We start from the raw sequence: 119,861 nt of genomic DNA, 5'->3' as shown, positions 1-119,861 counted from the left end.
TGTACAATAAATTAAAACAAAAAGAGGAATATAAAAAAAAAAAAAAAAAAAAAAATTATCAAGAAATATATGTGTTAATCAAAACTATTCGGAGTTTCCAAAAAAGCTTCTACATCACGTATGGCAAGGTAGTGTAATAACAAATCTAAGTTAAAAAGTCATATAAATACTATTGAAAAAAAGCAACAAGTAAGCACACATACAAGTATGTATATACATACATACGTACATGCTATGTGTAAATGGCCAATTCAAAAAAGCATGCATCATATTTACGCAGACAAAGTATAGTACTTTTTATCTCTTATTTTATAAATAAATATATATACATATATACATATATATATATAAATAAATGTATGACAAAAAAAAAAAAAAAATAATATATACATATATGAACGCACAATCGTAATGAACCTTTTAATTACATAAAATTTGTTTTTCCTTTTTTCACGTGTTTTCTGTAAAAAAAAGGTCAAATATTTATCTTTTATTCAATTAAAAAATATTTGTGTAAAATTCTTACAAAGATATATGTTTGTAAGTATATCATCAAAATAAGTTTTATTAATCTTTATTCTTCGGAAAGGAAAAAACATATCTGCTGTTATATTCCTGAACATGAAAATGAATGTGGCATTTTATAACCTTTCTTAAACTTGGCATAAAATAAAAATAAAAATGTATAAGTGGGTATGTATATATGGATGTACGTTCTAGAGGATGTACACTCATATGGATGCATTCGTAAAAAAATTTTTTTCATGTTACCAGTAGTACGATTATCTAATTTTTGTTAAATATGCTTTCTACATTATTCCCTTTTTTTTTTTATATATAAACCCTATTAATAACAAACAAAATGCAGCATAATACAGTATGAACGCAAGGATATACATATACAAATACTTATACCATTATATTTTTATTTTATTTTTATAGAATTTTTCACACGCCGTATTTTAAAGGGCCATAAAAATAAATTCAAAAAACAAAGAACGAACGAACAAACGAACAAACGAACAGGCAAACAGGCAAAACAGGCAAAACAGGCAAAACAGGAAAAACCGGAAAAACCGGCAAAACTTTAAAATATGTTTTTAATAGGCACCTTTTTGTTTTTAAAATTATACTTGAAATTTAATTAAAATTGTATACGAATATGCATATGTATATGTATATGTATATGTATGTATGTATATATTTGCAGAATGAAATGTAAAACGCAAATGGTACACCAGTTGGTAGAACTATAATAAACGCAAAAAAAAAAAAAAAGGAGTAAATATTAAGTAACTTATATGAACAAGGGAAACACTAGCAACAAAACTGAACCAAGCTGTCCTTTCTTTACACTGAAAATGTTCAGTGTTTAATGTTCAATGTAAATCTCGAACTGTTGAATATTCATTGATGTATGGTGAATTTGAATGATACGTGTGTTTCATCAAACTGGCATAAAGCATAATTGTGCAGGCAAAGTTGGCCTATAAAACACGCGCAAGAAACATACATATAGACATATACCTGTATGCACATGCGTATCAATATGTATATGCATATATATATTTATATATACAAGATCACGTGCAGGTACTTACACCCTCATATCGACGAATGCTTGATCATTTGATGCAAAATCAACCTGGTGGTCCATTTTAAAAAAAAAAAAATAATAAAATAATAAATCCATCTGAAAAAGTATATAAATATTTCTCTATTTGACAAAGTGTAGAAAGACATCTGTATGCTTATAATTTAGTATTAAATTTGTGAAGAGGAGGAAAAAATATGAAGAAGTCCATACGATATTTTAAAAATAAAAGAGAGGGTGAGATTAGAAAAAAGCGGTAAAGTGTTATCAAAAAGGGAAAAACAAAATTGGCTGAGTTTGGAAAGCTTATAAGGATATAACATATATATGACCTTATTGGAAAACTTAATGAGATACCCATTAATTAAACAAAGGAGTAAAGGAAGGAGCAGAAGGATCAGCAAGCGTAGCGAAATGCAAATGTGCCCAGTTGCAATATTTACGATTTAAATATTTGTAATATTTTCCTTTTCTGTAATTTTATTTTCTTCCTTTTTTTTCCTTTTCCGACAAGTGAGAATGATAAGCAGCATTTACCGTCCGGGGGAAAAAATAGAAAACGAATTTGTGAAGGAAAAAATTCGATCAAAAATCAACGAAATGTTGAAATGGAAAAGAAATGGCTTTCCAGGTAGTAATCCAGTATCTCTAACAAAGCATAATATAAAAAATTTATTTAATAAGGAATATTTAATATGTGAAAAGACAGATGGTGTTCGTTATTTTTTATTCATAGCTTCAAATACAACATTTTTAATTGATAGAAATTATGAAATTTTTAAAAATGATATGCACATACCAACCATCGAAGATTTAAAAATAAAGCAACAACTCACTTTATTAGATGGGGAACTTGTTGAAGATACAATATTTAATATAAAAAAAGGAATTGAACAAAAGAAAGTAGTGTATTTAATTTATGATGCACTATTTATACAAAGGAAAGATATAACAAATCTTTCCTATTTAGAAAGATTAACGAATGCATATAATTATGTTATAACTCCTTTGAAATTATATAAAAAAAAAGTTCAGTCAAATATTGTTACATCGGAGGATCCAGTTGAATCGTTAAACGACTCTCTAAACGTTAACAAAAGAAAATGTATTTCATATACTATCAAAATGAATGATAAAGGAGAAAGTACTTTAGACATAAATAATTCTATACACATTTCTACACGGCACACTAAAAGTAGTACTCAAATTCATAGGGAAAGTGTTCATGATGATGATGATGATAGTGATAACGGTAGTGGAGGTGAACACAGTAATATACTTTGCATTAGTGATGATCAAATACATACACGTTGCGATGGTGGTACTAGCGGCAGTGGTGCAAATGGTATGGGTTCATTGGAGGAGTCTTCTGAACAAGACACGGAGTCTACATTGGACGAGTGGGACTGCCCTTTTGAAATTTACTTAAAAGATTTTTATTCAATTACTCAAATTTGCGATTTAATACAAATTGCAAAAAAATTACCGCATACATCAGATGGTATTATATTTACCCCTTTACACTCGCCCTACATAACTGGAAATTTTTATCAACTACTCAAGTGGAAACCACTAAATTTGAATACTGTTGATTTTGGAATAGAAACAGTATATGATGAAAATAAATTACCTAATAAATTTGAATTGTTTATAGCTATTAATGGTGTTAGAACATCTTACAAATGTTATCTAGCAGCATATGGGGATGTATATAAAGAACTATTAGAATTAGCTATGAATAATAAAATTTCCCATTATATTATTGAATGCTATTATGTTTCAAAAAATATTTACTCCATATGTAAAAATGATAACTCTAGTGAAGAAAGAATTGAAGGAGGATGGATAGCTCAAAAAATTCGATTCGATAAGAGTATTCCGAACGATATAAAAACATTAAATAAGGTCATCCAGAGTATTCTTGACAACATAACTATAGATTCGCTAATTAAGGAAATAGTGAGGAATAGGAGAGCTAAATGACCCCGCAATAGGGAGAAGGATAAAAAAAGGAAGCAAAACAGGAACAGAAAGAAGCAAATCAAGAATAATTTAGCAGTAATAATTTGCACATTTTGCGGTAATTGCTCCCTTTTAAATAAATGCGAACGTCCTAATATTGATGGACCTATTTATAAATTGAAAGAAGTAAATAAATTTATGTTATGCTTCCATATGAAGTTATCTTCTTATCGCATTCTGTATATATAGCATTTTTTTTTTTCAAAAAAAATTAAAAGTTCAGCTTTTGTACACCTATCACTTGTCATGGTAACCAAAATCTCCAACCCTATTCTAATTATTAATACGAGAAAAATGATTCAAACTTTTGGGGGTGCGGGTAAGTCGCCATTTTAGAAGAGTACAAGGTGTATCCATATATATATACATGCGCATACTGCTAATACTGCAAACACTGCTAATACTGCAAACACTGCTAATACTGCAAACACTGCTAATACTGCAAACACTGCTAATACTGCAAACACTGCTAATACTGCAAACACTACTAATACTGCAAACACTACTAATACTGCAAACACTACTAATACTGCAAACACTACTAATACTGCAAACGCTGCTAATACTGCAAACGCTGCTAATACTGCAAACACTACTAATACTGCAAACGCTGCTAATACTGCAAACTCTGCTAATACTGCTGTAAAGGAATGTTAAGCCAAGTAACCATAGGACCCCTTGATACTGCAGGACGAATTCGATTTAATAAAGGTACAAAAAATTTATTTATGAAAATAAATATTCAAATTCTGAATAATAAAAACTGTTAATGGAGGGGAAAATCGAATTTTTGCAGTTTGGCAGAAAATAATTTTAATTAAAACAAATATGAATTGGCAGCATGGGAAAGAAAAAAAAAAAAAAAAAAAAAAATAGGAATAAAAATAGGAATAAAAATGGGAATAAAAATAGGAATAAAAGTAAAAATTCTGTATGATCAAACTCTGGTGTAACTAAAATGGCTATTTAATTTAAAAACTTAAGCATAAATTAATCATCAAAATGGCGGGGCAAAATACCCCTCTTAATATAACAGAAGTGCCAGTTTTTTTTTTTTTTTTTTTTTTTTTTTTTTTTGTTACTGAACAAAAGAGATGGACTGTGTCTTCAACAAGCAGCCATCAACAAACATGCTACAACCATACACGATTCATTAACCATTCTTCATCTCATAAGTCCTTTTAATATCTCTAACTCCTTACAAAGTATATATGTTTTATACACAGTTACTATGTATGCACGCCGTTTATATACCAGCTATATATATAGCAAGAAGGATATTTAAAACAAATTATTACGAAACAGAAACATGATAAAAACGAATTATAATGTATTTTAAAAGGTAGTTCCAAACACAAATAATACTCAAGTGTATTAACTAAAATCGAGAATATTATCAAGGGAATGTTTCTTTTTTATAAATTAAAATATTCTCAAAAAATAAACCACGCATTTTTCGTACATCCTTTATATGTACGCCCCGTCCCCAAGTAAATTCCACATTTTCATTATCTCGTCTGATCTACTCTTATTTTGATCTCATCCCATTTCTTCTTTTCTTTTATTTTTGCGTGGTGTGTATGTAAATTATCGGGTGGATCCAACATGTAGGCATAAGCATTCAACGTAGCCTTTCAATGTGGTTGTTTTTCTGCTTTAAATATTTTCATGTTATATGTGCCAAGGTATTACGAAATAATTTAACCTAGCCAATCTTTCATTTCATCTTCACTCAATGCATCTGTCCGTGTGTTCATCTCTGCATATCTTCATAATCCTTAATATGAAGATATGGGACGACCCCGTAATAGAATGCAAAACAAAATTAGTAGTGGAGAGACTTGCTTATGAACATCTTCTTGGGCATTGTTATTCGCTCCTTAAATTCAACGCGCTTTTCGAATACAGGTAAATTTATATTAAATTTTTTTTTTTCCGAAACATCAATGTATTTATTATAAAAGTCAATGAAACCAGGATTGATGCAAGTATATATAAACACATAGGCATTCTTTACACAATTTAGTATGTCATGCTTGTTAATATAAGAAATATTATTATCATCACATTGCAAATAAATATTATTGTTCGATTTTGTGAGGGCAACGTAATGACCATATTCCGTTCCAGATCCGAGATGCTTAATTAGGCCTGTTAGCTCGTAAGAGAAATAGCCATTCTCTTCATTAATGGAATTGTTCAAATTGTTTCTTCTTCTCTGTTCGTCCAGTTTTCCATAGTCGCTTTGTCTTTCCGCATCACGCGCATTACTTGCACCACTGGATCCTTCACATGCCATATATAACTGCTTTCTACCCCTGCTCCTGTATTGCTGATAACCCCCCCTCTTGTGGTAATAGTCAACCTTGTACTTCAACAAAACAGTTTTTTGGCTAACATTTTTATTTTCACAATTCGTCTTAACATAATAGTTCATTGTGTTAAAGTCTTTGCATATAGTTAGAAGAACATCTTTGTAAAATTTAGTGTATCTTATTTTTCTTAACTCGTTCATAATACTTTTTCTTTTTTCAATTATAAGGTCTTTCAAGTTGGATGTGGAATCCTTTCTGTTCATTTGCTTCCGATATATTTCCCTTTTTAAATTGGTGAGCATGCTTTCTATTTCTTTTAAAACACGCATGCTGCTGCACGTGTCCATGTATCCACCACAAGCCCTTTTGTTATCATTCTTCTCATTATTATTATTATTCTTATTATCATTCTTCTCATTATTATTATTATTCTTATTATTATTGTTGTTGCTATTATTATTATTATTATCATTATTATCATTATTATTACAATTATTATAATTCTTCTCATTATCATTATTATTACAATTATTATCATTCTTCTCATTATCATTATTATTACAATTATTATCATTCTTCTCATTATCATTATTATTACAATTATTATCATTATCATTATGGCAGCTGTAGTTGTTGTAGTTGGAACCTGCACGAACATGGGGTTTATCAGCCCATACACTGCAGTACCTCGTTCGAACTGCGTCTTCATACGGAGTATTGTTGTCATTTCTAAAGAAAGATTCTCGTTTCTCTTCATTTGACATATTCCTCATATGTAAATGTCTTCTACTAATATTTAAACCGTTAAAACGTAACTCACCAATAGCGTTGTTGTAATTTTTATAATTAAGAACAGTAGTAGTGTGTTCTTTAATAAGATGACTATTTTGGCTATTTCCATTTTTGTTCATTTTTTCATATAACGATATGACATTATTATTAAAATTATTTTCAAATAAATCATAGTTATTTACATAATATTTCATATCTAAGTATAATGGGTAGGAAAGATATTTATGATTTTTGACAACATGATGTTTAGAATTCATAAAAAATCTTTTTACCTGAATTGTTAATACTCTTGGTAATTTATTAATAACACATTGTTTAGTAGCTTTTTTTTTCTTACCACATTTTTCACAAAAATATCCATTATCTCCCATAAGCATTTCTTTGGATAAAAATTTTTTTAATGCTTCCTCTAAATTATTAGAAGAACTTATATCTAAAGCTAATTCATAATATTGTTCATATTTTAAAGAAACATTATTACATTTCATACATATAGTTACATTCTTTGTTACTCCTGTGAACATTTTTTGAATATATATAGAAGAATAAAAAGAAGATTTTTCTAAAGAACATAAAAAATATCTCAAATACTCATGTACATCTTCTTGATACCCTATATGATAACTATTACATATATATTTTTTAATATATGGAATTAATATATTTTTTATTACACATCTTTTTGATATAATAGTACAAGCGAACTGTTCGAATAAACAATAGAAACAAAATACTCGACTTTTCTTTTTTTCGCAATTTAGAGAATGTAATTTATTAAGTAAATCTTTACAAACGTATGGGATCCTTATAAACGTTTGGATAATACTATTAAAAAAACATATATTCTGACCATAGTTATATAATCCTGCCCCTTTTGATACAAAAAATGTTGAATCCAAATTTAGATGAATCATTTCATTATCTTCCTTGGTTTTTATCTCCTTTAATATTAGGTACTCTTTTAAATTCAAACCATTACTACTACTACTGTCTAGCAGCGCTTTCCCAAATCCCTTTTCTGCGCAGTCCATCTGCACTGAGCGCTTGTTAAGCGCCGGATTTTCTGCATCCTTCCTGTTAACACTAGTAGAGTCGTTTTCACTGTTCCTGTTAACAATGGTGGTGTTATTTTCTTTGTTCCTATTATCAGTAGGGATGTTGCCCTCGTTCCTGATATTCACCCCTATAGCTTCCTTTTTCCCATCTTCTTCACCCTTTGTACTTTTTGTCCCCTCCACACGAATTACATTTGTTCGTCCATCACTGGAATTACTAAGGTTACTATCGCCCTTTTTTAAACATTCGTTATTTCCAGCTTCTCTGCTGCTATATTGTGTGATATAACAAGTGGTCTCCCTGCCTTCCTTCATATACTGCATATTTTGATTTTGTATCTGTTGTACCTGTTGTACCTGTTGTACCTGTTGTATCTGTTGTACCTGTTGTACCTGTTGTACCTGTTGTACCTGTTGTACCTGTTGTACCTGTTGTACCTGTTGTACCTGTTGTACCTGTTGTACCTGTTGTACCTGTTGTACCTGTTGTACCTGTTGTACCTGTTGTACCTGTTGTACCTGTTGTACCTGTTGTACCTGTTGTACCTGTTGTACCTGTTGTACCTGTTGTACCTGTTGTATCTGTTGTACCTGTTGTACCTGTTGTACCTGTTTTTCTTCTTGTCTCTCCTCTTTTTCGATTCGCACCCCCCTCTCGACTAATTCATTGATCGAAGTAACATTAACGATATTATACTTGTTATCTTTCCTTTTGCATTCATTTATGATACTGTTATCTTTATATATATCTTCCTTTCCTTTTTGCGGTTTTTTCTTCTTTCTCTTCTTTCTTTGTGCACTTTCTATAATATTTCGGTCTTTCCTCTCATCATGGTTGATACTAAAACTGTCATGTATATCACTCGTTGATCCTTCGAAATGACTACTACTACTACTACTATCATTTTCATAACTAATGTGTTCAGTTTCAGAATTATTTTTCCCCCCCCCTTTGCTATGCGGGTTTGAAGTAAAAATATCCATTTTATCTTGCGTATTGTTAGTGCCTTGCGTAATACTCGTACATCCTTTCGGTATATTTTCCTCGACCTGACAATAAACGCTCTGGTTTATACTAGACCTAAACCTGTTCATCATTTCGCTCTTTTTTCTCTTCACTCTTTGTTTGTCCTTTTTCATTTTATTATTAACGCCATATTTTTCTATATTTTTTGAAAATTTTGTACAATCATCTCTACTTACTGTGTTTGAAGTTTTTATTCTGTATTTTACCGAAATTTTCTTATTTTTCAAATTTTCCGTTTTACTTGTGTTTCTTTTATACCGCTCCTCCAAACTGCTACACATAATAAACTGCATGTTTTCATCTGTTTGAGGAGGGGACTGATATTTTCTTTTTTTACAATAATCTTTTCCCGTGGATGAAGTTTTATCTTTTTTTTTTTTTTCCTTCTTCTGCTTCATCTTCTTTTCACTTATTTCACCTAGGTCAGTTGCTTTTAACCCATTTCTTACTCTTCCTTTAACACATAACTGCTTCTCCTGTTCTTTATTTACATTTTCGTCATCCCTTAATGTAGGTGATGGTGAGTCATTCTTCGAAGTAATTAGTTTTGTTCTGCTTAATTTTCCCCCAATTATACTATTTTCAAAATTCTTTTCCATGCTCTTGTTTTTTTTTTTAATTTTTAAAAATTTTTTATAAGAATTAGCTAGATGATAATAATGACTCAATCCTCTATTAAGAAATATATTCTTTCCATTATTCAACAGAGGATGTAAATTTTTTTTTATTTTACTCCTTGTGAACTTTTTATTACTTTTTTTATTACTCCTATAATTTTTTATTTTGTTAATCCTCTTTAATTTACTTGACAACACATTGCCATGATTTTTCGATAAAATACATGTTTTTTCCTCCTCCATTTTGTCGATTAATGTCTTTTCATTTTCGCTCCCTTCAACTGAAGAAGCACTAAATTTTTCCTTGTTCTGTTTTCCTTGGAAAGGTATGTATTCCTTTTCGTCTTCATTTTTCCTTTTCTTCCTACTTATGACTTTCTTTATTTTCCTACATTTTATATTATATTTAATTAATTCTTTCTCACATTCTTTTTTCCGCTTTTTTCTAAGAAAATCTTTCCTCTTTCTCCCTATATTTTTTTCGTCCTCTTCAACATATCTACTCGATGCATGTTGTCTTTTCTTTTTTTTAAATTCATTGTTATTCGCTACCGAAATGTTCTGAACACGTTCATAATTTTTTTCTGCGTAAAAATCAACAAACTTATTCAAAATAGAAACATGAATTTTCCCTTTCAGAAAACTCATAATTTTGCCTCATGTATTTTTGTGTATTTCTGGCACTAATGTTTTTGCGTTTTGACTTTTTGCGTTTTGACTTTTTGTGTTTTTCCGTTTTGCTTATTCCGTTTTGCTTATTCCGTTTTGCTTATTCCGTTTTGCTTATTCCGTTTAGCTTATTCCGTTTTGCTTATTCCGTTTTGCTTTTTCCGTTTTGCTTTTTCCGTTTTGCTTTTTCCGTTTTGTTTTTTCCGTTTTTTTTTTCCGTTTTTTTTTTTTCTTTTTTTTTTTCCGTTTTTTTTTATTAATTTTTTTTTTTTTTTAAATTTCTACTATTTCAGGAGGACTTTTTCAATTTCATTTGTATCATAGTCAGTTGTAAGCAAATATTGTACATTTACCAGTTAAAATAAAACATAGTTAAAAGTACATGTGCATGTATATACACATGTAAATTTACTCGTGTATACGTACAGACATATAAGCATATATATATATATATACATATACATATACATATACATACACATATACATATGTATACATGCAGTACGACGAACAGGCGCTTGCCTTATCCCTTAGTAAAAATAAATGTGGCATGTAAAAAACCGCTAGGGAAGAATATACCGGCGAATGTGTTTATATATATATGTATATATATATTTATTTATATAAATGGAATGGCGTAGCTCAATTATTTACGTTACAGCCTTCAATGTTCGAGGTACAAATCAAAATTATAATAAAATAAATAATTTAAAATCTTCATACAAAGATGTATTTATTTTTAGCTTTATTTGTTTCTTCTATATGTTTGTGTTGTGTTCCCGTTAAATTAGTGATGTTACATACTACAGTTAAATATCCACGTATGCATGTATACATGTATGTATATATATATATATATATATATATATATATATATATATATATATAAATATGTAAGTACATAAACCCAATTTTGTTGTATAAATTTTTTTTATACTTTCAAAACAATTAGCACTAAAGGTCATCTCTATTACTAATATGATTTAATTAGATTTTCTTGTAATTAGGATTAAGTTGAATTAATTTAATATTATATATTTTTTTTTTTTTTTTCATTTCTTCTTTTTTTTTCTCTATTTTAGGTTTTGATATATTTTTTCCCCCATCCTCTTTTCCCTATTTTATTGCGTGCGTAATGTAATTGCATATATTATGTAATTAAGATAAAAAAAAAAAAAAAAAAAAAATTTAATGAGCAACAGTTGTAGTAGTGATAATCAAAATTTTAAGTCTTTTAATATGCTGTAATGAAATATAACCCCAAGTTTTCTTTTTTAAATTTAGCATTTTCTTGTTATTATTACCTTTTACACTTTTTTTTTTTTTTTTTTTGCGAAATTTCTTCTTGCTTAATTCTTTTTATTATATTTTTCAAAAATATGAACAAATACATTTTAAGCCGAAAAGAAGAAAAATGCTAATAAAGTTCTGCATCATGTATATATAGATATATATGTATATATATAGAATGTTCCTCATCCATGCATCGTAAAATTATTTTTAAAGTAGTAATGTAAAAGTAATTCAAACCCTGTTTGCACTGTATTTAAAATTGGTTAAAATTATTTTCTGCATTTATTTTTATTTGGACAATATTTAAATAAAATTATGTATCTCACATGACTGTTCTTCCATCGGTAAAGAGCATCAGGTAAATACCATACGTGATAGCCGTCCACATGTAATGCTGTTCCATATGAAATGAAACAAAAAAGGAAAGAACAGAACAAAGCAAATATCAAAGTAAAGCTAAATAAAGTATGATAAAGCTAAACACGGTATAATAAAACAGCTCTTTATTTTTTTTACATTCCTTTATGTAACTATGCCATAATAGAAAAAGCTATGCTGCTAAAATTTTTACATACGATACAATTATTTATTTTAGTTTTAATGAAAGACACAATTCCCACTTTTTTTTTTTTTTAAATACATAAAACTGGGATTGTGCATATATAGGTGGTATAACGTATATGCTAAATGGCACAATATTGCAATATATATATATATTATGCACGTATATACGTATATATATATCTATATATGTAAGTACAAATGTGAGCAATTTTGAAGCATCTAATTAACACAGGAAAACTTGACAATGTAGAGTAGAAACACACGTCCGTACAATTTCTTCGAAACAGGGAAATGGGAAATTCCTCAGATGGTGAATAGTTACACCAGAACAAAATTATGAACATGGTAATAACAAAATTATAATCCCTAATGCATGCTTGAAAAATTTTATAAAAGGAAGTTCTCCAAGTTTTAAAGAAAGATTTGAAAATAGAAAGAGATAAATATTAATATCAACTGTCTCTAGTTATAATTAGTAAAGTAAAAGTGGAAATATAAAAAAAAATAAAATAAAATAAAATGAACATTTTTAATAATTTTTTACAAATATATAATAATAAAAAAAAAACGTAAACACGTAAAAATGATAACCTCACACACCTACACAATTTATCATGATCAAATGAAAACAAACATTTATTATGCATATGTGTATGTTCATGTACATATATGTGTATATGCATATGTGTATGTTCATGTATATATATGTGTATATGCATATGTGTATGTTCATGTATATATATGTGTATATGCATATGTGTATGTTCATGTATATATATGTGTATATGCATATGTGTAAGTTCATGTATATATATGTGTATATGCATATGTGTATGTTCATGTATATATATGTGTATATGCATATGTGTATGTTCATGTACATATATGTGTATATGCATATGTGCACATATAAGCAAATGTAATTAAAATGATTCTTTACACATAATGTGTTATTTGCAAATTCTAAAAAAGAATTTTATGTTGAAGTAACTTCGTTATGATGTTCACACATTGTCCATAAGGTATATCGCTGTTTCGCCATTATTCAACTGAACCTGTTTTTTTCTTTTTTTCCCCCCTCCCCCCTCGTTTATGATTGTGCATACATATATGTACACGTACTTACATACTTTCTCATGTGCATACATATATGTACATGTGCTTCTATATACTTTCTCATATGCACACATGTATATATATGTCCATATACATATCCCAGCACTCATCGTTTCATCGGAACCTCAAAAAAAGGACAAATGGTTGGTATAGCACACCAGACAAGTCATTTAAAAAAAAAAAAAAAAAAAAAATATTATGTTGGAGGTTTCATATTAGGGGGGAAGGGAAGCTGCGTAGGAATTTGTGGTAAAATTCTTTGCTGTGTATTATTTGTGTTTCCAAGTGGTTGATTCATTTGCATATTCATAGGCACCATTTGTCTTTGATTATTTAAAGGCATATTTGGCGATCTAAAATTCGGGTTAACAGCTGGAGTTAAATTTTTTGTTGTACCTGCATTTAATACCATACCTGTTGGCATATTACTTATTGGATTTGTTAAATTTGCGTTAAAATTGCCCTGCATTGGTACATAATTATTTAATGGTACACCTCTTCCAGTTGCTATGCCTTTATTCACAACGTTAGTCATGGACTTCTTATTGACTGGAGCTCGTTCAGCCGTAAAAGAAACAACGTTCTCTCCTCGTATTAAAATCAAACCTACTACTCTCTTTATTTCCTAAAAATGGGAAAAAATGTCAAAAAAAAAAAAATTTCAAAAAAATTATGCGAAAAATGAAAAAATTATGAAAAATTTTTGAAATTGCTGTCCTCATAAAAATAACGTAAAAAATTGGAATACGCCGTGTTTCACACATTTTGCTGGTGAAGACCCTCGTACCACCATAAAACTAAATGCTATATGTGCACCAAATATATACATGTAAGCAGCATAGAGCGATCTACGCAAAATGTAGAGTAGCAAATTGTGGACGAGGTTATTAAATATATGGCTTATAATCTCCTTATTTATCTACTTTTTTTATCTATTCATTCATTTTATATTTTTATTTTTGTTTTTATTTTTGTTTTTATTTTTGTTTTTATTTTTGTTTTTATTTTTGTTTTTATTTTTGTTTTTATTTTTGTTTTATTTTTGTTTTTATTTTTTTTTTTTGTTTTTATTTTTGTTTTTATTTTTGTTTTTATTTTTGTTTTTATTTTTGTTTTTATTTTTGTTTTTATTTTTGTTTTTATTTTTGTTTTTATTTTTGTTTTTATTTTTGTTTTATTTTTGTTTTTATTTTTGTTTTTATTTTTGCTTTTATTTTTGTTTTTATTTTTGTTTTTATTTTTGTTTTTATTTTTTATTTTTTATTTTTTTGCAGTACGCACAATAAACGCTATAGCAAAATTTACCTTAAAAGAATTCTCCTGACTCTTTACTTTTCGAAACTCCTCCGTGTCTACTAAAACTAAATTCATATGTCTGTCATAGGAAAGAAAGGTACCAACAAAGTACCTTGTGTCGCTTATAGTAACCCTTACTCGGTACTGTAACCACGTTTCTAAGCGTGAATTCTTCCCCATTTGCTTATTCTTTTTATCGTTATTATCTCGTTTGTTTCTTGTATGTGTTGTATTCCTTGTACCCTTTTTTCTTCTTACTCCTTGCTTGGTGTCTCTCTCTTTACACGTCAAATGAATTCTATAAAGACGGACTGAAAAGAATTGATTCTATAAAGACGGATGTGTGGGATACAATTCTTTTCCTGCGCTCTAAGTAGTTCTATATCCTTCTTCTTTTAAAAATTAATTTATTCTTTCTCAAAGAAAAAAAATTAAAAAAAAAAAAAAAATGAGTTTCCTTCACCTTTCCACCTTTTAGAAATTCAATTTGTAATATTTTTGTAAAACTCCCCTTTAAATTTTCAGTCAATTTTTAAAATACTTAAATTTACTTTTGGGTGTTAAGATTCTCTCTATTTTTATATATGATACGTGAAATCTTATAGAAATTGATTTCTTGAACAAAATGGAATAAAAAAAGGGAATAAAAAAAGGGAATAAAAAAAAAGGAATAGATAAAAAGAGTAAAAAAAAAAGGAATAGATAAAAAGAGTAAAAAAAAAAGGAATAGATAAAAGGAGTAAAAAAAAAAAAAAGGAATAGATAAAAGGAGTAAAAAAAAAAAAAAGGAATAGATAAAAGGAGTAAAACTGTTTTTTTCAAAATTATAATTGTGTCACCATAGTAAATGGCCAGACTGTTATATATATATTCGTTAATAATAAATACAACAAAAAGGACTAATAAAAAAAAAAAAAAAAAAAAAAAAATACGAATTATTACATTTTATGTATAGCATATTATTTACAATTTTATATAAAAGTAATGCGTATGGTGTAATATAAATAAAGGGTGAGTAAATATTCAGGTAGTATTTTTCTTTTTTTTTTTTTTTTTTTTTTTTTGTTATAATATATAAAAAAAATATGCTTCTACATTTTTTTTATAATGCAAAAATGATGAAGTGACATATTTCGACATAACATGCATAAAATTAAACAACTTTTTATCATAAAATTGTAAATAAAAAAATATGTATTATAGTACTCCTTACATAGGACAATCTATATTATTAAACTCACCTTACTATAATTACGTATGATGAAAAAAAAAAAAAAAAAAAAAAAAAAAAAAAGAAAACGACTAAGATTGAATAGGAAATTTTAAGAGCACTGATTATGGTGCCAAATTAGTAGGAGGAGAAATATCAAATATAAGATAAGGATTTAAAATTTAGAAAAGGACAACCCCATATTTTCGTTTACATTAGCTATTTTTGAAAATAATTTTTAACATGTTGCCTTTGAAAGGAAAAGATGAAAACAAGTTTTCTTTGAATTGTTATAGATGTATTTAAAAATGGGGAAGTAATCGGGAAAAAAAGAAAAAATGTTCTAAAACTCGCGAAATAATGGCTCAAGAATCGCTAAGATATATAGCAATAAAATGAAAATAAAAAAATTCAACATTGAAGATTTCAAAAAAGGGAAATAGGATAATGCTACAACGGCGTCATACAGCAATGTATATATATATAGGACGTGAAACTCGAAAATCTAAAGCTTGATAATATTACACATAAGTATGTATGTTATAGATGTTATATATGGTATGTAGGTTATATATATATATATATATATATGTATATGTGTATATACACATGTGCAGATTCAACGGACCAACTTATGGGGATACACCCAGGGGTCACACCTCTCATACTTGTTAAAAAGAAGGTTAAAAATTTGATGGTAGTGATAAACATATAATATACGTATATTTTCTTTTATGTATTGTGGTAATAGTTCACATTCTTGGGCATTATCTGTCGGTATTATTAATGTACGTATACCAAAATTTTTAGCTAGTATAATTTTTTCCATTAACCCTCCTATTTTTAAAATACTACCATTTAAGTTGATTTCACCAGTCATACATATAGAATTATCCACTACAATTTTTAGATAATAGGATAATATGGAGGTTACGAAATTTATACCTGCACTTGGTCCATCTTTCTTTATATCACATTCACTTAAATTTATATGTAAATATTCTTTTTCAAAATGTGGAAGTATTTTATTTAATAAATTAGAACTATACGTATTTGCTATTATTATACTTTCTTGCATTATCTTACCCACATTTCCAGTTATAATGATATTACAATTTGAATTGTTCCTTCTCTGGTTCCCTCCGTTTTTCATGTATGAATTTCGCTTTTTATGCTGCTCCCTGCAGATCTGTCTGTCACCCGCCCTGTAGTCGGTCTCATCAACCATCCTATAGTCGATCAAATCAACCGTCTTGTTTCCCACCCTATTATCCAAATAGCTCCCACTTATATGCGTACTATGCTCATTGTTCTCTTCCCTTACTATGTTGAAATTTTCATCATCATCGTTGTTGTGACTGTAGCTTCCGTAAATGCTACGTCCACCTCCTTCTCCGTAGTGGTTCGCATTGCTTATGCATTCTACAGAATTGTATTTATCCGAAAACATATTGACCTTATTAATGTAGGGGGAATTTCCGATTCTACTATGCATATTATTGACCATACCCCCATCAGTATTTAGATTATCCCTTTTGTAGTACAGCGAACTGGTTTCATTTCTAAATGTACCATGTCTTATTAACCCTAGTTGGTTAGTAGAATACACACTATCTGATGCATTATTTGATAAAGTTTTATTGGTTAAACTTGTTACTTCTATGGTTACTATTTGCCCCCCAGAGTCTGTAAATGCCAGCGACTTTACTGTTCCTTCAAAGCATGGAAACTTATGTATGTTCTTTTTTGTCCTGATATTTTCTAAACTTATAAAATAATTCAAAATGTTCAGATTTTTCATATGTAATTGTATCTTTTTAGTAACTCCCTTTAATAGCATATATGCTCTTCTTTTATATATATTATATAGGATACTATATAATTGTCTGATACCATTTTCATTAGTATAATTTTGAATAATATACAATAAAAGATCATCAGACAGGTCAAGATGTACACTAGTAATGCTTGTTTGTACTTGTATTGTTTTTTTTAAATAATATTTAAAAATATGGACTTTCTCTATATTAGTATAAGGATATATATAAATTATTTCCATTCTATCTAACAATACATCCGGAATATTATCAACTGAATTGGCTGTACAGATAAAGAAAACGTTCGAAATGTCTAAAGGAATGTTTATATATTGATCTCTGAAAAATTTATTTTGATTCATGTCAAAAATGTTCAGAAAGGTATTATAAATACTTGCATTCGTAAAAGATATTTTATCGAATTCGTCTAAAATTATTAACGGATTCATAACTTTTGTAGATATGAGAGCGTGGACAATTTTTCCTTCATAGCTGTTAACATATGTTTTTCTATGTCCAATTAAATCATTCATGTTATGTATATTGTTCATGTTTATTAAATATTGTGGTATATTTAAACAAGTACTAATTGAACTACATATAGAAGTTTTGCCTATACCTGGGTATCCAACTAATAAAAGTATTTTGGGCTTCACATTTTTATTTAATATATATAAACCTAAATATTCCAGTATATACCGTTTAACATCTGTTAATCCATAGTGACTTTTGTGTAATATCATCTCACATTTATTTATATCAACATTTAATGGAGCATATTTACCATAGGGGATGTTTAAAACTGTGTGCAAATATTGATGAGTTGATGAATAATCATTACATTTTTCGTTATATAATAAAAATTTATTAATTTCATGTGATATACATGTTGCCACTTCATCACTTAGAATATGTTTAACCGAATTATACTTATTTAAAAATGATTCACATATAATTTCATGTTCTGATTTTTGTCCTAACATTTTGGTCAAATTGGCTATATGTTCTTTTAATATTATCTCTTTTTTTTCTCTTTCAAATTTGTCATTTAACATTGTCGTTAATTCCTTTTTCATTTTTAACATATACATATCTTCGTTTAATAATTGTATACATTTTTCTAATTGATCTTCTAAATTATTTTTCTCAAACATACTTTGGATGGCACTCCTTTTGTTTATAGTTACATTTCCTACATAATTTACTAAATTATGTACATTTTTTATATTATAATATTTTAACAATACGTTATATTCAGCACTATTTACGCTATTTAGTTTTATTATTTCTTTTATTTTATCTACTATTTCCATTTGATATACTTTTATCTTTTTGTTGTTCCTATCCTCTAGTCTTCTTTCATTTTTTACTATATCAATTTCTGCCACATTGTCACCCTTCCATTTTTTTATTCTGACCTTTTCTAGCACCTCTACCACAATTCTGCACACACAACCCAGTTTATTCACGGGAGATAAGTTCATCCCGTTAATGATTTTGTGCTTATTCCAGCTGGCATCTGTACGAACATGATTCGCGGTGCTTTCAGTGCTATCACTATCACTGTAGCGGCACGGCCTTGTCTCACAACCGCTGTTTTTCCCAATTCTAGCTGCGCATCCCCTCTTATTCGCAGTACGTGCTGCGACTACCCCCTCCTCCGATTCTGCTATTTCTGCCACTTCTACCACTTCTTTTGATAATGCCTCTTCATTTGGCATAGTTTCATCCTCCAGGACGTGTCTAATGCACCCAATACAGCCATACTCATATATATCACTTAAATTGTCTATGTAGTCTATATCTTTTCTTATAATTGCATTATCCTCTACTTTACTTTCTTTTCCTTTTAAAGGAAAATTGCCACTAAATTGATCATCATTTAGCAAATTATACGTATATTCATTTTCTATTTTTCTACTAAAAAAAAGTCCTACATATATTTTATTCTTATTTATTTTTGTATTTATATTTTTGCTTATTTTTTTCTCATAATTTTCAAATATTTTGACAATACTTTTGTCACAATTAAGTACATAAGAAAGACCTGGGAAAAGTGGTTTATTCAAAAGAGAAAAGCTTTTAACTTCTTTTATTAATTCTATGTCATTTGGGTCTGTATAATGCTTTGATGATCGATAGAAAAATCGATTGTTTTTAAAAAGATCTTTTCCCCTACATTTTAAAATTCCAAAATAAAGCGACATACGCATATGGCGTAACAAATCGAGGGAAAGAAGTAAGGGAAGTTATGACAACGAATTGTGTAAGGAAGTACGATTTAGTGTGGCACTACAGTGTGCTAACATGCTATGTTAATATCACATACTAACATGATATACCAAAACTGTATGGTTATAAAACGCGATAATATATAGGACTAAACAATCATGTAACATGAAAGGCCAAAAATGCACAAACAGGAAAAAAAAAAAAAAAAAATACAAACACGCAGAAATAAAATAAAATACAAACATGTAAAAATAAAATAAAATACAAGCCCGTAAAAATAAAATAAATACAATCATGTAGAAATAAAATAAAGAGTAAAAAAAAAAAAAAAAAAAAAAAAGAGCAAAAAGGACTACAAAAACGTCAGTAGTATTTAACTGTGATCTATAGGTATAATACCCCATGTGAGTTTCAAAGACGAATGCTCAAATATTTACGCATATTTGTAAATATAAAAATGAACTCGACTTCATTTTCGCATTTATATTTTAAAACATGTACTGTTCATATTTTTTTGTTAAATCATTTCGAAAATGTTCACACTTCAGCGTATTATCAGTTTTATGTTGATTTGTTTAAGTAAGAGCATACAAAAACATATTAAAAAAGATAAGCTACTAAATTAAGGAAGGGTAACAATGTGTCAGAAATTTTATAAAACATTAAAATTAATGTTACATTAGTGTACACTAGGGCCTTTTAAACATATCATACAAATTGTGACAGTAATAAATAATAAAAAAAAAAAAAAAAAAAAAATATGAACGTTCAGGTAAATATATCGAAGCAAAACTAAATGAACGAAATATACAGAAATGGATGACGCATTTTTGAATGAATAAGTCTTCAAACTAGCTGTTATATTTATAAGAATCAAAGGAATTGCTCTTTTGCTAATTTGGTTGTTTTGTTTTTCTTCGTTTTATTTAATCGTTTTTTCGTCTTACCTTCAGTTTTTCTTCTTCAGCCTTCTCATTGGGGCAGTTCCCATTTTATTGGGTCCAAGTTATTTTGAATAAGAATATTGTTACATTTGTTGAAATGATCACAATTCTCAAAATGTTTTATACTCAAAGGCGATGGATGTCCAGCTTTTAAAATAAAATGTTTCTTTGTATCAATTTTTGAACATTTTTTTATTGCAAAATTACCCCATAACATAAAAATAATTTTTTGTTTCTTTTGATTTATAATATTAATAACCTGATCAGTAAAGGTTTCCCATCCATAATTTTTGTGTGAAGCTGGTTTATTTTCTTCAACAGTTAAAGAAGTATTTAATAAGAATACCCCTTGTTCTGACCAGCTAATTAAATTTCCATGATTACTTTTTTGTTTTATTTCTTTTAAAATATTTTTTAAGCTTGGAGGTATTTTAATACCAGCCGGTACAGAAAAACATAATCCCATGGCCTGACCTTTTTGATGATATGGGTCTTGACCAACTATGACTACTTTTATATTTGATAAAGGCGTTTTTAAAAAAGCACTAAAAACTAAATGTTCAGGTGGATATATAACTTTAGTTTTTCTTTCTTCTTTTATTTTCAAATACATATTTTTAAAATAGTTCTTTTTAAATTCGTTCTTTAACTGTTCATACCATTCTATGTGCATTAATTTCTTAATCTCGTCTATATAACTATAATCAGACGGTCCTTCATTTTTAGTTTTTATTTCACAGATATCGTTAAAAACATCCTTAGTATTTAAATCTATTTTATCATCTTTTTCTAATCCTTCCATATCGCTTACTTTCCTTTTTTTCCAATCATTTTCCTTATCTAACTTTTCAAAACAAGTACTTACAACGGAGTCTGAAGAATTATCTGCACCCTTTTCACTACTTACGGTCACACTTTTTTTCCTTTTGATAGGAAAAAAGTGATCAATTTTTTTTTGAACTTTTATTTTATTCATTTGTAAAAAAGCTAGTTAAAATGGAATGGAAAATACCAAAAAAAAGAGAAATTTTGAGATGAAATAAATTAAATAAAACTATTTGCTTGTGCAACAAATTTGGAAATTTAAAGTGTAAATACGTGAAAACAGGCTGTTAGACACATAAAAAAAAAATTAATTAAATGACATTTTTTTGCATAATATATAATACATACATAAACATATATATATATATATATATATATATATATATATATATATATATATATATATATATATATATATATATATATATATAATCAAATTAAAAAAGAAAGAAAAAGATGAGAGTTATGACTGCTAAATTTGTTTTTTCCCATAAAATTTTTTTTATGCTTCTCTTCAAATATAAATACATATGTTTAAAGCTACGATAGAGAGAAATGTAAATAACTTCGAAATTATGACATTTTTTATGTTTAATAATAAAAAAAAAAAAAAAAAAAAAAAAAAAAAACCATGTAACTATGCAGTGTAATATATATTACCTTTATATTAATTATTTCTCTATGCGTAAAATTAAAAGCTATTCTATAGTGTGTATTACTTAGGATCCTATAATAATTCGATCACATTCAACATAAATATTTCTCAATTATTGTTTGGTTTATGTACCTGTGAATTATGAAATAAAACGAAGGAAAAAATGGAGTAACATTAGGAAAAGGGACTAAACTATGTTGATATGTGATTATTTCATTTTTTTCATAATTAAAGATAAAAAAGAAGAAAATTTTTTTAAAATGTTTAAGTAGCTCGTTTTACGCAATAGAAATGAACATACACACACATACACATAAGTACATACGTACATATATATATATATATTATATGCGTATATGCGTGAGCAGCGACAGTCATTCTTCCATTTTTACATTTTCAGCATGGCAGAAAATTTTAACGTATAATGCTTATTTTCGTATAGTTTTTATTAAAATTTGTGGTATGAAATTTCATTTTCTTATCTTTTTTTTTTTTTTAATTAATTTTCAAGGGTTCATAAAAAGATTCTTTAAGGCTGATAGCCTTTTGTACTATTTCTCTGAATACAAATCTTTGTAGTGGTGAAAAGAACATATATTTTCTTAAAGAAAAATATTGTTCGTTCTTTATGTACTTCACAGTATTGCCATTTAAAGTATTTTTTTTATAAGTGAACGTGATAATATTTCTTAAAAAAGAATATGAATGTATATGTTCTTTTTAAATAATAAAATTTTATTAAAAATACATGAAGACTGATGTTTCAAAAATTTGTGATAATTTATTTCATTTCTGAAGTCTTTATCAATTTAATAAAAAATTTGCAAAATGAATAAGGTGAAAATGCGGAAAGTTAAATATATAAGACACTTGGTGGGTTCATTACGTATATGCATTTGTGGGGCTATATATATATATATATATATATATAGAATATGACGAGCACATATCAACATATTTAAAACATAACCAGAGAATTAAAAAATCTAAAATACACTTAGAGAGAAAACAGAACTTATACTCTCTATTGTGTTATTAAGTAAAATTAAATGAATCAGTATTTACTGCATTAGTTAAGTTTGTTATGTTCGCTTTGTTCGCCATGTTTGTTATATAATTTGTACTCTTTATTTTTGCCATGTTTGTTATATAATTTGTACTCTTTATTTTTGCCATGTTTGTTATATAATTTGTACTCTTTATTTTTGCTATGTTTGTTATATAATTTGTACTCTTTATTTTTGCTATGTTTGTTATATAATTTGTTCTTATCTTTACTATGTTTGTTATATAATTTGTTCTTATCTTTACTATGTCTGGTTTACATTTTTTTTTTTTTTTTTCCTCTTTTATTAAATATTGAATTTGAACTTCGCACACATTAAAATTACCTGACTTATTAATACACTTTTTATAATTGTAAAATTAAAAATCTATTTTAATTTGTCGAAGTTAAATATTTCAGAACTTAAAAATTTAGCATCATATTTTTAACTTATTTGATATTATTTGCCTCTTAATTTTTCTATAAAAATAATGGCTTTGTTTTTAATTTTACGCCGACATCATTCTTTTATTTTAATTATCCTTTAAATATGATCATTTTATTTTAACATTCTCTATACAAAAAAAAATAAAAAAAATAAATAAAATAAAATAAATAAATGAATAAAAAAATGTGACGAAAAAATCATGCTACTTACAATGGCAATATAATTTAAAATTGTCTACTTTCCGAAATAGAAAAATTTGTCTGAACTTTTAAGTATACTTGTCTTTTTGTTTCAACCGTTCAACATTGTATATGTGTACACAGAATTAACCCATGTAACCATTTCTTTTTGCTTAACCTGTAACATTTCTGAATTATATCAGTTCATCTGTTTACTCTTTTATTCATTTGTTTTATTCATTTGTTTTATTCATTTGTTTTATTCATTTGTTTTATTCATTCGTTTTATTCATTTGTTTTATTCATTTGTTTTATTCATTTGTTTTATTCATTTGTTTTATTTATTTGTTTAATTCATTTGTTTTATTCATATGTTTTATTTATTTGTTTTATTTATTTGTTTAATTTGTTTTTTTTTTATTTTTCTTCATTTGATTTGTTCTGTCCTTTTTTTCAATTGGTGCACCCCTTTTTTTTCGAATTATACGTGTTCAATTAATTTTTTTCTATGCCTTTATTATACTTTGACTCATTTATAAAATATGAAAACATGATGAACGAAAGTACAGGTAATACTTAATGGGTAATACAATATATTCAGAAAGTGTTACTTCATCCTATTCAAGGAAATGTTATGGGGAGAGGAGGAACAAAAATGGAAATAAAGATGAGGAAAGTAGTAATACCGAAAAGAAGGGTGGAGAAAGCAGTAACAACGAAAATAAAAATGGAAAAAGTAGTAACAACCAAAAGAAGGATGAATCAAATTGTGATAGTAAAAAACCGAGAAAGAAAAATGAACCAAAACTTCGAACCAGTGGAAAGTTATCTAAAAGCAGTATAAATGAAAACGTTGAATTATTCAAAACGAAGAATAGGGTAAAGAGGTACAAGCCAAGCAAATGTTTACTAAGAAATAGTATATTTTGTGTAAATTATAAAATAGATGATACTTTTTTCCCCTTATTAATGGAATTGAAAAATGAACCACAATGCAAAATAGTGCTTGTAGATGATCATGGTAATATTATAAAAGAAATATTAATTAAAGATATTGAGACGATAGAGAGCTCGATAAATACTATTGATATATTTTTAAGAATAAATAAAGAGTACACGGAACAGCAAAAATTTAATTTATGTAGTTTTATATTAAAAGATAATGATGATAAAATTTCTTTTATTCATAATATAAAAATGCTATACGGTTTAAATGTGTTAGAATATGGGACAGTAAAATATAATAAGATAAATACTGAAGAAATTGAAGAAAAATATGTATATGATAATAATATTTTAAATAAAGAAAATAAAAATAATTTTCAAAATTTATTAGATGATATAAATAATAAGTTATATAAAAACACACAACAATTTGAAAAAAATATTGAAAGAAAAAAAATGGATGAGATTATAAATACAGCATTAAAATTAGGACATGTTTATAATCCTATTATCATTTTAGGTGATATGCAAGATGGGGATATTATAAAAGTGAAAGAATTAAATTCAATGCAAACAGATAATTCAAAAAAAAAAGAAAATATATCTCATGATGATTTTACACTTATAGAATGGTTTTTATCAAAAAAAATCGGTTCCAATAATAATTTCAGAGAAGAATCGATTCATTGTGGTAATAATTTTTTATTGAAATCTTTTATGGTAGGCTATTTTATAAAAGTGAAGGTGTCCAAAAATATTTATATTAATAATAGAAAAACATTTGTTACTTCAATAAGCACAAAGGGACCAGTAACAATAAATGATACCACTGCAAAACAAATCTTAAAATATATATCCAATGTGAATGAATGTATTCAAATATATTTGTCATCCTCCGATATATATAATATTTTTTTTTCCTATACAGAACCTAAAATAAACATTATAGGCTTATTTATTTTTTACCCTGCTAATATATTTATTATGCGAAAGGGACTACGATTCGCCATCACACTGAATGAACAAAGTTATTCCGTAGATTATCTATGGAACTCTTTTTACTTAACAAAAAAGGATATCCTGTTTGACAAACCCTCGGACTTCATACCGACTTATATGGATATGGCTGACATTCATTTATATTTCATTACTTCCACGTAGGGCCGAAAGGGGAAGGGGAACAATGCGCTTATACCCCCACGCGCATGTGTACATATACAAATACAAATATATATATATATATATATACTTCAATATTACGTGGCCCCTTTTCAATTTAGCATATTATTATTCTTGGCCCTCCCATTAATCTAATTCCGCTTTGTTTTATTTTGCGTTATATATGTTTTATTTTTCACTATTTATATATATATTTTTTTTTATCCTTTTAGCTTGAACGGAGATAAAGTAAAATCGATCCTAAGAACAAACTCAAGCAACGAAAGAAACATCATATATGCAACTGTTTTTTTTTATAAATATCAAAAAAGGATAGAGGTTAAAAAGAAGAGGGATGATAAGATATATCAAAGAATTATCATCAGTGTGTTATATATATACTAATATAACGAGTTATTTACAAGATTCTTTTTTTTTTTTTTTTTTTTTTGCCTTTTTTTATTTGTGTTTGTAAGAGATGGTTTTATTATATTCTTTTTTATTTTACTTTCTACATTTTCTCTTTTTATTTAGTTTCCCTAAATTTTCTCATTTTTTTTTTCCCTTTTTATAACTATAATAACTTTACAGTCTATCGACGAGTTCATGCGGGATTCCCTGGCAGGGTCTTATAATAATCTTAAAAAAAAATTTCAAAACATTTTTTTAGATTTAAAAGGAGACGACATAAAACAGATAGATCTTGCCAATGCATAGAACTTCTAAACTTGGAGCAGTACTCAGACGTGTACGCTCGGGCAGGTCATCATTTATATTACGCACGTATATGCATATGTATATGCATACGTATATGCATACGTATATGCGTACGTATATGCATACGTATATGCGTACGCATATGCATACTTGCATATAGTCATTTTATATATAAAACAGCTGTTTTTTTTTTTAAATTATTACAATGAAACAACATTGTAACATGTACCTTAAATGTGATATCTGAAATTTTTTTTATAAAGTGAACAATTTTTAGTACAAAAAATAAGATAAAATAAGAACATATATACATATATATATTTTTTCCTTTTTTTTTTCCTTTTTTCCTGTTATTTTTTTTGTTTGTGCTTTAAATATATAGAAATGGGATATTGTTTCTGTTTTTTCCCATTTTTTTAATTTGAGTCATAATTGATGAAACTCGTTGCATTTACGTTATTACTTGGCTGATGTTGCAAATTTGAATAAATAAAATAAATACAATAAAATAAATACAATAAAATAAATACAATAAAATAAATACAATAAAATATATGCAATAAAATAAATGCAATAAAATAAATGCAATAAAATAAATGCAATAAAATAAATGTAATAAAATAAAATGAACTTAAAATAAAATGAAGTAGAAATAAAATGAAGTAAAAATAGAAGGCTAGTGAAACAGTTGTTTTTACAATTTATAAAAATAAAATATATTAAATTAAATACTGCAAACGAATTCTTGATAAATGAACTTTCATTAAGTTTTGATCGGCGGACCATTTTATTTTAGTTTATAGTAATAACCCTTAAAATACAAAAATGGAAGAAAGTACGTATTTTGAAGATTTGAGGACTTTGACACAAGCTACTTTCTGTTTTGAAAACGAAGATCATACATTAGGTAAGTCCATATGTCAACAAAAGAATAAAAACACAGTGATTATAAAAGCCGAAAAAGCGGTTAAAAAAAGCCAGCTATGTATCAAAATATGTATAATACGTATATATATATGTATGTATGTATATATTTGTGTATATACGCTTATGCACGTTATGCGTTAGCCGGTACATGTTCGAGTAACAGTTATTTTTATGTGCACTGAAAAAAAAACTTGTGTTCCAAAAGTTAGTATTTGGAAGGATTATTGAAATTTACATAATATGATAATAATTTATCTGATTTTTTTTTTAACATAAAAAAATTGTTTTCGCTCTCCACATTTAAAATATACTTTTAAATATATTTTTTTAGTAAAATTAATCTTTATACTTATTTGGCTGTTATGATATTTAAAAATTTTTAGGAAACTGTTTACGTTGTATTTTGCTTCAAAAAGAAGGCATCGAATTTGCAGGGTACACAGTACCTCATCCAACTCAGGCGGAGATTAACCTTCGGATTCAAACAACAGGTTGGAAAGAAAAACGCATCAAAATTTTTTGTTCCCACTGTACTTCGATAAGTATATACCTATGTAAGGGTGTATATACGAATGCACGTATGTGTGTTTGTTGGGCATTTATATATATATGCACATATGTGCACCCTTTTTTATTCGTTTATCATTATGGACAATGTATCTTGAAATGATCTTTTTTTCAGGTGAACCAGCAATTAACATTTTAAAGGAATCATTGGATGATTTAGCTCATATGTGTGATATTATGTTGGACAAGTTTAACAATACGTTAAAGAACTCTCATTAAGTTATCGAGCATATTTTATAGTATCATGTTCAATTTTAGTTTACTTATATTTCCCCATTTAGCCTTTTTATTTATTTCGTTGGCCTCTTTTTTTTTTTTTTTTTTTTAAAAGAGACACTTGTGCTTATTAAAACAAAAGAAACACACAAAAAAAGCAGAATTTGTAAAAAAAAAAAAAAATATATATATATATATATGTCTTAACATACATTGTTAGCATTAAAAACAACAAATCTGCATATTTTTATAAACATTTTTATCTTTTTTTTGTAAATTTAATTAAATTAAATAATTTTAAAACAACTTTAATGACGATCATAACAGTAAAAAAATAACCAGACTGTGTATATTCATGAAAAAAGGCTAACATAAAAATAAATAAAAAAGACCTTATATTGAATACATAAATTGCTCCTCTTGATAATAATCATGTTAAAAAATATACTACAGAACTTAAAAAAGAAATATAACTTCTCACGTTTCGTATTCTTTGCAGAGTTAGGTTACGCATTTGATTTACGAAATGAGGCAAATACATATCACTTCAAAAATAAAATAAAAACAAAAACAATTTTTTAATTCCAAAATTTATCGACAAGGTCATTCCGCGATATTTTAAAATGCTTAATTTTTAGTAATATAATGGGGAAACTTTTAAGTGGTACCATTTTTTTTTATTTCCATCGCACAGAACGTTTATTAAGAAAAACTGAGAAGAATTTATGAACACACAGGATATACAAAAGTAGTAATTTACTTAAGTATGTTTTCAAATTGAGGTGCAAAAACATTTATGTGCTTATATATATGTACAAATAAAATATTTAGACTCCATAATATAAAATAAAAGTATCTAAAAAGGCGCTCACAGTATTTATCTAATACACCCAAAGCTCGCACAAATATGTAGGAGAATAAATGTTACAGTATTCATGTTTTTAATGCGTATGAACTTATGTGCATATGATTCATATTCACGCGTGTTTATTCATGTACGTATGCACTTAATTACCTATTTGCTAAAAAGGATGAAAGTTAAGTGAAACCTTCAATAATGAATACATGTTTAAAAAAAAAAAAAAAAAAAAAAAAACTCTTCTTTCGATTAATAAATATTTATCAAAAAATGACAAGCCGATTTTTCTACCATTTTGCATCATAGACAATTAAAAGGAAAGAAATAATTAAAATTTGGCAAAATATTAAATATATAGTAGCAAGAAAAAACCATTATTTACGCTATTTGTTTAAAAATTCGTATTTTCTATTAGCATCATTAATTAAAAAGGTAAAGGTTGTGCATTATAAATGTATCGCGCTAAGTATATTTATTGAAAGAAATGTAAAATGTTTAATTAATAGATCTTTAATAGTTTATTACAGCGTTTATTACTGCGTTTATTACTGTGTTTATTACTGCGTTTATTACTGCGTTTATTACTGCGTTTATTACTGCGTTTATTACTGCGTTTATTACTGCGTTTATTACTGCGTTTATTACTGCGTTTATTACTGCGTTTATTACTGCGTTTATTACTGCGTTTATTACTGCGCTTGTGTTTGCGTTTAATTTGCAATCATCTCTGTGCACAATTTTGTGCTCATTTTTATGTTCATTTTTACGTTCACTTTTACGTTCATTTTTACGTTCCTTCTTATGTTCATTCTTATATTCATTCTTATGTTCCTTCTTCTGTAATTTTCCATATTCCTTTTCATATTTCCTTTCATATTCATTTTCATGTGCATTTTTACATTCATTTTCACATTGAAGTTTTTTTTTTTTTTTTATAAATTGTTATAAAAAAACGACGTGAGGAAAAATGTATTAAACAACATAAAAAAAAAAAAAAAATGTGAACAAATAATAATACACAAATAAAAAAAAAAAAAAAAAAAAGTTTCATTTATACACTTTTTACATACATTTATACTATTTTCTTTTTTTTTTTTTTTTATATAAAATAATTTTATATAATAAAGAAGGTTGAAACTGATCTGCATTTTTATTGCCTTTACATGTATACACTTCTATACATTTTACTGACTGTACTTGTATACACTTCTATACATTTTACTGACTGTACTTGTATACACTTCTATACATTTTACTGATTGTATAATATTATTGTATATTACATTTCTCTCCAAATTTTTATTTACATTACTTTTTTTGATTTAATGAAAAAATAAAATCAAGTTCTCACATATATAACTACATAGTGTATATATAAGCGGATGGGGGGATGATTTTATTTTAAGTTATTTACGCTATTCGTACAATTATTTACGTTTCTACAATACGAAAAATATACCAACGTAAAGCATACTAATATATATACACAATTGCGCATACAAATATTTGTATATAGTACTTAAAAGCGTACATGCGGCACGTACATTTTTTATACACATTTATGTAGTATAGGACGATAATATGAACACACATTAACCTATATAAAAGCAAATAAAAACATATATGTATCATTTATGATAGTAATTCTCTTTCCCTTTTTTCTTTTCCCTTTTCCCTTTTTTTTAGTTATATTATTTTAAGGTCATTATTTACCTTGTAAAAGGAATTTTTTATTTATACATTACTAATTTATTTCGAATCATTCTAACAAGGAAGATTATGAAGGAGCAGTATTACATTTTTGCTCCTTCAATTTTTCATTCTTCATTCGTCAATCTTTGTTGTTCACTTATTTCCTTTTGCTGCCATATGTTTTAAGAATTTATTCAAACAGCGCTCTATTTTTTATTATTTATGTAATACGAATTAAAGTATTCTTTTATTTCAAATATTCTTACGATTTTATTCATTTTTTCCCTTCATTTTAGAACTCATTATATAAGTGTAAAATTTTCATGCATTATTTACAAAACTGTACGTGTACTTGTAAGTGGTATATGTACGACTATAAGTTTAGTTTGTACAAAAGTACGACTACATATGTACGTGCATATATATATTTTACGTGTATATATTATATGTGTACATGTATGCATATTTATATGTACGCATATGTACGTATTCATACATATGTAAACATGTAAATACACTTTCATGCCCCTTCAACTGTGCAGCATAAGGATCAAACTTTTTTTTTTTTTTTTTTCATTTTATTTTTGCTTATTTTATTTTATTTTTCTATTGTGAATTCTTAGCAAATAAAATAACACTCTGTTTTCTTTGCATATTCCTTTTCCTTTTCCTTTTTCTTCTTTATTCTTTATTCTTTATTCTTCTTTCTTTTTTTTTTTTTTTTTTTCTCTTTCTTTCATTTAATTCTTTTACTGCATGCTGGATTTTTTTTTTTTTTTTTTTTTTTCATTTTTGCCCTCGCACTTGCTTTCCTATAAATTGTCCCTTAACCAGGAGTTTCTACATTATCAGTACACAAGTTTAAATAAAATTTTTTTTTCTTTTTATTAATTTTCTTAACAATTTTGATAAGTCATCGTTGGTTATCAGAAAAGAAGTATTCTCCTTTTTTTTTTTTTTTTTTTTTTTTTTTATGAGCTAAATATATTTATTTGAGCGCACTGTTTAACAATATAAAAATATATGTACATATTGGTATACTTAAGTATATATGTACGTTTATATATATATGCATATACATATATATGTTTATATATTTGTGTTTATATATATACAAACATAGGTATACGTAAGTACATATATATTTTCATATATATGTTTATAAATATATATCTACACATATTACAAAAAGTTAACAGTAGTCCCTAAAATAAGAATAAAAATGGAGGAGAATAACCAAGGGGAGAAGATAAACAATTTAAACACACAGCTGTGTTTTGTAAAAATGCTAGTAAATAATTTAGTTGCAGGTTCAGTAATAGGTAAAAATGGATCGATAATTACAAGTATAGAAAATAAAACGGGATGTAGTTTAAAATTATCTCCAACTAATTCTTACTTTCCAAACACGCAAGAAAGGGTTCTAGTACTTTGTGGAAAACAGGAACAAATAAATAATGCACTATTAATAATATTAGATAAAATTAGACAAATAACAACTCAGAATTATCAAGAGAAACAAAATATGAATAATAACACTGCACCAAAATATACATGTAGGATTGTAGTACCAAAATCAGCAGTCAGTGCAATAATTGGAAAAGGAGGGCAGCAAATCAAACAATTACAAGATTCTACTGGGTCGAAAATTCAAATATCAAGTCGTGAGGATGGATTAAATGAAAGAATTATTTCAATTATTGGACCATTTGAATCAGTTAGTGATACAGCTATAAAAGTAGCAAATTCTATACAAAATGATCCTAATTTAAAAGATTTATTAAATGTTATATATAATAAAGATGCTAATTATAATTCTAGAAACTTAACACATAATTTTGTTAACCAAGTTCCTTTAAATGGTTATGTCATGCCACAGCAATATGGAGTTTTTCAACATGAACAATATATGGATGTTAATATGATGAATTCTCTTATGAGACATAGTCGTGATTTGTTTAATTTACCTTGTGAAATTTCTATACAAATTCCAGATGAATTTATTGGATCTGTTATAGGGAAAAATGGTTCAAGATTAACTAATATTATGAACAGTACAGGTGCACAAATAAGAATAAGTAGAAAAGGGGAATTATTACCAGGAACTGCTGATAGAAAAGTTCGAATTATGGGAACTGTTGCAGCTGTGCATGCAGCACATGTTTTGTTGTTACAAAGATTAGAATCTGTTTATATGCAGTTAAGAACTATGCAAGTTAAATGTGATGCATGAGGTTTCCTTTTTTTTTTTTTTTTTTCTTGTGTATACATACTAATGCAAAACAGCGTGAATAGAGAAGCTTCCTATATATATGTGATGCTACGCAGAGAGCAGCTTCATATATGTACGTGCTTCTGTGTATAGAGAATCTTCATATATATATATATATGTGCTACTGTGTATAGAGAAGCTACTTATATATATATGTATGTATGTATGTGTTAATGTTCCTATAGCAGCGTGAACTTGAATAATAGACCAATGTTGTTTTAAGCTTTATTTGATACAAATAATGTAATTTTCATTTCTTCCTTTATATAAGTCGTTAATATTTTTTTTATATATTATCATAATATATAACCTTCTCATAATTATGAACAATATGTGTTTTTACATTTTTAATATAACATTTCATATTATAAAAGCTTTATTTAATATGAATCTAATTTCTAACTTAACAACTTAGTCCCTTCTTTTATTTAATAATAACGTCATAATATGTAGGTCTATCCCCATACAAACTCATATCCTTACCATTACTGTTAGTATACTGATATATATATATATATATAGTATATATACATACATATTAACCCAACAACAAACCAATTAATGAATGTATTAAAAATAATCGTAATAGTTAAAAATTGCGCTATCACATATATGCCCTTTTCATTATCTACTTGAAAAGATATATTTATTTCATTAAAAACATGTTTCTATATTTTATAGCTTCACTTTTCTCCTGTTTACAACAGTGAGAAGTGAAGATACAAGGCATGTACTTTGTATGCGCATTAAAAGGATCATTAAGAAGGAAACACTTAAGTGCGTAGGTGTTTGTATTTGCTTATATGTTTCGTACCGTCATCAATATACATTCTTAATGATGCCTATACGTGCATATATATACATATATATATATATATGTACATATTAACATGCACGCGTGTACAACATCTTGCTTCTAAAATATTAGTTAAAAACGGAACAAGAATGAGCAATATTACCTCACTACAACATATGTAGATAAGTGTTCATAATACAAACTTACGGTTTATGTGGAAAAAATATAAGTGATAATCATAATGATATTAAGAGGATGATATTCCCAACTTGCAACATACTATATTCCAATTAACTGTAAATTCTTTCCCCCTTTTTTTTTGCAAGTATTTGTAAATACTGATACTTTATGCATGTGATTATTGTTTTTAACACTTAATTTTACATGAACTGTAGGTAATGGCGTGCTCCTTTCTCATACATGCATACGCATAGAGATATGAAGATACATATACACATGGGCGTGTCTATAATCAGAAAAATAGCAAAATTTCAATAAGGTAACTGCAATATACATAATTTATTTAGCTCGCACAATAAAATACATGAAAAAAAAAAAAAAAATTAACACATACATTAAGAACTCCCCTTTAAAACACCATAATATAATAATTTGGGAAAATGACTTATTTCATTTGTGTTTTAATTTAGTTAACATATATAACTGTTTAAAAATATGTGGGTAAAATAAAGCAAAATTTCCAGTTAACCATGATAACAGCCGTTTAAATTTGTATTCTTCTTGGGTTGCATAAAAAGATGAAAAAAGAGAAAAAAAAGGAATAGGGGGTATTGTACGATATATGCGGGGAAAAACAGAAATATAGCGAAAAGGAAAACTTAAGGTTTTCCAATAATTCTGCTTTATTGATATAATTATGGACTTATTACACGGCGATTTAATACTTTTTTTCTCCTATATTATTTATTTTTCTTTACTTCATTCTGTTTCATTTTGTTGCATTGTTTTACTTTTTTACTTATTCATTCATTTATTTACTCTTTTTTTTATTTATTCTTTTTTTTATTTATTCTTTTTTTTATTTATTCTTTTTTTTATTTATTCATTTATTTATTTACTTATTCATTTATTTATTTACTTATTTATTTATGTATTTACTTAATCATTTATTTATTTATTCATTTATTAATGTTTACTTATTTATTTATTCAATCTCATTTATTTATATATTCAATTTTATTTGTTTATTTATTCATTTTTATTCTTTTATTTTTTTATGTGTTTGTTTTTTCCATTTCTTCAATGCAAAAAACATTACACGTACCAATTTTACATAAATATTATTTTAATAGCTCTTTTCCTCTAATTATGAGGGATAATTACCTACTTAAATTTAATACATACATGGTGAAATTTATGGATTAGCATTTTTCTTTATGATATTATTTACCATTGCTCTTTTTCTTTTATTTAGCTTTTATAATTTTTGCATTTTTTAAATTCATATTTTTGGCATTTCTTAATTTATTTTTATTTTTGTTGGGCATTTTATACTCCTTTAATTTGAAAATGTTCAACTATTTGTTTTTAATTTTTCTTAACTCTTGTGCCATCACATTTCAGTTATTCCTATTATTAACTATTACCCAGCATAATTTATATTTATATTAATATTTATATTTATAATTTATACATATACAAATAAATGTAAATATAATACATATTTGATTGTAAAAATAGGTGTTACAGGTTTTTAAACTTTTAATCAAATTTGATATTTTTTTTTTAGCTATCATATCTCATTGTTCGTATTTTACTCTTGCTCCTTTTAAAGCATGTACGTAAGATATTTGTAAAATGTGTGCATGGTATGTTTGTATGTATGTATATATGTATATATGTATGTATATATGTATAAATGTATGTATATATGTATGTATATATGTATGTATATATGTATGTATATATGTATGTATATAAGTAGGATGCTTGCATAAAGTGTATGTAATATGCTATTATTTAGTGTACGTATTATTTTTGCATAAAATGTACGTTTTATGCTGAAACTTTTGCCATATTTGGCATAGCTGTGTGTATTAATTTATTCTTAAATATTATTAAGATTTTACACTCCTTAATATATTAGAGATAGGTTTTTTTCTTAACTTTCTTTTCTCACATTGATGATATCAATTTACATTCTTTCCTTTTTTGCACCTTTAACTTAAAACATTTTTATTAGAAGAATGATAAATACAAGATAGCAAACATGATTAAAAAAAAAAAAAAAAAATAGTTCTATTTGCTTAACAGAGATCATATTATTTTTATAAAAAGAATCTTGGGCTTTTTATATTTTTACATACATATAAACAGATACATAATATATACATATATATATAATTACATATTAGTAAAAAGCCATACTTAAATATTTCATATAAATTGCAAATTTTATATCAATTTTTTTTTTTTTTCCCAAATTGTACTATAACGAATTTTTTAATTTAATGTTAAAATGAAATTCTTTTTATTTATTTTTTTTTTTTAAAGTGTATTTTAATTTATATTTACACAATGTATATATATATATATATTATATATGTATGTATATATGCATACCATTTTTTTACTTTTTAATTTATCCCTGTTTTTTAATACAAATTTAAAAGATAGTTTATTTTATTTATTTTAATTCTTGTTATTTTTTGTTTTTATATTTTTTATTTTCATGTATATGTACAAATATATATATATATATATATACATGTACATATATATATACATATTATTTTTATATATATGTACATATTGTATGACGATTGTGTTTTAAAAAATCATTTGGGCTTATATATTATTATTTTTTTATATTTGCCTTTTTGTAATTTTGATATAAGTAAATGTATATATATATTATATTCTGTTATGCTTATTCTTCCTTTTAATTTTTCCTCTCCATATATCTTAGAATGTAACCTTGTGTTGAATAAGAAAAAATGTAAATTATGAACCCTTTTTATTTTACCTTTTAATTTTACCTTATTTTACTATTTATGTATACAGATATTATATATAAATATATACGTACATACTGTATTATTAATACGCATGTACCTCAGTACATATACATAAATACATATCCATGTATATATTTCTCTTACATAATTATGTATATTATACGTATATTCGTAAAAGTATATGGTTTAAAAGGGTTTATGCTCTTTTATTAATGTTTTTGATTTTTGATTTTCCAATTTATTGTGTATAAATAAAATATTTATTATGTTTTATCTTTTTTTCTTTAAACATATTCAAAGTAATAAGAAGAGAAAAAGAAAGCATCATTTTATGTATCTTAAAATTGCATAACATATTGTTAAAAGCATACATATGTAAAACACACAAACAAACAAACAAACAAACACACAAACAAACAAACAAACAAACAAACAAACAAACAAATAAACAAACAAACAAATAAACAAATAAACAAAAAAAAAATCATAAAAAGGAATAAATTAATATAAGTAAATCAGGAAGAACAGGGAGAAGGAGCGGAAGGAAAGAACAGAGGAGAAAAAATCAGAAAAAGAGGAAAAGGGAAAATACATATGTATGTGCGTATACATTTATACGTATGTTTGTATATATATGTATGCTTGTATAGTTATATGTAATACATGTATACAGTAAAATATAGAAATATTTTCCTTTATTGTCCATACATTTTCCTTTAAGAAAGAAGAGATAAAGTAAGGTAAAAAAAATAAGATAAGGTAAGATAAAAAAAAGTAAGATAATTAAAGGTAAGTGAAGATAAGACAAGATGGACATAAAGAACATGAGAAGTGAGTTTATTTTAGAAGAAGAAAGGAACGTTTTTGAGGACTACATGTCCTATGTAAGTGACAGTAACAATAGGAGTGTAGAAAGTAAACATTCTAGGTGCTCAAGTAGAAGTTTGATAGAAGAAGAGGAGGATGAAGAGGATGTTAGCATTTCAAAGAAAGCGAACAAAAATAGATCGATGAATGCGATTAATGAGGAGAAGCACCAAAGAGAAGAAGGGAAAGAAGTTAACGAAGGTAATAAAGACAAAGAAAATGAAAAAGAAGTAACAGAAGTATGTGCGGAAACAACAACTAGAAATAATAAAAATATACTAGATAGCGAAGCGCTGGAACATAATAAGAAAAAGATGTCATCAGAAGGAAAGAAAAAAAATGATTTCGAAATTTTGGAAAATAGAAATTTTTCAACAAAAGAAAAAATGAGAGAAGATCCTTGTTTTGTTCCAAAGGAAGCAAGATATTTCCTTCATGATAATAGATTTGAAAATAGTGATAAGAGTAATATAAAAAAAAAAACAAGTGATAAAAAAACACAAGGAAATAGTAAAATTAGTTATATAGATAAGAAAAGATGGAAACACGATTTATTTTATGATTATAAATATGATGATTATTTTGTAAAAGACAGAAATAGTAATAAAAATTACCATACAGTTTATAATAATAGATATTACTCAACTAGAAATAATAAACATGATAGGAATAATTATAATGTTATATCTTATAAGAACAATAATAAAGATAATTATTATTATAAAAATAATCGTATTCAAAATTCGAAGGTATTAAGTTATCATAAATATTATAATGAAAACTATAAAATTAAGCTCTCAACCAAAAATAAAAAAGACGAAAAAACAAACAACATGGTATACAAGCAAAAATTAAATGCTTCGTTAGATAAAGAAAAAATAGACACATTCGTAGACGATAACGAAGATAGTGGTGTCAATGGAGTTAATAGTATCAGTGATACTGTACACACTCATGTGGATAAAAGGAACAAGAAAGAAACCACACTAAGAAAATATAAAGATAAAAATATTGATGCAGGTTCCAATGAAAACGTGGAAAAGGTAAATGGTAGAGAAGGAATAAATGAGCAGGATAGAAATTCAGGAAAAAGCACAAAAGAAAAGGGAAAAGAAGTAAGCAAAGAAGTAGGCAGAGGAGTCGACGAAGGAGATGAAAGTGATATAGACAGAAAAGTCGAAAAAGTAATCGGTAATAAAATCGATAGAGTTGTGGATGAATATGCGGATAGATACAAAAATAAAAGTTTGGATAAAATGGACGAACCTAGCAGAAGCAAATACGGAAATAGGAAAAAATACGATGTAAGGGAAAAAAGAGAAAATTTCAAAAACAACTATAGTAATAACGAAATGAAGAAAAATATATCATTTTATAAATCAAAAAGTAGCTATAATAGCAACCAATTAACAAATCAGAGGAATACACCCAATAAGTATCAAGGGGCACGATTTGTTTATTTAAAAGATGATAATTATTCTAATCAGCAAACAGCAAAAACAAAACATAATAGTAAAAGAAATTATATATATGAAGAAAATTTTAATAATAGTATTAGCTTAAATGTGCATAAAAATTTGAATAATTCTGCGTATTCAAAAAAAGGTGATTCTCGAAAAAATAATAACAACAACAGTAATTATAGTTATAATAATGAAAGTACTAAGAAAGTGGATATTAAATTGCATAGTAATGATCATTCAAATTTAAAAAATTATACTAATGGGAATTTTAGTCGATCTATTAATGTCAATGTCGATCGAAAGAAAAGCGAGTCGAAATATAGGCCTTCAAGGAAATATAACAGTAGTAATCCTATGAAAGATGTAGGAAATTTAAGAAAAAAGAGTGAAAAGGAAACACATAGTAATAAAAATAGTAGTAACAATAACAGTAGAAGTAACAACAATAGTAACAATAACCGTAGTAGTAATGACCATGGTAACACTAGTAACAACAGTAAGAACATAAACAACAGTAACTATAACAGTAATAGTAATAATCCCAGCGAGGAAAAAGGAAAAAATAAGGATAATTTTCCAAAAAAGGAGAATAATGCAGAAAAAGTTGTAGACTTGAGAGAGACAGAGGATAAGGATTGTAACATTGAACATGCCAGCAGTAATGATAATAACGTGGATAGTATAAGGAACGATGAAAAAAGTAGACAAAACTATATCAAGAGAAATAAAATGTTTACCACAAGACATGTTCAGTGTATTGATAAAAATAAAGGGAAGATAAAGAGCGAAAATGGTGTCGATTTATTTTATAAGGAAAATGAAGAATGTGGTATGAAATACCATGATAATAATAATAATAATAATATGAAAATTTCAAGGGAGAAATATGCAGTAAATAACAAATACTCAAAGTATTATGCGCGTAGAGAGTCATCCCCCAAAAGGAGTTATAGAAATGTGGGCGATGGGAATAGTAGTGGTATTAATGGCAATAGTGGTAATAGTAAGAGCATTAGTAACAGTAATAGTAATAATAACTATACTGAGATTGAAAAGAGGAAATTCAATAGCTGTAGATTAAGTACCTATAATGACGTTAATACAAAAGGTGAAAATAATGAGAGTGCTAGAAAAGGCACCAAAAATGATGATAACACCATAGAAAATAATTCCGATGCATATTATGATGATATTTATAGTAGTTGTAATTATAACTGTAACAATTGCAGTGGTGATAAATGCAATTGTGAGTGTTATAATATAAAAGAGGAAAAGAATGAGTCAGACATAGACGGAGAAGCAAATCAAATAAAGTATAACGATAAGATTAAAAAAATGAATAGTAATACATTTAAGTCAAATGTTAATACTTTAAAAAAAAAAAAATATAGAACTCATCAGAATAATGAAGACAATGTTGAGTACAACAATAATGTAATGAAACAAAACGACGCTAATAATAATTCCGCAAAGCAGTATAGTAATAAGGGAGCATATACAAATATCAAGAGGAAAAAAAAAGAAGAATTCGTAAATAATTTGAATACCAGTATGTGTGATATGCAGAATAATAAAGATGGTAATTATAATAAAAAAATTGATGAGCATATCCGTAGTAATAATATTGGAAATATGCAGTTGTATCAAGATAATAGAAGGAGCAGCCATATTTCGACTGACAGCAATAGTTATCATAAGAATAGCACTATCAATATTAATAATAATGATCATAGCACTGACAACAGGAATGTCAATTGCAATGGTTATAGTAATAGTAATGGCAGCGGTAATATTGGTGGTAACAACAATGGTAATAATAATGAAAAGCACTATGCTAATTATGTAAATAATAATGGTTATAACACGTACTGTTATGATAACAGTTACATTGATAGTAATAATAATAGTAGTAATTACTATTACAATGATAATATGTATGGAACAAATAATACGAATTACATAAATGATAGTCCAGCCTTTTACAATGATCACCGTTACCTTAATCATCATATTAATGATCATTACATGAATAATGCGTATATGAATAATAATTATATGAACAACCCAAATTATATGAACGGCAGAAATTACATGAATGATGCTAATTACATGAATGATGCTAACTATATTAATGATGCTAACTATATTAATGATGGTACATATATAGCTGATACCAACTACATAAATGATGGCAATTACCCAAGTGAGTGTAATTATATAAGTAATCATTATATGGGTGATAACACGGGATATATGAATGACAATAGAGGAGGAGGAGGAGGATATATGAATGAAAATTACGTGTATGAGTCATATATGAACAATAATTATATGAATGGAACAAATAACTATTACTACGATGCTGTGTACGCGAATTATGCAAACAAAAATGAGAAATACTATTAAAACGGAAAAATGGATATATAAAACGGGGAAGACTTTTGATACAGCTGTATCGAAAAGAAGAAAGAAAAAGAAAAGAAAGAACTGTGTAATTTTTGTAAAAATTGTTAACTTGTTTGTTTAATGAAGCCATTAGCATTTGACACATTCCCCTTTTAAAATAGATAAATGGAAGATGGAACGTACTTTTGTAAATATACTACATATATATAGCCTCCCGCAGGCATATATGTATGTATGTATATATATATATATTTATATAAATGCAAGAGTTACTAGAATATACATATATATATATATAATAAAAAAAAGTATCAGCTTTTGTAATTTTTTTTTTTTTTTTTTTTTTTGTTCCATTAATTTTTTTCTTTAAACCCCAATGTATATATTTGTATACATATATATTTATTTATATTTATGTTTAGTTATATTTATTTATATATGTCTATGCCATTAACCTTTTATTTATTTATATATATGGTTATTACTTTCTTCTACCTTATTCTTTATTCGCGCTTTTTCCTTTTTTTTTTTATTACTTTGTGATGAATGTAATTAAAAAAAAAACTCGAGCATGTGCATATATATATATGCATGAGTATGTATTATGCTCGTATGAATAATTTGAACACATATTCTTTATATATTTAAGAATTATGATTTCTTATATTTTTGCATTTTATGAATAAAGAAAAATATAATTTAACTTAAATGTTGGGCATTTAATTTTTTTTCTCATTGTAAAATGTTCACTAGAGAAATTATTTTTATTAAACGAAAATTTCCTTTATTTTGTAACATAGGCGTAACAAATAGCCAAATTTTGTTGTATTTTGAAGTACATTTATATAGCAGCCCTATGCGGATGTACATATATATGCATATACATATATGCATACATGCAGATATGGCATACGAATTGTGTCTATATATATATATATATATCTATTCATGTATACTATAAATCCTATGTATTACAAAAAAAAAAAATTTACTAAAACGCATAAAATAATTGGATATGTACGCTCGTTGGTATATATAGATGTGTATGTACGTATGTGCGTATATATATATTCATGTGCATATGTGCATCTTTACACCGGTTCTCGAACTTGTCGGTAGTTAAAATTTTTTTGATCTTTGTAATGGAAATGTTGTCTTGTAAGCTGAATGAGGTATACTTAAAAAATCAAATTTCCTAAATTTCTTTCGTTTTGTGTAAAATATCTGTAAAGGGAAAAAAACAAGTGTTATTTGTTATAATAGCTATCTAAATTTTTAAACATAATATAAAGTTTTTATGTGCACTTTTGCGTATACATACTATTCACTCTGTATAGTGATATATACAATTATATATAAGCACGAAGTATTAATATGCAATTTCCTTCCGTTTTTATACTTACCAGTAGTATTGTGAGCAAACTTAAAAGGATGAAAAGCTTGAGAATAAATACGGCAAATTTTATGGACACTCGGGGGAAACAAAGCTAGAAAGGCACATAAAAAAAAAAAAAAATTATAACATACTATAATAGAACACAATGCATAACAATACAACACAGTATAGCATAATGTAATATAACGCGTAGACAGCCCACGTAATACAACAAAGCAGTATAATGCACGGAGGATAACTTAAGAGGGTGCAGGTACCTTTAACGAGCCGAGCATTAAAAAAAGAAAGGCAGAAAAATAAGATAACGGAATAATCAAATAGTCATGAGATAAATGAGAATATAAACAAAAAATAATCTTCTTTTGAATTTCCTTTTTTTGAACTATCTCTTGAATATCCTTTTCATTAGGTAATGTAATAATAGAAGAAGAGGATGAAGAAAAAAGCATGATCACAAATGAGGATACAAAACTTTTTATACTTGTTTCGTACAAGTGTACAATATTAGTTAAGAGGTAGTTAAAGATGTGTGCAATTAAATGTGCACCTATTTTTGCTTGATAATTAATATTTTGAATAAAATTACTTGATGGGCTCATTAAATATATATGAAAAAGAAAATATACTATAGTTAATGCAAATATATAAAAATTGAAATTTTCATCCGTTATTATTATATAGGATGAAAAAAGTATATTTAGGAATAAACTTGAACTGCCAAGTATATTGATAAATAGTAGCAACAATACCAAAAGAAATGTTAGTAGATAAGTACAACTCAAATGAGTCCACCAAGTGAGGAGAAATACTATGGATGAAACTATAAAAGAACTATAAAGTTTATTTACTGTGTTAACAACAAAGAAGTAATTAAAAATTATGGTGATAATAAACGGGGCATAGGTAACAACACGGTAGTGGTTTATCAAAGTATTACTACTACTAAAAATAGTAGTTACTGTGTGAACTAAATTTTTGGATTGCCTATACTGCATAAACACCTTTTCTGTACTATCAAAATGGCTAGTAAAAAAGTTGAAGCAGTTTCTTAAATTTCTGTACCAATAAAATTGCTCGTCACAAAGGATGTACATTAAAAAATAACTTTCCATTACAAATATTAACAAATAAATAAAAATATATTTCGAAGCCTCAAACCTATTTTTGAATATGCCTTTAAATTGACTTCCCCTTTTTATTATGCATCTACTTTTAATATATACATAGATACACAAAAAGGGGAAGACGTAAGTAATATTTGCAATGTTCATATATATGCTTACTACATAAATAATAACAGACAAAAACATCTTTTTTAGAAGGATAAAATTTATACTCCAAAATAATAGACCAATAGATAATACCACCACATAATTTGTATTTCCACAAAATAATATAGGGTTATATAATATTAATACAGATGAACATATATTTATAACAAAATTATTATGCTCAAATTTTTTTCTTAACAATTTTAAGTTGTATATAACTCCTAATGAGAAAAACAAAAATTCAGTAACAGATAACATGGTTATTATAAGTAGTAAATTTATTGCGCCCCCTTCCCCATCAGACAATCTAGTATTCACCCTTGCGCTTCCCCTGTCCACACTAGACAAATGAATCTGTTCGTTCCTTAATTTTTCTTCACCATTCATTAGATTCTGTTCACTTTTTCCTTTTTCTTCACCCCTCACTGCCTGCTGATCATTTGTCCCTTTTTCTTCATCAATTATTGTCCCATTTTCATTTTTTTTCTTCTTATTACTATGGTTGAACGTAGCTTTCCTTTGTTCGTTTTCTTCTGCGTTTTCACCCCCATTTGATAGGCTAGAGCTGTTATGAGTATTTTCCCCTTTTGTATTTTCATTATTGGTTATCTTTTTCAGCAGCTTTATATAGGCATAGAACAAAGGGTGATTATTAACAGAGGTATTCTGTTTGTCTTCCTGAAAAGTCAGAGACGCACTGTTCGAAAGATTCAAATAGTTGATGATTTCACTTGTGCGATATATATATAAACTTTTAATTAATTGTGGCAGTAAAAAAACAAATATGAGAAAAAAAAAATATATATAATACTCATACCTTTTTTTCCTCTCAGCCCGTGTAAAGGAACTGGATGGAGTACCTTTCACTTGGTAATTCTTACTTTTTAATTTTTTGTATGTATAAAAAAATTTATACAATATAAAGTCTTGATTAATACATTCGCAGTTATTAATTCGATATAACAGATTTGAGTAATTTTTTTTTTTTTTTTTGTGTATGTGTGTAGCTAGCTGTCGGTCTACATTATGTACATATGAGTACACCAATGAATGTGTTTCAAAATTAATTTCACAATTATTTTCAAAAAAACGAAAAAAAATGTTATGCTTACTCATATAGTAATACAAAAGGTATATTTTATACTGATAATAAAAAAAAAGCGTATGAACAAATTTCTGTGATTCTTCAAATAAATTCTCTATTGTAATTTTTGGGACCCACTTTTTCTCGCTCAATAAAAGGTTAAGAATATTTCTTTTATTATATTTATCACCAGTTAATTTTTCTTGACTTTTTTTTTTTAGTAAACAAAAGGGTAAATGATCTAAATTAACACATGGTTTACTAAACGGGTAGTCATCAAAAATGAAGAAGGAATAAACTATGCTCTCTTTTATGCTATAATACTTATGAAAAAATACAGAAAAAGTGTTATAAAAATATTCCTTTTCAAATTCGTTGGAGTATAATATTTTATTTATTATCTCGCTCTGAACATTTCTTAGATGATTTGTAAAATCCTTATATAATATTTCAAAAAATATGTTTGTGAAGAAATTAAATTCGTCTTGTTCTTCCTCCTTCTTCTCTTTCGCTTCCCTCTCACTATAGCTCTTTACTGCCTTATTTGTGCTTGAAACGTTAAAACTATTTTGTTCCTTCATAAACTCATTTTTGAACACTTCAAAAATTTCCAAAAAATAACTGATTTCCTTTAAGAAGGACGAAAAATCAGCAAAAATTCCCCGAAAGCGTAATAGCTCATATATATTAAAAAATGGACATAAACTATTCTTATATGTATTATACTTACTTAATTCTGCAAAAATCGAAGGCCAATTTTCATTTTGATTAGTGTAAAATGATGTTGTTTGGTTGCTCTTCAATATTTTCACATGATTTATAAAATTTTTAAAAAAAAAATTTTTATTTAAAAAATATTTTTCATTAAATGTTTCCAATAAATATAAATACTTATTCTTTTTAATATTATCACAATTATGTGTGTCGTTATCTTCATCTACATTATTGTTTTCGTTAAGTGTTATATACACATTTTCATTATCTATTAGTTTTGATTCTTTTAAATTTTTTATTTCCTTGTCTATTCTTCTGTTATATATGTTGTTTCTTTCCTTAGTCTTATCTACATTAAACGAATTCGAATGTTCCTTACCTACATTTCGTAACATGATCCTATTTTTTTTTTTTTTTTTTATTTATATTTTATTATTATTATGGTATTACTATTACTTTATTATTATTACTGTATTATTATTACTGTATTATTATTACCTTATTATTATTACTGTATTATTATTACCTTATTATTTTTTTATTATATATATTTTTTAATTATTTTCCTTTAAAAAATATTAAATGCCCCTTTGTACTGGTGTATTTTTTTTTAAAAAAATATATTTTGATTTTTTTGACTGTAGGCACAAATTATATCAAACTTTGGTTAAACTTTTTTTTGAAAAACATAATCAAATGATAACTTTTTCGAGCTCATTTAAAAAATAATATTTTAAAAAAAATACCTACTGCATTTTACTAAAACGTTATTTCTCTTTTTAAGATTTTTACTAGTACATTTTTGGGTAAACGAACAAAAGTGGCAATAGTAATTGACTATATTGTTTTTTTTTTACTATGCCTTACACGCTATATTTGTTCGTTAACACGTTTATTCGTTTATCTGCTCTTTTACTTATAATCTCGTTTTTCATTTTTCCTTTTTTTCGTTTCAAGCTTCATTTCAACAACAAATGAGAAAAAATATATATTTTAATTTTTGAGCTGAAAAAACTTAATTTTTTTCACTGAAAAGTCAAATTATTTAAACAAAAAAAAAGAAAAAAAAAAGAAAAAAATATATTAAATAAATACAACGTAGTACCGTAGTAATAAAATAACACAATAACATAAAATATTAAAATGGTTTAGATTCAAAATAACGGAGTGTCGAAATTAAGCTATCTCTAAATAACGCAATCTCAGAATGATATATTCTTAAAATAACATAATATTGTATTAATGTGAACACAAAGTGTGTAAAAGCCATGTAAATAAATTATTTTTCAACGAAAAAATCCAAACATTAAAAAGATAAACCATTATACATAAAGTTATAATGGGGAAGTATAATTAATAAAGTAACAGAGCCGTATATTTTTATATATAGGATCACTTCAATAAAAAAGTTTATATATAAATATATACGTCTATGTAAAACTGTGTATATATATATAAATAAACAAATACTCATTAACATATACATATACATACGCATAAACGTACGCATAAATATATGCATATAATTCAAAACAAATGGGAAATTCTGCTAATAAATGGAGCTGCTTAAAAAATCAACAAAAAAAGGGTTATTCAGGTTACAATATAGAAAAAGTGGGTGTACATATGATGGGGAGGGAGAATAAAAGCACGTATGCACACATGCGTACGTACATATAATATATATACATATATATAGTGCACTGGAGCATATTTACATAAAAAACTGCTTATACACCCCTGCCCATACGCATACAGGTATTATAAAATTTGTGGAAAAATTAAAATTTCAAAAAATAAAAAAAACAGGAATTCTGAATCTTCCTTATTACTTTTCTATTTTTCCCTTCCATTTGTACATTCCATTATTTCTTACCTTTTCTTTTTAAATATCCTTGTCAAAGAATTCCGCATTCATACTTCTACAAAATAAGATGACGATTGATATAGCAAACAAAAAAAGTGGCACTACAATTGCGACTGAAACAATTATTGTGTTAAAAGATTTTTTTTTGAAATTGTGATAAAAGATGGCAAAAATTAATAGGGAAAGTTGTACCAGATAGTTAAGTAGATAATATAAAAATTTTAAAAAATAAATGAAAATTAAAACAAAAATATCGCTATAGTAAAGGGAATTTAAATCGCTTAAATTTTTTTGTTTTATTTTGATCGTGCAGTCATCTGTATCATTATTATTACTAATATTGCTATAACTGTTGTTACTAATATTGCTATAACTGTTGTTACTATTATTATTATTATTATTATTATTATTATTATTATTATTATTATTATTATTATTATTATTATTATTATTATTATTATTATTATTATTGTTATTGTTATTATTATTGTTATCTTTATTATAATTGTCTTCTTCATCCACATTTAAGTCATCAATATACATAGGTCTCGTGTAAGAGCGATTTTTTAAATAATTAAAGGAATTCGAATTTGCTATATCCGCACTGTAATAATTATTGTAGTTTTTGATGTTATTATTGCACAAACTATAAGCTGTATTCATTTCAGTTTCATGGAACAAGTTTGAGTTACTGTTTTTATTTATTTCTCGGTCTGCATTATAATTAACATTTTGATGAGTTTTTTTTTTCTTTCTTAAATTAAAAATGCTATTTAATATTTCATCACTTTCTTTTAAGTGATACTGCTTTCCTATGCTCTTAATAAAATGTTCTTCCTTTCTTTCAATCGCATTACCACTCTTGTAATTATTACCACTCTTGTAATTATTACCACTATTGTAATTATTACGATTACTGTTCTCGTCTGCGTAAGTTATCGGACTCGTCATTAGCTGTTCCCTATGTAATGCTTCTCTAGTTGGGGGGGGGTTAATTCGACTTTTCTTTTTGAAGCATTTGTTAAAATTGTCATTAAGAACATCATTAGGGTACATCTTACGATCATCGGCAATTCCTTCGTACGGGTAGTTATCAGGATCTCTATAAACATTCATGTTACAGTCATTGTTACAAGTATTTAGGTGCTCATCGTTCTTGCTACAAAGAAAAGAGTATTTTAAATTATCAACATTTAAAGTAGTACTATTATTACTATTCGACGGGAATTTTGGCTCGCAGCCTTCAACTATTCTATTGCTCTTTTGTGTTAGTCTGCCCAGAAGGGGTGAATCACTATGCATAACTTTATTATTTCCTCTATGAGAACAGCTGTAATAATTCTTAACATTATTCTCCCAGTTATTGCCACTATTAGTATGTACTCCACGCTCATTAATATTCTTAGATACGTATGAATTGGATGGGATTGAATTACTGTACTCTATGTATGTTTCTCCTAAGACACTTGACTGCAAATGAGAAAAATTGCTCACATCGCTTTTGTTATTCTTTGAGTACATCATACTTTGTTGAGATAAATTTCTTTCCATATGTTTGTTCACTTCATCCTTAGTTACATAAGGAAGATACTTTGATGAATTACGCGAATGTGTATAATTCTTAAAATAATCTTTTGTTATTCCATTTTTTGAATAATTCACATAATCATATAAAGTAGAGTAGTCATTAGAACCATTCGATACTGCACTCATATGAAACTGAGTACTTTTCAAATTATTCGAAGTTAAACTTGTGTTATCTATATTATTAGTGTTTTTTTGTTTTTTTTTTTTATCATATCCTAATTTATTTTCTATAAAATCCGATTTACTAAGGTCCTTAACATCCAAATGATCATGTAAATTATCATTTTCGTTTTGTGTTTTCCTTAAAGAGTTTTTCTTCTCCTCGTAATTATAGGAGTCTTCTGAACTATTTTTTAAAATATCATCAAAGGAGTCGATTTCTTTGTATAATCTTTCTTTGTCCATACTAACGTTACCATCATACTCACCACCATATCCACTGCCACTGCCATAACCACCATCATCATAATGCTTCTCTATAATCGCATTTCTTACTTGTTCATATTTTTTTACATATTTTTCCAAATCAGCTTCTTGTCCATATTTTTTTTGCGTATCGTTGTCATGCACACTCCTCATTGAGCTTTCTCTGTTTCTTGTTTTATAAGAACTACTACTTCGAATCTTTTGATTTGTTATATTCTCACTTCTTATCGTCTTATCTCTTAACTTGTTAGTGCAATTTTTTCTTTTACTTCTCTCCTCTTCTAATAAATCCTCCTTTTTACATTTATTGCCTTTTCTACTATTCATTTTTTCTAACTTATCTGTTAAATTAAAAAATGTTTCATATAAAAGGTTTTTTCTTTGAGTACGTATTTTTTTCCCCTCTTCTTCATCATCACTAAATTCTCTTTCCTTCTCCGCTGCATCCCTCGTCGTTCCCGCTTTCATTTCCACTTCCTCTCCTACTTCCGCTCCCACTTCTGTTCCTCTTTTCAACATGTGGATCCTCTCCATTTTCTCATAATCATCGACGTTCAAATATTCACTCATATGTTTTTTATAATTATTAGAACCCTTTTTTAAATTATTATACATGCAATCTCCGTTCAATGATGCATGTACGCGTGCATTAGGATTCTCATTGTCATATTTGTATAGCGGCGGGAAGATATTATACAAACTAATATCAGGAATACAATTTCCTTGGAAATATTTTGTATGATCATCCAGTCTGTTATTAATATTATTACTATTACGATTATCCAGTTCCCCTTTTTCATAATTCAATATTTTTAAACCATTTTCACTTGATTCATTGTGATGATCTGTAATCTTGTTTAAAAAAGGTATATAACTATGGATGTCTTCTACTTTCTGCGTATCATGTACAGACGTGGTAATAATAGTTGTTTTTGCAGCTCCATCTAAATATAAATCTTTATGATCCTTTTCTGAATCATACAATTTGTTATTAGGGTAACTTAATAAATTATATTTACTCTTTGCATTTTGGTAAGTGTGTCTTCTATCAGTATTTCCATAGATGATGCTATTACCGCCATGAATATTGCTATTATTACCGTAGCTGCTATTACGCTTATGATTGTCTTTTAAAGATGTTTCACAATAGCCATTCTTTCTATATTTAGATATCAACTCGTTCATTTCTTTTTCAGACAATCTTTTTTTGGGGGAATTTAAATCATGCCCTCTTATACATGTTAACAATCTTCCTTCCTTCTGCTTTTCCGCATCTTTCTTCTCTCTGTTTTTCATCTTGGCCATAATATTGGCATCATTATAGGGATGGTTCACACAGTCGTCTTCTTTTCTCATCTTTTTTTCCCCTTCATAATAATATTTATTAAATAACTCATAATTTGTTATATTTCGATTTTTACCTTTTTCCTCAGTATTATATCTCGTCTTACTATTCGGAATACTAGGCTCATCATTGTATGTACTACCCATGTAGAACTCTTTTTTTTTTTTTTTTTTTTTTAACTGCATCAATATACTTTTTATTAACCATCATATAACATTATGCATGATATATTTTTCGTTTATTTCGTCAAATTTGTACGAAGTTGGAGTTGTTTACCTCCTTTCGTTTTTCTCTGTATTTGAGGACACAGTATATATTGTATTGTACTGTACTGCACTGTATTTTTTTTTTTTTTTTTTTTTTTTCCCCTATCCTGTTAATTTATCTTAAATGCAATATCTTTTATACCAGTTTTTAGCCAAAGAGGTATTTCTGTTTTCACTGTTATTTTCATTCTCAGCGTCAGTTATGTGTACCCATGCAAAAGTATCCATTTATATGTATACCCACGTACACATACATGCACATAAGTATATACATACATTAATAAATACATACTTATATATATGTATATGTATATATACATATATATATATATATAGATATAGATAGATATAGATATATATTTGCGTACACGTACACTCACATCCTTGAACGTGTAATGTTTTGTAATTTTTTAATAAAACACCTGACCAAAAAATGCTTATATTTTGCTGAATTTTACACAAACTTATGTTTTATAATAGTAGTTGAAAAATGAAGAATAAAATAAAAATTAAATGTACGCTTTCGCACTTATGCAATGCATATGTGTATTTTTGCGATAGCCACTTTGCTACGCTATATTATAGTTCACATTTTACATTTCATTTTTATTTTTTATTTTATTATATTTTTAACTTTTGAACTTTATTTATTTATTTATTCATTTTTTTTTTTTTTTTTTTTTTTTTATTGCCTATAACAAGCAAAATCTTAGCTCGCACAAATGTCAAGACCAAAAAATAATACTAATATTTGCTATGTATTACCAATGTGTTAATGGCAGCAAGAGTTAAGTAAAGTTTTAATTTTTACTGTTTTTTCAAACATGTGTTCATGAATACATGTAACTTCGTTATTTCCCATATGCTCAATCTAAGTAGCCTCCACAATTTGTTAAACGTTATGTTTCAGATGTATATAATATGGACCCGTATGTATGCATATGCTGGCATTGAACATCTCGTATGTAAATTAATCTTTAATATTAAAAACTGCACGCTGGTTTTTATTATGCCAGAATTTGCTTCCTATTATGCTATATCATACGAATAAAAATAAAAATAAAAATAATTTTTATCTTGAGAAATTTTTTCAAAGCTCATTTTCTTTTAAGCTTTTCTTATGATAGATATAATGTTTTACTTCAATCCTTTTGTAATTTTCCACTTCTAAAAAGTGTATTTTGAGAATGATAATAGAATATGCAGTATGCTATATAACATGTAAAGGTGTAATTTGGGCAAATGTATATTTGTATATGCACATGTACATGTAACACTTATATACACACCTTATTGTATTTGCTTGCCAATTTTGTTATATGCTTACATTTTACACGTTATAAGTTAAAATTGGCTTGTCCTTTCAAAAATGTTCTTTTTGTAAAAATAAAAAATAAAACAGAATATATCGGAGGCTATGACAATAATATTTAATGGGGGGTAAAAATTTCGAGGAATACTTTCCCTTAAATGCGAAAAAGAAGTACATAATTCTTTTTGTAAATTATATGTACACGTGTATTTATGTATATATGTATATATGTGTATATATATATAACAAAAAAGAGACAGAGCACTGCTTCCTTTTTAGTTCCAATTTCTTAATTTCATTTAATATACTTGTGAACTATTTTAATTTTTTTTATTTTGTTCATTCGTTCTTTTACATCATGTATTTAAGCATCAAGTACTCACAATTGTGCATATATATATATATATATATATATATATATATATATATATATATATATATTATCAATTATACAGGTACAAATTCTTTATTGTAATCCAATCACAGAGATGTATAAACACGTTAGTTATGTACAATGGTAAGTCGTATATCTAAATGTAACAAGTTATTAGTCATATGAGTTAATAAAAAAAAAAAAGAATATATTAATATGCTACATTTAGAAGAGAAATATATCTTTGAGGAAACGTATGTCTCCTTTTTTCTGCTTCATTGTACATTTCATTGTATTCCTTAATTTATATATTAACACGTTATACTACTGTCCTTATGCAGACATTTTATGTACTTATTTATATACGGGTTCACCTCATGAGTTACCTTGTTTTACGTTCAGGCGAAAATTTTGAATGACACATTTCGTTTTTCCTGTATATCTGTTTTTTTTTTTTTGTTGTTGTGCATTTGCTTTAATTAATGGGGGTATTAAATTAGCGTATTCATCTTTTTTTTGCTGTTATAAATGGTTAAATAAAAAAAAAAAAAAAAAAAAAAAGATACAAAACGTAGTTTATATTTATGAAATCTAATGGGTTACTATAAATTTTATAGGAAATAAGTTTCAAAAAAAATAAAATATAAGTGCAAACAGGTAACAAATACTAATGATAATTTTAACGTGTGATAATGACAAAAAAAAAAAAAAAAATTAAAATAAGATAAAATAAAACTGAATATGATGGAATAACATATTGCAAGCCAACAAAAGGCATATTAACATATGGCAAAGTAATATACGAAAAATGAAAAACATTAAAATGGCGAAAAAAAGCCCTCATTGTGTAAACTGCGTAAAACTATGGTTTTCTAGCCCTACTTTTCATTGTTCAGCTTTATATATATATATTTATATAATCATACCAGTCCCTATATTAGTAATTCTCCTTCAAAAGTTGATGGTTGAACGCTGACTGTTGCACATACCAGGTCACGAATAAAGTCATTCATATATTCTACTGAGTAGGCAGACGTTGCAGTAACTCTAAATCGGGGCAATTTATATGGGCAGGCAGGAAAAGATACGGCTGAAATTAACCAGCTCTTTTTAAACATGAGATTACATATTTTAAATAACCTGTCTGTGTCATTTGGAAAAATAACTGGTATTACACTAGTATTATCATCACCTCCAATAATATATTTATTACTTTCAGGATAATCTTTTGGCCAATACCCCATACCAGATATTAACCCGCTTCTTAAATATTTTGTGTTAAATTTAAGTTTTTCTATTCTCCATGACTGTGAGTCTATTAGTTCAAATGCTTTTAAAGCACCACCTGCACAATAGGCAGGTAAAGGGGCAGAAAAAACATTACCTATACAATGAATATCTAAAAATTCAACTACTTCATCAGAAGCAACTATATATCCTCCTACTGAACCTATTGATTTACTAAACGTTCCAACTATCATATCCACTGAACCAGGCATATTAAAATGCTCTTCTAATCCTCTACCTGTTTTGCCTAATACACCTAAACCATGTGCCTCATCTACAAATAACTTAGCATTGTATTTAATGCATAATTTTTTAAAGGATGGTAAATGAGGTATATCACCATCCATTGAATATACCGATTCTAAGCAAATCCAACAGTTCCTATATTTACTTCTGTATTTTAATAACAACAATTCTAAATGATTATAATCATTATGTTTAAATACATATGCTTTTGCACCACATATTTGTATACCTACCTTTACACATTCATGTGTGCGACTATCATATAAAATTAAATCATACGGAGTTGCTACTGCTGCTATACCTGACATACATGCTAGAAAACCACATACAGCTAAAATAGAATCGTTTCTACCAAAAAATTTTCCTACCTTTTTTTCTAAATCTCTTAATATTTGGCTATTCCCACCCAACATCCTCGGACCATGATTTCCAGTTGACCATTCCATAGCCGCTTTTATTGCGTGTTCTTGTACTAATGGCTCTCTTATAAAATCTAGGTAAGAATAAGAAGACATAGTTCGCACTTTACTATTTTCACATGTAATATACTCATTTTTTACATCTGATACTCTCCACATTAATGTCCATCTATTTAATCGAATCATTTCTCTTTTCGTCTCCAAATAACTACTCATTTCGGTTTCATTTTTTCTAATAGGTAAATTATATTTTTGCTTTAATAATAGGTAAAAAAAATGTCTTTTTGATTCAGCCTTAAGGTTTATCAAAACATAATTCTTATATAATACTATATTTTTTAAAAACTTATTCTTCCCCTCATTCAACAAATTAATAAAACTGCCTTCAACTATAGACTCTTTTATTTTCACACACAATTTATATAAAAATATAATAAACGTATATACTTTACTATTTTTTTTTTTAAATAATTTATTCTCGATATTAGAATTTAAACAAAAAATTGATTGTTGTATTGGTAAAAATTCTCCTAATACCCAAGACAATCTTGGGGACCCTGCTGATGCGTCTTCATTAAATACAGCTAGCACTAAAGCGAACAGTACAATCACTGCTATGAGGTAATTTGCTACATCAAAACTTTTTAAAATTTCTAAACCTAAGAAGTAGTTAAAATCTGTTATCTTATTCAGGTACATTTTCTACTACTTTATTTTTGTACTATTTTTTATTGTATTCTTTCTACGGTATGGGTACCTAATTATTAAACTTTATATTTTGCTTTATATCGACTTACTTTTTCTGTTTTGCTCTATTTTGCTGTTTTTCTTATTTCACTTTATTTTTGTTTATTTTACTATATTTTGCTATATTTTGCTATATTTTGATATATTTTACTATATTTTATTTTATATTATTCTAATCTGTACTGTTACTCTGTCCTATATGTTTTTCCGTTTTGTTTTATTTAATTCTGTTTTATTTAACTTTGTTTTATTCTATTTTATTTTATTTTATTCTATCCTTTTTTTATTTATTTTTACTTATTTTTATTTATTTTTATTTTTTATTTAAATTTACTCTACTTTGTTTTACTTTATCTTTTCACATGAATAAAATAAAGTAAAAATAAAATGATTACTTTACTACTAATACAAAATGGTATAAAAACGTAGTTCTATATAGTAATGCGCTATAACATCATAATAATATGTACATGCAGAAAAAAAATGATTTTTTCTTTTAATTACTTTTTTTTTTTTTTTTTTTTTTTTTTTTTATTTTAGTAGATTATGAATCCATTTACACATTTTGCATAAAAGTAATAATATAACCATATAAGTGTGAAAATAAATTAATAAACAGAACAAATTAAATTTGTAAAAACAAAACAAAAAATAAAAATCTCTGAAAAAAAAATAGTAACTACTGAATTATGGGCATATATAAATATGTGCTCATATTATCAAGATGTTACATAAATTAACAGTTATGTTTTAATGTTTTCCTTTTTTAACAGTATTAAATCAGAATTTTACTGAAACGTACGTGTATGCAATGATTATTTATTTATCATTTAACATAACGCTTGCTGTACAAACAAAGTGGGAAATAATATAGTTAATTAAAACATATAGTCAAAGTGTTATATATATATATATGTGTGTGTTTATATATGTACATATATATTTACCTACATACACGTATTTGTGTTCCTGTGTTTGTATATATTTCCTTTAATTATAAGTGCTTCCTTCATTCAAGCTTATTTACACATATTAATTTATATATATATATTAACTATATCTATATATATTAATTTGTATTAACTTATGTTAATTTGTATTTACATATATTAATTCGCATTTTGTATTTAGATATATTAATTTGTATTAATTTGTGTTTATATGTATTCATGTGTATTTACATGTTTTTATATGTAATTATACGTATTTATATATATTTATGTGTGAAAATAAAGAAATTTGCGTACGCACATATATATATAGATATATAGATATAACATGTTTAAATGCACAAATTGCATAATTTTAAGGCTCCCTATTTTGTCTGTCTTAAGCTTATAATATATATTTAATTGATCTAAAAATTGAAATATTATTGGAACACAACAAATGCAAATGTAAAATTGTTATACGTATATATATATATATATATATATATATATATAACTTATTTTATGGATTATATAAGGGAAAACCCCTTACCTTTATCATATATATTCTCCCATAACTGGAAAAAAGGAATTTATTTTGAATAAAAAAAAGAATTCATAACATAAAAAAAAAAAAAATTGATAGCATAAAAAAAAAAGAATTGATAGCATAAAAAAAAAAAGAATTGATAGCATAAAAAAAAAAAGAATTGATAGAATAAAAAAAAAAAAGAATTGATAGCATAAAAAAAAAAAAAGAATTGATAGCATAAAAATGTGCATGGAGACACGAAAAAATGTATGGCAACAGAAAAAGAGCATGAGAAAACACAAAAAAACGAAAGACAGCATAAAAAAACAAATGACAACATAAAAAAACAAATGACAACATAAAAAAACGAATAACAACATAAAAAATTGAACGCTGACATAAAAAACGCGTAATAAAAAATGGAAAAACATGAAGACATAAAAAAAAATTGAATTAAAATGTTATACATATGTAAATAAAAATATATATGCATATATATATATATATATAAACGAAAGGTGAATGTTTTGCATATATTTTTTAATATTATAATTAAACAATAATTTTGAAAATTCAATTAAACCTTTAATCTTTTTCAAACAACGAAAAAGAAGTTACGAAAATAATGTTCTAGGTTCTCGTATATTTTACACGTGCTTATGAAGTCATAAACAATTTTTTCAAACTCGTAAAATTATTTAATTTTTATGGAAATTTCAAATCTTAAAACGAAAATTTTAAAAAAATATAGGACTTAAAATTTAAGTCTCAAAATATATAATGTGAAGTATTAGTAGTAGAAAAAATAAAACAAATGAAACAAACATGTCGAAAAGTGCATGGATTTGTTTTTATGGTGTATTAAAAAGCCAAGCTCTAAAAATGAGGCTAAAAAAAAGCAGCATAAAATGGAACAAATTAAATTCAAAGCTTTCGTAATAAAATACCAATATATATGTATACATAAATATGTATTTATAAATATGTATTATAAATATGTATATATAAATATGTACATATAAATATGTATTATAAATATGTGTATAAGAATATGTATATATTTATACATTTATATATATATTTAAGTCAAAATTTTTATCGTAATTAAGTAATTCAAAATTTTTAAAAAAGATTAAAGTTCATCAAAAAGTTTGAAGTTCTTATATGTTTACATAAATTAATGTTAAATACTTTTTCATGGAATAACAACCTTAATGGTAAAAACAAATAATAAATAAATGTCATTATAATGACTTAATTATGCGAAATGAAAACAAAAAAAAAATATATATATATATATATATATATATATATATATATTTGTACGTATCAAAAGGGAAAAATGTTGTGTTATAAAAATTATAACGTTATAATATGTTTTCAAAGTACAATTTGAATTCAACTTGCTCTAAACAGGTATCCAAAATTTATATGACCGTATATGTACATGTATATATATGTACACATATACATACGTAGCACTACATAAGTTCCTAATACTGCCTCAAAAAAAAAAATAAAATTTTAAGATTATACTTAAGGCACATCAACTATATTACCCTATTTGGAAAACATTAACTGTTCCTCTTACAACAAAGTTATTACAACGTTATTATAACAGACATACATTATAATGAGAAAAAGTGTATAAAAAAAACTCAACCCAGGGGTTTAAATATAACAAAGCAAGGTGATGTATATGTCTATATGTTATTTATACTTTCCGTTTTTACATAATTTTTTTTTTTTCTTTGGTAAAATTTATTGCGTTTAAAGTTCTATATCAGAGAAAAATATATTTAATCATACTAGTATGAAAATTTTAAAGGATGACAATCTAAGTGGATTGTAAGTTACAGCTTCTCTGTATGAAAAATATGATATCATATTCTCTACTACGCGTTTTTCTTATGTTTTGAAAAAACTTAAATCAACTGAAAATGTTTTCCTTTTTTTTTTTTTCTTTTCCATTCTTTTATTTTTGCTTTTTTCTTTTATTCATGATTTCTTTTTTGTTACCTATATTCTGAAAAAGAAAAATAATTAGAAACAAAAAAATTAAAATATATTTAAGTACATAGAGAAAAGTATTTTATATAGCAAGATGGCATTTAATGATATATTAGTAAGTACACCCCACAAAACGTTCAATACATAAATTTAGGCGCTGTACAATTTTTATACACTCTCCAGATATATATAACCTTTTACGTACATATAATTTTACATAACTGATACTAAACGCATGTATGTTCACAGTGTTATATATTTTATAAATAATAATGAATGTTTTTTTTTCATTAGCTTTAAAAAAGTTGTGTACGATAAATTAGGTATATGACAAAATTGTTAGTATTTATTCAAAGGCGCCGGTATAATGCAACTCTATTATTTTAAAATATTTAACGAATTTAATATATTTATTTAACATGTTCAATGGACTTAACATCTTTAACGAATTTAGCATATTTAACGAATTTAGCATATTTAACGAATTTGGCATATTTAACGAATTTAGCATATTTAACGAATTTAGCATATTTAACGAATTTGGCATATTTAACGAATTTGGCATATTTAACGAATTTAGCATATTTATCGAATTTAGCATATTTATCGAATTTAGCATATTTATCGAATTTAGCATATTTATCGAATTTTTTTATTTGTGCCAGACCTTTTCTCATTACAGTAAAAATAATATTTTCTTCTGAAAATTACGTTTAAATTAAAACGAATATATTTTTTCGAAGAAAAAAAGTATTAACACTGAAAAGTTATTTTTTAACTGCTCCACGGAAGATTTATACATGTATAAACATATATATGTACAAATAAATGGATAAGCCTATTTGAACAGGCGAATTAATTAATACATACATATGTACATATGTACGTAAGTATGTATGTATATATATATATATATATATATGTATAGGAATAAACAGATAAGCTTATATATATACATACGTATGTATACACTTCAAACCTGCTTGAAGAGGCAAGAAGTTTCCTTACAAGGTACAACGTTAGATAATTATTTACAAGCCCTAATATAGAATAAATGATATGTCTTGTAGTAACAACTTTTTCCGTAATTTTTCAAAAATTGTTACAAATTACATCTTAACAATGAGGCAGCATAGAGTGTATCATAACGAAATTAACAAATCCTCAAAAATAGGGAAGCATATAAATAATGGGATTAATAAACAGAGTAATAATAATATTATTAACAGGAGAAATATCAGCACCTCAAAAATAAAAAGCGGTAATAAAATGAATATGATATTATATAAAAAACATGGTCAACATCTTTTAAAAAACCCAGGTATTTTAGATAAAATTATATTTGCAGCAAATATAAAAAGCTCAGATGTAGTACTAGAAATTGGTTGTGGTACGGGTAACTTAACAATTAAATTGTTACCAATAGCTAAAAAAGTAATTACTATAGATATTGATTCCAGAATGATAAATGAAGTTAAAAAAAGATGCCTTTATGAAGGCTATAACAATTTAGAGATATATGAAGGGGATGCTATTAAAACAGTTTTCCCTAAATTTGATATATGTACTGCTAATATTCCATATAAGATATCAAGTCCACTTATTTTTAAATTAATAGCACATAGACCGTTATTTAAATGCGCTGTATTGATGTTTCAAAAGGAATTTGCTGAAAGAATGCTTGCTAACGTAGGCGATAGCAAATATAGTAGACTAACAGTTAATGTAAAACTTTTTTGTAAAGTCATTAAAATATTTAATGTAGATAGAAGTAGCTTTAACCCACCACCAAAAGTGGATAGTATTATTTTGAAACTTATTCCAAAGGAAAATAATTTCCTTGTAAATTTTGATGAGTGGGATAATTTATTAAGAATTTGTTTTAGTAGAAAAAGAAAAACACTGCATGCTATTTTTAAAAGAAATGCAATATTAAATATGTTAGAACATAATTATAAAAATAGCTGTACTTTTAATAAAATTGTTCCAATTAATTACCCTTTTAAAAAATACTGCCTTGATATTTTAAAAGATATAAATATGTGTGAAAAGAGAAGTGTCAATTTAGAAGAAAATGATTTTCTAAAATTGTTACTAGAATTTAATAAAAAAGGGATACACTTTTTCAACATTTCCAGTATTAAGACTAGTGAAATGAGCAATGTTTTTTTCAATGATGAAGAGGGAGAAATGAGCGAAGAAGAAGTAAATGACGACCATATTGACCAAGGGTGAATATGGGAAAATATTCTGCAAACAAAAAAATATATTGATATGATGAACCTTGTTCGCCTAATAAACAGTATCCGTTCGATATATTTTTTATTTGTGTTATATGCATTGGAGAGGCATTTTTTTATATTTAAATGAAATGTGGCTTTCTTATCCTCCGTTGCTTATTCTTGGGTTATCCTGTGATCATCCTCTTTTGACCACTTTTTCATTAAACATTTTTTTTTTTTTTTTTTCTTGTTTTCTTTTAAATAATTTTTTAAGTTAATTTTTAAGCCATTTAAAATGGAATGATAACAAAAAAAAAAAAAAAAAAAAAAGAAAGAAAAAGATATAAAGAACATTATAAAGAATAAAATAAAATAAATGAACACAGTTGATTATGTAATAACGATTCAACGTGCCAAATGATAAAAAAAAAAAAAAAAGTGCAACTAAAGCAAAAAATCTATACAATTAAGGTCTAATTTCAGAAAATTAAAATAAACACAAGCACAGAATAGGAAAACAAAAACAATAACGGAAATAATATTTTTGAGTAATTTTTTTTTTTTCTTTTTAAATTTGATTTGGTAAAAATTTTACAGACAATACGGGTTAAATTCGTTATTTCAAAAAGCACGCTATTTTTCGTATGTTGGGAAAATTCGTTTTTTTCCCTTTTAACTAATCCATTATTTCCTATCTTTCCTTTTTCTCTTTGGACAGATCCCATTATTTCCTGTCTTTCCCTTTTTTCTCGTTTCTTTTATTGATTATCCTTCCCTGTCTCACCACATATCTAACATTTTATATTTACAACATGAAGACTCATCATGAATTTTCTTGCAATTTAACGAACAGTAATATCTAATGTATGAAATTGGTTTATGCTCATAGCATTTTAAGCATTTATATTTTCCTTCAAAACCACAAACAATACAAAATTTCCTTCGAGTTAAGGAGCTACTTCCACCGCTAACCTTCGTCCAACAGTAACTTTTTATTCTACGCAAATGAGAGGAAAATAAATGAGTGCAAAAAAAAAAAAAAAAATGAACGATTAATAACAAAAAAGAAAATAATTTTAATTAAAATAAATGAACACTCTGAGCGAAGATATAGCATAACTGAATCTTCCTTTTTTTCAATAAATACAATTTGTATAGAAATAAAACATGTATGTAGAATGTATGTATAAATCTGTAGTTTAAATGTACACATGAGGATCAGCATATTTTCTTTTATCGTTTATACAACAATGAAAATTTTTTTTCTAGTTGAATGTAGACCTCTTTTTTTTTTTTTTTTTTATTCTTTTCTTTCTTTTCTTACTTAGAAGCGTCGGCCTCATCTTGAGCTAGAATCAAGTTTATATCAAGCTTCTCTCTTTGTTTAAATTTACCCAAAGAAGACGCGTTTCTATTTAAATTAACATTGATGTTAGTTATTTCAATATCATCATCATCTTCGCTATCTGATCCCTTTTTTCTTTTCCTCTTTTTTACATTTTTTGCATTTTTATCAAGTCTCTTTCTCCCCATTAAAAATAATAAAAGAAAAATGAACTATGCAATTTTGCTATCTACACTTAAATATAAAACTCGTACATATATATAAATATATCAACATGTATATATAATATATGTATACATATATATTATAGTAAAACAGCTTTAGGTTATATTATTATTCTTGAATTAAAAATTAAATATTAAAACCAAATAAAAAAAAAAAAAAAAAATGAGAAGACGAAAACGAAAATGAAGAAGGAAAAAATTAACTAATGAATATGAGAACCAAACAACAAAAAAAAAAAAAAAAAAAAAAAATTACTGAAATTATATGGGGGATTAAAGAAAATATGTATACTATAATTCCAGTGAATCGGAAGCGGAATAATAAAGGAAAAAAAAAGAAAAAATACAATAAAATGTAATAATATGAAATAATTAATATTAGTTAAGCATAAAGTAATAATTACACTATGTATTGAGAACAAAAATATAATAAAAAAAAAAAAAAAAAAAAATTATAGTTCAGCTTTAGTTTTTTTCATTTGGAGGGAAAAAATAAAACGTAAATTCTATTTTTAATTTTTGCTATTTTTTAGCACCGCTTATGCAAAAAAGGAAAAATAAAATTGATTTAGCGGGCTGTAGAAATAACACATTACACCTTAAATTAAATGCTAAGGAAATTAAAAAAAAAAAATAAAAATGCATAAAAACATATATGTATACATATATAAATATATACATACATATGCACATGTATGTATAAAGATATGACTCTTATATATATATATATATATGTATATATATCAAATGGGTACCCAGTAAAACAAATATTTTTATAATTTGAAATTTTTTCATTTTCTTTAGTCATTCTGATTAATACTTTAAGTCTTCTCTATTTAATATTGCCAAATATGATTGTCATAGACCTTCTTTTTCGCTTTTTAGTTAATCTGCGTAATTTTTTTTTTTTTTTTGTCATTTTTGCCTTTACATTTTAAAATCTTCAATATCTTCTATTTTATAATTTAAAGTTATTTTTATGAATGTTCTTGAATTTTTAGAGTATTATTTTCAGTTATTACACAAAAGGAGAACTTGTGTGTATATGGACATTATGTTAATGAATAACTGTAAGGCTTAGTATGTAAGAAAATTAGAATAAATTAAAGCAATGTAAAATAAGGCAAAGCGAAGGGATAATAGAGTTACGTGGAGCTCTTTAATTGTTCAGGATGCAATATTAACTTGAATATAGAAATACATTTAAAACGAAATAATAAAATAAGTAAACTAATAAATAACTTAATAAATGAACTAATAAATGAACAAATAAAAAAAAAAAAAAATTAAATATAGTTATAAATAAATACATACACAATTAATAGTTTTGTGGTACAGTTAAAAATGGTCCATCTTAAGTTTAGTTTTATGGAAAAATTGCTCCTTTTCTTTTTCTTTTTTTTTTTTTTAGTGACTCATTAATAAACCTTGAAAAATAAAAATGAAATTGATAAAATTTGACTGATATTATTGTGAAATTTTTTTTTTTTTTTTTTTTTATGTCTTTTGCCATGTTCATTTCCCTTTTTCTTCCTTTTCCTTCTTAATTTTTTATGCTCGCTTTTCGATATTTAATGTTACTCCCCATCTCACTGTCCTTTTAAACATTTTTTATGAGAGGAATAATAAAATTACTATTACAAATAATGAGTAATAAGAACTTATCTTCTATATGAATAACTGCAAAATAGGAGCAATAGAAAGCAAAAAAAAAAAAAAAAAAAAAAAAAAAAACAAAAAAACAAAAAAAAAAAAAAAAAAAAAAACTAAAAAAAACTAAAACTAAAGGAAAAGGAAAAGTTCCCACTGAAAGTGTAAAATGGACTTTCAAAGGATAGCAACATATTGTTTCATCTTTTCCTATTTAATTTTCTGTCATATAACATGGAATGGATGTTATAACATTTATTCTAGTTCTGAAGATGAAGTGTATAATTTGTTATATTATAGAAAGAGAGAACATAAACCTGTTAAATTAGAAATAAGAAATAAAATAAAATTAGACGACGTAAAAAAAGTTTATGTGAAGAAAACCCCATGCCCTGTCTTACCAAGACCAATTAGTATCATTTTAAAAACACAAAACGAAATGATATATATATATATATATATATTTAAAAGTTACGCATTCATAATATATGATAAAATAAAAAAAAAAAAAAAAAAAATTGTTACTAAAAATAAATTACACCTTTGAAGACTTCTTTCTTTCTTTTTTTTCTTAAAGGACAACTACAATATAGAATTTTTTTTAATCTCTTTTTTTTTTTTCTTATTATCCTTCCAAGTATTCTTTTGCTTTTTTTTTTTTTTTTTAAATCTTGTAGGATCAATATTCCATCTAAACTGGTTCAGAAAGTCATCTGACCTAGTGCCTATAAGTATACAGTTATATTCTATGTTTGATGAAAAAAATAATTTCTTAGGATTTGTTCTTTTATCCTCTGCAATTTTTACTATAATAGAGTGGATATATATAGCGTAAGTACGATTGAGAAAAAAAGAAAAAATAAATAAAATAAAAAAATAAATATAAATGAATAAAAAATAATATAAAATAATATAAAAAAACGGAATAAATTACACCGCGGTAGTTACATAATACTTTGAACTGTCTACGTTTCGACCTATTTAATATCTTGTTTTTTTTTTTTTTTTTTAACATAGCTATTTAGCATTTGTATTATTATGGGATGGAATTATTAAACCAATATTTAAAATTCTATATTTAGTTATTTCATTATACTTAATAATGAAGTTTACAGTAGTATTTCTGCCGTATACGAAGTCCTATATATCTGAAGAAAATTACAAATATGTATCGTCCTTTATCTTTTATTTTTATAATTTAATTACCAAGGTAAAATACGAGAAGTCTAATTTTTTTAGTATATGAAAACGCGCTTTTTTTTTTTTTTTTTAATTACTGCTATTATTGTGCGTAGACTGCTTAACCACATACATATGTGCCTACACGTATGTATATATATATATATATATATATATATTTATATTGAGAAAGAGGGTAGCATCAGTGGAAATATATCCCATTTGTTAAATTAAAGAAAACAAAATTTTCTTTCTCCGATTTTAGATATCGAAGGAATTGGGACAATTAATGAACAGAGTTATTCAAGAAAATGCAACTTTAAATAAGGAACTATAAATCAAAATAAAAGAAAAAGAAAATGAAAACTTCTTTGACCATTCATCATTTGAAAATAAAATTGTTTTCATTATGTTATCTCAAAAAATTAGACAATTTTATTATGCATTTTAAGATTTTATAAAAATATTTGACACTTTTATTTAGTAATATTTTACTCCATTTTAATTTTTAAAAAAGACATTTAAATTTTAGAAAATTTTTTTTTTTTTTTTTTTTTTTTTTTTTTTTTGTAACTTGAAATTTTTTGTTTTATATTTATAACTTTTTAAGTGATATTCAATTCATTTTTAATTATTCTTTTTAATTTTTTCACTCTCCTTTTTTTCCTCATATAAAATACTCTTATGGACAGCATTTTAATATATACCTATATATATATATGCCCGGCACTAAAGCACGAATATATCTCTATGTATGTACACACATCTGCTAGTTGAAAAATATTCTCTCTAATTATCATTGCGCATAGCTCACTTTCATTGAAAATTAGTAATTTTTAAATGAAAACAACATTTATATTTTTATTTTAAAATGAAAAAAAGGTAAGACAATACATATCCACAGTTTATGGGTTAATACGTAAGGTTGTTCTATAGATGGCAAAAGGATAAATTATAGTGCCCCTTAATTCGGTATAAAATCATTAAATGCAACAAGATAGAATATATAGTAGAACAGGGTACTATGGAATGGTTTTGTACTTCTGCTATAATGTACATACATAAACATATATATATATATATATATATAAATATACATATACATATACATTATACATATACATATACATATATATATACATATACATATACATATACATATACATATACATTATACATATACATATATATATACATATACATTATACATATACATATACATTATACATATACATTATACATATACATATAAATATATATATGTATATGTATATGGCAGTAGCAGAGTTCACATTGAAAAAGAAGGATTCAAATTTTAATAAAACTATGAAATTTATGTTATCGTATATATTATTTCAGCATTCAAGAATATCGAAGAAGGAAAAATTCAAAAAATGATATTTTACTATGAAAAAAATACGGGAAATAATCGTAGAAAAACGGTAAAAAAGGAATAATATAATATGGTTTAAGATAATGCAAGATATATGATATAATGCAACAATCTAACAAAAAAAAAAAAAAAAAAAAATATATATATATATATATATATATATATATATATATAAGCATATATACACATGCAAACACGCATATACGAATATATTCGCACTATGAATATAAATAGCGTTAATCAAAATCAGTCAGACATGTCCGCCTTGGTAGCTTTGTCGCCAATCGTTTGTATATGCTTATAAAAATTGTACGAATTTTTTGCAAAATAAAAAAAGACTTTGTTAACAGTGGAAAGGGCGCTGACATTACCATTATAAACAAGAGAACAAAAAACTACTATAAATGTGAGAAGGAAAGGGAGAATGATATTTAATTTAAAAAATACACGAATAAATAATAACAGTTCATTCCATCCTAGTACTAACAGAATAGCCCAAAAAAGAAGGGGGACATTCTTTAAGCTCATTTTAGCTCCTGTTTCTTGTATATATTGTGCATCTCTACATATTTCTTGTATTTTTCTTTTTGCTTTATTTTCACCCTTTTGAATAATTTCATCTTTTATAAAATTATTTGGTAAATAATCATCAATTAATTCTACTTTAGTATTCTTTTGAAGAATATCAATAATTAAAAAAGCAAAATTTTTGGACTCTCTAAAAATTTTCTTTAATTCAGCAGCAGAAATATCTCTCCACTGTCTTGGTTGTTCAGCATCATCATAATTAAAAACTGATTCAAATCTTTGTATAATAATTGTTGATAAATTTTCTGATATTTCTTCTAATTTGCTTTTTAATATATCCATAATTTCATCTAAATAATACTTGTTCAATTCAGAAACAAAATTTTTGTTTTCCATTTGTTTGTTAATTTCGTCATTAATTGAGCTAATGTATTTTTCCTTATTTTTAATTATGCCTATTTTTTTAGCGTTAAATTGATTCTTGTCCCCATAACAGGCGTTACTCCTATTACTGTTGTTATGATTATTGTTGCTACGATTACTGTTACTATCATCTGTATAATTTTTTTTCTGTTTATTTTGAGCGTAATTAAACTTGTCTCCTTCATCCACTTCGCCATATACCACCCCGATTCCCTCATCGTCCATATCCCCCTGATAGAAATAACTTTTTAAAAGGGCATTGTTGTTACTAACCCTAAGATTTATAAAGCACTTGGTTAAATTTGTATTAATACTTTCCTGTAAATTTTTAACAGTTTTCAAAGTATGTTCCCAATAATCTTCAGCATTTTTAGTTGTCTGCAATAAGGTATCCATATTCTTTAACCTACCTTTAATTGTAGCCCTTGTTCTATCTAATAAAACAGAACATTGGACGTTTCTAATTCTATGTACATCCTTACATATGGCAGTTGATAATATGCTTAGAGATGGCTTATAATTAAATTCATACACTTTGCTACTACCACTTCTGATATTATTACTACTATCGTTATTACTATTGTTATCACCATAGTTACTACTAATATTAATGTTAACATTATCAATAGTATTATCACCACCGCTAGTACCGCCATCAACCTCGATATTGCACTTTTCGTACTCTTCAAAAAATTGGCATAAAATATTATACTCCATTTTATCTGCGTTGTGCAAAAAGTTGGACCACAAAATAATGCACTTATCTTGACTACCTTTTTCACCCCCCTCCATCGTTTGTAAATTATGGATTTTATCCTTTCCTATATTCAAATTCGATTCCTTACTGAGTGAAAAAATGGCCTTATCCACTGAACAAGCATTATATAGATGATTCAAATCGTTGGAAAATTTAGTTGACAATTCCCTTTGAGTAAAATTTAAATTATTATCTACAATTTTCTGTAATTGTATAAATAAATAATCTAACAATTCTTTGGATGTTTTTATACATATACTTTCTTTATACCTAGAAGCTTCAGTCAAGTATTCGCTTAAACTTTTTTGTATAATATCTTTTTCAGCCCACTGTTTGAAATTATCTATAGGCATATTATGTGAGGTTTCCAACTTTTGTTTTAAGGTTTTGTTTATATTATTAATAACATTATTTTTAATTTCCTGACACCTAAATGTAGCTAACATTTCCTTTTGAGAAGGAATGTCTAGTTGAGACTGTTTAACTATAGTATTCCATATATTATTACAGTATTGAGCAAAACCATCTGATGGTATATTTCTTGAATATTGTGGAGGTCTTAATTCATACATCCATTTTAATCTTAAATTTTGAACATCTTTTAAAAATTCTTCTTTCTTTATTATACCATGTGATAAACCTACTACTTCAATAATAAAATAATTGTTAATATTAATATGCTCCGAATCTGGAGGTTTTTTCATTTCATTCCATATTTTATTTAAATATTCTTCTACAATTTTATTTTTTACAATATCTATAGATGCAAACTCTTCAAACCAATCCCTCACAGTAAATAATAATATCGTTTTGGGACTATTTTTATCTTGTTGAAATAACTCTAAATTTACTTCCATAACAGTTTTTAACAATCCATAATTAGATGCAGTAAAATTACCTAAAGAATGATACCATAAATTTACAATAACACAGTCTGCTAAAGCAAGAGAAAACAAAGCAGACCTATGTTCAAATGTTAATCTATTATCTCCTCTCTCTTTTGAATCATTTCCTTCGACATCTAGTATTAAGGTTGGACTTATACTGTTCCCTTTTCCTTTTATTTTCACACCATTGCTTATTGTAACATTCTGATTATTTTCATTTTCTACTTTCCCATTTGGACCATTCAAGTTATCTTCAAATGTATCGTAACTTAACCATAATCCTTGTGTCGTTTGGCTATGTCCAAGTTTCGTATTCATTACATCAAAAGAAGTTTTAAATAAATTGTTTAGTAAAGTACTCTTACCACTACTCTGACTGCCTAATATTGCTATTACGTTGTAATTAAAACCTAAATTTGATAAATTGTTTCTAATCATCCATTCTTTTAGGTCTTCTATTATATTCCCATCATAATCAATTATTTGTGTTTTACAGTCACTCTGCATTTTTACTTATCCTCTAAAATTTGATTCGATTTTGTGAGGGGGAATAACAATAAATTTCTAAGAGTTCGTGTAATTCCGCATAGGCCCGGGTAAATATGCGTTTTGCGGTATGCACGTAGGTAAACGTATATGGGAGTATTAATATGTACGTATATATATATATATATATTTATGTACTCACGTATGTGTAAATATGTGCACTCATTCAATAAGGGGATGCTACTTATAACTTTAGGTTCTAAATTGCCTGATTCCCCTTGCTCTATCTTTTAATAAATAAAACTGATCCCGTTTTTATGCAACAAATGACTCCTCATTCAACAATACATAAACGGATATATTAAAAATAAAACTAGTAAAGTAGTATTATTTACAATGAGAAATAAAATGAGTCAAAAAAAAAGGCACAGCGAGTAGTTCACTGAAATTATTACTTCGTAGCATTTATTGTTTCGCACAATTTAAATTATCTACATATATATGTTTACGTACATTTATATATTTACATATATGTACGGATGTACAAGCAAATGTACCTATGCGCATATAACAAATAAAAACCCTGTGGCATTCTAATGAAGAAAATTTCTTCAGTAAACTCTCCTTTTATTATTTCATTTCTCGATTATTAACGCACGGTTTATTATTTCCCTTTAGGAGCATTTTTTTTTTTTTTCGCCCCTATGTTCTATTACGAAATACAGAGTTAACACAATATTATAAAAAAACATAAGAGGACAAGGAAGAAGATGAAGAAGAAGTATTATTATGGAAACTATTTTATTAATAATTTATGCTAAATTTTCATTCACATCTTTTTAAAAAAACATATATTATTAATGTGTTTATTAAAAAGTACGAAAAAAAAAAAAAAAAAAAAAAATTATGTAAATTAGTGGGATATAAAGTATATAAAGTATAATGTAAAAAAAGAAGAATTTCAAAATTATACATATATTTATGCTACTGAAAACTTCAGAAATTTTTTTAATCTTAATTTTTATGCTCATTAATTCTTAATTCTAATTTTTTTTTTTTTTTTTTTTTTAATAGGAGCAAAATATATTAATTTTTTATTTGAACATGTATTTCATTTGTTAAACAAACTGGCGAATATAACATTGCTGCACAACTAAGTATATTAAAGAAAAGTATGTGCAACTTAAATGGGAATAACAGAATTACTTGGTAGTTTCATAATTACTATTTCACTTCAAATTTTTTTCGTTTTTACGTTTTTGTTCTTTCATAGGGGTATATATACATGTACATACTTACGTAGTGTATATATATATATATATATATACACACATTTATGCATTCATATATACGTACATGAATAAACATGTATGGTATAATTTAATGAATCTTCATTTGCACACATAATTTCCTAACTCCTTTTTTTTTTTTTTTTATTTGGTTAAGTCCTCAACAAAGTAATTTATTGCCAATTTTATTTTTACATTTATTAGGGGTTTTCTAATAGGGGAATAAATAAATATATATGGAATAAATTAGTAAAAAAGGGGTAAATATGGAGATACCATTTTAAAATATGAAGAAGTGTAAAAGATATAAATGCGATAATGATAATAATAATAATAATAATAATATAGTGGTTACATAGTAACTTTAGTAATGAATATAAGTTTTAACCGACTACAGTGGAGTGATTACGTTCCATTCGTCAACGAGTATTTATGTTTATATAAAAATGATCCACAACGCTAAGATATTAATTGTTCAGGAAAAAATAAATAATAAAAATATGTAAAAGTTATGTATTTTTAATTAGAAGAGTTGTTTTTTGTCTACAATAACCATTAATTTTAATACCATCGCCGTGCCGCTAAAAATAGCGTTACCAAAAGAAGCAGATGTATGTATACGTATGTTTAATACGTACATATTGCAACAGTTGTAAGTTAAAACGTTAGTAATAAAACGAAACATTTAAAAGGTTTCCTTAAATGATTTTTGCATGCAATTAGGATATGTATTTAGAGCTTATCTATATTTTTCCATATCCGCCCATAAGTGCATATAAAAAAAAAAAAAAAAAAATGAGGTGTTCATATAAGTATATTACAATAGTTTTCAGGACTTTGCCCATCCTCTGATTTACCTATTTTTACATTAAAATTAAAATGAATACGTTTTGAAAGAAAAAAACCTATAAAATTGTAAAGAAGTAGACATATAAACAAAAGTAATGTAACATAACAAAAGTAAACTTTTGCTTTTTCAGTTTCGTATCCCCAGAACTTGTTACCTCTCCTTATTCTAAATAAACACAGGAATAATTTTTATCACGAATTTTACTAACATGTTCAAAACAACTGTATTTATTTAAAACTATTAAAAAAGATTAATTAAACAAATTGGAAAAGTAAGAAAAAAAACGGAAAAAAGGCAAATCGAAAAAAAAAAAAATAAAATAATAACAAAATTAACACAAAAATTGTCATCACATTATATAGCGAACTTCATTTTTGAAAAGCAAGTTCATGAAGGTAACAAGGGGGCATTATACATATATGTGCATATATATATATATTATATATATGTGTATATGCATGTTCGTATGTATGTGCATATGCATGTTCTTACGTATATGTATATGCGCGAGTAAGAATACATATTTATTTTTCCTTTTGAAAAGAAAAGACCAGCGTATGAAGTATCAAAAAGATAATACCACGTAAGAGCAGCAGGAATGTTACAAAAAATTAAAAAAAAAAAAAAAAAAAAAAACTCGTAAATTAAAAAAATATATGATACTTAAAAAGTCTAAAATGTATGTATATAATGGTACGAATGTGCATACACAAATGTTCATGCTCCTTTTTTTTTTTTTTTTTTTTTTAACATCTTAAGGAATACGAATTTTTAATTTTATTGCTTTCTGCTGTAAAATATTTGGACGAAGCTGTATTAATTAATGTAGATGTCACAGATAAGGATTTTCTATTTTTAAGTGTATTTTTATTAATTTCTTCCCAAGCCTTATTAACATTTAAAAAAGGGGATAAATCTGAATGCATAAAATCACATTTATAATTTTGAAAATGTATATTCTTAGAATAATGAACAAAATAATTATTGGTACTCGCATTTGCACCTGGGTGTATAGTAAATTCTGGTTTTTGATCTAATTTTTTTAGTTTATTATTTTTTACATTTTGAATTTTTTTTTGTATGACATTTATTAAATTTTTTAAAGTCATTGGTAAAAATTTTGCGTTTCTCTGTTCAAAAATATTATTTTTTAATTCTATTTCTTTAAATTCGATAATAGCTTCAATTAAACAGTAAGTAAATACCCCGTGACTAACAAGCACATAATTATCTTTTCCTTTACAATTATTAAAAATCTCTTCATTGCTAGTTGTATTAACAGAGTAATCACTGTCGTCACTTTCATTAGAAACTGCATGCTTAACATTGTTGTCGTTATCATAATGTAAACTGGAATGCTTGATTTTTTTTTCTTCCGCATTTTCTTCTTCATCCTTACGCATCTTATCATAATCTTTATTGTAGTTAGTGCTATTGTTATTAATGCCGCTAGTACTATTGTTAAAAAATAATTTCATCACATTTAGGGAGAAACTAAAATTTTTCTCATAAATGCTTTTTTTTTCAGTTCCTAACTTGTGCACATTTGATAGTATCTTTTTGTGCTTATTTTTCCCGACTTCACATTTGTTTCCAAGCTTTTTTTCGTTGATTTTTTTATTCTTTCCTACTTGTTCGAGGTCTATCATTGGCTTTATTTGTGTCACTCTAGCAAATTCTACAGTTGGAAATAACCCTTCTATAGATGTCTGTTCCCATGTAGCCGCACATAAGCAATATGCCTTTGGTGCAACTGGTAAAGATGAGATAGACTGCAACAAAGGATCAATCATAGCAGATGTAGATTCCACTTCAATTAATTTAGAATATCTTGATTTACAAAAATATTTTTTCATACTAATATGATTCAAAATTGTTATATCATAAACAGCCTTATGTACTTTATTCGTAGGATTAGCAATTGGCCATATACCCTTTTGCTTACATCCTTTTATATATGACAAAGAATTTTCAGTTCCTGCTGGATCCAAAATTGTTTGTCCACCTGAACAATCCAAAATAATAGTCATCTGTGCACTTATATTTATACTTAATAATAAATCTTTTAACTGAACAGTTGTTATTACATTATGTGCATAATTTCTACTAAAAGGGTCAGAACAAAGAAATGCTTCATCATATCCTTCACCCTCCCATCCACTCATGTTATCGACCTGAACACTTTTCCCTGCAAAATAAAAAACATATGAACCAAAAGGAGCTGAATCTCGAACTAGCCAGTTTACTGCTTTTAATATATTTATTCTGGTTGGCCATAAATTAAAACTAATATTTTCTGATGAAAAATCTACATTTTTAATATCTACATTTCTGCATGAATTGCTATCTATCATTTTTGTATTTATTTTTTCTTTATCATATGTACTACTTTTATTAAATAAATTAAAAAAATTATTTTTTTCGACTTTTTTCTCATCATTTGCATAAATATATTCTTCTTTTATATACTTTTTTCTATCTATATCAAAATCCTCGTAAATATATGCGTTTGACGGTAAGCTGTCAGTTAGTAGCAAAATATTATCAGGCATGAAATCAAAATATTTAACTAAAGCTCTACAAAAAATATAAGCATCATTTACTGATCCGTAAAGTCTGTTACCTCCCACATCATTCAAATAGTTACATCCGATAACCACCGCCTTTTTTACAATCTTCTTTGTATCTACTTCATTTTCAGTTGTAGTTATGGCTGTAGTTGCACTTTCTAATGGACCCCCATTTTTTAATTTAATTTCTGGAATAGCCCTGTCTGACACGTTCATTTTTGAGCTTTGTTTTCTATACGACACAGTGCGATGAAAATTTGTTAGCGTTTTAGTATGCGTATTCCTTAAATAGTTATATATATCACTATTGCAAATCGATTTGCACGTACCTAGCCCTTTTTTTTTGTCGTCCTTACTTTTTGCACTATTTAAATGGAGTACTACTGTTTTGGGGAAAATGTTGTTATTTGTTCCTATGCTTATATTTTCTCTTCCTTTGTTTTGTACCTTTGTACAAGTATCGTTCTTACTGGTACAAGATATATTTTTATTCGTGTAATTATTTAGATGATGAGCAATGCTAACATTCATTCTTTTACCAGTTAATGAAGTGTCCGTAGTTGGTAAATCGTCGTTCACCATCACATTGCTTTCGTTATTTACGCTATTCATGCTATTTACTCCATTTACGCTGTTTACATTTTTGCATGGCGCCTTATTACTCTGTCCAACATTTACTAGGGTACTGCTTTTCATTTTCAGATTAGAACTAGACGTGATTATTACATTACTATTTACTAAGTCCTTCTTCTTATCATTTAAAGAAGTATTACTGATACTACCGTTTACTTCGCAAGGGTGTAATATATTACTATTAATAGGCACTAGGCTGCTTTGAATTTTATCACTACTACTATTATTAATACTATTTTTCAGCATAATATTTTTATTTAGTGTATCATTAATGATCTCATTATTTTTTTGCAGTGGAAAGGTAATGGTGTTCATATTTACGATGTTATTACTTTCTTCCCTCTCATTTTTCATAAGAAAATTATTGATAGTATAATTCTGATGGTCTACCATGTCCATTCTTCTGTTATGAAAATACATATTTACATTATCATCTTGATTATTAGAATTATTATTTATGTCATTAGTAAATTTATAGGCATTATTTATTACATAATTCCTTATATACATGGGGTTATTTAACATGTTCACATTTGTGATGAACTTATTTTTCCTTAACTGTTCATATTTTTCCTCTTCATTAGGTACTACTTTATCAGTAATAGTGTGATAATTTCTAAGGGGGTTGCTTTCTATCTTTCCTTTTTCTAGGACACATTCATGACTTAAATAAGTAGCTTCATTAAACGCATATTTTTTCAATTCTGTACTGCTTTGACATTCATCCGTAGAGGAATTATTAGATATGGTATATTTTTTTTGATAATCGTTTGTTTGATTTCTCTTTTCATTTATAATATTGTCGTTTTTTTCATGTATATAATTTTTATCATACTTGATAAATCTTTCATCATCTATTTTACTTATTTTATGTTCCATATTTAGAGGTACATAGGAAGATAAGATATTCCGCTCCGAATTATCCTTTCTGTCTGCATTATATTCATTCCTATTTTGTATATTGCTCAGATTATGATCTATGTATATTTTTTTAAAAATATGAACGCTACTTTTATTTAATTTATTGTTATCATTGTTATTGCTATTATTATTATTATTATCATCGTTGCTTTTGTTATTATTATTATTATCAATTTCGCGTTCATTTTGGGGGAACTTCACCCCGACTAAGTTACCATCCTCAGCATATTGTTGCAATACAATTTTTGAAGAGTTGGTCACATTGGGGGAAATATGTACATGTTCGTATTTATTACATTTATTTGAACGTAAAGGAGAAGTTCTGAAACAATTCATGTTTATATGAGAGTAGTAATTATTATCCTTTACAAAGGTAGATAAATTGTTCAGATCCTCATAACAATTTTTTAAAAGTGTATTTTCCCTATCGCTCCTTACTAATGGATGAAACTCATTTATACTTTCATTTTTGGTGTAATTTGTGTTGTCACTTTTATTGTTCATAATAGTCATCATATCATCCCCATTACAAATTTTCGATGCGATAATTCCATTTTTTATACCTCTGTCTAGCACATTATTGTAGCTTTTGTAAAACTCATTTGTGTTTACATCTCTAGCGTCTGGGTATATATTCTTTCTAAAAACTTGCTGACTCAAATCATTATAAGTATAATAATTCTTATAACTGTTAGGACACTTCAAACTATTCCAGTTAATCCTATAATTGGAATTATCATAAAAATTCAAACTGTCTTCTTCTTTTATGGGGTCACTTATGTCTTTATCACATGATACATAATTTACACTTTCTAAATAATTGCCATTTTTTAAATGGCTTTTCCCATTTATGACTTTTCTCCTACTAAAATCTCTGCTACAATTTGAATATGTGTTTCCATTCAAATTATCCTTATTTTTATTTTTTAACATTTTGGAATAAAAATTATCTGTGTAATATCTATTAGCAATAATCTCATTATCACTACAATTGGGTAACGAAGAATATTTCTTAAAATTGTCATAGTTTGTATTAATGAAAAAATTCTTAGCAGTGTAATTTTTTTTTGAATCTACATCTGTATGGTCATACTTTTTATATGTTCTTAATTCTTTATTTAACATCTCTATTGGGGATGTACTGTTATATAATAAATGTTTAAAAGGTTTAACTTGTTCAGAATGGTCAAAATGTTTATTATATTTATATGACCCTTTTTGCATATTAAAATCATCTGTAGTAGCTTTAACACAATTAAACTTTACTTCCCCTTCTTCATAAATAGAATCAGGAGGTTTCGAATACAATAAATTTCTATGCATATTTTCATTTCCCTTTTCGATAATGGAGTGTATTCCTTTTTTCCTCACTAAGTCAGATTTACCATTATGATGACTTATATACTTTAGCATATTATGAAAATTTCCCTTAATATAATTATCATTTACCATTTTTCTATTTTTCTCTAAAAATATTATGCAATCCTTATTCAAATATGACATATACTTATTTGTTAAAACGTCACTATGCCTATTTGGCATATCCTCTTTCACATTGCTACTACATGAAACATCCCTATATGCCGTTATTGAATTTCTTTTACTTGAAACATTTCTACGTTCGGCTATTCCATTAACGTGATTTTCATAAATTCTGTATCCCTCTGAATGGTTACCTCTTGGCATATCCCTACTAGAAATGTGAGATAGGGTTGCTACTCTAGATGGATTAGATAATTCAAACTTTGGTAATATAGTCATTTTCGCGCTATTACTTCTCTCCTTTACGCGTTTGACAGAATTATGATTTACACTGTTATTTATGTTACGTTCATAGCAATTTATTTTGTTAATCTGCTCTAATTTATTTTGTTTTATTTGTATGTCTTCATTCTTAATACTGTTCTTCGTTGTTATACTAGTTTTGGTTTCTAACAAATTCAATGCATGTTCATCATGTAAACATTTATTCTTATTTTCTTGCTTCCTTATTCCATTATATGTATTATATGTAGATAATAAATCAATGCTTCCTTTATTTATGATCATCTTACCAATAATTTGTTCGTTACTGTTGCTATTTTCATTTTTTACCCTATCATGATCGCTATTCTTTTTCTTTACATTCTCTTCAACATAATGATGTATATCTTTTTTTAATATGCTTTTTCTTCTGTTATCTGGTCTACTACAAATACTATTTAGGGTCGAGGGTAATTCCTTTCTCCTTAAATTTATAATTTTTCTTATATTACTACTGTTGCTGTTACTATTACTGTTACTATTACTTCCATTTGCGTTGTTATTACTATTACGTGCGATTTTTCTTGATACTGTTTGAGCTCTTTTTGAACTATTACCTTTGTGAGTGATTTTACTCATTCTGTTATAACATTCTACATTTCTAGACACTGTCTTAAATTTGTCCATACAATAACCCTTAGTACTTACTTTTTTCATACTTTTCAATAGCTTTTTCTTTTCATTAGATATTTTGCATGATGCATATTTTTCATTTAATTTACACTTATCTTCATCGCTATGTTTGTCCAATTTATAACTTTTCGTTTTCTTTTCATGACATGTTAAAGAACTCTTTAACGAGGTACTTTTCTTAACACTCGACGTAAACCTTCTATCATCTTTCTTACTACCATTGATATTTATATTATCATAATTGCCCATCCTTTTGCTCAGTTATAGCATGCAAAGCTTTTTTTACTTAAAAATATAGACTACTTCCAAATTTTAATAAGAAAAAAAAAAAAAATAAAATAAAAATAAAAATAAAAATGAATACTAAAACAAAAATTAACCCTAAAACTGAAACTGAAACAAAAAGTGTATAGCGGAGAACACATTAAAAAAAAAAAAAAAAAAAAAAAGATTGTGAAATAAATGGGAAAAGGCAGCAATTGAAAGAACAAAAAAAAAAAAAAAAATGCTACTTGCGTTTTCTATACGAGTACGTACGCGTTGAGCTATGCACCTGTAGACGTACACACATGCGCATATGTAAATATATATATATACTTATATGCACACATTCAAGGTATGTATATATACATATTAGCAAATGTTTGGTGAACACGTAGGAGAGTACACTAACTTAAAACAAAGAAAAATATGTTTAACCCCTTTAATTAAATTTTCGATCTTTCCAAAACATTCTTATTATACGCATTCTCTCTCATGAATTGTGAAGGATGACTACCATTAAAACAAAAAAAAAAAAAAGTAAAATTATAAGAGCCAATTTATGCCTATAAATTTACCAGTGACACTAATAGTACCCATGTATTTATATGTACAATATATTTAAACATATATGTACAAATAAACTTTAACAGTTGTTCATCTTTTTTTTTTTTTTTTTTTTTATTCTATATAAAATGCAACATTAATGCATTCTAGTGCGCACATCAATCAGTGCCATTCTATATTCTTTCTCTTATGTTATATTTTCTTTACCCTTTTAATCTTACATAACTGTTTGTATTCGTAAGTAAAAAATAAAAAAATATAAAGTTATTACCACCGGAAACGAGCCCTTCATATATGGAGAAATAAAAAAAAAGAAAAAAAAAAAAGAAATAATATAAACTTCTATAATGATCAGATGCAGTACTTCTAAGTGTTAATTCGTAAAATTCTTGAAGTCCAGGGTTCGTTATATATACATATACATATATATATATATATATATACATATTAAATATCCATACAGGTATATATATATGTACACATTTACGTATATATGTATATTTATGACCTTTTACAATCATGCTTATGATATTTTGCTTTAAGTGTGATATAACAAGTTATGTATGATGCTAAGATATATGTGTGACATCACAAATTATTTTTTATATTATAAATTATTTGTAATATCACAATTTATCTGTGATATTGTTCTTTATCAAATTAAAAATCTCGTATTGGCTTTAATTAATATGTTAGAAATGTTCCAATTTTTACGGTGTTCGTTATCATATGTGTATTTTTTTTTTTCATTTTACGTGTGTATTACATTATTTATATCATTTTTATATCATTTTTATTTCATTTTTATTTCGCTTTTAATTCGCTTTTATTTCGCTTTTATTTCTCTTTTAATTCGCTTTTATTTCGATTTTATTTGTTCGTAATTTGCTTTATTTTATTTTATTCTATTTCTTCCGATTACCTTATTTGAGACTCGAATTGTAAATAAAAAAAAAAAAAAAATTGTACGTTTCACATTTTCACGTATCCTAGAAATTCAGCATTTCTTTATTTTTTTAAAATTTATTATTAATTTTACATTTTCTTAACACTAGGAAGTTTTATGTATTTTGTGTGATGGTATAACTTTTTTTTTTTTCTGAGATATTTATTTTACAGATAAAAAAAAAAAGAAAAGATATAGTTCTTTTTATTTGAGCCCATTACATATGATCGTATTAACATCTTCTAACATCTTCAGTTCATCTTTTTTTTCAGAACAGCATATGAATGACAATGCGAGCGGATATTTTCCGTAAACGTTTTACGTATATATATGTATATGTTATGTAAATGTATATGTATATATATATATATATGTATATGTATATATATATATATATGTATATGTATATATATATATATGTATATGTGACACTATAATGAAGAGGATATACGAATAACTTCTATTTATAAGATTATTTTACCAAAAAAAAGCTAATCCTACAATATTGCACAAGAAAAAAGAAAAACAAAATTAATCATTATTTAACGGCTGAATGGACGAAGTATAAAAAAAATAAAATAAGTTTCATATTAAAACATGAGTTTTTAATAAAATAGTTCAAATATGAATAAGGCGCACTTTATGCCAACTGATGATATATTTTATGCTTTAAAATTCTTATACGTATAATTTTAAAGAAATAGTTAATATGGTTGTAATACTTGGATAGACATAGAAATAAAAAAAAAAAAAAAAAAAAAAAATATAAAAAGATGTACATAATACCAACTGGCATAGCCATACACGCTAGTGAACATACAAATTTTGAAGAATTGAAAAATTGTAAGTGCTTAAAGTTTTTCATCTTTAAAAATGTAAACACATATAAAATGCGTTGAATGTATTTGCAATGTACAGAGCGAAAGGGAAATATAAAAAAGATAAGAAAAAAAAAATAACGTAAAAAACGTAGAACATTCAAATGAAAAAACTAATAAACGCCTTTTTACCTTATTACACGCACAACAACATCTTGACTGCTAACCTGAGTTTTAAAAAAAAAGTGGCTTTTCTTTATTTTTATTTAGATCGATATATTTATTCTCCTTTATTTCAAACTCTTCTCAAAGGTAAAAATGTGGAAGAAAAAAATAAAATAAAAAAATATATTACAAAAAGGTTAGCTAATCATTTTGGATTTGCATTTCATATGGATGTAGATAGAACCAATATGTGCAATGGTAGTAGTATAAATAAAAGTACTGTGAAAGAAATTCCTTCAAACAACAATGGTGGATATGTAGATAAAAAACCGTTAACTGATAATGAAGAGATAAATGCAATATGGCCTGAAAGGATTTCTTACGTAACTCCCTTGAAAGTAAAAAAAAAAATAATGGATGAAAAATTTAATGTTATTTATATTGGACATATGAGCATTTTAATTCAGTTAAAAAATTTTAATATATTAATAGATCCAGTATTGTCAAACCGAATAGGATTATATAACGTGTTAGGTATTAAAAGAACAATAAAAGCTGGCATATCTTTTGAGTATTTACCGAATATTGATTTTATTTTATTAAGTAATAATAGATTTGATACAATGGATATAAGTACGTTAAAAAAAATTATATTAAGAGATAGCAGTATAGTAATTGGCGGTATGAACATAAGGAGATATTTGACAAAAAGAAATTTTCCTGTTGTTTATCCTTTAAATTGGTTTAATAAATTAACTTTTGAAAATATATCTTTTTATTATTTACCTACTTTAACCAATAGTCATAGATATTTTTGTTTGGATAAAAATGTATACCTGCCAGGATCTTTTTTAATTCATGATACTTTGTCAAATGCTTCTATTTTTTATAGTGGTCATTCGGCTTATTCTTGTCATTTTTTGCAAATTAAAAATTATGTTAATATTATTTTAAAAAATGGTAATATCGATTTAGCTATTTTACCTATTGGTATATATAAACCGCGTTCATTATACGATCATTTTCACATGTCTCCTGAACAAGCAGTGCTGGTAAGTTGCCCCCCCATATGAAACTTCCCGTTCATCAATACAATGCATTATACACAAATCCACACGCATCTATTTATATCCATATATATATAAATATATATGTATATATATATACGTATGTACGTACATATGTACATATTTGGGGGTATATATATAAGTGCATATATAGCGAACTGTAAGTCTTTGCTGTGCATACGTCTGATACACCACTCAGGATGTATTTCTGAATTCCTGTTCAAAATAATATCCCTGTTTTTTGTTTTTTTTTCCTTTTTAGAGTCATTTTGATTTGAATAGTAAAATGTCTTTGGGCATAGGAATGGACGTGTTTTGTTTAGGTGGGGAGAAATACAGAGAAGCTACAACAGAACTTGTAAACATTTTAGATATTTATGAAAACGAAAAAAAAAAAAAAATTAATTTTGTTACATTACAACCAGGACACAATATTACATTCTGATTGGAAATTGTTCGTTTGAATTAAAAAAAAAAAAAATGCATGCACATATTTCATGTAATGTATATACATGTGTAAGCATAAACGGCAAATACTTATCGGAAAAAAAGACTAATCAAAAGTGCTGATATTAAGACGACAATCATAAATGTACTGCAGTGATATGGATAATTTCTCATTATTAATACACGTGTGGCCATATATATATACATATATTTATGTAGATACATATGTATGTATGCGTATATATGTACTTCCACGCAGGTGTGCACGTGCATAAGTTCATTCATATGCAGTGGCCAAAGCCTTGAAGCATAATTTTTTCCTCTTGTTGTATTCCTTTTCCTTTCCAATTATATCAGTGTTCATTTTTTCTAAATTTTCTTTTATCTTCTGAAAAAAGGATAAATAAATTTTGTTATAATATGTAAATATGTCAGACAACTTTTGTAGCAACATTTGTTATCACCATATATAAGCATGTGAGGGTACCTTGACAAGCCCTTGACTCTTGTTTAATATTTCGCTTGTACAGAAAATAAATTTCCCCTCCTCGTATACCTTTTTTACGTCATTTTTATTTACGCTAATCTTTTTCATACTCTCAATTAAAACCTGAATTAAGAAGTAACACGTATTTGGATATACATGCATTTATGTGTACATGTATATGTGAGTACATATGTATATATGCATATGGGGAAGTTAATTTATTTTCGCATCTTTTAAAAGTGTAGAAGCACGTGTATTTTATAAGGAAACAATGTTTCCCTTGTTTTACATATTGTTACATTCATTTCCTTGGTTAACATAGATATTTCTTTTTCAGTACTGAACATTATGCTTTTCTTTTTTTTCTCGTATTTCTTATGTAATTCATCTCGTCTAATCTTCTGCTTCTATATGTAAAGAAAAAATATATATATATATACATAAATATATGTACGTACACATACATATGTTATCACCTTTTAGCTCTTTAACATTTCCTGTCAACCATAAAAGAGCCATTTTAGCAGCGTTATATACATGTATTTTATAAAGAGATGTGTTCATGTAAATAATAAAATGAGGAAGGAGGCACATGTCTGTGAAATCCTCATTTATTTAATCGTTTTCTTCCATTTTGTTAACCCCTTTTAATTTGAGAAGTATATACCTCTATCAATGATTTTATATGGTTATCTATTTCGTTAAGAGCATCACAAAAATTCTTCTTTAGATTCATTTTAAATTTTTCCTTCTTTTCTTTATGGCAAGAAATTATTTTTTCTATGATTATTTCAGTGTCACTATCTCTTTCTATGATATTGTGGCCTTTTATTCTAACCTAATACATTATAAAATGAAATATCGTTTGCAAAAGTATTTATGAATAAGTTTATGAAGATAGTTATATTGATGTTCATACAGATGATTATACGTGTGTGCATATATATGGTGTTTTCTTACTAGACCAAATGAATAGTAACAATGCTGATTTTTAAGAAACAATAGACTATTATTTTCTGTTTTTTCCTGCTTTCCTAACTATACCTGTGGTGTGCTTATGTCTAACTTGTAATTCATCAGGAAATGCTCATTCTCCGGCTGTTTTTTAAAATCGCCATTATCTTCATAACCCTTTACATAATTTTTTTGCTCTGACAATTTGTTATATTTTAACTTACACTCTTTTTCCAGGTTTTTCTTTTTCTTCTCAACTAAGTTAAAATTTTTATCAAATATGCAAAACACGAATGAGCATTTGTTTAAATTTTCGTTTTTCTAGTTTATATATTGTTCATGAGAGGATATGCTCACATAGGACTATATAGATAGTTATAATTCCTTTTTGTTACTATTAAATATATGTACGAAATTATATATGTATTTACTTGTGTACATATACTCACGCTGTTGCGCCAAAGTGCAATCTCTACTTTTTTCTGTTTCTCTTTTGTCCGAACCTTTACATTTTAAAGTTTCTATTCTTTTTCTTGTGTTATTTCTTAGCAATTTTTCGCTAAAAAAATTAATTGATATGCCATTATTTTTGTCAAATTTCGAAAAGCTATCAGTGTTATTTTGTGCATGTAACGAAAGGTCGCAGCGCTAGTTTTCACTTACGGTATTCATTTAACGTTGATTTTATATTAACAAATATACGAATGCTGGAATTTACGCACACACATATACATGAGTACTTATTTTTTAGTAATATTTTACTTTTTACCTTATGTCTTTATCTTTAAACGATGAGTTCGAAGTTAAAGGAGAATCTTGTAGTCGTTCCACTATATTATCCTCCTTAAATGAGCGCAAAAAAAAAAAAAAAAATGAAAGAAACGAAATAAAACTTATTTCTGTTATATGCTTCTTATTTAGTTTATAATTCTCCATTTTATAACATTTTAGTATTACGCTGAAGTAGCTTAATCTGACTTTATCTTCCTTCTTTTTATATTGCTTATTATGTGCATTCGTTTGGATATCGCACTTTTGTCTTTTTTGTTCTTCTTTTTCTAATTTTAGACTTAATCTTTTTTTTTTTCAAATGAAAATAAAAAAGGGTAAAATTGCATTTTTTTTTTTTTTTTTTTTTGTGTGTACATATAATATTTGCTGTTCCTTTATTAGCTTCTTCTTACGTGTCTAAAAGTGAATTCATGATATTCTTTATTTCTTTTGAGCTTTTCTTTACTTCTATTGACAAAGTAAACTTATTAATTGTCTCATGATCAATTGAGTTTTTTACATCCTCTCCCCTAGACAGCATAGTTACAAAAAAAATATATGTATATAATAACATTTCAAAAATGATAAAGTAGAATAAGAAATATTATATTACCACAGGCAAAAAATATTCGTCTGTTCAACTATTGCTTTGCATTCCAAGGTAAAAATATCTTTATTCTTGAAATATGCTGATGTTATGTGGTAGTATGGAACTTCTATCTTACATTTTTCATCTTCTTCTACATTGTCCTAATTTAGTAAGAAGTGAAAATAGGTGTAAACATATATATACATATATATATATATATATATATGTACATGTATATATCATGACTTATTTTTTTCCTCATTTTGACTCTACGTAATATAAAAACATAGAGGACTTTCCCAAATAGCACAATGTACATTCCTTCTTCACGTATTTTTTATTGCCACTTATTATGAATGACCCTGACATGTGAGATATTTAAAAATAAAAAAAAGAAAAAAACATGGTAAAATGGAACAAAATGGAGCAGAATATGGTTTACAATTTATCCAAAAACAACTTCGTGAACGTGCAAAAAAAAAAAAAAAAAAAAGTATAAACATGTAAGTCAGAAAAAGCAAAAATTAAATATCTTAACCATTTTCAATGATGCACTTTCCGTCCAAAAAATTTTCTTCCTTCAGCCAATTTATGCATTCTTCATCAAACTTTAATATTTTAAAATTTTTTAATTTCTCTAATGTTTCTATATTCACGTGAAAACGTTTTATATTGAATGTGCTTAAATCAACTCTTCTGAAGGCCCTCCATAAAAATTCGGTGTAAGATATTTTCAGCTCTAGGTCATTTTCAATTTTTATATTTTCAAATAGCTGCTTCGTCAGGTTTAATCTATGATAATTTTCCAGTTACAAGTATAAAAAAAAAAGTTTCAAATGAGGATTAATAAAAGTAATAATATTTTGCATATACATATGACGCACACGCGAGCAGCTAGAGTTATATTGTTCGTTTAAACATTTTTTGACTCTTTTATACTTTTCATTTTTTTATCATAATTTGCAAATATTAACGTAAAATCATCATATGTCTTATAATATGTAATATAATATTACAGTTGATTTGTAAAAGCAGTTTCAATTTTCCTCCTTGAGGTTGAGTTGTTGAAATTTAAAAAGGAACTAATTACTGAACATAGATGCCTCCTTAAACAATTAAAACTGAAGGAGTATGTTAAATTGTCATTTTCATAATTTGTATGACAAACTAGTTTACTGAACAGAAATTCACAAAAATTTATTGATATGTCTAGGTCGACATCAATACTTTTTCTATCTTCGATCGTATTTTCTAATATAACTTCAGAAAGAAGGAAAAGAGAATACGACATACGTGAGTGTGTACATAAATATATATACGTGTATGTCTACGTATGTGAACATGAGTATTTACGTGTATATGTACGCCTCTGCAGATTGAATACTAGTATTTATTTAAATTTTAAAGCAATTAATTGAGCTCATAAAAAAAAAAAAAAAGAAGAAATAACAAATTAACACATAAAACAAATAGCCTATGTATGAATTACTAATTTTGTCAACCACTTCCCACACCACAGATGATAAAAAACAATCATTATATTTTTCAAAAAAATAATCCAATATTTCTATCAAGGCATTTAAATGTTGGCTGTTTATATTTCCTAAAGGAATGAAAGAAGATAAAAAAATTTAACTCTGCTTCCATTTTGTATATGCTCAAGTTAGCATTATTAATGTGAAAGTAAAAAAAAAAAAAAAAAAAAGTAAGTTCTACTTTACCTCCATTGTCGCATAACTTTTTTAATTTTCTTGTTTTTAATAAAATGGTATCTATGTTTAGTTCGTTTATATCATACACTTTGGAGCTCATTATTTAAGGAAATAATAAATGCTAATATTATAGTTTTAAATATTGTGAATTAACATTACATTTCGGGGTAATATAGCCCTTTAACTATGTTTTCTTTTTTAAAAAACTAATAATTTTAAAATGTATATAATTCATACAAGAATTTGTAGAAGTAAATTTTTATATTTCTTTGTCTTACGTAATATTTTGTTTGGCCACTAAATGTTGAAACAGTTATACATATACGTATACATATATATATATATATATATATATACACATGTATCAGAATTGTGCATGTGTAAAAAAAAAAAAAAGTTAACCGAATGACCACAAAAATTGAATGTAGATAATTGCTGAACGTTGTAGGTACACTTTCGTAAGTCTTTTTTTTTTTTTTTTTTTTTTATATATATTTATATATATATATAACTGTATGTATGTGTACATAATAATTAAATTTAAAAAGTAGCAGAAATGTTACACATGATAAATATATTATATGTAAACATTATATAATTAAAAATTTGGTTTATTTATTACTTACAAATATGACAAAATGTGACAAACATCTTTTAAAATTATTTCCTTATAATGTGGGAACAAGGTACGAATAACCCAAATGAAAACTACGTATATTATTATTAAAATTAAAGGAATAAAACAAAAAAAAACATTTTTTCATTATTTTCTTTTTTTTTTTTTACCGTTTTTTTTAGTTTAATATATTTGATATAGGAAGATATGTGCAAAGTATCCCCTTGTCAACGTTTTCACACTAAAGTTATTTTCCAAATATTTACCAATAATTTAAAAAAAATTCGCTATTAACATTTTACCTTCGTATAAAATTTTTTTCCTTTTTTTTCAGTTCCATAAAAAAATTAATTTTATTAATATAGCAACCACAAAAATTAGGCTTAAATTATGTATAAGTTGAATATTAAAAAATGCTTCATATTTCCCCTTTTTCTTTTTTTGAGTTCTTAAAAATATGATGTCGTCAATGTGTTATTAAAATTTGCTCTTTCGTAAAACATTTTTATGAGTATATTTAATATGAACTAGACCAAAAAAAAAAAAAAAAAGATATTTTTGCAAAACGCGTAAAATATATGTGTAATAAATACTCATATAATATATATATAACTTTTATTTAACAAGGGATATATAAAAAAAAAAATGCAATATTTAAAAAAAAAACACATCCAACTTATATTTTTAGTTTCAAATGTAAAGCGTTCTCAGTTTACTAAGCATAAAATAAATTATGAAATATAAACATGCATGCTTAATCTGATGTTATAAAATATTGCAAAAGGTTAAGTATACGCCCGAAAAGGTACGCGGGAGAAAGATTTAATTAAATTTTATTTTGCTACGCTGTTCCCCAACTATTTTTATATGTTATACTATTTTTTTTTTTATTATATATATATTTTTTTTATTTTTTTTCCTTTGATTTACGTGTACTTAAATAAATATTTATTTTAAAATAAATAGATAAATAAGCAAAATAAAAGCGTAACGAAATAACAATATAAATTGGAAAAAAATAAAACTTATATTAAGGTGCAAATCAATACGTTCTTATATGTACGCAGCTTGGGCAAATATTTTACGGTGAGAAAACTATATACGGCCTCCTTGTTTGCTTTGGAAGCTTTGTACATTGTATATATATTTTTTTTTTTATTTTCCTTAGCTATATTTACCACGTCCAAAGATAATACATCTTCCATGTTCTCTATCATTAAACATATGTACATAGAACCAGATATATTTTTATTAAACATACTTAAGGAATGTATTACACTTCTTTAACATGATTATTATGTGTGCAACATATAATGTCTTCCCCTTTAACATAACACCTATTTAACACGTAATTTCAAGTTAATTAAGTGCGCATTTTTCACAAAAGGGTGAATTAATCCTTTTTCGCCATTTCGCCATTTCGCCATTTCGCCATTTCGCCATTTCGCCATTTCGCCATTTCACCATTTGGTTATTTCATTTCGTTTCGTTTCTTTTTTTTTAATTTACATGCTCGTATGCATCATTTTGCGTACACATCTTACCTCTACTTATCTTCACTGCAAGTACACACACGCTAGCTATATTTAAATCTGTCCCTTCACCTTCCACCTCTGTTTTTCAAAAATGCATGAATACCGAGACCATACAGGACGTTTCTCGCTGATTAACAAAAATGCGAATAATTACGAAACTCTAATTGAAGAAGAAATGAACAATGTGTATGAGCGCGTAAAAAAATTAGATCCGAACCAAGAAGAATTCTTACAAGCATTTCATGAAGTACTGTATTCTTTAAAACCTTTGTTTTTGGAAGAACCGAAATATTTGCCTATAATTGAAATGTTATCAGAACCAGAACGAGTTGTACAATTTCGAGTATGCTGGTTAGATGATAGAGGGATTCAAAGAAAAAATCGCTGTTTTAGGGTTCAATATAACAGTGTGTTAGGTCCTTATAAAGGAGGGTTACGATTTCATTCGTCAGTAAATTTATCCATAGTAAAGTTTTTAGGTTTTGAGCAAATTTTTAAGAATTCGTTAACAGGATTATCAATGGGTGGAGGAAAGGGAGGGTCTGATTTTGATCCTAAGGGAAAATCAGACAACGAAATTTTGAAATTCTGTCAAAGTTTTATGAATGAATTATATAGACATATAGGGAATTGTACAGATGTACCTGCTGGAGATATTGGTGTAGGAGGAAGAGAAATTGGTTATTTATTTGGTCAGTATAAGAAAATTGTAAATAATTTTAACGGAACCTTAAGTGGAAAAAATGTGAAATGGGGAGGATCTATTTTAAGAACAGAAGCAACAGGCTATGGTTTAATTTATTTTGTTTTAGAAGTATTAAAGTCTTTGAATATTTCAGTAGACAAACAAGTAGCTACTGTTAGTGGTAGTGGAAATGTCGCTCTATATTGTGTTCAAAAATTATTACAGTTAAATGCTAAAGTTGTAACATTAAGTGACAGTGATGGTTATATATATGAACCTAATGGTTTTACAATTAATGATTTGAACTTCCTTATACAATTAAAAGAAGTTAAAAAAGGAAGAATTAAAGAATACTTAAATCATTCTTCTACTGCTAAATATTTTTCTAATGAGAAACCATGGGGTGTCCCATGCACCTTGGCTCTTCCATGTGCAACTCAAAATGAAATAGACTTAGAAGATGCAAAAAAATTACATAAAAATGGGTGTATTTTGGTGGCTGAAGGCGCAAATATGCCATCGACTGTTCAGGCAATTAACTATTTTAAGTCAAATCAAATTATTTTTTGTCCTGCAAAAGCTGCGAATGCTGGGGGGGTAGCAATTAGTGGTCTTGAAATGAGTCAGAATTTTCAATTAACACAGTGGACAAGAGAAATAGTTGACGAGAAATTAAAAGGAATTATGAAAAACATATTTATGACATGTTCAGAAAATGCTTTAAAATACACAAAAAATAAATATGATTTACAAGCAGGGGCTAATATAGCTGGTTTTTTAAAAGTTGCTGAATCTTACATTGAACAAGGTTGCTTTTAGAAAAAATTATTACTAGCACATGAGGGGGCGTCTTCCTCAGCAAATGAGCAAAGTTATTTCATTTATTCATTTTATATATATGTATGTGTTTACGAATGTATATAGTTATTTATTAGTTTATCTGTTTTATTTATTATATTTTTATCTCCATTTTATTATTTTTTATTATTTATTTTATTATTCTTTTTATTTATTTATTTTATTATTTTATTTTTTTTTTTTGTGTGTATAGTGCATGCCTTGTGTAATGCCCTTTTTCTTAATAGGTTTAAAAAACTTCATTGAAAATGGGACATTATATATATAACACATATATACACATACGCAACCATGATACGCAAACCGCAAGCGATGATTTGTTTCGTTAATTACGATGTTAATTGTCATATATTTAGTAAATTTATTATGTACGAAACGTTCGCATGCCCCGTTTTTTATTTAGCTTTGAAATCCTTGAATGTAACTCCTTATATATTCATGCTTTGTAATGCGTTATACTACCGTTTACTTTTATTCATTTAAAAATATATATTTAAGAACTGATGAAAACTTTACATATTATAAGAAAGAGCTTTAGTAGTATTCGCTCATAATTCAACTGTCAGAATTAACATCTCTTTAAATAAGACATAAGAATATATAAACTTAAAACATTTATTATCTTTAAGCAAGGATCTCCATAATTTTCACTAAAGTGATGATATATTTTTAATTTTTTAATAAAATTATTGCGTCTCGTGACCACACAACTAAAAGGAATTATACTGCAACTATCAGCTAGGCAGCGGAAAAATACTTATATGTACGCGTATAAATACATAGTACATATTTATTTAGTTATGCTTTTAAAACTTAAGGATTTTTTTCTTCTTTTTTTTCCGAATTAATTCGGGCGTGATTATGTTTATATATGTAACGCAAAAAAAGGAATTTATACAATTAAAATGTCGATATGGAAAAAATTTGAAATATTTATTATAAATCCGGAGAGAAACGACAAAGGGGACCAAACAAGCACACGTTGTACATTCGTTTGTATTTGGACAGAAATTACGCAAAAATATGCACATATATATATATATATATATACATTCACACGGCTAAATTAGCGTTAAGACAAAAAAAAGTAATAATAATCGGAAACAAAAAAAAAAAGAATAAATTAAAACACAGTAACTTATTCGTAAATAACAAGAGGAAGAAATTAAAAAAAATTATTTAAAATGATTTCAAAAAAATAAATAAATGGAATAAATAGTTGAAATAAGTAAATAATATATAAACACTCATACGTATACACATATATCCTTACGCATGCACACCCACATACGTGTACAGGCGCACATGTGGAAAGAGCCACAATCTTACAGACACTCTCACAGTAGTTCCGTAATGCTGATGCTCCATTTTGCTATGTCATTTTGCAACATGTATTTCATTTTTTCTTTGATAGTTAGTAAAAATATTTTCTTTAATTTATTATCATTAATAAATTTAATTATTTTGTCATCTAGCTTATCTTCAGGAGTAAAAGTAATTTTTCTCCAAGTAGACTCATCAAGTTGAATATTTAATTGAAATAGTTGTACTTCAGAATATGTATTTTGTAATAAATTATCATTATTTTCATTATCTGAAATAACTGCATTATTTGACTTCCCAAAAAAAGGCGAACATTTTCTATTTTTACTAAATGAATTTTCATTATTAATGTAGATATTATTTACATATGCATGTTCTTTTTCACTATTTGATGCATTATAATCATTGTATGTAATTATATTTCCTTTTATTTGATTCAATGTTTTTTCTATATTTCCAAAATTGAAATCATTATTTACGCTTAAGTTAAACCCCACCTTGTCTGCACTGTCCTTTGTGTTACTCTTTATATAATTAGACGTACAATTCGTATGAAAGTTGTTCTTATTACCATTTTTTAAGCTTTCGTCGTTACTATTTGTACTGTTCTCATTGTTTATAATATGTTTTTTCATTTCATAAGAATTCAAAGGGGAAAATATGTTTTCATATATATTGTCTTTTTTTATTATATTATTATCACTATGTAAGGACATCCTAACTGGCCATTCTTTTCCATCATCATATTGATCATGTAATGATTTATTATCAAATGATGTTAACATGGTTGTAGAATTTTCATCATTTTGACAAGTTTCGATCACTGGATTTGCTTTAGAATATATTTTTTTTTTATTATTTTCTGGCATTACTGCATTTAATCTGATTAAATCAGTCCTTTCGATCATGGGCTTATTCTTGAAATTTAGGCTATGTGGGGTTTCGAGCGGATTGTCATGCGGGTTGCCATATGGATTGTCATTACAGTTGCTATTATGGTTGCTACTATAGTTTCTATTCAGGCAGCCATTCCAGTTACCCCTTACGTTGCTGCTTAGCTTGCCGTTTGGGGTGCTGATTACATTATTGTTCCCCCTAACACAGTTGCTACTCTTCGCGATTCTATTCACGCCGCCATTCAAAAGCATTTTCTGAAAGTAAATCTCATTTTTTTCTAAACAATTCATACTTCCATTATAATACACATTAGAAGGGTTAAGCTTGGTTACTTTCTTTTGATTCAAAAACATAGTCTGACTATTCTCAGCATTAGGGGTATATATAGGACATCTGACATTTGTATTTTTTCCAACATGTTCAGAAAAATTAAAATTATTACTTGTAGAGGTGTTCAAATAATTATTTACTTTTTCTTTATTAGTATTGAAAGCTTTGTAAGAATTTTTTGTCCCTGTACTTTTAATTTCCTGTGAAGGAATATATAAATTTTTATTAAAAGCCACTTTTGTTAAAGTACAATTTGGTGTCATATATTTCTTATAATCATAAAGTGTATTATTATCTATGTTAGGTTTAAAAAAGGATTTTTTGAGCTTAATTTCATTGTTTTTACTATTTATATTTTGCTTATATTTTATTACATTTTCCTTCATATGTGTCTTTTGAATATGTACATCATCCTGCAGATTGCGATTTAACTCTCTGTTAACATTTTCTCTACTACTGTTCTGCATATATATATTATTTTTTAAATTATAAAAATTCTCGTTATTGTGTTTGTCATAATTTGGCACACTTTGTGGTGTATATGGAGGGAAAAATGTAGGATTAGATATATATATTTTTTTTTTACTGTTATCAAGATATATAGGAGCAGCTTCCTTATTATATATATACAGACTATTGTTATTACTGTTATTACTGCTTCCGTGTGTTCTCATATTATAGTACCTATGTTTGTTCACTAAGTCATTGTGATTTACGTACTTAACGTTATTATTCAACAGATTATTACTAATTAGCTGGTTACTACCATTTAACCGGTTACTACCATTTAACCGGTCATTACTGATTAATCGGTTACTTCCAATTAATCGGTTACCACCAGTTAATCGGTTAATACTATTTGATCGGTTACCACCAGTTAATTGGTTACTACTATTTGATCGGTTACCACCAGTTAATCGGTTACTACTATTTGATCGGTTATTACTAACTAGTTTGTTTACCGGCGCACACTTAGGGGTGGGGTTATTGATAATGTTGCTATCCGACAAATTTTTAGAATTATTAACATGATTACTTATGTGATTATTAGCTAGTCTTTGAGAATTGAGAAAATATTCCTTATCAAAATAATTATTATCTTTTACATACCTTATTTCTTGCTCTATTTTTTCCCCATTTTTACTGGTTTTATTACCGTTGATAAAGTTGTAATTACAACGTATAACATTTTCTTCACTGTTATTCTTTTTATCAGAAATTAAAAAATTCAACCTAGATTTGTTTTCACTAATGGCCATATTTCTATCCTTATAATATATATCGCTTTCGTTATTCTTTTTATAGTTCACCAAATTATTTATTGATGCTGTGGGACACTCCTCGGTACCTTTTTCATGCATTTTAAGCATATTCATACTATGAATGGGCTGCTTCAGAGGGTTAATTTCTCTGTTCAAGTAATTCGTAAAATTATTATTGTTACTGTTATTATCACTAATGTTGGTACTTAATCCGCTTCTATTAACACCTAAACCGCTGCTATTGTTGACACTTAAACCGCTGCTGTTACTTTTTCCGCTGATATTGTAAACAGGAGGTATATATCCAGCCTTATATGCGCACCTTACATCTTTATAATTATTATTACATCTATATAATAAGTCTTCTGAGTTATAAAATTTTCCTCTCGAAGTATGAAAATACTTTTTGCCAACTTTGTTATCAACTTCTTCAGTATTACTTACAAATGTCTTATTTAAAAAGTCTATAAGCGGGTTCATTTTATTCCATATATTGATTCTATTTGTTAAATTTAATCTTTGGCATGTTTTATTAAAGCAAGGATTATATAAATAATTATATTTGTTGTCCTCTCCAAGTTTTGAAGGTGAAGCCGAAGATGAAGATGGTGGGAGTTGTACATTTTTTCTATTTATTAATTTTTTATCATCTGGATTAAAAGTTGCATTATTTAAATCAGGAAGTGCCTTAAAGTGATTGGAAGTATTCGAATGGTTGTTATGGTACCTATTGTTTGATTCATTCATTTTATTATTTAATGTGGCATATGTGTTAATTGAATTTTTTATATTGTTCTTATTAATATTTATCGTATTGTTACTACAGATGTTAACGTTGTTATATATCATTAGTTTTCTTTCGTCAGTTTGATAATCCTTTGGCTTATTAGAAATGTTAGCCTCATTACTCAGATAAAGACTTTTATTTGTCACACACTCTTCATGTAAAGGTTCTAATATTTTGTTGTACGTCATGTTATTCGTAAGAGTAGATTCATCAATCCCAGTGTTTTCTTCTTTTATATCTTTGATTTGTTTAGCGTCTTTTATGTCTACTACTTGGTTACTTCCATCCGTGTGATTTAGACTTACACAATGCATATCTTGTATTTCATTTTTGTTATCAATTTTGTTTAATAATGTAAGGGATTCTTTATCATTCTCTTGCATTTCTGAGGAACATTGTAAATATTCCTTTTCATTTTTGCTAAAATATTTATTTGCTTTCAACCCTGAGTGAGTTGTTGAATTATATTTACTTTTCTCTAGTACTTTATCATCATTTGATAGATATAAGCTTTTATTCAATATATAATTGTCATTACAATCTTCTCTATATGGAGTCTGTGTAAAGTTTTCATGGCAACTTTTACTTGAATATTCTTCTTTTGTCTTATGCTCTTTTTTAGGAGAATCCGTATTGCTTATATAAGCTAAACCGTTGTTCATTTTGTATTTACCATTATTGTTATAGTTATCATCATCATTGACATCATTATTGTTATAAACACTGTTACCATCATTCTCATCAACCGTATCATTCTTATTATGAAAACTCTCTATGTTAGTAATATAATTATTGTTAGTATTACACAAATTTATTTTTATTTTTTCCCTTTCAGAATAATTCATACCATTCATGTTGCTACCTTTGACGTATTTTTTATTTTGAATAGAGTTTACTTCACCTAAATTTTCTACTTCTTTTTTTAATGTATGATAATCATCCTTAAAATGTGAAATATTTTTGCTTTTTTTAAACGTTTTACTTGGTGTATCTTTACATATTTCATGTAGTTTACTGCTGCAATTCCTTTTATCATTATTGTGATGATCATTAGTCAAAATGTGGTGCTTACTTTTCTTTAATTCTGAATTTGTATTATCATTCTTATAGTTATCTCTAAACATATGACTATTTGATAAGTTTAATGAAGCAGAATTTATACTTTCCTTAATGATTAGAGGGTTTAGGAGCCATTTGTTTGAATCTCGTGTCTCATCAGCTTTCTCTGATGTGAACTCGGAAAATGTAAAACAGCCCTCATAAACTTCATTCATTTTGTTATTAAATTTTATTGAATTATTCGACATTTCGTCCTTTGCTTTGTTGTATCCGCTAACATGAGTAGTTTGCTTTTCGCTGATTCTGTTAACATGGATGATGGGCCTGATTCGGTTAATCCCGTTTTGCTCGTTCATCTCGCGCGATATTTTATCTTTACTTTTATGCCGTTCTTTATTATTATCGTATTTTTTATGGTAATAACCTGATTTTATTGCAATACAGGGGGCAGTGTCAGCAGTAGATGAGGTAGTATCAGCAATAGATGAGGTAGTGTTGGCAGTAGATGAGGTAGTGTTGGCAGTAGATGAGGTAGTGTTGGCAGTAGATGAGGTAGTGTTAGCAGTTGATGAGGCATTGTTAGTAGTTGATGAGGTAGTGTTAGCAGTTGATGAGGCATTGTTAGCAGTTGATGAGGTAGTGTTAGCAGTTGATGAGGCATTGTTAGCAGTTGATGAGGCATTGTTAGCAGTAGATGAGGCATTGTTAGCAGTAGATAAGGAATTATTAACAGTAGATGAGGCATTGTTAGCAGTTGATGAAGCATTATTAGCAGTAGATGAGGCATTGTTAGCAGTTGATGAGGCATTGTTTGCAGTAGATAAGGCATTGTTAGCAGTAGATAAGGCATTGTTAGCAGTAGATAAGGCATTGTTAGCAGTTGATGAGGCATTGTTAGCAGTAGATAAGGAATTATTAACAGTAGATGAGGCATTGTTAGCAGTTGATGAAGCATTATTAGCAGTAGATGAGGCATTATTAGCAGTAGATGAGGCATTGTTAGCAGTAGATAAGGCATTGTTAGCAGTAGATAAGGAATTATTAACAGTAGATGAGGCATTGTTAGCAGTTGATGAAGCATTGTTAGCAGTTGATGAAGCATTGTTAGCAGTAGATGAGTCCGTGTTAATATTATCCACGCTTCTCCCTTTTTTGTCATTTTCCTCGTCATGATCTCTTTCGTGCGTAAAATTTTGGAATTTATATTTTATTTTGCCTTTATTAAGATCATGAAAATCTAGTAACACTTCTTCATAGGTAGAACTGCTCAAGTACTCATCGTTGTATAATTCATCATACACTCCATAGGGGTACGCCTTTTCTTTGTACATAGAACTATAATTATTACTATTACTATTATTATTGTTATGCTCACTGATGGAGTGTCCAGCTGATTCATTTATGTTCTCCGGAGTGTTACAAATGTTTGTATTTCTATTAATCGCATCGCCGCTCTCATAAGAACTGACTGTATCGAGGGTACTAGAATAGTCATCTTGGGAAAAGTTGTCTTTTTGTTGTTCTTCTGAGATCCTAACACGATTATCTTTTTGCTTGTAATTTTTCATGAAAATGGAAATGTTTTTTTTTTTTTTTTTTTTCAAGGGTATTTTTTAACAAACCCTTTTGTGTCACACATTTTTCATACATTGGTGAATTTATTGCTTCATTTTTTTGGGCATATATTGATTCATTTTTTGATCCTTTTCTTTGCTCACTTTTTAATTCACTTCTTATCCCACTTTTTGACGGTTTTTTTTTCGTATTGTTGTTTAATAAAAAATTTTGGAATTCTGCATCTGTTGTAAATGTAACAGAACTAGGGGTTTTTAATTTAAACTTCTCAACATTGAACTTGGTTAAATAGAAAGAAATAGATGCATATAGCCATACGGTAGTTATAACAGTACTATATGCGTGAATAGTAATATTATAGAAAACATCTGTCTCTGTATTTTGTAATATTATATTTGACGAATTATATATATTCGTTTCGGTTGATTTAATAAAGCCATCAATAAATTTCGTTATAATTAATTTAAATTCTAAACTTCTTTTTGATAATTTACTCTGAGTATGTTTGAGTAATTCTTCATTATTTGTGTCAACATTAATTTTTAAATGAATGTTTTTACACTTATATGTAGCTGTAATATCAAGAGGGTATTCCTGTTTTCTATTTTTATTGTCTAAGTACATTTTATCACTTAACATGTTATGCATCATTTTACTCTTTTTTTCTATTTTGTTATTTTCATATTTATCGTTATTCAATTTTTCATTACACATTATATTTTTTTTTTTTTTCAATAAAATGTTTTTATTGGTATATACTTCCCTTTTGTTGCCAATTCTGCTTAATACACTATTTTCTGAATAAGGAACAATGACATTTTTTATTTCTTCCTTTTCGTAAAATACTCTTTCTTTCTTTTTATGTGGATGTTCTTTACGTTTGTTCACTGTACAGTTATCCTTTTGCACTTGATAAATTTGACTGCCTAGGTTTGCATAATTAAGAGAATATTTGGGGGGCTCATAAGAAGATGAACTATGACAAGAAGGAATATTAAAAATTTTATTTTTTTCTTCATATTCTTCGACACTCTCACCTGTGTCTAACACATTCCCCGTTTCGTTTATCTCTGTTTTGTCTTCTTTGTTCGAGAATGCAGAAGGGCGATCTTTTTTTTTTGTTTTGCTTATATATATATCTGAGTCTACCATATGCATGTCGTTATCTATTTTATGCATTACTTTATCTGCTTTGTGAGCACCTTTATCTATCCAGTTCATTCCTTTGTCTGCTTTACGCATGTCTCTATCTACCCTGTTCATTCCTCTTCCTAGGCCGTTAAAACTGCCACTCTGTTGGCATATATAATGGCCTCTATTCTGATGTTCCATCTTCATCCTTTTTAATGACTTAATTGGTTGATTTCTAATTGGTACCATGTATTCATGAGCATTACTATGTTTAGATATAAAAGGGTATTTTATCTTAAAAGGTTTGCTATTTTCATTATTCTTACTACCCATTTTGAAAAATTTGCGACAAATATTTATGTTCGCTTTGGGGTAATTGTCACTGATAATTTCAATACTGTTAGAAAAGGACCTCTCTTTTTTTTCTTCTTTTTTATTATGTATTCCTTTTTTAACTCTTTCTTTATAATTGTTGTCCTTTGTTTTTTTATCTATAAGTTTTAATGCATCGGCAATAATAGAAGTATTTATTTTTTCTTCATTGGTACGAATCCCTGTTAGTTTAATATTTACAGTATCTGTTAATTCTTTCCGTTTGTCATTGTTTGAACTACTTTTTTTGTTCTCTTTTTCTACTGCATTTACATTTTCTCCTATTATATTTTTTATACTACTTTTTTCGTAATCTTTTAATTTGTGTGTATGTATATTATTTACTAATTTGTGTTGTTTCATATTTTTTACTAAGAGAATGTTTTTTTTCCTTTCTTTGTATGAGGTGATAGTTGGATTTAGTGAATTAAAACTGAATGATGTTGCATGCAACATATATTTTGTTTCGTCTTTATGCTCATATTTTTTTGCTTTGCTTGATTTTTCTACCGTTGGGGAGTAGTTTTTTATGTCACCAACGATACTTACTCTTTCCTGCTCTTCATTAAAGCTATCATCATGTATAGAATTTTTTTTTACAGCTAAATTATTGAGATCTGAGTTTCTGTTTTTCAATTTCTTTTTTTCATTTCTCAAATGATGGTTACCCTTAATCGTAGGATTGTATTTAAAATTTTCTTGAGTATTTAAAATTTCCGCAATATTTAAATGCTTATTAATACCTTGTACATTTTCATCAGAATTTAGGAGAACATCATATAAATCAGAATGGCTCTTATGATCCTTCTCTAGACAGTATTCCCCAATACTATACAGCCCTTTACGATAAGGACATGTTTGAGCAGCATAATTGATCTTATTTTTATTTTCCCTTTTATTTTCCCTTTTATTTTCGCTATTATTTTCCCTTTTATTTTCGCTATTATTTTCCCTTTTATTTTCGCTCTTATTTTCCCTTTTATTTTCGCTATTATTTTCCCTTTTATTTTCGATCTTATTTTCCCTTTTATTTTCGCTCTTATTTTCGATCTTATTTTCCCTTTTATTTTCATTTTCATTCATGTGTAGTAACTCCTCGCGTTCTATACATTCTCTATTTTTGAGAAATTCTTTAGAATCGTGACTCAGACTATCGAGTGAAATTATACGGATATGATTATCCTTTTCACTTCTTTTTTTACTGACATTTGTTAAACCTTTATTTTCAAAATATAAACTGTTTAATATGTTGTGATTATTTTCTCTTTTTTCAGAATCCGTCATATTTGTGTCCTTGACGGAGCAGACTCTAATGGATTGTTTTCTCGTGTTAATGTTCATATTTTTATTCATGCCCATATTGTTATTAATATTTACATTTGTGAATATATCTCTATGTGGATCATCAGAATTTACCTTTTTTATTTTGGTTGATAACTTGTTATTACTTAGAAACAAATTTCTCCCCTCTTGTGATGAGCTTTTCAATTTATAAGGGTCCTTAATTAGCTTACCCCTTAAAGAACATATGTCAGCATCTGCTACTTTTAAAATGGTTCCTTTTTTTACTTCATCTTGATTCTCCATTTCATTTACGTTATATATGTGTGCTATTTTGTACGATGAGTTATTTTTTTCTACCATATCTCTGTTATTCTTAGGGAATTTGCTAAAATTTCCCATCTCTTTTTTCAAAATTGCATTAGAATGTCCTGTATAATTATCAGAAGTACTGCTAATTATAATTACCTCCTCTGCTGATTTTTCAATGTTGCTATTACCTAAACTATTCGATTTTTTAATATAATCTAACTTGCTCATATTGAATACATTTTCCATGTTCTTGAAGTTGTGCAATTTACACAAGTTTCTACCTCTACTTGTGTTATTTTGTGTACGTATTACTCCCATTCTGTCTGTATCACCAATTTGAATTGACATACTTGCCTTAATTTTTTCACTTTTAAATTTTTCATTTTTGAGTTTTTCATTATTGAAATATTCGTTTCCATTTAGATCATCTGAAATAATTGAACTGTCAAGGTTGTTCACTGTCGCTTTGTCCTTTTTACTAGCTGAAATGCCCCATTTTAGTAAATCGATAGGATTCCCGCTATACATAACATTGTCAATATAATTATAATTTCCTTCTTTGTCATTTATGTTTCTACATTCTGTAGACGCATTATTCGTGTTTATATTTAATGAAAAGTTATTGCTACTGTAGATTTCCTTGGTTATTTTTAATAAATCGTTTAGTTCATTTTCATTTGTACTATTTTCTTCTACAGATGCTTCATTAGAATGTCTATTTATATTATTTAAATAGTTTTTATTTAATTCTTTTTTTACAAATGCTTGTGGTAAAATTTTTCTGCTATTATTTTCATTGTTACTATCCTCTTCTAGGTAGTCCATATATTTTCCACCATCGTGCATTTCACCTTCCGTAAAATTTATTTTTCCATACGTAGAAAATTCATGCTCATTCTTATTAAATAAGTACATATAATCAGCGCAATTATAAAAGCCGTTTCGATGCAAATTTTCATTATGAAATTTTTCTGATAATAATGTGCTAGTAGAAGTACACTCTTTTGTTTTTTCTCTTTTGCTGTTTTGTTTGCCTATAATATTTTTTTTAACATTACTTGATATTTGTTTAGAATTGTCTTCATCAAAATATGCATTAAGTGCTGTATTTTGTAAAACATAATAATAATTTGGTTCATTATATTTTTTTTTTAGTTCTGTTTTATTCATACTTAATTCCCCTTGTAATAAATTATTATGTGATGATTTAATCCTGCATGAATGAAACTGATTAAGGTTATTATATTTTCGACAGATTAATTTATCATCTACCATTAAAACATTATTTTTCCTACAACCACTATTTGCATCATTGTGTAATAGCGAGCAGTTATTGATATTGCTATTACTGTTGCTATTTCTGTTTCCGTTTCCGTTGGTGTGATCCTCTTTCCGTGCTATATAAAACGAACCTGAGTTATCTTCTGTTGAATACTCTCCTAATAAGGTATTTTTCATCATAAACAAAATGGCTTATGTTCTGTCAAGAGGTAATAAATCTTTAAAAAAAGGGGGTAATTTCATTGAATGTTTTAGACTTAATATTTATTATTAGTGTATTTCTTTTTCTTTACTACAATTTCATCTACAGTTTTGTTGTTATCAATCGAAGTTTGTTTTCTGTAGAACCTATGCTTCTATTTTTGTAATGTTTGTTATTTTAGTAATGATGGTTTGTTATGATTTTATATAGATGGACAATGCTTCTGTTATGAAGCTTTTTTTCGCAGTTATTATTAAAAAATATTTTGAATGAATAATTTTTACTTAGCAATATATTATCTCTGAACAGTTGTTATTATTACTGTTACTATTGCTATTATTATTATTACTATTACTATTGCTATTATTATTATTATTACTGTTATTGCTATTATTATTATAGATATAAAATTATCACCTGTACTCATTTCACCTTTCGAAAAAACATATTTCATTGTTGTTTTTTCATTTAAAGAACAATTTTTACTTAAACAGACTTTGTAACGCTACTACCGTCTTCATAAATAGTAATACCATAACCGAAAACTAAGAATAATTTTTTTTTTTTTATCATGCTGTTATAGTGTATGCTATTCTTTTTCTCACATGTATAACACGTATAATCGCAGATGTTTTGATTTTATTCGTTTATCTTGGTTACCTGTACTTTTTTTTTTGTTTTATTTTGATTTGTCCTTTTTTTTTTTTTTTTTTTTTTTTTTTTTTTTTTTTTTTTTTTTGTTTTTTTTTTAATAATTAAACATATATTTAAATTGATATCAAACAAAATGTTAAAAAGACAGAACAAAAAATGTTTATGATATGACTAAACATTCTTATGATATAAGTACTTTTTGTTCTTGTACATTTGTCATTTAATATATTTTTAAATATTCACTTTTTTTTTTTTTTTTTTTTAATTTTGCTGTATACTACTTTTTATTTCAACTGTTCATTTGAAAAAATGTGACATGTGTATGCGCCTGTACATGTGCACACATATATGTAGTATGTATATATATATGCATATATATGTATGTACTTTATTCTTGTGCCCACTTACCGTTTTGTTGGGTTAAATTCTTTGGATATTATGAGTTCCTTTTAGCTACTTTCTATGATAGCTAAATACGTAGTAACAATGTAACAATGAGGCAGGTATGAGACGCAATGAGCACAGGTAGAATATCATTGCTTTGTACGCACATGTACATATATTCCTATACATATGCATGTATGTATTGTTCTTCAACGCAATTTATTATTTTATTTTATCTCACTTTATTTTATTATTTTACTGTTTTACTGTTTTATTATTTTACTGTTTTATTATTTTATTTTATTGTTTTTATGTGGACATATGTTGTGCGAGGGCGAAAGATACTTCTATATTTTTTTTGCAACAAATATGCATTATTACTTCTATGTAGAAAAATGGGAAAATAATACATGTATATTATTATTACAACATGAATAAGTAGAATGTAATAAACGCAAAAATTCAACTGACGTATATTTTGTGCATATCTCTCACACTAACTTTTAAATGAATTAATTCCTTCTTAATAATTAATTCTTCCATAACAATTTATTCTTTCATAACAATTTATTCTTTCATAACAATTTATTCTTTCATAAAAATTAATTCCTTCTTAATAATTAATTTCTTGTTAATAATTAATTCTTTTTTAATATTTAATGCAGCATAAAAACGTCTTCTACATATTTAAGATTTTTCAACTTATTAACGTTCATATATTTTCTGAATATATTGGGTGTGTAATATTACATGTACTATAAGAATTAACACTAGAAACTAGGGTACATATATTTATGTATATTGCTAAATTGCAAAAATAGTAGGAATAAAGACGTGTAAGAATTAAAGTAGCTAACAAAAAAAATTTGGAATATTAAGAAAAATAAAAGAATATATTTTAATTCATACACTTGTAACATTTTTATTTAGTTTATTTCTACTAAAAGAGTAGAGATAAGCTATTTTCTCAAATAAAAATAATTTCTTAAAATGTTGTGTTAAGGCAAACCAAGGTACGACAATTTTCGTTATCTTTTCGTTTTTATTTTAACTGGTCAGATAGTTTTAAACATAAAATTTTTCAAATTAATGATTTCATTAGGTACATTTTTTGAAAAATCTCATTATCCCTATTTAAGTTAATATAAAGATGTATATAATATAAAGAATTTAAGCAAGAAAAAAAAAAAAAAAAAAAGAAAAGAAAAAATAAAGAGGGGAAAAACCACAAAAAGGTACAGCTACAGGCTTAAGAATATTTCTATTTTTCGTTTAAACTTGTGCATTTATGTGCATTTAATAATTTAAAAAAAAATGGACAAGAATTATTTTCCTTTTTTTTTGTGCAAGTATTTTAAAAGGTTAACACCAAAATTTAGGCGTTATTCTGTAATCTCTTCGATTTTGTCACTTCTCTGCGATTTAATATTTCTTTAGGGTTTCTATATTGGCGAATAAATAAGAAGATAAATCAGTACACATATATATATATATATATATATATATATATATATATATTTATGTATACACTTAAAACATTTTTAAGTATCTATAAGTTATACATTTGGTTAGAAAGGGGAAAATAGGAACCCAAATAAATATAGCATAAAAAATGGTGAAACAAAGTGATATAACAGAATAACATAAAGGCTTATTTTTCAAAAAAAAAAAAATTGTTGAACATAATTTTATATGCATATTTAAAAAAAAAAAAAGAAAAAAAAAGAAACAAAGATCTCATCAAAGTGTGCACATATATATATATTTATATTGAATAAAAGAAAAGGCGTTGTTATATCTTATTTTTATGAGTCCTTAAAAAATTTTGGTTTTGCAAATTTCTATAAAAAAAATGAAGAAAATAAAAATTAACTTATACGTATTAATGGAAAATAGTTTGCTTTTTTAAAAATCTTAATATGCTTTTTAGTTTTTATTTTTAACCTTTCTTTTATTTTAAGGAATTCAATTTTGTTCCACAAAAATTCTTCTAATCTGTTCTGTTCTGCTATTATCTTTCTCTTTATTTCCTCCTTTTAAATTAATAAAATTTATTTCAATTTTTTTACCATTCATCTTTTCTTATTGATGATATCAATAAAATCAAGTTCATTACGAAAATATTTCAGAAATGTGTAAACGGCCATTGGAACTTAATTATATATATACATGTATGTACATAAATAAATACAAACATATTCGTATGCCCGTATATACGTATGTACGTATTTTATTTTTTTTTTACCCTTTCCTTTTCATAATTTTCCAAATCATTGTGGTACTCTAGTGCAGTGAGCAAATCCTTATGTCCGTATGATCTTGTTCACAAAAATTAAAAATAATAATTTTCTCACCCTTTTGAGTATGTTTTAAAAACACAGGTTAAAAAAATACAGGAGATCATATATTTTTAATGTATCATACATTTTATATATTTCATGTATTTTATATATTATTTACGGGACGTCGTAATGAATGTTAAGAGGAATAGGTTCAGATGCTTGCCAATTTTGTTGAAAATCTAAAGGATATAGTAAAGAATTACTGGGTAACAAATCCATTATCCCCATTTCTTCCTTTTTTATTTTGTTTGATGATATAAAACATAACTGTAAATATTAAGAAAAAAAAAAAAATAGATAAAAAATAAAATAAAATAGTCATTTTAAACATAGCACTAAGTTAATAACTGTCTACAACGGGAAATGATCAAAGATTGGCAAAATGTATATGGGTAAGTTAAACACAAAGACAGATAAAAAATTAGTAGTCATATTTACATCACTAAGTTTTATTTTAACATATATGCTTGCACATGAAGATGGTATCTATTCTTGTATACATATATCTATTACATGTACATATGTTTCTGTTATGTATGGAGTCAATAAAATATTACGAATAAGAAGAATGAAATACCTGCTTTAATATGATTATCAGAAAATGGAAGATATAAATCTTTTTTACAATATTCATTTTTTTAATATTGATTATATAATGAGGTTATTATGAAAAATTCGTATTTATTTGTTAAATTGTGTCATAGACCTTTAAAAAAAAAAAAAAAAAAAAAGATCATAACTGCTTTATTTTGTATCTACGTAATATCAATACATATATATTTTTATATGTCAGGCATTATTTCAACTTTTCGGTGAAAAGTTCTAGTACTTACGTTATCCAATTATTTACATGTATATACATTCAATAAGGTGCGTAAAATCCGATTACATATTTATTTTCTTATATATGTTACGTGTATATTTCGCATGCATAGAAGTACTTTTACACATGCATACAAATATTTTTACGCGTGCACATAAATATATCTGCACGTGTGCATTAATATTTGTACATAACTATCACACAAGGGGCGAACATATATTTAATTTGGCTAAAAATGCAAAAATTAAATACAAAACTCGCGCAAAGCTAAAGCAAACAATGAGGAAGATGCTGAATTGAGCAAGCGCAAAAAATGATTTGAAAAGATAATTATGTATACAAAATTAGGGTAAAACATCAATAAAAATAATAAAAAATAGTAAAAAATATCAACAAGGAAAAATAAAATGCTCAAATTAACAAGCATAATAACTTATTGCTAAGAAAAATTACGCCAGGTATTGCCTAAAAAGATGAAGTTTGATAAAACTAAGCACACGACAATGAAAAAAAAAGAAATGCACGTAAAAATGAAGAAGGATATTCATATCAGAAGGGGAAAAATATGAGGAAAATAACGAGAAATATAACGAGAAAAATAACAAGAAATTTAGAGAGAAAAATAACAAGAAATTTAGCGAGAAAAATAACGAGAAATACTGTAAGAAATATAGCGAGAAATACTGCAAGAAATATAGCGAGAAATACTGCAAGAAATATAGTGAGAAAAATAATGAGAAAAAAAAAAAAATTGCTCTTATTATCATTTCTTCTATCAGCATTTTCATTCTTGCGTAAAAAGTCCGCATGCTTTAAACGTAACAATATCATTAAGTTGAAAAATATTTCTACAGTAAACCACAAGAAAAATATTTATAAAAATAAGAAAAAATATTTCATCCTATACAGTCATGGAAAGGAATTTTTTGAAAGAGTGAAAAAGCTAAACGTCTTGTCAGATGTTTTGAATATTGATGCGTATCCCACATCTTATATAAAAAGAACCATAAAAATTAATGATTTAAAAAATAAATACGAATTTCTAAAAGACGGTGAAAGGAAAACCGACGAAACGTATGTTGTTTATGGTCGAGTTATAGTAAAACGAAATAATGGCATGTTTCTGAATATACAAGATGACACAGGTAACGTGCAAATATATCTAGATGAAAATATTTTAATTCACAAAAAAATTTCTGAGAAGGATAATGCATATACGGTTAGAAGTGTAACGTCTAGTATGGATGTACATTATTCGAACAATCTTTTTGGAGAAAATTCCATTCATTTATCCAATGAAATAGGAAATGGTACTGTCCAGAAGGACGATACCAATTTGTGTAACCAAAAGGATCAATATAAAAATATAAACGGAATAAGTGCACGGAAAATAATAGATGTAGGAGATTTTATAGCTGTAAAAGGTTTTATGAGAAAATCATTAAGAGGAGAAATTACACTACATACAAAAGAAATATATGTACTAACAAAATCTCTTTTACCCCTACCAGACAAACATAAAGGTATGAAAGATGTTGAATATAAATATAGAAAAAGATATCTTGATTTTTTAACTAATAAAGAACAAAAAGAGAAAATTATAACAAGATTTAAGTTAATTCAAGAAATAAGAAAAATTTTATTAAAAAAAAAATATATAGAAGTAGATACACCCATATTACAATTATTACCTGGTGGTGCTACGGCCAAAGCATTTGAAACATTTTTAAAATCTTTAAATTTAGTTTTGTATTTAAGAATTGCTCCTGAATTGTATTTAAAGAAATTAATTATAAGTGGAATATCAGAAAAAATTTTTGAATTAAGTAAGTGTTTTCGTAATGAGGGCTTAAGTACTATTCATAACCCCGAGTTTACTTTACTTGAAATTTATAAGTCGTATTCCAATTATAAATATATGATAAAATTTGCTGAAAATTTAATAAAATCACTTGCAAAGAAATTTCCTTCTAATCCACGTTATAATATAATACAGCAAAAAAAAAAATGGAAAAAAATTTCCTTTATTAAAATAATAAAAGATTACACATCTATAAATTTTTTGAATTTATCTTTTGATGAAGCTTATAATGAAGCTAGGAAATTAAATATAACCTTTGATCAAACGAAAGATCATTTAAATTGGGGATTAGTTGTTGAAGAAGTTTTTAAAAAAAAAGTGGAACCATACTTAAATAATCAGCCTGTGCATATATTTCATTTACCATCAGATACTTCTCCATTATCTAAAACATTAAACAAAAATAAAAAATTATCTGAAAGATTTGAAACATATATAGGAAAAATGGAAATAGCTAATGGATATTCAGAGGAAGCAAATGCATTAGTACAGGAAAAAAAATTCTTCTCTCAATATTTATTAAAGTATAAAATTAATAAAGAAAACATAAATTCAATTGAATATTTAAGTAATGAGAAAAATGTAAATCAAAGCAACAAGGTCAGTCTTTCTCCTAAACACTTGACAAATGATAAGGACACTATTAATTTATCCAAACAGAATTTGGACAATGAACATCATGAAATTGATTACGATTATGTAACAGCATTGGCGCACGGCTTACCGCCAACTGGTGGATTAGGAATAGGAGTTGATCGGTTATGCATGTTGTTCACCGATTCAGTTTCCATCAAAAATGTGTTGTCATTTCCAATTATAAAGCCAAATTAAAAATTAAATTGGAGTAAATTGTTTTGTATACGTGCGTACCCATGTATATATTTATGTATACTATCGAAACCGAAGAAGATGGTGTAAAAATGGAGGACCATTCTTTTCACTGTTGTTCATTATGCCTTTTCTTTAATGTACTAAATTAATCTGTGTCAAATAAGGGAAAAACGAAATTTTTTAGAGACAAAGGTTGAATAGATTTAACCTGTTGACGCTTCTGACGGTTGTATGAACACGTATGATATAAATGTATGTAAATATGTTTATATATGTATATATATATACATGCATTACGAAAAAAAGGATTAACAGTATTTTTTCTCCTTTTACTCCTTTGTTAACATATAATGAGGTAGAAAAAACAAAAAACTTAATTAAAGCACAAATATTTTTTTAGTTAGGATTATTGAAATATCATAAAGTATATATAAGTGTTCATGTATGATTGACCGTTATATATGGATTAATTTTCAACAGCAAAATTTTTTCTAATTTTGATAATTTGGAGAATATGATCAATACTACTAATTTTACATATGATTTTCTCTTGAATTTAGGAAGCATTTTTAATTTTTTATATTTTTCTTATCTTATTCTTATATGCAAATAAATTAATTGAAAAAAAATTAATTTGCCACACAATTATAAAAAAAAAAAAAAATTTTATTCATATATACATATAATATATATTTATACAATAAAAATATTAAGCGTTTTATTAATTTAATATGTAAAAAATAATACAAATTATAATAAATTAGAACAAAAATAGACATGCGAAAAAGAAAGCAGATTTATCATATGCGTACATTTAGAAATATTTTAAGAATATTAAAAAATGACACCTTGGGGTTTTTTGTCCTTGTCGGTAGAATTGCCCATATTATCTTGAGCCTTGTTTGAAACAAGATCACTAGTTATATTCGCTGACTTTGTACTATAAAAATAAAAATTTTTTATATGAAATATATAATATATTAAAGCAATTATGTCCGTTAAGTATATTCATATATATATATATAAATAAATATAATAGGATATCATGAAAAAATAATCACAATTTCGTCATATACATATTGTAATTGCGTTTATAAATAAATACAATAAAATTACTTTTTCACAATTTTTGAAATTTCGTTATTTTTTTCGTCTAATTTCTTTTGGCACTCAGCTATAATTTGTTCCACCTGTTAAATGTGTTATAAGAAATACTAATACATAAGGATTCGTGCATAAATATGTATATGGATATATATATATATATACAAGAATAGAGATACATATATAGTGTAAAAAATTAAATCGCAAACCGATTTTCGAATAAAACTAAATGAACGTATGCAATCTTGAATTAATTTCATTTTTAAAAAAAATCAACAAATGCATAAATAATATTATTATTATATAAGTCTTTTTTTACCTTGTTTTTATGATCTACCAAAGCTGGTTTAATCTCTCCAACTGTTCTTTCAACTAAAATTTCTCCCACCATTCTATAACATCTTCTATCAGATGGAACATTTTCTAAAGCTTCCAAGACTAATCTTTGATATTAATATTAAAAAAAAAAAACAAAAAAGAACTATGTTAATTGAAATTATAATATTCATTGCTTTTTTTAATTAAAACTTTCACCCTTAAATATACATATACATAATTTATTATTATACTTGTGTTCCACTACGTCTTGATACAATTCTTCTATCTTAGATACTAATTGAACTCTATCTTTTTCAATTTGTTCGTATGCTGACTTAGCTTCATTTTGTTCATTTAATTTGGACAATTCAATGCTATTCGCAGTTTCCATTATGTGAAATTTTCATCGATATTTATGTTATATTATTGCTCTATATGCAATATGAAAAAATATATTCTCATTAGGATGTTTGCTTGAATTGCATATAATTATATACATATAAATATGTATGGGAAGAAAAATTACATGTTTTATTAAAAAAAAATGTACTCATATTATTTGTATTTTAGGGCATATAATTTAACTAAGGAAAAAAAAATTATTGCATTCGTAAATAAAAAAGATGTACTAAATAGTTGATCTAATGAATAAAAAAAATATAATAAAAATAAAACAAAATAAAAAATTTACCTTGTGCAAGTATTTTTCTTACTCTGGTATCTCTTACATGTATTTTAAAATTCCTAAATTAATTTATGTATAAACGTTTATTTCTTTCACATATTTTTTATTTTTATATTATGTTTATATCCACACAAATAAAGAAATTTTATTTTATATATTTTTAAAGGTGTTATTACTTATTTCAAAGCAATAAAATTCTCAATATGTGCTAAATTCAGGGGATTGTAACTTGTTTCCTTTTTCATTTGAATTTAATTTTTATTTTATGGTAAATTTAACACATCTGTATTTTTTATATGCAAAATGAACATACGGGACTTGCTCTTAAAATTTCGTTTCTTAAAATGATATATTCAAAAAATTAGGATGTTATGCGTGATTTACTTGAATAATAAACAAAGTAAAATTAAAAATTTTACATTCAATAACGAAATCCCTTTTGCTTCTAGTTTCATCATTTATTATTATTTAATGTTCTTCAGAAGCTTTTTTTTTTTTTAAACTATCAAAAATAAGGTTTCAGCTATAAGTTATAAATTTTATTAGTACAACATTAAGAAAACGGAGAGTGACCAAAAAATGAAACAAATTTATAGTCGTATTTGTAAATTACACTAGGAATTATAAATGTGTGTATTTCGATTATAGCAAAAATTTGTACAGGTATGTATTATTTAAAAAAAGTACATAAGATAAAGGTTTTTTGGTGGGCCCCATTTTTATTTTAAATGCGCTTCGTGTGTGAGATATATGTTTAAGAGATTTCAAATATGTAGATCAAAATTTTGCTGTGCCCTTTTATTATTTTCATTGAAGTGAAAACATTCCACATATGTATGTAAATATATATATATATATATATATATATATATATATATATATATGTGTTACCTTTACATGAATGTACATTTAAAAACTCAAAGAATAATATTCTCTATTCGTTTTGTAAGCCTTGGCTAGAAATATATATAAAACACTTAAATTTTTCCATAAGCATATAAGTGTCAATTCGTAATATGACCCTAAGACATTTGTTCTTCCTTTTTTTTCTTTATTGTAAAAATGAATATATTTTCCATTTTCGCATAAAATTATTCGTAGCTAATTTTTAGTAAGAAAAAGAGAGATTATTACAACATAAAAAAAGATCTATTTTTTGAGCAATTAATTTTGCGGTGGAAATATAAAAAGAGAAAAGATTATAATGAACGGGCTCATTTTATTTTGGATGAAATGTAAATTTGTTTAGTTATTTTATTTTTTTTTATTTATCTTTTTATTAAAATAATCACCAACTAGCGTTAATCTATAGCTAATGTAGTGAATTATACAAGATTAATCAAGTCGCTAACATCATTTATACTTACAGACAAGTATTTGCTCTTTTTCTGATCAAATTTTTTTATATTACTTGTTCATAACTTTTATTTTGAAAAAAAAAAATGAATTACATAAAACTTTATATTAACGCAGACAGTTTATTACTCTTAATAAGTATTTACGACTGAAAAAAAAAAAGATAAAGAAAAGTTCTTAACAGTTCATGTATATATATATATATATGTGCAAATTTTAGTAAGCACAAATAACCGTTATATGCACGATAAAATTAAGAACAAGAATTTTTTTCTTTTTTTTTTGTTGCATTACATTCTCTATATTTTTGCCTGAACATTTAAGAAAAACAATTATGGAAAATGCAATTTTTTTTTTTTTAAAGAACAAATCTCAAAAATTATGTCTTTTTTTTCCTTTTTCCCATATTTTTAGCATTATATAATATATAAAAAAATTCTTCTTACACGTATATATCAAAAATACCTTATATTGCGTCTATATTTACAACATTCTTTGTATTACAATTTGTTTTTTGTTTTTTTTTTGGGGCTTACTTTTTTAAATATATTTGCTTGTGCAATTTTTTTAGAATAAAGAAATATTTTATACAGAAAAAAACAGCCACTAAAAAATTTCTTCCCTTTCAAGCTTTACTTCATTTATTTTGAAGTACATAAGCATATATATGCATGCGTACAAAGATGCATATCTTTTTAAGTAGATAAATATGTAAGAGGCTTCGTTTTTACAAAAAAAAAAGAAAAAGAAATATATATATACCTTTTTCTTGTTATCCGTTATATTTTAATTCTTTCTAAATTTTTGTCAACCATTAAGTAAAAATAAAGTAGCAAATAATACTATATACAATGGAATTATATTGTGAAAATTCGAGATTAAAAAAATCCAGACCAGTTGATTCCCCTTTTAATGTATTTAATTATAATTCAGATAATCCAATTTACAACAGAAATGTTGGAAAAGTATTCCACTGGGACCCTATGATTACAAAAGAATGCATTCGTCCACCTTCATTTTTCGATGTACCAAGATTTAAATTAAATCATGTTCATAAAAATGTTGACGTACCAGTTTTTCACAAAATTCCTAAGATTGTCGAAATCCCGGAAGTCCGTGAAATAACAAGATTTGTTGATTCTTTAAAAGTAGTGGATATTCCAGTAGAACAAGTTAGAATAGTTCCCAAATTAAAAATAAGAGAAGTTGAAAAAATTAGGCATGTACCAGGTCCAATAGAATATATTGATATTGAACAGGAGCATATTGTCCATAAATCATATACAGAAATAATCGAAAAAATTCACGAGGTACCTGAAATTGAAGATGTCGAAATAGAGATACCAATTTATGTGCCTACGCCTGTTGGACCCCCGAAGGATATCCATGTGAATATACCTTTACCTTACGATGTTCCACAATTTTGTTTTAAACCTGATAAAAAAATATCTTACGGAACTCAATTTCCTATGCTTCAGCAGGAAAATAAAATTCCTAGTCTCTATATTGAAGAACAGATATTTGATAATCGTTTACCAAACATGAATCATTCTACAGAGAATAATCAGAAAATACATTTATCTGCTCTAAAGGAACATCATATCAAAGATAGAGATATAAACACAAATAATGCAAGTTGTAAAAAGGAATATTATATGAATAATAACAATGCTAATAACAACAACATAAATAAAGAATTTCAGGATTATTATGAATACCAAAATAATAATTCTCCTAAAGAAGACGAAACTTATAACAAAATATATGGTAATAATTACGGATACAACAGCAAAAATGAAGATGATACAAATAATGAAAATTACAATAATTCTTCTTACCCACTTGAAAAATACTATTATTCGTATTCAGCTTATAATGATCATAAAGGGATAAATAATGAAAATAGTTACTATGAAGACAATAAGAATTATATATATGATAACGATTTTTCAGACGATAATTCACATAACAGCAATCGTGTGACAGAACTTATAGTCAAACAAAGAAAATAATTGTATTAATGAAAATTTAGTTCATATTTTTTATCACGCATTTATAAAACTACTTTTTCATTTATTTATATATTCTCCAATTCATATATTTATTCTCTCATTAATTCATATATTCGTACATTTATCCATCCGTCTATTCATTTTTTTATTATTTAAATTATAAACTGCATAATAAATATTCTATTAACCATATTATATGTAAAAAGCGAGTAAAAGCTACTACTGTAAATGCATTACACAAAAATAAAAAAGATAAATTACTAGTTCTGCACAATGTAATCATGATATAAAATAGTTATGTTACATTAATTGGTTAATATGAATTATCAAAAATTTAAGATTACTATCCATATTTTATAGGAAAATGGGCATTACGGGTACAATTTCAATGCCATTTATCTGGTGTGTTCAGGGAAAATGTTTCCTCAAGTCTTAAATAAGGGGATATTTATTATTTTATATTTACTACCGAGTTTTTTCACACCTAGTAACACATGTATATAGAAATATATTATATATGAGCAAATTCTAAATTATAAGTATACATATGGTATATTTCAGTTGCATATGTTAAAAAATTAAGTCCATTTTTGAAACTCGTAAATAACATATTTAATAATGAAAAACAGGGAAATTTTTTTCCCTCCTTTGAATATTAAATAAAAGACTTAGAAATGTCTTTTTATGTATACATATATATATATACAGAAATTTTTTTTGTGAAAATATAAAATAGTTGTACGTTTTGAAATTTTTTTGAAATGTGACAAAATAATAAACTTTATATAGTCAATGTTTATTTCTTTTTGCATTCTCAAAATAAATACGCAATTATCATTAAGTAAATAATTGAAAAAAATAAAAAAATTAATATAATTAAGGTTCACACACACGTAAAATATTTGATCAAAAAATTTGCGTACATGTTGTTCATGAAAAATGTATGCAGGAGAATGTTCAGAATATTGAAGTTGACAAGCGTAGATAGTTAAGAACTTATTTATCAGAATTAGAATTATTCCTATTCCAATCCTAATATTTTTAGTTTTATTTTACACTTATTTTGCTATCTTTCATATAAGATTGAAATTCGAAATGGAAAGATTATATAATGAATATATAAAGAGAAATTACTTATTTTTAGTAATAAAAATTACATTTTTTTTTTATTATTTATAAAATTTTAATATTCTCTGTTGTAGATGCGTATTATGTGTTTTTGGATTTTATTTTCATTTTATGATAATGTACACATTTTTATTTTATTTTTTTTTATGGTATCTTATTTATTTTGGCTATTTTTAAAATTTTTTTTAAAGTAGTTGAAATTTGAGCAGGTTGAACATCATCGGGTTGTTTTTCCTCAATGTGTAAATGTAAAATAAATTTTGTATATATATATATTTTTTTTTACTTTTTATATTATTATAATTAATGTGCTTAAAAAAAAAAAAAAAAAATTGTGCATATATGAGGCTAAGTAACGTTATGGTATGCTATGCAAAGTTTTGTTATCTTAGGTAATGTCACGTGTTTCTTTTTTTTTTTTTTCGTATATTTTAGTTTGCTTTTTTTCAGTTAAAGCCCATTTTGCTTTCTTCAAAAAATGAGAAAGAATAAGGTAATTAATAATCTTGAGGACCAAATAAGATCATTAAAGGATTATAATATACCTTTTAAATATTATAACCCATCAAATAATATAAATATTAGAAATTATTTAAGTGAAAATAATATCAAATATAAATGTCCGTCTAATGCTTATTTAAGTCTTAATGAATTATTAGAAATTGTTGACGGGTTAAATTATTCTGAAAAATCTAACATTAATCTTATAGATTATAATTTTGAAAGGAGCAAAAATGAAATAATAATTGAGAGCATAAATAAAAACGAAAAACAATTTGGGAAACAAATTGAGTTCAGTGAAGATGCAAAGAAGAGGGTATTCATAAATAAAACAAGTACATATAAGCAACCTTATTATCGTGACAATGGCAAGAATAATAGCAATTACCGAAATTGTGGAAATTATCAATATAATAACAATTATCAGAATTGTGTCATTGTTTCAAATAACAATGAGATTTGCTCATCAAATAGTACATTATCTAAGCCAAATGAAAGTAAAAATATAACACATGAGAACAAGATGTGTGTGCAAACATCTCTATCATCAGTTAATAATAACGATAGTAGCTTGTTAAAAAATTTATTAGAGTGTAGAAGTAATTTATCCAAATGGAATAACATAGACCCTGAAAAAGTAATTAGTACAAAAAATTTAAAATTGCTATTGCTGCATCGTCCGAATTCTATCGACGATATTAAGAACTTAAACTTAACCGGTTTTGGTGAAGATAAAATTAGGAAATATGGATATGATTTCTTAGATGTTTTCTTATTAAGTTACTGCGAAAAAAATAAAGAAAAGATTAGATAAAACAAAAAAAAAAAGGCAAAAATAAAGCAATAATAAAGCCAAGATAAAATAAAACAAAACAAAGTAAAATAGAGTAAAATAGAATACAACAAATGATACTTATTTCCCATTTTTAATGAATAATTTTGTGTGTACATGTACATATGCGAAAATCTTTTCATAAAATAAACCTTTATGAAATAAAATACTCTTTTTTCCACGCCCCTTTTATAATTTTTGTATATTTTTATTTTAAAAATAATATTTCTTAATCCATTTTTTTTTTTTTATAACTTTAATATACAGCTTTCAAAAAAATATGAAAATTGAAGAAAGCAATAATACTTATTATGAAAAAAAAAAAAAAAAAAAAATTTGGAATAACAGTAAAATACAAGTAACAAATATGACTTTTTCCCTATAATTTATGTTAAACACTTTTTATCTTGAATTAAAATTTGTATTATTATATAGAATTAAAACATTTATTTTTTCACTATTTAATTTACTTCATTTTTTTTTTTTTTTTACACTCTTTAGTGTTATCAAAATAAATAAACATATGCTTTCACTTAAAAACTGTTGAAACTGTTTGATCTAGCGGTTAATCTTTATATACCTCTTTATTGTTGCATCATATAACATTTTCAAAATTCCACCATCATCAAAATATACGTCTATTGCAGTTTGCATTTGAATTACATAAATAATAAAAGGGTGTACTAACTTCTAAAATGCAAAGATTTAAAGATATGTAATATTTTAAGTTGTGCTTTTAAAAATATATCATCATTCATATATGTGTTTCATATTTTGATATACTCCTAGTAGCAAAAGAGGTTATAGATTAAAATGTTTTCGGAAAGAGCAATATCAGTCATTGTACATACACTTTATTCACGCATACGTTAATAAAAAAATATTTAACAAAAAGGACAAAAAAAAGAAGATAATAAAAAATATATACATACATACATATATATATATATGTATGTATATAGTGACGTATAGCAAAATACAGTAGAACAGTAAATTAAAATATAATTCTCACTTAAGCCTTGGAATTAGTTTTAACTGTATAATGTAAAGGTGTATGTATATATATATATTTCATTTTTTGCTCTTTCGAATAGTTTACTTTTGTTTTGTACGAAAAGAAAATATTTAGCGAAAAAAATCATTTTTTTACATGCGAATAACTTTTCTTTATTCCATAAATGGCGTATTTTGTTGCTTCGCTTGTTCCTTCGAACACTTGAGAAATGGACGAAATTTTTTTTTGTTTTTTGTTTGGAGTACTAAAAGAGAAAAACATCTATTTTCCCATACTTTTTTTCCTTTATGTGTATGAAAATTAATTATTTAGAAAATGTTGAAGAAATTGTAAAGAAAAATTATGAATTGGTTTTTACAATTTTATTTTAATTACGAAATTATGTGTACATACATTCATATATAATTGAATATACGTGCATATATATGTATATGGGTACATATTAAAAATAAAATTAGCTTTTATATTTAATAAATTTTAAAAACTTGAAAATTTGCATTTTTTTCTTTTGAATGCTTTGCGTTCTTATATTGGGACTAATTT

The 119,861-nt window shown here is 26.1% G+C and overlaps 26 protein-coding genes across 26 annotated transcripts; 12 read left to right on the top strand and 14 right to left on the bottom strand.

The window, feature by feature from the left end:
• Positions 1–2,113: 2,113 nt before the first annotated feature.
• Positions 2,114–3,577, top strand: PmUG01_13043800 (mRNA-capping enzyme subunit alpha, putative; the record flags this gene model as incomplete). Its single annotated transcript, XM_029007433.1, has 1 exon — positions 2,114–3,577. One exon carries the CDS (start codon positions 2,114–2,116, stop codon positions 3,575–3,577), a length of 1,464 nt encoding a protein of 487 aa, XP_028863823.1.
• A 1,864-nt stretch (positions 3,578–5,441) lies between these two features.
• On the bottom strand, positions 5,442–10,070 carry PmUG01_13043700 (ubiquitin carboxyl-terminal hydrolase, putative; the record flags this gene model as incomplete). The annotated part of the gene is made up of 1 exon (XM_029007431.1): positions 5,442–10,070. The coding sequence occupies one exon, from the start codon at positions 10,068–10,070 to the stop codon at positions 5,442–5,444; it is 4,629 nt and encodes a 1,542-aa protein (XP_028863822.1).
• Positions 10,071–13,260: 3,190 nt separating this feature from the next.
• SMB1 (small nuclear ribonucleoprotein-associated protein B, putative) lies at positions 13,261–14,540 on the bottom strand (the record flags this gene model as incomplete). The annotated part of the gene is made up of 2 exons (XM_029007430.1): positions 13,261–13,689; positions 14,370–14,540. 2 exons carry the CDS (start codon positions 14,538–14,540, stop codon positions 13,261–13,263), a joined length of 600 nt encoding a protein of 199 aa, XP_028863821.1.
• Positions 14,541–16,189: 1,649 nt separating this feature from the next.
• Positions 16,190–19,600, bottom strand: PmUG01_13043500 (ATP-dependent protease, putative; the record flags this gene model as incomplete). Its single annotated transcript, XM_029007429.1, has 1 exon — positions 16,190–19,600. One exon carries the CDS (start codon positions 19,598–19,600, stop codon positions 16,190–16,192), a length of 3,411 nt encoding a protein of 1,136 aa, XP_028863820.1.
• A 991-nt stretch (positions 19,601–20,591) lies between these two features.
• On the bottom strand, positions 20,592–21,539 carry UDG (uracil-DNA glycosylase, putative; the record flags this gene model as incomplete). The annotated part of the gene is made up of 1 exon (XM_029007428.1): positions 20,592–21,539. The coding sequence occupies one exon, from the start codon at positions 21,537–21,539 to the stop codon at positions 20,592–20,594; it is 948 nt and encodes a 315-aa protein (XP_028863819.1).
• Positions 21,540–24,294: 2,755 nt separating this feature from the next.
• Positions 24,295–26,535, top strand: PmUG01_13043300 (conserved Plasmodium protein, unknown function; the record flags this gene model as incomplete). The annotated part of the gene is made up of 3 exons (XM_029007427.1): positions 24,295–25,817; positions 26,052–26,157; positions 26,410–26,535. 3 exons carry the CDS (start codon positions 24,295–24,297, stop codon positions 26,533–26,535), a joined length of 1,755 nt encoding a protein of 584 aa, XP_028863818.1.
• An 825-nt stretch (positions 26,536–27,360) lies between these two features.
• Positions 27,361–28,248, top strand: PmUG01_13043200 (DNA-directed RNA polymerases I and III subunit RPAC2, putative; the record flags this gene model as incomplete). Its single annotated transcript, XM_029007426.1, has 3 exons — positions 27,361–27,442; positions 27,846–27,953; positions 28,145–28,248. The coding sequence occupies 3 exons, from the start codon at positions 27,361–27,363 to the stop codon at positions 28,246–28,248; spliced, it is 294 nt and encodes a 97-aa protein (XP_028863817.1).
• Positions 28,249–32,018: 3,770 nt separating this feature from the next.
• On the top strand, positions 32,019–33,029 carry PmUG01_13043100 (RNA-binding protein Nova-1, putative; the record flags this gene model as incomplete). Its single annotated transcript, XM_029007425.1, has 1 exon — positions 32,019–33,029. The coding sequence occupies one exon, from the start codon at positions 32,019–32,021 to the stop codon at positions 33,027–33,029; it is 1,011 nt and encodes a 336-aa protein (XP_028863816.1).
• A 4,622-nt stretch (positions 33,030–37,651) lies between these two features.
• On the top strand, positions 37,652–41,578 carry PmUG01_13043000 (conserved Plasmodium protein, unknown function; the record flags this gene model as incomplete). Its single annotated transcript, XM_029007424.1, has 1 exon — positions 37,652–41,578. One exon carries the CDS (start codon positions 37,652–37,654, stop codon positions 41,576–41,578), a length of 3,927 nt encoding a protein of 1,308 aa, XP_028863815.1.
• A 1,119-nt stretch (positions 41,579–42,697) lies between these two features.
• On the bottom strand, positions 42,698–46,438 carry PmUG01_13042900 (conserved Plasmodium protein, unknown function; the record flags this gene model as incomplete). Its single annotated transcript, XM_029007423.1, has 3 exons — positions 42,698–42,802; positions 42,982–43,065; positions 43,232–46,438. 3 exons carry the CDS (start codon positions 46,436–46,438, stop codon positions 42,698–42,700), a joined length of 3,396 nt encoding a protein of 1,131 aa, XP_028863814.1.
• Positions 46,439–47,928: 1,490 nt separating this feature from the next.
• PmUG01_13042800 (conserved Plasmodium protein, unknown function) lies at positions 47,929–51,414 on the bottom strand (the record flags this gene model as incomplete). The annotated part of the gene is made up of 1 exon (XM_029007422.1): positions 47,929–51,414. The coding sequence occupies one exon, from the start codon at positions 51,412–51,414 to the stop codon at positions 47,929–47,931; it is 3,486 nt and encodes a 1,161-aa protein (XP_028863813.1).
• Positions 51,415–54,151: 2,737 nt separating this feature from the next.
• PmUG01_13042700 (serine C-palmitoyltransferase, putative) lies at positions 54,152–55,870 on the bottom strand (the record flags this gene model as incomplete). Its single annotated transcript, XM_029007420.1, has 1 exon — positions 54,152–55,870. The coding sequence occupies one exon, from the start codon at positions 55,868–55,870 to the stop codon at positions 54,152–54,154; it is 1,719 nt and encodes a 572-aa protein (XP_028863812.1).
• A 4,578-nt stretch (positions 55,871–60,448) lies between these two features.
• PmUG01_13042600 (dimethyladenosine transferase, putative) lies at positions 60,449–61,624 on the top strand (the record flags this gene model as incomplete). The annotated part of the gene is made up of 1 exon (XM_029007419.1): positions 60,449–61,624. The coding sequence occupies one exon, from the start codon at positions 60,449–60,451 to the stop codon at positions 61,622–61,624; it is 1,176 nt and encodes a 391-aa protein (XP_028863811.1).
• Positions 61,625–62,391: 767 nt separating this feature from the next.
• Positions 62,392–63,144, bottom strand: PmUG01_13042500 (zinc finger protein, putative; the record flags this gene model as incomplete). The annotated part of the gene is made up of 2 exons (XM_029007418.1): positions 62,392–62,608; positions 62,936–63,144. The coding sequence occupies 2 exons, from the start codon at positions 63,142–63,144 to the stop codon at positions 62,392–62,394; spliced, it is 426 nt and encodes a 141-aa protein (XP_028863810.1).
• A 1,855-nt stretch (positions 63,145–64,999) lies between these two features.
• On the top strand, positions 65,000–66,346 carry PmUG01_13042400 (conserved Plasmodium protein, unknown function; the record flags this gene model as incomplete). Its single annotated transcript, XM_029007417.1, has 4 exons — positions 65,000–65,243; positions 65,508–65,661; positions 65,848–66,040; positions 66,275–66,346. 4 exons carry the CDS (start codon positions 65,000–65,002, stop codon positions 66,344–66,346), a joined length of 663 nt encoding a protein of 220 aa, XP_028863809.1.
• Positions 66,347–67,648: 1,302 nt separating this feature from the next.
• On the bottom strand, positions 67,649–70,504 carry SEY1 (the record flags this gene model as incomplete). Its single annotated transcript, XM_029007416.1, has 1 exon — positions 67,649–70,504. The coding sequence occupies one exon, from the start codon at positions 70,502–70,504 to the stop codon at positions 67,649–67,651; it is 2,856 nt and encodes a 951-aa protein (XP_028863808.1).
• A 2,864-nt stretch (positions 70,505–73,368) lies between these two features.
• Positions 73,369–79,431, bottom strand: MCA3 (metacaspase-like protein; the record flags this gene model as incomplete). Its single annotated transcript, XM_029007415.1, has 1 exon — positions 73,369–79,431. The coding sequence occupies one exon, from the start codon at positions 79,429–79,431 to the stop codon at positions 73,369–73,371; it is 6,063 nt and encodes a 2,020-aa protein (XP_028863807.1).
• A 2,507-nt stretch (positions 79,432–81,938) lies between these two features.
• On the top strand, positions 81,939–83,451 carry PmUG01_13042100 (conserved Plasmodium protein, unknown function; the record flags this gene model as incomplete). The annotated part of the gene is made up of 2 exons (XM_029007414.1): positions 81,939–82,991; positions 83,269–83,451. The coding sequence occupies 2 exons, from the start codon at positions 81,939–81,941 to the stop codon at positions 83,449–83,451; spliced, it is 1,236 nt and encodes a 411-aa protein (XP_028863806.1).
• A 279-nt stretch (positions 83,452–83,730) lies between these two features.
• Positions 83,731–88,066, bottom strand: PmUG01_13042000 (conserved Plasmodium protein, unknown function; the record flags this gene model as incomplete). The annotated part of the gene is made up of 15 exons (XM_029007413.1): positions 83,731–83,841; positions 83,941–84,063; positions 84,240–84,347; positions 84,608–84,778; positions 84,985–85,151; positions 85,326–85,438; positions 85,664–85,737; positions 85,852–85,963; positions 86,079–86,195; positions 86,279–86,415; positions 86,528–86,616; positions 86,793–87,046; positions 87,271–87,514; positions 87,744–87,857; positions 87,976–88,066. The coding sequence occupies 15 exons, from the start codon at positions 88,064–88,066 to the stop codon at positions 83,731–83,733; spliced, it is 2,025 nt and encodes a 674-aa protein (XP_028863805.1).
• Positions 88,067–90,208: 2,142 nt separating this feature from the next.
• GDH1 (NADP-specific glutamate dehydrogenase, putative) lies at positions 90,209–91,621 on the top strand (the record flags this gene model as incomplete). The annotated part of the gene is made up of 1 exon (XM_029007412.1): positions 90,209–91,621. One exon carries the CDS (start codon positions 90,209–90,211, stop codon positions 91,619–91,621), a length of 1,413 nt encoding a protein of 470 aa, XP_028863804.1.
• A 1,376-nt stretch (positions 91,622–92,997) lies between these two features.
• Positions 92,998–103,450, bottom strand: PmUG01_13041800 (conserved Plasmodium protein, unknown function; the record flags this gene model as incomplete). Its single annotated transcript, XM_029007411.1, is given in 2 exon segments — positions 92,998–98,901; positions 98,915–103,450. The coding sequence occupies 2 exon segments, from the start codon at positions 103,448–103,450 to the stop codon at positions 92,998–93,000; spliced, it is 10,440 nt and encodes a 3,479-aa protein (XP_028863803.1).
• A 2,852-nt stretch (positions 103,451–106,302) lies between these two features.
• Positions 106,303–107,486, bottom strand: PmUG01_13041700 (conserved Plasmodium protein, unknown function; the record flags this gene model as incomplete). Its single annotated transcript, XM_029007409.1, has 5 exons — positions 106,303–106,351; positions 106,455–106,543; positions 106,756–106,828; positions 106,971–107,119; positions 107,430–107,486. 5 exons carry the CDS (start codon positions 107,484–107,486, stop codon positions 106,303–106,305), a joined length of 417 nt encoding a protein of 138 aa, XP_028863802.1.
• Positions 107,487–108,240: 754 nt separating this feature from the next.
• PmUG01_13041600 (lysine--tRNA ligase, putative) lies at positions 108,241–110,367 on the top strand (the record flags this gene model as incomplete). The annotated part of the gene is made up of 1 exon (XM_029007408.1): positions 108,241–110,367. One exon carries the CDS (start codon positions 108,241–108,243, stop codon positions 110,365–110,367), a length of 2,127 nt encoding a protein of 708 aa, XP_028863801.1.
• Positions 110,368–111,201: 834 nt separating this feature from the next.
• PmUG01_13041500 (prefoldin subunit 2, putative) lies at positions 111,202–112,180 on the bottom strand (the record flags this gene model as incomplete). The annotated part of the gene is made up of 4 exons (XM_029007407.1): positions 111,202–111,307; positions 111,484–111,557; positions 111,791–111,909; positions 112,024–112,180. The coding sequence occupies 4 exons, from the start codon at positions 112,178–112,180 to the stop codon at positions 111,202–111,204; spliced, it is 456 nt and encodes a 151-aa protein (XP_028863800.1).
• A 2,501-nt stretch (positions 112,181–114,681) lies between these two features.
• On the top strand, positions 114,682–115,842 carry IMC1l (inner membrane complex protein 1l, putative; the record flags this gene model as incomplete). Its single annotated transcript, XM_029007406.1, has 1 exon — positions 114,682–115,842. The coding sequence occupies one exon, from the start codon at positions 114,682–114,684 to the stop codon at positions 115,840–115,842; it is 1,161 nt and encodes a 386-aa protein (XP_028863799.1).
• Positions 115,843–117,448: 1,606 nt separating this feature from the next.
• Positions 117,449–118,285, top strand: PmUG01_13041300 (conserved Plasmodium protein, unknown function; the record flags this gene model as incomplete). The annotated part of the gene is made up of 1 exon (XM_029007405.1): positions 117,449–118,285. The coding sequence occupies one exon, from the start codon at positions 117,449–117,451 to the stop codon at positions 118,283–118,285; it is 837 nt and encodes a 278-aa protein (XP_028863798.1).
• Between the last annotated feature and the right edge of the window lie 1,576 nt (positions 118,286–119,861).

The sequence above is a fragment of the Plasmodium malariae genome, assembly GCF_900090045.1.
Source record: "Plasmodium malariae genome assembly, chromosome: 13".
Classification (NCBI taxonomy): Eukaryota; Apicomplexa; class Aconoidasida; order Haemosporida; family Plasmodiidae; genus Plasmodium; species Plasmodium malariae.
This window is presented reverse-complemented; position numbering and strand designations above follow the sequence as displayed.